Source organism: Giraffa tippelskirchi, chromosome 4 (assembly GCF_054371585.1).
Source record: "Giraffa tippelskirchi isolate mGirTip1 chromosome 4, T2T-mGirTip1v1.2.pri, whole genome shotgun sequence".
Taxonomy (NCBI): Eukaryota; Metazoa; Chordata; class Mammalia; order Artiodactyla; family Giraffidae; genus Giraffa; species Giraffa tippelskirchi.
In genome coordinates this window covers 52,758,229-52,880,124 of record NC_137278.1, presented here as the reverse complement: position 1 = coordinate 52,880,124, position 121,896 = coordinate 52,758,229, and the positions used below count along the sequence as shown (strand labels likewise).

The window sequence follows — 121,896 nt, the reverse complement described above, 5'->3', positions numbered from 1 at the left end:
GCCAGCCTTCTGGTCTCTGAGCCTCTGTTGATCTGGAAATTCCCTGGTGTCCCTTCCGGCAAGCTCGTGCTTGAGCTCAGTCGTGTCCGACTCTTCTGCGACCCCATGGACTGTAGCCCATCAGGGTCTTCTGTCCATGGCATTTTTCAAGCAAGAATACTAGATCAGGGGATCTAGTATTTCCTACTCCAGGGGATTCTCCCAACCTAGGGATCAAACTCACATTTCTTGTGTCTCATGCATTGGCAGGCGAATTCTTTACCACTTGTGCCACCTGGGAAGCCCACCTGCTATAATCCGCCAAAACAAAACTCAGGATCATCAACCAACACAGGATATCCAAAAACCAGGAGAGACTCATTCAAATCTGTCCAGACTGCCAGAGCAGTTGGATGGACACAAGGGACCCCTGCTGCCAAGGCTCTGGATCCTCCTAGAGTTCAAGCGGGAGAGGAATCTGCTCTGGTCCCGTTGCCAGTCGCCGTAAGGCAAAGGGAATCTGCTCTGGTCCCTTTGCCAGTCGCCGTAACTATTAAAAAACAGTCACAACCTAGAAGCCGAGAGTTACATTTTATTCAGTGGGAATTTTTAGGACTTCAGGCCCAGGAGATAGTATCTCAAGAAACCCTGCAAGAACTACTCCAAGCTCAGCGGAGGTAAACAGATGGATCTTTTCCCCAACACTTCAGATGGTACCCAGATGGAGATGCAGGGGAGTGTGCAGGGACCCCCAAGTGTGAGGCTCAACTGTGGCTGTTCATGTCAAGAGAATAAGGGACCCCCACACCCAGGTTTGTGCTTCCTTCCTCTGTTTTAATGCAACATCTTTCCGTTCCCCCTGCCACCTCCTCCTCTCCTGCTCCAGTCCTGGCTTGTCAGCCTGATGAAGGGACTTCAGCACTAACTGTCCCCTCCCTTCTGCCTCTGAGTACCATTCTACATGTTAATGCTCCTCTCAATAGGAGTGAGGCAAACATTCTTGCCACTCAGTTCTCACTGGGCACCTCTGGTCACTGCAGTGCCAGTTCAGCCTGACAGGAGCTGGTCAAAGGATGACTGCATGGAGTGCAAGCTTGTCAGCCGCTGTCAGTGACGGATGGGAAGGATAATTCAGGCTACAGTGACATTACAGGAAGGAGGCCTGAAAAGAATTGTTCCCTGCTGTTTGGAAATCATAAGATCCAGTTTATCCTTGGTAGCAAAGTGGACCCTGCTTTTCTGTTAGGAAGTACATATTTCTACCATCATTGCAGTCTTTGTTGGGACAGAAAAATGAACCAGCTGAGCTCCTTTCCCAACTCCATGAATGCTGATGTCTGTTTCAGGAGCTATATGCTAGAAGTGATGTAAGGATAACATAGGAACCAATGCACCAGAGGGCTTCCTAGATGGTGCTATTGGTAAAGAATCTGCCTGCCAATGCAAGAGATGCATGTTCCATCCCTGGGTCTAAAACATTTGCTGGAGTAACAAATGGCAACCCAATCCAGTATTCTTGCCTGGGAAATCCTATGGACAGAGGGGTCTGGTGGGCTACAGTCCATGCAGTCACAAACAGTTGGACATGACTGAGCACACACACATAGCGCCCCAGAAAGAGGCAGTGAATTGTAGGTGACTCAAATCAGGGCCAGAGAAGGCAATGGCACCCTACTCCAGTACTCTTGCCTGGACAATCCCATGGACAGAGGAGCCTGGTAGGCTGCGGTTCATGGGGTCGCTAAGAGTTGGACACGACTGAGCGTCTTCACTTTCACTTTTCACTTTCATGCATTGGAGAAGGAAATGGCAACCCACTCCAGTGTTCTTGCCTGGAGAATCCCAGGGGCGGGGAAGCCTGGTGGGCTGCCGTCTATGGGGTCGCACAGAGTTGGACACAACTGAAGCGACTTAGCAGCAGCAGCAGCAGCATAGCAGGGCAAAGAGCCCTGGGCTGCTTAGCAAAAGATGAAGCCTCTCTACAGTTAGACATTACTTGAGTAGCTTTAGCTACTGTCTTGGTCAATTCAGGCTGCTATAACCAAATACCAGAGCCTGTGTGATTTATAAACAACACAGCGATTGAACCTGCATCTCCTGTGTCTCCTGCATTGTTGGTGGATTCTTTACCTGCTGAGACACTGGGGAAGCCCTTTACCCATGACCTAATCACCTCCCAAAGAACCCACCTCCTAATGCTGTCACCTTGGGAATTAAGATTTTAACATGGAAATCAGGGTTTCCCTGATGGCTCAGGGGGTAAAGAATCTGTCTGCCAATGCGGGAGACCTATGGTCAATCCCTGGGTCAGGAAGATCCCCTGGAGAAAGAAATGGCAACTCACTCCAGTATTCTTGCCTGAGAAATGCCATGGACAGGGAAGCCTGGCAGACTACAGTCCATGGGGTCACAAAGAGTCAGACATGATTGAGTGACTAAGCACGATGTAAATTTTTGGGAAACAAATCATATTCTTTGTTTCTGAGGTTCAAAGTTCTTTGCATCCTACTTCCAAGACCCTCAGCCCTTCACTTCTTGGAGAGGGGGTGGGGCTCTCTCTTAATTTCCATTTCTGCCAAGCCACATCAAACTCTAAGCTCCTCTCACTTGCTGTTCCAACCAGGTTGGTGCAGGCAGCTGTTCTTCCCTAGAATGTAAGGCACTGGGGTCCTGCATTCTTAAATCCCCCAAATATGTCTGGAACTTCTGTCTACTCCTTTTTGCCTCCCTACCCCCACTCCAGCTCAGTACTGGACTGAGAGACACACAAGACAGTTTATATTTGTTTTTTCACTCTCTGACTTTATTTCTCCCTCAGCCAATCTAGTCTAGATTGGTGGGGACCCTGGTACCTCACATACTCTTTTTTATTTGAAGACGCTAAATTTCATGTTCTGTATTCTTTAGGGCTTGGGCTTGAAATTAAAAACCCCCAAAGGTTTGCAAATAAAAAGCCATGATTTTTAAGTCTTGGCTATAATTTTCCAATTTTTTTTTAAAAGCTCTGGAGCATTATGAGACTCTGTTTCTTTCTATTCTGGGTAATTCTTTCCAGAGGGTAATACTTGTCATGGACTCAGGGGATGTAGATGAAAAACCTGGTAAGAAAGTGTGAAAGTGGGAGGGTGCAGGAAGAGCTGAACCAATCTAATCATACAATGGGATATATATCACATTTCCTTTTGCTTATGGCTTGTGGCATGTGTTGTCTTAGTTCCCCGATCAGGGATTGTACCTGTGCCTTGTGCAATGGAAGTACAGAGTTAACCACTGGACTGCCAGGAATTCACATAATTTATTTCAGTCCATTTTCCTCTGCTGGATACAAATTTTCCATGGCCAAAACAAACAGAGGATTCATAATCAGTCATTATTAGCAGCTTCATGTGAACTAGTTTCTCCTCTCTACAGAGGCTAAGTTCTGAAAGCTCTTGATATGGGAGAGTGGAGAGGCAAGATAAGGGCAGCAGAGAGGCCAGGCTTCCCTGTTGACTCAGTTAGTAAAGAATCCACCTGCAGTGCAATGCAGGAGACCTGGATTTGACCTCTTGATCGGAAAGATCCCCTGGAGAAGGAAATAGCCAACTACTCCAGTATTCTTGCCTGGGAAATCCCATGGACAGGGAATCCTGGTGGGCTACAGTCCATGCAGTTGCAAGAGTCAGACATGACTTAGCAAATAAACCACCACCACCAGTGGAAAGGTCAGGTGAGTTGGGAGGAAGGAGTAGCCAAGGGGCATTCTATGGGCAGTGGAAGGAAGGCTGTGACCAAGGGTTAAGGCTTGGGGAACGGAAAAGGGAGGGAGTACCCAAGATGACCTTCATGCACTTCCCAGTTATGCCAGGACTGGGGAAACTTGGGGTCACCACATCCAGGCAGAGGAAGAGAGAGGTCTATGTTCAAAGCCAGGTCAAGAATTGACTCAATGATTTGTAGAAGTACATAGGAGACAGACTTCTCAAATTTTCAGGTGACTGAAAGCGATGGAAGTAATTGCCAATAAGACAGAGATCAAAGCAGCAAAATAAAAATGAACATGAAAGGGGATGCCTAGGTCCCTTGGGGAGAAAGGCTGTTTAGGAACATAGGAGAGAAGAAGAGTCCTTGTATCATCTGAACCCATTATGGGGCAGTGTTCTAGGCTGGAAGATGGACACTCCTGAGGGGTGGGTGGGAGTTATCATCCTAAAATTAGAGCTTTTAAATTAGAAACTGTGGCAATTATCCAGCTGGAAGCTCCGAGTGGCCTGGAGTCCTGTAGTGGCAGTGGGTATAAGGATAAGGAGAAGATGCGTTCAATAAATATTTATGCACATATGACATTGAGAAAAGAGATGGAGTCAAGGATGACATCCAGATTTTCTGGTGTGAGAACCTGGGTGAATGGTAGGTGATTTATAAAAACAGGAAATACCAGAGAAGTTGATTACAAAGAGGAAACACAAAGATATTCGCATAAAGAACAAGTGAAAAGATTGGCCCCCCAACAGAGAACAAAAACCTCTTCCACTGTAATAGGAAGGAGATAGGCAGATGTATAAAATTTACAGGTACAATAAAACATGTAGCTGAGGGAGTGTGCATCTGAAGGCTTCTATCTTTTTCTCCAACAGTAGAACTGTAAATCATCTGTTGTAAGCAAAGTCAGGGGATAAAGAACGGAAATAAACATTCAGGGAAGAATAGATAAGATACGAAATGTCTTTTGCAAATAATGTGGCTGACAAGGGATTAGTCTCCAAAATTTACAAACAGCGTATGAGGCTCAACAGCATCAAACAAACAACTCAATCAAAAAAATGGGCAGAAGACCTAAATAGACATTTCTCCAAAGAAGATATGTGCGTACGTGCATGCTCAGTCGTGCCTGACTCTTTTGAGACCCCATGACTGTAGGCCACCAAGCTCCTCTGTCCATGGGATGTCCCAGGCAAGAATACTGGAGTGGGTTGCCATTTCCTTCTCTAGGGGATCTTCCCAAAGAAGACATGTGCATGCGTGCTAAGTCGCTTCAGTCGTGTCTCACTCTGTGGGACCCTTTGGATTGTAGCCTGCCAGACCCCTCTGTCCATGGAATTCTCCAGGCAAGAATACTGGAGTAGGTTGCCACGCCCTCCTCCAGGGGATCTTCCTGTCCCAGGGATCAAACCTGGGTCTCCTGCATTGCAGACAGTCTCTTTACCAACTGAGCTACCAGGGAAGCCCAAAGAAGACATACAGATGGCCAAAAGGCACATGAAAAGATGTCCAATATCTCTAATTATTAGAGAAATGCAAATCAAAACTACAAGGAGATATCATCTCACACCAGCCAGAATGGCTATCATCAAAAAATCCCAAAGCAATAAACGCTGCAGAAGGTGGGAACCCTCTACACTGTTGATGGGAATAAAAGTTGCTACAACCAATACCACTATGGAGAACAGTATGGAGGTTCCTTAAAAAACTAAAAACAGAGCCACCATATGACCCTGCAATCCCATTCGTGGGCATATATACAGGGAAAAACATGGTTCGAAAGGATACATTCACCACAATGTTCACTGGAGCACTGTTTACAATAGCTAAGACACGGACGCAACAGAGGAATGAATGTAAATGTCTGTGAATGCCCATCAACGGAGGAATGAATAAAGAAGATGTGGTACATTTATACAATGGAATATTACTCAGCTATTAAAAAGAATGAAATAATGCCATTTGCAGCAATATGGATGGACCTAGAGATTGTCATACTGAGTGAAGTCAGAAAGAGAAGGAAAAATATTGTTTGACATCCCTTATATGTGGAATCTAAAAAGAATGACACCAATGAACTTACAAAACGGAAAGAGACTCACAGACTTAGAGAACAAACTTATGGTTGCCTGTACACATTGCTGTATTTAAAATGAATAACCAACAAGGACCTATTGTAAAGCACATGGAACTCTACTCAATGTTATGTGGCAGTAGATGGGAGGGAAGTTTGGGGGAGAATGCAGACACGTATATGTATGACTGAGTCCCTTCGCTGTTCATCTGAAACTATTACAACATTGTTAATTGGCTATACCCCAATACAAAATAAAAAGTTCTAAAAAAAAAAGTATGAAATATCTTTTGTAAATAATAAGCACTGCCCCCTGGCTGGGCAGTATTGAAGAGCCAGCGAAGGCCAATAGTTATCAATTGACAATGGGATCAATCTTAAAATAGATACTTACAATAGTTATGTGTATTCATACCTTTTGTTAAATTATCAATAAGTAAAAGATCACTTAAAGTCTTTTGTGGGGGAAAAAAAAAGCACACCTGGACTAAGTGGGAACTAGAGATAATAAAATCCCATAAAATGCTATTTCATGTTTTGACTGATGCCAAGGATTTCTACTGTAAAAATATAAAAGTAAAATAATAAAATTAGAGCTTTTTTATGTACAGTGAGGCAAAATAGAATTTTTCTTTTATTGCACACGAATGAGAAAAACAGCTGGACCCTGTCTTTACGTTCTTTTCACTTTCCTGCATTGTCTCCCTGCTCTGTTCTGGATGACAAAACTGTATTTCCCAAATCTTTGCTTTGATCCCAAGCATCAGAAACCGTGATACTGTTTGATAGGCAGGGGAAAGAGGGATTCAGCTTTTTGCCTTGAAAGTGCCTTGTGTTTTGAGTTTGGACTCTCATTTTAAGATATCTCCACTAAAAACCATTCTATCACATGATGGCAGTAGAGACATAATCTAAATTTATAAGCTACGATTCATGCATACATCCCAATAGGGGGAAAGGTCTAATTTATGTTTGTCCATATATTTTTCTTTGGTTGGTGTTTGTGTTCTAAGTTTCTGGAGACATCAAACATAGAAAGGCCCTGTAATTCCAGACTGGATTAATGCAGACAGTATTTCATTCAGGAAGTAAGACCGTAAATAAGAGGAAGTACTTTTAGATGGTCTTTAAATTTTTTGAGATACCACTCAAATGCCCGCAAAGACCAAAATCAACTTACTACTTGCATTCTTAATTTTCTCTGCACCTCATTTCTTTCCTAGATAGAGACCATTTTTCAGGTTGGACAGGAGAGAAAGAGCACCTATGAAAGATGTTTTTCCGTTCCTGTTAACTTCACCCTACCTCTGAATTCTGTTTTATTTGAAGGAAATTTTCCTTCGTTCCTCAACAGTGCTAAACCAAGCAACAGGGAAAATGTGGACCCCATTAGGAAAGGTCAAAAACCTTTGACTGGGAAGATGTATATATTTTACCATTCTCTCTGGGTGTGTCTTTCTCAAGCCACAAAAGGGTTTTCTAGCAGCACCCATGTTTTTTTCAATAATGCCAAATTTTCTTCTGAGAGAGAATACAAACATTTGTCAGGAGTCATTCATTCCTTCAACGCACTAAAGATGGCTGTTAGGCACCACACACTAAGGAAATATGACCAGCTCATGTTAAGTGACCACTAACAACGTGTCATAGTGCTCTGAGTTCTTTACACATATTATTTCATTTGATCCTCTCCACCTTGCCATGAGGCAGTTACCAGCAATATTGCCATTCATGTTACAGATGAGGAAACTGCCACCCCAGGAGGCAAAGTAACACAGACAGCTAGTTAGGGGCCGACCCATGATTAACAACCAGGCAGTCTGCTCTTAAATATTGAGCTGCAGGAGACCAAGGTTCTCTCTTCAAGTAGTTTAGAATCTAGTAAAAATGAAAGCTTACAACTCTGAAGTTGACTTGCTGAATCAACGGGAGGTGACACTTTGGTGGCCTATTGAAAGTGACAGATGAAAAAGTGTTAGCAAGAACACAGGTCAGTTCATTAAGCATTCATGGCTTACACAGGGAAATATCCAGAGATAGGATATTCTTTCACCTGGATAGTGAGATGGATATTTCCTTTCTTTACTTCTCTCTGAATACTGCAAAGTTTTATCTAGGATCTTTAATAGAAATGTAAAGATATTTAGGATCAGAAATTTCAATTGGACATTTGATTTGGGAGAGGAGGACAGTGGATATTGGCCTATAATTTTGGAAATATTTTGGTCTGAATGCTTTTGTGAGTCTGTCGTTTTTTCACTCTTACTATTTTCTCTGTTTAAGTGCCTTCTTCCTAAGAGTCCCCTTTGAATCTGGAAAGCTCAGAAAAGACAAGGAAGTAGGCTACTAAGTTGTGATACTGAGTTAAAGGAAGAGATGGGAACTTTCAGACCTCCTTCTAGTTTGTCTTGGCTCAGGAAAGGAGGCAGGGATTTGGGGTAGAAGCTCTGCCGAGCAATAGAAAGTATGCATTTATGTGAAACATCTCTTTTGCTGTAATTCTCAAGAAACAAGGTGAGGCAGATGGAATGGATGAACCCAATGCTGGTCTTTTCATATGAAAACATATGAAAATCGATTCGCTTCCTTAATAGCAAAGGTGTCACTAGTTATATTCTTGGTACATCCAAAATCCTGTTAAGTTTATATTTTCCAATTAAATTTCATGCTAAGAATAACTGGGAATTGTTTAGCTCTTTGTGTCCTAGATAAAACTATTATTTTGGGATAATTTTAGTCCTCTCAGTTTTTGCTTTTCTACATTTTGAAATTTGCATGAGTTAGAAATAAACTCTCTAAAAACACCTGCTTTCTTTGTACTTTTAGAAAGCAGAGATGATTAAGTTCTTTGCTAGTCCACTTTTAACTGTCTAAAGTTTGAGAAAACAATCTTCAGAAGATAGATCATCAAATTGAGGCCATTCTTAGGGATTGTGACATTAACTGTTGCTAAGGATACTCAAAATGACAAAAATTCAAGGAATAAAAATAATGCTTGGCTTTCATTTTACTGTGGAATCATTTAACTATTAAAAGTGAGAAAATTTATTATACTGCAAGAGTTTATGTTTTCCCATTTCTAAACAGATAAATAAATACAGAAATGGGGCCATATTTCTCCCAAGATGAATGGCTTAAGACAACAGAGAAACTATTCACTAACAGCCATAATGAGTAGGGGCTAAAAATACAGCCACTTTATGATGTCTGCAGTAGCTCTTCAGCTTTCTGCATTTTATAGGATAGAAGAGAAAGTGTCTTCACTTGCTCTGACATGTCCTCTATTCATTGTGCTTACTCCATCTCTCAACACCATTTTCTGGTGTTCAGTGTATTTCCTTTTATTTTTACAATGACCAAGAAGCAGGTTGGCTTAGAAGACTAATCTGAGTGTGAGGAAGGGGGAGAAAGCAGGACCTGGTGTTATACTTTGACCAAAATGTCTATCTGTGTGAATCTAAAACCCTAGAAGTGAAATTTTCAGTCATTTGTCCTCATTTTTAAAAAATCTCAATGTTGCCAAGCATTCTTATTAAGAATAACAGTTTTATTCTTATTAAGCATTCTTAATAAGAATGCTTGGCAACACTGAGATTTAACAAAAATAAGAATAAATGGTCAAAAATTTCATTATTAAAAAAATGCATTTGAATCAGTTCTAATGAGATGGATGAAACTAGAGCCTATTATACAGAGTGAAATAAGTCAGAAAGAAAAACACCAAAACAGTATATTAAGACATATATATGGAATTTAGAAAGATGGTGACAACAACCTTACATGCAAGACAGCAAAAGAAGCACAGATATAAAGAACAGACTTCTGGACTCTGGGGGAGAAGGCGAGGGTGGGGTGATTTGAGAGAATAGCATTGAAACATGTCTATTATATTACCATATGTGAAATAGATGACCAGTCCAAGTTTGATGCATGAAATAGGGCACTCAAAGCTGGTGCACTGGGATAACCCAGAGGGATGGGCTGGGGAGGGAGGTGGGAGGGGGGTTCCGGATGGGGACACACATGTACACCTGTGGCTGATTCACGCCCATGTATGGCAAAAACCACAGCCAGTTCAGTTCGGTTCAGTCACTCAGTCTTGTCTGACTCTTTGCGACCCCATGAACCACAGCACCCCAGGCCTCCTTGTCCATTACCAACTCCCTAAGTCCACCCAAACCCATGTCCATTGAGTCAGTGATGCCATCCAACCATCTCATCCTCTGTCGTCCCCTTCTCCTCCTGCTCCCAATCTTTCCCAGCATCAGGGTCTTTTCAAATGAGTCAGCTCTTTGCATCAGGTGGCCAAAGTATTGGAGTTTCAGCTTCAACATGAGTCCTTCCAATGAACACCCAGGACTGATCTCCTTTAGGATGGACTGGTTGGATCTCCTTGAAGTCCAAGGGACTCTCAAGAGTCATCTCCAACACCACAGTTCAAAAGCATCAATTCTGCGGCGCTTAGCTTTCTTTATAGGCCAACTCTCACATCCATACATGACCACTGGAAAAACCATAGCCTTGACTAGACGGATCTTTGCGGGCAAAGTAATGTCTCTGCTTGTTAATATGCTGTCTAGGTTGGTCATAACTTTCCTTCCAAGGAGTAAGTGTCTTTTAATTTCATGGCTGCAGTCACCATCTGCAGTGATTTTGGAGCCCAGAAAAACAAAGTCTGCCACTGTTTCCAGTGTTTCCCCACCTATTTGCCATGAAGTGATGGGACCGGATGCCATGATCTTAGTTTTCTGAATGTTGAGCTTTAAGCCAACTTTTTGACTCTCCTCTCTCACTTTCACCAAGAGGCTCTTTAGTTCTTCTTCACTTTCTGCCATATGGGTGGTGTCATCTGCATATCTGAGGTTATTGATATTTCTCCCAGCAATCTTGATTCCAGCTTGTGCTTCCTCCAGCCTAGCGTTTCTCATGATGTACTCTGCATATAAGTTAAATAAGCAGGGTGACAACATACAGCCTTGACATACTCCTTTTCCTATTTGGAACCAGTCTGTTGTTCCATGTCCAGTTCTAAGTGTTGCTTCCTGACCTGCATACAGGTTTCTCAGGAGGTAGGTCAGATGGTCTGGTATTCCCATCTCTTTCAGAATTTTCCAGTTTATTGTGATCCACACAGTCAAAGGCTTAGGCATAGTCAATGAAGCAGAAATAGATGTTTTTCTGGAACTCTCTTGCTTTTTCGATGATCCAGCGGATGTTGGCAATTTGATCTCTGGTTCCTCTGCCTTTTCTAAAACCAGCTTGAACATCTGGAAGTTCACGGTTCACGTATTGCTGAAGCCTGGCTTGGAGAATTTTGAGCATTACTTTACTAGCCTGTGAGATGAGTACAATCGTGCGGTAGTTCGAGCATTCTTTGGCATTGCCTTTCTTTGGGATTGGAATGAAAACTGCCCTTTTCCAGTCCTGTGGCCACTGCTGAGTTTTCCATATTTGCTGACATATTGAGTGCAGCACTTTCACAGCATCATCTTTTAGGATTTGAAATAGCTCAACTGGAATTCCATCACCTCCACTAGCTTTGTTTGTAGTAATGCTTCGTAAGGCCCACTTGACTTCACATTCCAGGATGTCTGGCTCTAGGTGAGTGATCACACCATTGTGATTGTCTGGATCATGAAGAACTTTTTTGTACAATTCTTCTGTGTATTCTTGCCACCTCTTCTTAATATCTTCTGCTTCTGTTAGGTCCCTACCATTTCTGTTTTATTGAGCCCATCTTTGCATGAAATGTTCCCTTGTTATCTCTCATTTTCTTGAAGAGATCTCTAGTCTTTCCCATTCTATTGTTTTCCTCTATTTCTTTGCACTAATCTCTGAGGAAGGCTTTCTTATCTCTTTTTGCTATTCTTTGGAACTCTGCATTCAAATGGGTATATCTTTCCTTTTCTCCTTTGCTTTTTGCTTCCTGTCTTTTCACAGCTATTTGTACGGCCTCCTCAGACAGCCATTTTGCTTTTTTGCATTTCTTTTTCTTGTAAAGTAATTAGCCTCCAATTAAAATAAATGAATTAATTAAAAAAAAAGAATAAATAAGGTAGTATTACAAAATAGAAAAAGTACTGGGTCCACTAGCAGGGTTACTCTCAGGTTGCATTTAAATAGTCAAAGCTCGTTTCTATGGAAGGTGCCATTGTATGTCCTACAGAAAGAAACCCATTCATTTTCAGTTACCCCTTCCTCTGATTCAGAGGCTTTCCCAGATGTCTCAATGGCAAAGAATCCACCTGCCAATGCAGGAGACACAGGTTTGATCCCTGGGTTGGGAAGATCCCCTGGAGAAGGAAATGGCAACCGACTCCAGTCTTCCTGCCTGGAGAATCCCATATACAGGGGAACCTGGCAGGCTACAGTCCATGAGGTCACAAAAGAGTTGGATACCACTTAGTGACTAAACAACAACAACCCTGATTCAGAGAGCCACACAGGGCCTGAGAGGACTAATAAGGTCATTAGCTGACATGAGTTCAAATGATAAATTCTGAAGAAATGGGGAGTTAAAAAGACTCACAGTTCAGAAAGTAGAGGGTGTTCTAATCAGTTTACTTTTCTGTTTATTGAGCTCATCAAAATTCAGGGGAAACTAAATTATTATCATCTCCTTTTACTGTGTCAATTCTTTTGACTGACCTTACATGATTCTCCATAAAGAAGCAGACCAACCTGGTCAGTTCTGGGCTTTGGTGTGTTCATTCACAAAAGACCTCTGGAGCATTAGATGTTCTCATTGTAATGGGGCAGCCGAGCCTATGACACAGTGACTCTTTCCATTTTCTGGGAAATAGTCTCCCCCTCTCATCTATAGGAATGGGCTTCCAGTTCCACATTGGTTCGACATGACTCTTTTCCCTTGGGAAGGACTAAACTCTATCAGGAGTTGAAATTTGTCTCCAATTGGGAATATTTTTTTCCTGAGTTTGGAAGGGAGAGGGAGATGGAGAGAGACACAGAGAGAAAGAGAACAGATAAAACATGCAGTGTCAGGGGCTTTGGGGTGGCCATGTTCCCCTACAGTCAATGGAGAGAAAGCTGAGAAAGTTGGTGTGGAGTAAAGAAGTCAGAAAAAGCAGCAGCAACAGATTTTCACTTTTTTTTCCTCCTTCGGTTTTGTGTGAATATCTACATCCCTGTAATATACCGCCCAATTTATTTCACCTAGGTCAAATTGTTTTCTGTAACTTGCAATCAAAGGATTGCAACTAGCAATCCTAACTAGCTAGCCTAACTAACATAGCTTAAAGAAGACACTGATGATTTACTTGGCTTGTGGATTTATTTCCAATAATTTAAAATATAAATCTGAAGAATGGCTTTGCCCAATTTGATGTGACATTAGAATAGGAAAGACAGGTACAGACTAAATGGGGCATAAAGTATGCTTCGGAATTAATACAGAACAGACATCAGCCTCTTACCATCTTTAAGATAGTGGGCGTATCATTTAGCCTCTCTGAGCCTTGGTTTCCTTAACTTTAAAATGGAAATTATGGGTATTATAGAAGATTATTATTAAATTTAATAAGCTATGATATGTAAGGCTGCTAGTTAGCAAAATGAAGACACTCCCTCCTAGTTAGGGAAAGTTTCTGTTCGGGAAAAGCTATTAATTTGCCATTCTTTTCTTTTTTTCTGTCCTGCTCAGTGTTGGCTCAGGAACTAGAGAGGACTAAATCTAGGCATGGAAGAGTTACAGTGTCTCCAAAGAGAGTCTGGACAGGTAGGAGGTACAGATGGGCTGAGGATTCTGTAAGGAGAGCCTTCTCCAATAAATAAAGCAGAGAAGAGCAAATACAAGCTTCACTTACCTGACTGTTCTGATGATGACCTGGCCAGGCTGATAGATTCACAGTGACTAATGAGAAAGCTGCAGGAACCATACTACAGGGAGGTTCCATTCTCTATAGTCTGAGGTTCTGGTGCATTTTTATATGATGCTGAATTTATAGTCAGCACCTATGTTTCATGGAGCCTCTTAAACAAGGGTTTCTCAGCCTCAGTGTTATTGCCTTTTGGGGCCCACAGTTCTTTGTTGTGTGGGCTGTTCCATACATTGTAGGGATGTTTAGCAGCATTTCTATCCCTCATCTACCAGTTGGGACAACCAAAAATATCACAAATGTCTGAAGACATTACCAAGTGGCCCTAGGGTGGCACAAGATCACCCATGCTTGAGAACCATTACTCTAAAAAAAACAAACAAAAAAAAAACACATTTTTTTTAACAGATTAGTAACTCTGTTTTAATCAGGGACTCCAATCTTAGATAAAACAGTCAGTAGAAATGGGACATTCCATCTTCAACCTCTTATTCTTACAAATGACCCTGATGGCATCACATACAACTTGTGAGAGAGCTGGATTTGGAACGGGAAGACAAAAGTTCAGATTCTTTCCTGGTCTCCTACGAAGTGGGGAACTTGAGACTTGAGTTGGGGAAACCCAATACCCAGCTCTCTGGATTCTGACTGATAACAGACATGAAAATCACTAGCCATACCATGATCAAAGCTGTGGGTTAATATCTGCTGCTGCTGCTGCTGCTGCTAAGTCACTTCAGTCGTGTCCGACTCTGTGCGACCCCATAGACGGCAGCCCACCAGGCTCCCCGGTCCCTGGGATTCTCCAGGCAAGAACACTGGAGTGGGTTGCCATTTCCTTCTCCAATGCACGAAAGTGAAAAGTGAAAGTAAAGTCGCTCAGTCGTGTCCGACTCTTCCCGACCCCATGGACTGTGGCCTACCAGGCTCCTCTGTCCATGGGATTTTCCAGGCAAGAGTACGGGAGTGGGGTGCCATTGCCTTCTCTGATCTAGGCTATGCAAAATCATACCTAAATGCCTGGTCACGTGCATGGGGTAATGTGGCTTAGTTGGGGGTTTTCTTCCCCTGCCCTTTACTCTATATGATTTTGGACTCAGTGTTTGAGGAGATCTGCCTAGGAGACTTTGAAACACACTTTCCCAGCCTGCAGTAAGCAATTATATATCTAATTTGTTTTTCTGAGAGCATTGAAAGCAGTGGGCATCCTCCACCCACTGGATAGACGCTCCACTTACACAGTTGAAACTCTGGACCAAGGAGCCTGTCAGTAGAGCTGAGCTTAACTCACCCACAGATGCCAGCCAAGAACCAGGGATTCGTTTCCACTCTGCGTCTGTGCAGAGGACCTCGCCCTGGCCCCGCCCCCTGGAGCCGCTGCCCAATCAGTGACCACTGTCACTAATTCTGGCTTTGGGATGAGAGTGAGTGATGCTTAGGAAGAAATAGAAGGCAACAAGGGGCAAGTGTTCCCACTTAAGAGATGCAGCATTCTCCTTTGTCAGCAGGGTATATGTGAAGAAAATTTTTTAAAAAGAGCATGTTTGGGACTTGGTTATCAGTAGTTATTAGTGCTATTTAAAGGGAAGGTTTAAAGGTTTGTCTAGCTAAAAATCACCAGACTTCAAATTGACACGGGTCCTTTCCTCAGTTCACCACTCCCCATACACATCGTGGCCGGAAGTGGAGATTATGTTGATTTGGCATCTGAGACCCAGCAGGAACAGAGAGGATTAGAAAACTAAATGTCCAAGTCTCAGAGTATGCTTGATCCAGGAGTTATGAAGAGGAGCAGGGAGCTTTTAGATTAAGCCCACTCCTTTAGGTAGCATTTAAAATATTAACAAAGAAAAACAAACGGTTGGAAAAATCCTTATATGATCTTGAACAGTGAACACCACCTGTTTTGTGTTGTTTTGTGTTTGAAATGATGTAGGATGACTCCTGCTGATCCTTGGTGTGTGCACAGCGTGGCCCCCAGTGGACACAGGCAGACCTGTTTCTGGATTTCTTCTGCCTACTTTTCATAGTTGCTTCTGACTATCATTAGGGGCAGTAGCTCACTAGGGTCGGAATTTGTCAAAAGATTATTAGAATTTCCTGCTGAAAATCCCAGTATAGGTTAAGATACCAAATGACTAGACTTATTAGAAAAGTCTCTAAAATAGGAGTGAACAGATTGCATGAGGGCTTATGGCATATTTCTGTACGTCATGAATAGTATTAATTAATGGACTTTGTAATATCTATTTTGAAAATTTATGACCTCTATCTTTTCTTTCTCTCTTTAAGAACAAACAGATAATATTTTCTTCTGAATAGCTGAAGTTTTAAATAACTGACCTTTATTAAATGTGTGATAGAATGCATACTGATAGCACTTAAGTTCAAACAATATTATTTGGAAATAAAAATTTTTAGGAAGGGAATTCATTTTGCTATTAGATTTTTTTTTGTCAGGAACCATAGAATAACTCAACAGTCAACAAAGAATTGAGGGAGAATACATTAAGACATATTTTGGAAAACAGTTGTTCAAAATATGTGCATACATCTTTGTCAACTTAACTAAATAAATGGCTTAGCCTAGTCTAGAAATCATGTACCCAAGACATGCTTCTATGAACAGTGTTTTAAAATTAGCATTGTGAATGCTCTTTTTAATACTATAAAGCTTCCTTTATCTAAAGCTGAAATTCACTGAAGACATCTATGGTGGTGTCTACCATGAGTGAGGCAGGCAATTTTGGCATTTTATTGGGAAGCTGCTGCTGCTAAGTCGCTTCAGTCATGTCCAACTCTGTGTGACCTCACAGACGGCAGCCTGCCAGGGTCCTCCATCCCTGGAATTCTCCAGGCAAGAATACTGGAGTGGGTTGCCATTTCCTTCTCCAACACATGCATGCTAAGTCGCTTCAGTCGTGTCCAACTCTATGCGACCCTATGGACAGAAGCCCACCAGGCTCCTCTGTCCACAGGATTCTCTAGGCAAGAATATTGGAGTGGGTTGCCATTTCCTTTTCCATTATTGGGAAGGGAGAGAGTCATATATGGAGAAGTGTTTTCAGAAGTTCATTTGAGGATCAGATGTCCCCAAGGGCTGATGGAGCCCAGAGTCTATGCCTTTTTCTTATAAGTTGCATTTCTAGTGTCCCTAGAAGAGAACTCTTCCTGAAAATTCATCTGGTCTACTTAGACCTCTCTTTTCCATTCTTTCCTATGGAGTAAGTAGATTTTTCTACGTGTAATTTGGGATAGTCTGGGAAGACAGCTTCTAACTTTGCTCCCCTTAGATGAAATAAGAGCAAAAAGTGAGTCAAATTCTGCTCATATTTTTATCAATTGTGTTAACAAAGATGAGATTTTTAAGGTGATGCATTTAAAATGCTAGCATTGTGCTGGACACATAGTAAATATTCAATAAACTATGTAATGTTTTATAACTTTCAAATTACTATTACTGACACAAAATTCTTGTTTATTTATGATTCACAAAAACTATCTGACAATTGAAAATGTCTCCTCTCTCTCCCCAGTGCTGTAGAATATGAGGGTTGGATGATTTCAAGGGGATGCTGTGATCTTCTGAGGTCTCCCCTCCTCTGTCCCCTTGTCCGTATACCAGATGGGTTCACCCAAAGGAGATGAGAGACGTGTCAAGGTGATCCAATTTGGAGATGATGCTCATTTCATCTATACTTTTCTCAATACACTCTGATTGAGTCTTAATTGACACCAAGATTGTTGTGAGTAGGACTGAAAGACCTCTTAGTCCCCAAATAGCTTTTCACCATTCTGTCTCAGTGTCTGAGGTTCCCAATATGGATCCCTCTTTTGTCTAATGGCAACGAAAGTTTAGCAGAAGCAAATCTGAAGTCTAACTAGTTTGTGCTTCCCTTTCAGAGGTGAGAAAACAGACGCAGCTCTTTGTACTGTCATCAGAGATGGGTGCCTAGGCAGGAAGGGCCACAGACAACTTTTTATTTTTATTTTAAAAATTATTGATTTATTTGGCTGTGCCTGGTCTTCAGTCTTCATTGTGGCATGCAGGATCTTTAGTTGTGGCATATGGAACCTAGTTCCCTGATCAGGGATTGAACCTGGGTCCCCTGCATTGGAAGCATGGAGTATTAGCTACTGGACCACCAGGGAAGTGCCTGGACCGCCTGTAAGGTTTTCAGTATTTTTCATACGTTACATGGGTGCTTTCTATAGGAATAAACACTTAACCTGCAAACAATTTCTTGACGCCTTGTGTTAAAACCCATGGAATTTCATAGAAATACTGGCCTCAGACTTTGGTGGTTCATATGTCATTTTCCACTTTAGCTGCAGAAGCAGCAAGTGGAGTAAAAAGAACCTGTTTAGAGCGGCCAGGTTTTGTTTTGGTTGTCAGCTAAAACAGAAACCCCATCATTCTGGACTTGGCAGCTTGTTAGTAGAAAAACCACCAGGAAGCTCTGAGTTGGTAATTTAGAGCACAGACTTATTCCCTGATACAGCTGCAGAGCAGCAGGTGGTTGGGACTTAAGCAAACACTAGCTTAAAACAATAGAATAAGGAAACGGAAAACTTTCTTTGCACGTATCAGTATGGCTAAGGATATGTGAGTTCATTTCTCATTCTGCTGGATTTTCTTTTTAGCTGGCTTAGCCACATATAAGAGAGCCTTTCACTCAGTTTTGTTCAACTTAGTGAACATTTACTGAGCGCCTTCTGTGTGCCAGACACAGTGCTAGGTTTTGGGAATCTTCATTCCCTAGTTTAGATTTTGATGTGGAGGCAGATATGCATACATTAATAGAGTCATAATAAAGGAACAAAGATATTTCTTCAGAGCATTGGATTAGAAGTGGTTCTGATCATGCAATGGGAGAATCCTACTGGGAGAAAGTGGACAGAAGGTAAAGGGTAAAGAGAGCAGGAATGGACTGGAGAAGAGATTCAAGGCAGAGGAAATTGTCAGAGGAAAATCTGTACAATATCAGAGTGATCGAGTGTGGGAAGAAATAAAAAAGGGATGCCCATTCTCTCTCTGTCTAATAGATATGCTCATATTAAAAAATGAAAAGTGTCCTTTGTTGTTGTTATTGTCTAGTAGCTAAGTCATGTCTGATCTTTTTCGACCCAGTGCACTGTGGCCTGCCAGGCTCCTCTGTCCATGGGATTTTCCAGGCAAGAATACTGAAGTGGGTTGCCATTTCCTTCTCCAGGAGATCTTCCTGACCCAGGGATTGAACCTGCATCTCCTGCATTGGCAGGCGGGTTTTTTACCACTGAGCTACCTGGAAAACCTAAAGGGTCCTTTAGATTATCTCAACCAAATCATGCTATGGGAGGTCACAGACCATAGACATCCCAAACTACAAAGATATGCACCAAACTCTTCTTATGACGTTTGGGGCAAACAGAAAGAAGAATTGTCTAAAGGAGACAGAGACTAATGGAAGCTATGGAAACAAATTTAGAGTAAAAAGAGTGTAAAAAGATAAATGGATTTAAAATAAATATAAGAAAATCAATTATTTTAATCTATACATCTAGTACCTCTAGATATATAATGGGAACATATTATCCATAAGAGCAATACAAAAGTAAAATATCTATGATTTTATCTTAATCATGAATTTGGTGCAAAGCCTAAAGAAAACTATAGAATGCTATAAAAGTTATTGCAACAGATTATTAAAATGATTTGACTGAACAAATAAAAATCAAAGTTCATGAATGAGAACCCTCAATTTGTATAGATATTGTAGATTCCCAAAATTTTGTAGGTGTAATGTGGGTTCTAATTAAATACCAACAGGAGTTTTTTTTGAAACATAATTCTGAGTTCTCAGAGGGTAAAGGATCTGCCTGGATTGCAAGAGACCTGGGTTTGATCCCTGGATCTGGAAGATCAAAAGGAGTGCTGACTGACTGGATAGTAAAGTACATGTTAAGCCTAAAATACACAAAACTTTACAATATTGAACCAAAAATACATATAAATCCATTGAATAGAAAAAATAACAAATTAGGACTCTGAAACAGGTATTTGCATAAAAGAACTTAGTATATGATTAGAGAGAGTTTTCTAATTAGTGGTTAAAAGAAGGATTTATTCATTTTCTGGTGCTGAGACATTTAACTATCTATATGAGAAAATGGTCCAATTCTTATAGCACACAGTCCACTAAAATACACTAACATTAAATTAAAGAGTAAATGTAAAGTAATAAATCACATAACATTTTAAGAAAATACAGGCAATTATCTAAGTGTGAGGGAAAAACCTTTATTTTTCAAATTCAAAGCAAAGACATAAATTATCACATAAACGATTTGACCACCATGCTTATATTTTATGACAAAAATGTCGAGAATAAAATAAGTTAAGTGAAAAAATAGAAAAATATTTGTCATATGTATAATTCAGAGGTTAGATCTTTAATAGGAGCAGCAGAGAGGAGATACCCCAGGTCCAAGGTAAGACCTACAAGACCTTCTAGAACTAACACCCAAAAAAGATGTCCTTTTCATTATAGGGGACTGGAATGCAAAAGTAGGAAGTCAAGAAACACCTGGAGTAACAGGCAAATTTGGCCTTGGAGTACAGAATGAAGCAGGGGAAAGGCTAATAGAGTTCTGCCAAGAGAATGCACTGGTCATAGCAAATACACTCTTCCAACAACACAAGAGAAGAATCTACACATGGACATCACCAGATGGCCAACACCGAAATCAGATTGATTATATTCTTTGCAGCCAAAGATGGAGAAGCTCCATACAGTCTGCAAAAACAAGACCAGGAAGTGACTGTGGCTCAGATCATGAACTCCTTATTGCCAAATTCAGACTTAAACTGAAGAAAGTGGGGGAAAACATTAGACCATTCAGGTATGACCTAAATCAAATCCCTTATGATTATACAGTGGAAGTGAGAAATAGATTTAAGGGACTAGATCTGATAGACAGAGTGCCTGATAAACTGTGGATGGAGGTTCATGACATTGTACAGGAGACAGGAATCAAGACCATTCCCAAGAAAAAGAAATGGAAAAAAGCAAAATGGCTGTCTGAGGAGGCCTTACAAATAGCTATGAAAAGAAGAGAAGTGAAAAGCAAAGGAGAAAAGGAAAGGTATACCCATTTGAATGCAGAGTTCCAAAGAATAGCAAGGAGAGATAAGAAAGCTTTCCTCAGAGATCAATGCAAAGAAATAGAGGAAAACAATAGAATGGGAAAGACTAGAGATCTCTTCAAGAAAATGAGAGATACCAAGGGAACATTTCATGCAACGATGGGCTCACTAAAGGACAGAAATGGTAGGGACCTACCAGAAGCAGAAGATATTAAGAAGAGGTGGCAAGAATACACAGAAGAACTGTACAAAAAAGATCTTCCCGACCCAGATAATCATGATGGTGTGATCACTCACACTCACCTAGAGCCGGACATCCTGGCATGTGAAGTCAAGTGGGCCTTAGGAAGCATCACTACGAACAAAGCTAGTGGAGGTGATGGAATTCCAGTTGGGCTATTTCAAATCCTGAAAGATGATGCTGTGAAAGGGCTGCACTCAATATGTCAGCAAATGTGGAAAACTCAGCAGTGGCTACAGGAATGGAAAATGTCATTTTTCATTCCAATTCCAAAGAAAGGCAATGCCAAAGAATGCTCAAACTACAGCACAATTGCACTCATCTCACGCACTCGTAAAGTAATGCTCAAAATTCTCCAAGCCAGGCTTCAGCAATATATGAACCATGAACTTCCAGATGTTCAAGCTGATTTTAGAAAAGGCAGAGGAACCAGAGATCAAACTGCCAACATCTGCTGGATCATTGAAAAAGCAAGAGAGTTCCAGAGAAACATCTACTTCTGCTTTATTGACTATGCCAAAGCCTTTGACTGTTGTGGATCACAACAAACTGTGGAAAATTCTGAAAGAGATGGGAATACCAGACCACCTGACCTGCCTCTTGAGAAACCTGTATGAGGTGAGGAAGCAACAGTTAGAACTGGACATGGAACAACAGACTGGTTCCAAATAGGAAAAGGAGTACGTCAAGGCTGTATATCGTCACCCTGCTTATTTAACTTAAATGCAGAATACATCATGAGAAACGCTAGGCTGGAGGAAGCACAAGCTGGAATCAAAATTGCTGGGAGAAATATTAATAACCTCACATATGCAGATGATACCACCCTTATGGCAGAAAGTGAAGAAGAACTAAAGACCTCTTGATGAAAGTGAAAGAGGATAGTGAAAAAGCTGACTTAAAGCTCGACATTCATAAAACTAAGATCATGGCATCTGGTCCCATCACTTCATGGCAAATAGATGGGGAAACAGTGAAAACAGTGGCAGACTTTGTTTTTCTGGGCTCCAAAATCACTGCAGATGGTGATTGCAGCCATGAAATTAAAAGACACTTACTCCTTGGAAGGAAGGTTATGACCAACCTAGACAGCATATTAAAAAGCAGACACATTAGTTTGTCAACAAAGATCCATCTAGTCAACGCTGTGGTTTTTCCAGTGGTCATGTATGGATGTGAGAGTTGGACTATAAAGAAAGCTGAATGTCAAAGAATTGATGCTTTTGAACTGTGGTGTTGGAGATGACTCTTGAGAGTCCCTTGGACTGCAAGGAGATCCAACTAGTCCATCCTAAAGGAGATCAGTCCTGGGTGTTCATTGGAAGGACTCATGTTGAAGCTGAAACTCCAATACTTTGGCCACCTGATGCAAAGAGCTGACTCATTGGAAAAGACCCTGATGCTGGGAAAGATTGAGGGCAGGAGAAGAAAGGGAAGACAGAGGTTGAAATGACTGTACGGCATCACCGACTCAATGGACATGGGTTTGGGTAGACTCTGCGAGTTGGTGATGGACAGGGAGGCCTGGTGTGCTGCGGTTCATGGCGTCACAAAGAGTCATACACGGCTGAGCGACTCAACTGAGCTGAGATCTTTAATATGTAAAAACGTGTTTGTAGATAAATGTACAAAATCAGGAAAATGAACAACAAATGTGGATAGATGATTGGCAAAAGATGGCAAAGAAAAAAAATGCTGTCTTTATGTTTCACTTAACAAATCTATAAAGACTTAAAATGCAATATTTTATATTGATAATGGTGAGGAAAAGAAAAATGCTCTTTCAGTGTTAATGGGAATTTAAATACTTACATATGAAGAGTGATTTAATAATAGTCATTGCAAGCTTTAAAAGTGCTGTGCTCATTCACCCATTTTTCTTGTAGGAGTTTATCTTAAGGAAATGATCAAAATTGTGTGCAAAGATTTGTCAATGAAAATTTTCGGTTTTAAAAATGATAAAGAATGATTAGAAATTACCCAAATTACTGAAAAGAGGGCTGTCTAATAAATTTATATGGTAGAATACAATGAAGAGAGCATAAGTAAGAAATCTGCTTGAGGAATCATTTCAGTTCAGTCCCTCAGTTGTGTCTGACTCTTGTGACCCCATGGACTGCAGCATGCCAGGCTACCCTGTCCATCACCAATTCCTGGAGCTTACTCAAACTCACGTCCATTGAGTCGGTGATGTCATCCAGCCATCTCATCCTCTGTCGTCCCCTTCTCCTCCCACCTTCAATCTTTCCCAGCATCAGGGTCTTTTCAAATGAGTCAGCTCTTCGCACGAGGTGGCCAAAGTATTGGAGCTTCAGCATCAGTCCTTCCAATGAATATTCAGGACTGATTTCCTTTAGGGCTGACAGATTCGATCTCCTTGCAGTCCAAGGGACTCTCAAGAGTCTTCTCCAACACCACAGTTCAAAAGCATCTATTCTTTGGCACTCAGCCTTCTTTATGGTCCAACTCTCACATCCAAACATGACTACTTGGAAAACGATAGCTTTGACTAGACAGACCTTTGTCAGCAAAGTAATGTCTCTGCTTTTTCATATACTGTCTAGGTTTATCATAGCTTTTCTTTCAAGGAGTAAGTGGCTTTTAATTTCATGGCTTCAGTCACCATCTGCAGTGATTTGCTTGAGGAATATGTATGTATGCTTGAGGATTAGTACTGAGCCATTTCTTTACTAGGGGGATGAGTGGAAAAGATTTACAACACACAACCAAGCAAGGAAGAGAATCTTTGAACTTCCTCATCACATCAGATACGACAAATTCCAGCTCATGGTTACAGTAGTGGGAGAACCTAAGATCATAGTCTTGGATATTGTTGGAGTCTATTTGGTGCAGAATGAAATTATGTAAAATGAAATTCTGTAATCCTCCCTAAATGCTAGGCATTATATGTTATTTAAGTTATTATTTTAAGAAGCTGTTTCAGGGTGGAGAAATAAACTCTAGATTATGGAATGTTTAATGACTATGGGCTCAGTCCTGAAGCCTGAAATCAGGAATACACTTACTGTAAAAATTGCAGGGTAGAGAAAGCTACAGCCCATGAAAGGGATTTAAGAGAAAACCAGTTCACCTGGAATGTGTTACCTAGACAACAGCAAGAGCTTACTGGGGCCATCTGGAAATGCTAGAAAAATAAGAAAAGTAAAAACTAAAACAAAAAAAAAATCCCCAAAACAAACAAACAAAACCTCCAAAACTGTAGCCTATAAAAATTGTGGTGTAAAAATGAAAATATCCCTCATTACTTTACATTGATGTAGAAGAAAAAAGAATAAATTAGATCCTTACTTGGGTATGATAGGATCTGAAAAAAGTTTACAGTTGTGTACATATTTACACATTTAAAAATAGAAGCACATAGATCTGCTTGTTCATTCAGTTCAGTTGCTCAGTTATGTCCGACTCTTTGCAACCCCATGGACTGCATCAAACCAGGCTTCCCTGTCCATCACCAACTCCTGGAGCTTGCTCAAACTCATGTCCATTGAGTCGATGATGCCATCCCACCATCTCATCCTCTGTTGTCCCCTTCTCCTCCAGCCTTCAATCCTTCCTAGCATCAGTGTCTTTTCAGATGAGTCAGCTCTTCACATCAGGTGGCTAAAGTACCATAACTTCAGCTACAGCATCAGTCCTTCATATGAATATTTAGGACTGATTTCCTTTAGGATTGACTGGTTTGATCTCTTTGTAGTCCAAGGGACTCTCAAGAGTCTTCTCCAACACCACAGTTCAAAAGCATCAATTCTATGATGCTCAGCTTTCTTTATGGTTCAACTCTCACATCCATACATGACTACTGGAAAAACCAAAGCTTTGACTAGACAGACCTTTGTCAGCAAATTAATGTCTCTACTTTTTAATATGATGTTTAGGTTGGTCGTAGCTTTTCTTCCAAAGAGCAAGCATCTTTTAATTTCATGAGTGCAGTCACCACCACAGTGATTTTGAAGTCCAAGAAAATAAAGTCTGTCATTGTTTCCATTGTTTCCCTGTCTATTTGCCATGAAGTGATGGGACCAGATGCCATGATTTTAGTTTTTTGAATGTTGAGGTTTAAGCCAGCTTTCCTACTCTCCTCTTTCACTTTCATCAAGAGGTATTTAGTTCCTCTTCTCTTTCTGCTATAAGGATGGTGTCATCTGTGTATCTGAGGTTATTGATATTTCTCCTGGAAATCTTGATTCCATCTTGTGATAGGATTAGAGATTATTTCAATTTTATTCTGTGTAGTTTTCAAATCTGCAACCAAGAACTTGAAATTGAAAAGTAAAACATACGTACTCCATTTCAACAGCCTAACCTCAATGCCTAGCATAGAGCGTGCTTTCAGATACAATGACATTAAAACATTTAGTAACTGGAGTGGAAAGTCTGGAAACAATGTCAGTGGTATGGAGGATGATGCCAAGACCATGGCCCTTGAATTCATGACAGACTGGAAGACCCAGAAGCTCATGGGTCAAGGAGTGGGGACAATTTGTGAAACATTTCAGAAATCACACCTCCCCCTTCCTGTTCTCTGCTTCCCGTACCCACTGTACTTTGGGTTTGGACTTTGGGTTTGCAGGGTAACTAAAGGGCTGGTGAAACACGGAATGGGCTGAACTCCATTGTTGCCCATCCATCCACGTCTTATTCTGTGTGTGCTCCCCAGCTGCTGTGACCTCCAGAAGTACCTTCTATAAAAATAGAAGAAAAGTGCTTTCTTCTTTAAGCAGCTGACATGTTGGAGACTCAGAGGGAATAGCAGTTAACACGGACTAAGAATCTCTTAGCTCCATAGGTCAGGAGACCTTCCTCAAAAGGAGTCGGCATGCTGAATGAGAATCCCACTGAGAAATGAGAGGTTAATGGCAAGTGAGTTAGAACTGAGGGTATGACCTGGATAGAACATAGGGGCATTAAGGTAAATACTGGGGTAAGACTGGACATATTCTACCCACTCCTTCTCTCTCTCTTCTTCTCTCCCTGTCCTTATTTTATTAAGCACCTAAGTATCACCATATCTGGGAGACCTGGTTCCAAATTTCAAATGTCTCAGAGGTTAACAGAGCTATCCTTCTGGGCTAGGTTGCACTTTAGCATCTCTGTAATTGACTCCTATCCTCTTCCAGGGTTTCCTGGCATTCCCTCCCCCACCTCTCCCCATTATTCCCTGAGGGATGAAATGAGTAATATGTATGCTCTCCCATGGTATTAACTGCTGCTGCTGCTAAGTCACCTCAGTCGTGTCCGACTCTGTGCGACCCCATAGATGGCAGCCCGCCAGGCTCTGCTATCCCTGGGATTCTCCAGGCAAGAATACTGAAGTGGATTGCCATTTCCTTCTCCAGTGCATGAAAGGGAAAAGTGAAAGTGAAGTCGCTCAGTCGTGTCCGACTCTTAGCGACCCCATGGACTGTAGCCTACCAGGCTCCTCCATCCATGGGATTTTCCAGGCAAGAGTACTGGAGTAGGGTGCCATTGCCTTCTCCGTGGTATTAACTAGATGGTAGGATTTTACCTGCTTCTCTCTTGAAGTTGGCTAATTCTGGGAAGACAGAACAGGATGAGTCCCTAAGTCAGTGGAGTGGATTAAGGACCAGGAGTAGGGGAAACTTCTTAAAAATTCAGATTACTGAACTCACATCCAGGTTTTCTTATTGAATGGATCTAGGGTGGGGCCCAGATTTAACAATGTCCCTGGTTGATTTGGAAGCAGATTGTTCTCCACACTTGGAGTCCTCAATATCTTGATGAACTCTCTGCTTCTCTCAGATTTAGCTCCCGTTGGTGACAGAGGTTGGCTGTGCACCCCCACCCTCGACCTTCCCCAGGGGCTTCTGGGAACAATGGTTAGGTGTCCGACCAGGCAGGAGGTCAAATCAGCCCTACTTCTTGAATTTTCCTTCTACTGAGCCCTTTCTCTTGAGCCCTCTCTGCTGCTGTACAACTGGGTCAGGAAGCTGTGTTTTTGAAGGGACTTTTTCAACCTCCTCTAGATTTCAGAGAAAGTCCTAGAGAAATCTGCTATTTCCTCCATAGACTTCCAGAATGATCACCTTCAAGTCAATACAGTAAGTCCCTTACATACAAACCTTCTAATCGTGAACTCTAAAAGATGTGAATGTGTGTTTGCATGTTCAGAGGTGTAAGTTAGTTCATGTGTCTGGTGTACATTGTCACACGTGTGCATCCTGTACAAGTGGTTGTGCTTTTGTGCACTTTATGGTACAGTACTGTATAGCAGGGGTCCCCAACTTCCAGGCTACAGGCTGGTACCTGTCTGTGGTTTCTTAGGAACTGGGCTGCACAGTAGGTGGGTAGTGGGCTAGCGAGCAGAGCTTCAGCTATATTTACAGCTGCTCCTCGTTTCTTGCATTACCACCTGAGCTGTGCCTTCTATCAGATCAGTGGAGGTATCAGAATCTCATAGGAGCACAGACTCTACTGTGCTTGAATCATTCCAAAAACACCTCCCTCCTCTGGGTCTGTGGAAAAATAAATCTATCACAGTGCAGTACTATATAGCTGATTGTACTAGTTGGGTCCTAAGTTGGCTTAAAGTTCAACATTCAGAAAACTAAGATCATGGCATCTGGTCCCATCACTTCATGGCAAATAGATGGGGAAACAGTGAAAACAGTGGCAGACTTTATTTTTTTGGGCTCCAAAATCACTGCAGATGGTGATTGAAGCCATGAAATTAAAAGATGCTTACTCCTTGGAAGGAAAGTTATGACCAACCTAGATAGAATATTAAGAAGCAGAGACATTACTTTGCCAACAAAGGTCCATCTAGTCAAGGCTATAGTTTTTCCAGTAGTCATGTATGGATGTGAGAGTTGGACTGTGAAGAAAGCTGAGCACCGCAGAATTGATGCTTTTGAACTGTGGTGTTGGAGAGGACTCTTGAGAGTCCCTTGGACTGCAAGGAGATCCAACCAGTCCATCCTAAAGGAAATCAGTCATGGGTGTTCATTGGAAGGACTGATGTTGAAGCTGAAAGTCCAATACTTTGGCCACCTGATGTGAAGAGTTGACTCATTGGAAAAGACCCTGATGCTGGGAAAGATTGAGGGCTGGAGGAGAAGGGGATGACAGACGATTAGATGGCTGGATGGCATCACCGACTCAATGCACATGAGTTTGGGTAAACTCTGGGAGTTGGTGATGGACAGGGAGGCCTGGTGTGCTGTGATTCATGGGGTCGCAAAGAGTCGGACATGACTGAGCAACTGAACTGAACTGAACAGGCTAACTTTGTTGGGCTTATAAACAAATTGGACTTGCAAACATGCTTTTGGAACAGAACATGTTTGTTTTTAGGGGACTTACTGTAGTGAGGGAAGCATGATAACAAGGTTGATTATTCAAGAGGGACAGCTGGTCTTATCATTGCAGAATAACCCTCTGACGTGTGCCTTTCAGGGAGGTGGTGGCAACCTATCCAAGATAACAATTTCCTTTTCCTACAAGGAAGGAGAGATAGCACTTGAAAATTTTCTTGATTACACCTCTGTCACTTGCCATGTTCACCCACCCTTCTGTCACTTTCTATTTCAGTGCTGGCTGTGGATCCTTACTCTGGTTGAATCAGTTCATCTAGGTCTCAGATCTCAGTATTGACTGAGTTCAAGAGCTACTTTGTTACAACTTTGACCCTGACCTTGACCTCCTACTTCTGATCCTAGATATTCTCTAATACAAGTTCTAAGAATAAGAATAAGAATAAAATGTGGCACACAGCGACCCCATATTCGGGTTTACGAAGAGAATAGATTAGAAGCCAGACACTTCTATCCTTGAGCACAAGCTTTAGAAACACAGTCAGTGTCTGTGAGGATGCTTGGTTAGCTTGGCAGATGCATTTAAGGTTCTGCCATGGTGGAAAGAGTTGGGTCTTGCTTCTCAAAATTTACCAACAAATTACAAAATATGACCTTTTATTAAATTTCTATCTGCATGTATTTTGTTGAAGTAAAACAGAAACTGGGAATGGAGAAAGCTGAAGCCCTTACACTCTGCATCTGAGAATTGAAAATTATTTAACCAAGGCTGACATAAGTTATGTGGGTTCAGTTCCTGGGTTTGGAAGATTCCCTGGAGAAGAGAATGGCTACCCACTCCAGTATTATTTCCTGGAGATCTCCAAGGACAGAGGAGCCTGGCAGGCTGCAGTCCGTGGGGTCACAAAGAGTCTGACATGGCTGAAGCGACTTAGCACATAGCACATAAACAAGGTCTGTGTGTTAGTCACTCAGTCATATTGGACTCTTTGCAACCCCATGGACTGCAGCTCACCAGGTTCCTCTGTCCATGGAAATCTTCAGGCAAGAATACTGGAGTGAGTAGCCATTCCTTTCTACAGGAAATCTTCCCAACCCAGGGATCAAACCCAGGTCTCCTGCATTGCAGGCAGATTCTTTATCATCTGAGCCATTAGGGAAGAAGCACTGGTAAGAGGCATTTATTTCACTTTGGATCCCCGGTGAGACTCATACAGTGTGACTGGGAGAGCAGCTGAGCTCTGGGAAGGGTAAACAGACTCATATTGCTTCTGTTCTTGATGGCACTTATAAAACCAGATCTGGGAAGGAAATGATGAAAGGCCAGTCCTGCCTGGGTTGTCAAGACCTCTCGATCTTTTTCCTGGTTTCAACTACTGTTTTTAAGTGTTACTTCTGAGCCACATCTACAGAAGTTCTCACAGAAATCATCCTACATTATTTGTGTCAGTTTTTTTTTCTTCTAATTTCTTCTTCCTCTGAACTCTTGGAATTTATTGTATACTCTATTCATTTCCCATTGACCATTTCTCATTCTTTCCTGTTTGTAATTGCTACAATTAGATTTTGAGTTGTTTTGAGAGTCTGTTCCATATTATTCTTCCCTGTAGTGTGTTCTTCCAAATTTTCCACTCTTTCTTTCCTACTTCTCCCCCTTGCATGTCTTCCTTCCCATTTCCTCTACCCTGCTGCTAAGTTGCTTCAATCCTGTCCGACTCTTTGCAACCCTATGGACTGTAGCTGGCCAGGCTCCTCTGTCCACAGGATTTCCCAGGCAAAAATACTGGGGTGGGTTGCCATTTTCTCCTCCAGGGGATTTTCCTAACTCAGGGATTGAATCCAATTCTCTTATGTCTTCTGCACTGGCAGGCAGGTTCTTTACCACTAGCACCACCCGGGAAGACCCCTTCCTCTACCCTATATGTTTATAATACAAATTTTCACATATTGAGGTATGAGGAAGTCATTCTGGGCTTCCCAGGTGGCTCAGTGGTAAAGAATCCACCTACCAATGCAGGAGACACAAGAGAAGTGGGTTCAATTCCTGGGTCAGGAAGATCCCCTGGAAGAGGGCATGGCACCCCACTCTAGTATTCTTGCCTGGAAAATTTCATGGCCTGGAGAGCCTGATGGGCCAGGAACGACTGATCAACTGAGCATGAAGTCATTCTGGCTTATACATGAGTTAACTTGAATTGGATGCTAACTAGAAAAGCTTGTTTGTGGCCTATCAAGCATGCATTGTACATCTGCTTTAATTATTAAGGAAAAGTGTGCATTGACCAGAAGTAAAAAAAAAAAGTCCATGTTAAAAATAAAGATTAAATGCCTTCCTTCCTGGGACACCAATGTTGGTATTCCTTTGATGATAAGACTCCCTTCCTAGGTGCCAAAGCTGTAATAACTGACTGTGTACATGCTAATCTGTTTTTTATTTTTTTTCTTTGAACCTTGAAAGAATGTATCCCTGACTCTTTAATGTTCTTTGTTCTGATAAGATATAAAACTGTGCTGAAAACCACACTGCTCTGGATCATTTCCTTAGTATCTGAGAGGCTGTCTTCTGGGCTATAACTCTTTCTTGTTGTTGTTTAGTTGCTCAGTCGTGTCCGACTCTTTTTGGTTCAAATAAAACTCTTTTCTATTCCTATTGTAGATTGTTTATTGATGATCTCCATTGACAATCCTGATCTCAAGAGTGGCGGGTCTGCTACTTGGAGTGTTCATTGGCTGGGAATCAATTATTAGGACAGTCACTGTGTTTTGAAAGTCGACACAGGCTGCAGTACTTACTTTGGTCCTTTTTGCTCCTATGTGCTAATTGTACCCTGGAGGCTATTTTCTCCTACTTCATACGCCAGGGTTCTCTGGGCCTCTTTCTGTTGTGGCCTGAGTATCTCTGGTGCTGGAGGGAGTGAAGTCAATTATATAATAGTGTGTATATATGTGTGTGTGTGTGTGTGTGTGTGTGTGGGCGTTACCAGAGAGTAGGTTCTTGTCTCATCACAGAAAGAATTCAGAGATGAGTCAGAGAGATCAAGAAAGAAAAGCAAAGATTTATTAAGTGATAGTATGCTCTCAAGGGGGCTTCCCCTGTGGCTCAGACAGTTGAGAATCTGCCTGCAACGTGGCAGACCCGGGTTTGATCCCTGGATCAGGAAGATCCCCTGGAGGAGGAAATGACAACCCACTCCGGTATTGTTGCCTGGAGAATTCCATGGAAAGAGGAGCCTCGTGGGCTACAGTCCATGGGTTTGCAAAGAGTTGGACACTACTGAGCATCTAACACACACACATGCTGTCAAGGGGAGAGGAGGCAGACCCAAGTGAGTCTCTTTGGCAAATAGATTATGCGGGGTGTGAAAACAAATGGGTGAGATGTTCACTGGGGAGGGAGCAGTTTGGGGGTCTTATCTCTTGATTTTCATTCCAATGCCACCTTCCTGAAGGGAGGAGAGATTTTTGTCCTTATTTGGTATTGATAGGAAGCTCCATGGTGTTGGCGCATAAAGGGAACTTAAGTGCAAGACTAATTTTTTTGTAACAAGAGTAAAATGAGCAAAAGGCTACTTTCTAATACCAAAGATTCCTGCCTTTTCCCACCTTTCTTTATCTATCTCCCGGGCCCTTGTCACCCCCAAATGTGTGGCTTCCTGTCAGTCTAGAAGTTCCTGCTTTTGTCTGCCCAAGGACCCCATGGATGTTGTTTAGAAGATGTGTGGTTTCCTGCCGTATGGTCCATGTATCCCTTTACTTATATCTAGCTACCTGCCTGCTCTAACATGGGTGTGAACACTTAAGATTGAAGTCACATCTGTGCCCTCCAGGTCAGCTGTTATCAAAGACCCCAGCTCCTGGTCTTTAGCTTATGCCTTAACAGCTAATGCAGGCCACACTCCACACGAAATCCTAACACGATGCATCTTCTGTACTGCTTTCACGTTGTGCATAGATTAATGAGTGAGCAAAAAAAAAAAAAAAAATGAAGTAACGAAGAGGCAAAAAAAAGGTGATCTTTAGAGAGACATCTTAAAAAGTGACTGGAGCATTTGACAGTAATGGAAGAAGACACATTCCCTGTGTCTGGGAAGGGCTGGCCTGAGGCAAAGTTGTCAAGTAGTTAGCCTGGCTGTCAGTGGCCTTCTTTCCTGCTCAGTCATCTAGTTTTTCAATCCTGCCTTCAGGCAGTTCAGATTCTTCATGTCGTCTTTATTCTATTAGTTTTCAGTTCAATGTTTACCCCTCAGACACATTCCTTGTCTTTTGTTAAGGTGAAATAAGTACAGGGTTTGAACTTTGTGTATTTGGAGTCAGGGACCTAAGGTCCACAGAAACTTCAGAGCAATGTAGGGCAGGGGGCCAGGGGAATTTCATTGGGATTGCCGGTCTCTGGGGAGTAGGAGGGAGGAAGAGAATAATTCTGTAGTTAAAAGAAACTTGGGATATGTTTTTTTTCTGTGTATCATTGGTGAGAGGCTTCCAGATGTAGGCCCAGTCAAGTGCAAGGTGTCTAACACACAGGAAAGCTTACGCAGAGGAGAAGGTCAGCCTTTCCTGTGAAGGGCAGTTGCAGTCACAGGTGTAGACATGAGGGCAGCTGCTCGTGTGTGATTTGGAGTGTGGCAAAGGTGATGCTGAAAACTCAGCCTCTGTGCACTGGTGTTGAATCAAATCTTGGAGATAGAGTTTTGGGTGAATACGCGAGCTGCTTTCTCTGCTACCTGCTAAGTCAGTCATCTAGGGTCTGCTTCCCTCTTCTCACTGCCACGTTGTTTCCAAAAGGAAGTGTAAGATGTAGGAAACACAGCCCCTGTAATTGTCTCTACTGAAAGTGAAAGTTGCTCAATTGTGTCTCACTCTTTGTGACCCCATGGGCTGTATAGTCCATGGAATTCTCCAGGCCAGGATACTGGAGTGAGTAGCTTTCCCTTCTCCAGTGGATCTTCCCAACCCAGGGATTGACCCAGGTCTCCCGCATTGCAGGTGGATTCTTTACCAGCTGAGCCACAAGGGAAGCCCAAGAATACTGGAGTGGTAGCCTATCACTTCTCCAGCAGATCTTCCCGACCCAGGAATCGAACCGGGGTCTCCTGCATTGCAGGAGAATTCTTTGCCAGTTGAGCTATGAGGGAAGCCCTTAATTGTCTGCACTAGGGAGTGATGAATCCATTTCACTTACATTCCTCTTGGCCAGAATTAAGTCCAGTGGCCCCAACTTTAGTACCAAGGAAATGGCACAATGTCCAGGGACAGAAAATGATGTGAATATGTGGCATGATTGGTGTGGATATATGCCATTGTCACTGATAAAGACCTTTATCCTAGATAGTACTTGGCACTATGAGATCAGATTGATCTGAGTTTGAAATCCAAGTGTCAGTCCGTTCCCTGAAAATAAACTCATGGGATTTCAAGGAGAATTAAAAGGTGTGACATTAATAAAGCTCCCATGTCAGTGTCTGGCTCTGAGTGTGCCCAGCTCTGTCACTTCCCATATCTGACTACAGCACTGTGAGCAATGGGAACATTATGACCCAACTTCTTCCCGACGTATACTGAATAGATCATTTTTTGGAGGATACATGGTAGGAAGCTGCCAAGTTTTTCAGGCTAATTCCTTCAAGTCACTCCTTTGGTTTACATTTACTACTATAAACAGGAATATCTCTGACCATCACAGTGTTGAGCTAGAGAAATTGAATATTCCTTCTTTCTAATTAATCTGGCTAGTCCCTACAGCAACTTTAACAAGATATGATATTCAGAGATGAAACATTCCAATTATTTTTCTGTAATGCTATAATCCTTTTACAAGTGCTTTCCTCTAATGTGTAATCTCCTAAATCAGATGCTAAAGAAGAAATGCCAGCTTTGATTTGCCAAGCTTATCCTTCTCACCGAAGTGGGGGAGAAACATCCCACCAAAGCCTTGATTCTCTCAACAGCTGTGAAGTATTCCCTTTAGAACCATGTCTTTCCGCTGTTGAGTGATGAGTACTCCTTCTGTGATTGTTTCCTGCAGGGCCCACCACTGACAGTGGCATTTGGATTCAGTGACTGTTTTCTTTCCAATGGGAGGGAGTAATTAGACAAGAAGTGAACAGAAGTGGGTGTGGGGAGAGGGAAGGGGCAACAATGAAGGAAAAAAATGGGAGGTGGAAGCAGTCCAAGGAGCAGTGGAGGAGGAAACAGAGAGGGGGGAAGATGCACGGTAAGTGACCACATTGGGTACATCAGCACCCCCCTCAAAAAACACAAAACCAGATAGTCGAGGAGGGGAAATCAGCTCTATATGGAAATGGAACCTCCAACTTAGAGTTTTATGGGATTTGAGAATGAGCTCCTGATCTACTATTTTCTAGCTGTGCACTTCTAACTGCCAAAATTACTGTTGTAAGATTTTTTTTAAAAAGTGAGAGAACTATGTGAAATCGAAGACATTATATGAATGTAAGTCATTTTTAGTTATTTCAGAGAGATGCAGTTAGATACATATAGCATTAGATTGAGAAATAACAGGAGAGGCAAAGCTTATACTTGTTTAGGAAACTTTCTGAATGTATAATATATGCGACCAGTTGAGTGAAGAGTCACACCTCATTGTGGGTATAAGCAGGTTGTTTTGCTGTTTTGAACAACTGCTATCAGCTGTGCACTGTCCAACCTTTCTTCATGGTAGCAAGGACTGTTATGGCGTTGGTCTGCTTTCTTAATTTCTCAGATAGTTTTTGTTAACAAAGCAATCTCAACTAAACTCTGTGAGACTCAGTCCTGATTATTTTAAAACTTCATTTTCATGCATAAATCAAAGCCATTCTTTCCCCAGTGCTTGAAGTTGAATCAGGAGATGAAGGAGAGAGTGATGTCAAAATCTCGGCTGCTGTACAGTGGTGGGTGTTGAATCGAATCTTGAAGACAGAGTTTTAGGTGAAGTAGAAAAGAATAGTTTTACTGCTTTGCCTGCAAAGGGGAACACAACAGCTCATGTCCCTGAAAAACAAAGTGTCCCAACCTGAGGGATTTGGCTAGGAGTTTTATAGCAATGGTTCAAGGGCAGGGTTGCTGATAAGGATCAGAGTGTGTTCAGGGCCTGCACTTATTTAATCTGGCCCCAAGTGATCTTCCAATGAGCTTCTGTGGCTTCTTTAATCTGGTCTCAGGTAGTCTCTGGATGAACTTTGAAGCTGACCTTCTCTCTGGAACATCTTCCATGAGGTGGGAGTTTTAGTTCTTCAGAAGAACTTAAAGATACTATGTGTATCCCTTGAGGTGAAGCCAGGACCCTGCCCCAAGACCGCACTATTGCTTCTTGGCTGCTCCTCCCTTGTCTCTGCATCCCCTCCTTTCCCTGATTAGCTCCTGTGTCCTGGATGCCTACAGGGTTCAGCTCAGTTTCAAGAGCAGGCTGAGGTTCTTATTTACACGGCAAGATTACTACCCTCTTCTGTGTTTATCCATACCATTAATCTAGTAATTTGCCTCTGGGCTAATGCGACTGGTTGCTGACAAGAGGTCCACAACCAAATTACTTTTTGGGCACAGCTGGTCCCTTCTGGGGCAGTTCACTGCCTCTGGTTGACCCTCAGCTTGAAGCTTCCCCTAAACATCCTCTGCTCAGACTGCCTGTATACCTTGTGGCTGAAATTAGCAAGTACTTTGAGGAGATTACTGAGCCCCCCAGTGGATGTATTCTAAATTTAGAAGTGGAGAATATTGCTACTATTTTTTAAGGAGAATGTCATTTACTGTTATACTATCTTAGCTGTATCCTTAGTTGTCAAAACTGGGAAAATTGAGGAGAACCTAATTTCTCTAGAGTTGGTGTATATTGCTATGTAAATATATAATATTAATTAATTAACACATTAAGCTCAAGCAGTATCTGTCATCTATATATTAGTTTGGCCAAAATGTTCATCCAGGTTTTTTAATAAGCTCTTACGGGGAAACCCAAATAAATGTTTTGGTCAACCCAATATATATATATGTATGTGTTTAATGTATATATATATGTTATATATGTATGTATCTATCATCTACCTCTTTGTCTTCCGTTTTTATCTAAATCCAAGCACAGAAAATCTTGAATTCCTTTAAGCACAATTCATGTCAATTTTTTTGATGAGTGGTAAGTGTTTCTTTTCATTTTATAGAGATCACTTTCATGATACTGCAGCTTCTCTTGTAAATTAAAAAGATTGTTTTCCAACTTTACTGAGATATAATTGACAGATAACATTGGCTAGGTTTAAGGTGTACATGTGATGATTTTGATTTGATATACACATACATTGTGAAATGATTACCACAATAAGGTGAGTTAATACAAGAACTGCCTTACATAGTTTCTTTCTTTTTTGGTGAGAATTTTTAATATTTACTCTCTTAGTGACTTTCAAACATATAATAGAGGATTTTTAGCTTTGGTCACCATGTTGTAATGTTACATTACCCAGAACTATTCTTCTTATAACTGGAAGTTTGTACCCTTTGAACACCTTCACACATTTCTCTCATTCCTACTCTCTACTGCTTACCAACCATCAGTCTATTCTCCACTTTTATAGTTTGTTTTTTAAAGGTCCCATATATACAAAGATTCTATTGTATTTGACTTTCTTTGTCTGATTTACTTCACTAGGCATAATCCCCTCAAGTTTCCATGTTGTTACAAGTGGTAGAATTTCTTTCTTTTTTAATGGCTAAATAATATTCCATTATGTATGTACCCCACATTTGCTTCATCTGTTCATCCATTTATAGACATTTAGGTTGTTTTCATGCCTTGGCTATTGTAAATAATGTTGCAATAAACATGGAAGTGCAGATATCTTTTTGAGATAGTGACTTTATTTCTTTTGGATATACATTCAGAAGTGGAGTTGCTGGATCATATTGTAGTTCTATTTTTAATTTTTTGAAGAATCTCCATACTGTTTTCCACACTGGCTGCACCAATTTACATTTCCACCAATAGTACACAAGGGTTCCCTTTTCTCCACATATTTCCCAGCACTTGTTATCACTTGTCTTTTTGGTAATAGTCATTCTAATAGGTATCTCACTGTGGATTTGATTTGCATTTCCATCATTATTAACAATAGTGAGCATCTTTTTGTGTACCTGCTGGTCATTTGTATAGTATCTTAGGAATATCTACTCAGGTCCCTTGCCCATTTCAAAATTATATTATTTGCTTTTTTGCTTTGTGAATTTCTTACATATTTTGGATACTAATCCCTTATTGAATTGTTTATAAATATTTTCTTCCATTCCATTAGTTGCCTTTATATTCACTTGATTATTTCTTTTGCTAAGCTTTTAGTTGGATGTAGTCCTACTTGCTTTTTTTTTTTTGCTTTTGTTGCTTGTGCTTTTGATGTCATATCCATGAAATCATTGCCAGTACAAATGTCAAGGAGATTTTTCCCTTTGCTTTTTTCCTAAGACTTCTATGGTTTCAGATCTTACATTTGTGTCTTCGATCCCTTTTGATTTAATCTTTATGAGTTGTGGAAGATTCTTGTAAATTTTTGGAATCATGGCTATCAAGTGATACTGAAAGCTTTCAAAAGTGGGCATGATGGAGAATTCTACATATGAGATGACTTGAGACTGAAGACAGAATCTGCTTTGCAAGTTGACATTCCCTATATTTGATGAAGAGCAACCTTAACCTTGATAAAATTGTAACTTGTGAGTAAACTTTTTAAGTGAATAATTGCAGTTTCTATTCTTTCAAATTTATTGCATTGTCAGTTTACCTACTGAGATCTGGGTTTTGTAAATAACTGTAAGTCCCACTTGTAATGTTTCTTTGATTCTCGGAAATGTTTTTGTTGGGTCCGTGTGACCTTAGAGCCATCTTTTCCTCTGGTGAAGTTTTATGCCAATAATGAATGCCAACCTCAGTACAAGCAGAAGCAGGGCACTGAATCACCTAGGTGAGATTCATCCACTGCTTCCCTTTGATTCTGCAGATGTGTACACACTGCTACATTATTTTCCAGTGATTAGCCCCAAGGTCATTAGAATGATATCACTGAGGAATGCTTGATTACAACAGAATCCTCGGAAATGAATGGATGCACATCAGCCATCCCTAGGGAATGGGCTTCAGGGTGGCAACTTCTGTTTTTGTATGGGTGTAACCAAATTTTTTTCTATTAATACAGTTCCATTATGAAGATCTTGCAGAGACATTCACTTAGTATATTAATCTCACACCAATTGTAAAATTAGAGAATCTCAGAGTTGGAAGAAATCTTGAAATCCAGGTAGTCCAGTGACTTGCTCTATGTATAATTCCCACTCTAATATCCTGAAAGTATCTCTCTGTATCTGTCTGAACAGCTCCAGGGATGGGGAACCTAAAACTCCAGGAGGCAGCATACTTAATGGATATTGAAAGCACATCCTTACGAGGAAACTTAATCTATCATTTGTCCTTTCCACCTTTCGGATCTTGATTATAACCATTTTCTCTCCCTTAGATTTCTTCTCCATTTCAGTCATCAACCCCACCCCCAACTGCTATTCATCACCTGCTTGTTTGATAGAAGTTTCAGACCTCCATCACCTTGGTTATTCTACTCATCACATCTACTTTTAGTGTCATCCCTAGATTTGAACCCAATATTCCAGGTATGGTTTAATCAAGCTCAGAGCAAATCAGAGGAGAATCATATCCCTTATTCATTAAACTCTCTAAGTTTTTTTAAATCCCCTCTTTTCCTCTTTCTCAGATGCTAAATCCCATCTCTCTTGTACCATGCAGTTAAAATTTTGGATCTAAGGACAAGATTCTGCATTTGTAGACACTGAATTTCATATTGTTAATTTCTTTTAGAAACATTTTCTTATTTGCTACATCAAATAACCAGCATGCTTACTTTATATCTTTTTTTAGAAATAATTATTGAGTTTCTAAAATTGCTTTGTTTTTCCTTTAGTTAATAACACAGTATTAGGTAAAGATTTCTCCTTGGGCTTTGCATTTATTTCTAAAATTTTGTTCTATGTGAGGATTGGTTTACATTTCTCCACCCACCTAAGAGAGGCTGGTTTTAGACTTAGAATAATTTTCAAATTAAAAAGAATGTCCATAATACTACATGTCCTTTTTTATGCTTCTGAAAATATACTATTTGTATTTTTAATTCAAGAATTAAAAATATATTTGTCTGACAGCATCTGTATTTCATGTGTTTTGAAAGTCTTTTAAAAAATTATTTCTTTCTTCTCTATTTAATTTTAAAGAATAATTGTGGTGATATTTTCTATTTCTTCCATGTCTTCTCTTTCACTGTCTTCTAGAATGCTTATGAATTGGCGATTATTTCTCCTTGACCAATTTTCATGGTTCTCTATGTGAGGTTTTTAACCCCTATTATTACCTGAGTGAAGGAGATAATTTCCTTTTCTCTCTGTTTCTTCTGTGCCTCTACTTCCAGAAACCTACTTTCTAGTGTTTCTTTCTGACTGTAAATTATTTCTAATTTACTATTTACTCCCTTTAATGTTATCTTCTCTCAGTTCTTTTCAGCAGACAGTCCTCTAAATCTTCCTACCAGAAATGGTGGTAAGTTTTTCAGGTATCTTGACATTAACTGTTTTCTAGGTTTTTTTAAGGAGGAGCTAATGGAATTATCTATTTCTGGCTCTTACCATGCTTTTGGAAAGTTGGCCTTCTAAAATGCAGGCACTGAAGCTCTTTCTATTCAAACTGTTTCTGATTTTATTGGAGCTGAAGCTTCAATACTTTGGTCACCTGATGCGAAGAACTGACTTATTAGAAAATACCCTGTTGCTGGGAAAGATTGAAGGCAGGAGGAGAAGGGGACAACAGAGGATGAGATGGTTAGATAGCATCACAGACTCAATGGACATGAGTTTGAGTAAACTCTGGGAGTTAGTGATGGACAGGGAGGCCTGGAGTCCTGCAGTCCATGGGGTCACAAAGAGTTGGACACAACTGAGTGACTGATCTGAACAGCTTAAAAAAAAATCAAGAAAAACTGCTTTGCTTTTGTAAGCCCTTACCAAGACCTCCATTGTTGTGTACTCTCTCTCGCTGTTTCAGCAATGTCACTTTTTAGTTCAGAGTGCCGGAGGCTCCCATTTAGGTGTGTAGCCAAATGTGCTGACAGCTGCCTTCCCTAAATTGGGCTACAGCAGCTGAAAATCTGCCCAGAGAAGAAGTGGGCAGATTTTTGGCTTCAGGGAAATCCTGGAGCATCTCACAACTTTGCTTCCCCACATGTCTGCAACAGAAGGTGTATGGAGTAGTGATCGTGCACAGATAACTAGGTGATTTTGAACCGTCTGGACCATTATCTGAGAGAGAGGCTTTCATGATGTTTCAAAAATATACATTGTTCTTAGTTTCTTATAATCAACATCTTTCTGAGGCAAGGGAATATTCCCAGAGGATGAAGAACCACAGTCTCTGGGCTTGGTTCCAGGTATAATTGCAGAGACACAGTAGACAAAGCTTCATCATCTTTGGGAACTTTAAATCTTGTCCAACCATACAGTCTCATCTGTTACTCTAGGGTCAGGCCTCCAGATCTGTTTCTAAAGGCCCGTAAAGTGAATGATTTGCAGTCAGAGTCATAGTCAAAGTTGCACAAAACTTTCAGAGATGATGGGATATTCTATCTCTCTCTGTTATTAAGAAGATAAAATGATGTTTTACTCTTTCTTATTAAGGAAGGTAGATACACAGTTCTGAATATAGCACATTTCTGTTAATGGCATTGGGGCTGGTCTCCTCTTAAAATGTAATGATATTTTCTTAGGTAAGAATTCAGCACAGGAGATGGTTTTCAGCAGCCTCTTCCCTTTGATCATTATAATTGAATAATTACTATATACACTTGAATGTTCCATTTATGCTAATGCATTGGTTATCGAGAATGACACAACATTATTTGGATTATGCTGGTTGCATTAAGAATGGAAAAAAGGCCACTATGAAGTAATTTAATTATTTTTGCAATTATTTCCTCCTCATTAATGTTCTTTGGAATCTTCATATTCAAAGCTAGTGTTTATTGAACAAAATTGCTTTTTCTTAGGCTAGATCATTGTTCACAAAGCCCACAAGACTGGAAAATATTTAGTATCAATCCTCTTTGTTAGTTTCATCTATTAGGAAAGGAAATCCAAGCTAAATAAACTAGAAGTTTATTTTTTTCTGACATGGAAGTGTGGAGGCATGCAGGCAGTCTAAGGTGTGGTTCCTCTGCTCTACAAGTTGTGAGCAATCCAGGCTCCCTCCAACTTCCTGATATACTTTTTGTGCTTTCTCTTCCTACTATCAAACAATGGCTCAAAATGGCTGCCCAACTTTAGTCATCAGGTTTGCATTCCAGTCTACAGAAAGGAGGGAATTCTGGGGCAAGGAGTGCATTCCAACTGGTCCTCGGAGGTGTGACATTATTTTTTAGGTCTAATCAGGCAGCACTTAGGCCTCTGGCTCCTTATAATTGCAAAGAAGCACTAGAAACAATTTTTTTTTCTTTTTTTCTTCCTCTGGGTAGATGTGAAACTGAGCTTTAAAAAAAATCCAATATTCTATAACTATGAAAGAGAAGAGAAAGTTTATTGGTAGTCAGCCAGCTGTCTTAGACACATTGTTCCCCATCCCTGGAATGAATCACAGAGACATGGGTTGGAACTTCACTGAAGAAAGTCTAAATGAGGCTTAGAGAAGGTCATTCAAATTCTGCCCCCACTTCTGGCCTGAGGGGAAGTTCGTCTTGGTTCCCTGGGGAAGGACATTTCTTCCTCTAAGCCTCATTTATTCTGGAGCCCATTCACGTTCTTTAAAATGTTAAAGCTTTGGATACAATGTAAATTTTCTTTGAGAATATTAATGGATTAATTAGCATAATGTAGTACAAAGGACATAAATGTTAGAATTAGACAGAACCACACTTAATTCTGGCTCTCTCAGTTATTGATGTTTTCGAACTGTGGTGCTGAAGAAGACTCTTGAGAGTCCCTTGGACAGCAAGGAGATTAAACTAGTCAGTCCTAAAGGCAATCAACCCTGAATATTCATTGGAAGGACTGATGCTGAAACTGAAGCTCCAGTACTTCGGCCACCTGATGTGAAGAGTTGACACATTGGAAAAGACTCTGATGCTGGGGAAGGTTGAGGGCAGAAGGAGAAGGGGACAACAGAGGTTGTGATGGTTGGATGGCATCACTGACTCAGTGGACATGAGTTTGAGGAAATTCCAGGAGATAGTGAAGGACAGGGAAGCCTGGTATGCTGCAGTTGATAGGGTGGCAAAGAGTTGGACATGACTTAGCAACTGAACAACAACAGCAACTCTCATTTATTAGAGGAGTGACTATGGGAATGAATATGAATATCCTGGCCTCAGTTTTCTCATCTGTGAAATGAGTACCATGGTACCTTACATGTTTTAGGTAAGTGTATAGTAAATTATGTAATGTTTGCAAAGGGCAAAGTGATTCAAAATGATCCCTTTGCATTTCCCAGCTATCAGCTTCAATCATATTTTTATATCACTACAGCACTGGGTTTCCAGTGTATGCATGCTTAGTTGCTTCAGTCATTTCTGACTCTTTGCAACTCTATGGACTGTAGCCCTCTAGGCTCCTCTGTCCATGGGATTTCCCAGGCAAGAATACTGGAGTGGGCTGCCATGCCCTCTTCCAGGGGATCTTCCTGACCCAGGGATCAAAGTCGCATTTCCTGTATCTTCTGCATTGCAAGCAGATTCTTCACTCACTGAGCCAGCAGATATAACCCATGATGGGTAAGTTTTGAGAGAGAATGGTGAGAATTATTCTGGAGGTAAGGGAGATCTGGGTGAGTTGCTGGGGTACAATGTCCCGGTCAGCATCAGGCATGATTAGAACTTCTAACTGTATCCAGGAGCATGTTTATTTTGGCATGTTGCTGTGATGATTTAAGTCAGTCATTTTAGCATGGGAACATTTTGTTATAATCTGAAAAACAAACCACTAAACTTTCACCTTTCATTTTTTGGAAGGAATTTTCATTCTGTATATTTTAATTTAATTTTCTTTCAATCTTTAAACTTTTTATTTTGTATTGGGGTATAGCCTATTAACAATGTTGTGGTAGTTTCTGGTAAACATTGAAGGGGCTCAACCATACAAATACATGGATACATTCTCCCCCAGACCTCCCTCCCATCCAGGCTGGCACATTCACTGAATAGAATTCTATGAGCTATGCAATAGGTCCTTGTTGGTTCTCTATTTTAAATATGGCAGTGTGTACTTGACCTTCCCAAACTCCCTAACTATTCCTTCCCCCATGGCAACCATAAGTTCATTTTCTAAGTCTGTGAGTCTCTTTCTGTTTTGTGAGTAAGTTCATTTGTACCATTTCTTTTTAGATTTCACATGTAAGGAATGCCAACATTCAGAAAACTAAGATCATGGCATCTGGTCCCATCACTTCATGGCAAATAGATGGGCAAATAATGGAAACAGCGACAGACTTTATTTTCTTGGACTTCAAAATCACTGCAGATGGTGACTGCAGCCATGAAATTAAAGGACATTTGCTCCTTGGAAGGAAAGCTATGACCAACCTAGATAGCATATTAAAAAGCAGAGACATTACTTTGCCAACAAAGGTCCATTTAGTCAAAGCTATGATTTTTCCAGTAGTCATGTATAAATGTGAGAGTTAGACTATAAAGAAAGCTGAGAGCCAATGGATTGATGCTTTTGAACTGTGGTGTTGGATAAGACTCTTGAGAGTCCTTGGACTGCAAGGAGATCCAACCAGTTAATCCTAAAGGAAATCAGTCCTGAATATTCATTTGAAGGACTGATGCTGAAGCTGAAACTCCAATACTTTGGCCACCTGTTACGAAGAACTGACTAATTTAAAAGACCCTGATGCTGGGAAAGATTGAAGGCGGGAGGAGAAGGGGACGACAGAAGATGAGGTAGTTAGATGGCATCACCGACTCAATGGACATGAGTTTGAGTAAGCTTTGGGAGTTGGTTATGGACAGGGAGGCCTGGCGTGCTGCGGTTCATGGGGTCGCAGAGTTGGACACGACTGAGTGACTGAACTGAGCTGAAGAAATGCCATATGATATTTCTCCTTCTCTGTCTGACTTACTTCACTCAGTATGACACTCTCTAGGTCCATCCATGTTGCTCAAATAGCATTATTTCATTTTTTTTTAATCTGGAGAAAAACATGATCTGAAAGGATACATGCATCCCAATGTTTACAGCAGCACTGTTTACAGTAGCCAAGACATGGAAGCAACCTAAATGTCCATTGACAGAGGGCTGGATAAAGAATTGCGGTACATATATACAAAAGAATATTACTCAGCCACTTTCACTTTTTAAAAATTGTCGGTCTTTGGGCTAAACCAGCATCTATTTGGAGTGGATCTCAGGATGCATTTGAACAATGGGGTGAGTGTCAAGGATGGAGTAAGAATCAAGGATGGTTATTAACCACGTAGGAGACATGTAATCTTTTAGAACTTCAGGAGATCATCTTGAAGTTGGGGAGAAATGCAAGGACCTGTAGATCCCTTCAGAGGAAATTAGGGCAATCAGTATGTGCATGCTCTGGGCATGTCATTGCTTATGAGCTGTGATCCTGTGCTTTTGAATTTGTACTATGGTGTGTCCTGCAATCTAGGGTGGAGTGGTTTTTACCTGCCTAAAGGAGTGATGTGAAGAATTGCTGCCTTCTCCCTGGTTTACAGCTACCGTCTCTGTGCTGTATGTGAGTGCAGCCAAGCAATAAGGCACTAACGGTGCCTTTCAGAGCTGTGCAAATCCTTCCCTTGATAAACTAGGAGCATGTGGACAAGACAAATGCCCTAAGACAGAAATGCTATTCAGGATCCTGAAAGAAAAGCAACCTCACATATGTCATAATAGTCACGAGGAGAAATTCTGCTTGGAAGAATATTTTTCTGGATCTCAGAATTTTGTGTCATATTATATTTCGCTATAGCCTGTCTGGCAATGCCCATAGTTTTAAGAAAAAAAGAGACAAAAAAAAAAAGTGGTGTGGCTGTGTATCTTATCTTTGTTACAATCCAGTGGTGGATGGTGATGTGCTTTGTGTCAGCTTTATAGTCCCTAACTAGGGATTTAAGGAGTAGAGTAAGGTGACCATCATAAGAAGAAATATAGTATATTTTAAAAATTACTGATACATGACACTATACTTATGGGGCAACAACCAAGAAAGCAGTGATGTGAGGATTTTGGGAAAGAGATAAGTTAAACTGTCAGCTCCTACCTACATGTGTTACAAATTGTTCTTGGATAAGATACAATTCTGGTGTTGTGTATCATAATTGTGAGGTATAAATAAAACATTGTAGTAAAAAAAGTCATGCGACTTTTATGTGGAGAAATAAAAATGACCTACTGTCTCCTATAAAATGGGGTACAGCCATCACATGAGGCTAATGTTAGGCCAAGAAATAAGACACACATAAAATATGGTCACGGTTTTCTAAGTTTTAAATTCTTATATGGAAGTTGACCATGAATTAAACCATGGGTTACATCCTGAACCCTTGAACTAACTCTATTAATTTGTTGAATTTATAAATGAATTCAAAATATATGCTTCCCCCCCAAAGGAATAAAACCTAGTTTTCTTTCTTTCTTTTGTTTTTTTGTCTGTTTTAACCGACCAGCATGCGTGCCTAGTTGAGTCTGACTCTGCAGCCCCACAGACTGTGGCCCACCAGGCTCTTCTCTCCATGGGGTTCTCCAGGCAGGAATACTGAAGTGGGTTGCCATTGCCTTTTCCAGGGGATCTTCCTGACTCAGGGCTCAAACTCGCGTCTCCTGCATTGGCCGGAGGATTCTTTACCGCTCAGCCACCTGGGAAGCCCCTTAACCAACCTGGGTAATCATTTAAATGGGGGCATAGACTGAAATATATTTAAAACCCAAAGATATAAAACATCTAAAATATATCCTGAATCAAATCAAAATTCCATTTTGTCATCTCTTGAGAGGGTCAAACCATCAAAGTATTATTACAAACAGATACTATTTTTAACTAATAGAACAGAAGCAAATTGCCCCTTCCTCCTCGTTTCAGTTTTTTTTTTAAGTGTACATGCTTTTTCTTTTGAATTCATTTGCTTCTAGTGCATCTTATAGCCTTTAGATTTTCATTTGTCACATGGTCCATCTTAATCCATGACAGGTTTCTTATTTCTCTAATATTTGAGTTCATCTTGGGCTTTCTTGTCAGTTTTTAATTGAAAACTTCATTGAATAAATATGCTAGACTCTCCAGTCTAGATTCATCAGTTCATGGAGGGAGGGCAGGGCTCACATGTGCCCTGGGATGCTGTGTTTATTAATTGATATGGTGAGGATTTAGATAGATGCTTTCACAGAATGAGGATGGAGGAAGGCAGTTATGGAGGAGATAGAAATCTGGAAGCCTCTCTTAATATTGGCATTTGTTGAAGAAGTTAGGAAGTTTAGATTTTGCTTTTTTTTTTTTTTAAACATGACCATTGTTCAGTTTGTTTTAGATGGAAGAGCCATCAGTCACTGCTGCTGCTAAGTCGCTTCAGTCATGTCCGACTCTGTGCGACCCCATAGACGGCAGCCCACCAGGCTCCCCCGTCCCTGGGATTCTCCAGGCAAGAACACTGGAGTGGGTTGCCATTTCCTTCTCCAATGCATGAAAGTGAAAAGTGAAAGTGAAGTCTCTCAGTCATGTCTGACTCTTAGCGACCCCTTGGACTGTAGCCTACCAGGCTCCTCCATCCACGGGATTTTCTAGGCAAGAGTACTGGAGTGGGGTGCCATTGCCTTCTCCACATCAGTCACTAAGGAGCCACAATCACTAATCTCACAAGCAATGAGAGTCACTGGGAAATTGTTGGGACTGGGAGGATGACAACAAGAGACAGCCCTGCATGTCTTCAAAACCACTTTCCAAACATTCAGACCTTGTCAGAGCCTGTCCTGGGTTTACTCTGTGTGAACGTTTCTCAGCATCCCCCTTCTCTCCAGGCTCCCATTTCCACATATATTTACAGGTTACTCATGGCTTACATTGGTGTGCCTCAGGGTTTGATATTTGATGCTACATAATTTTTGTTTTATCCTCCCCTTAAATGCATTGAGCTGAATCATAAAATACTGCTTGTAGGACACAGGCACACACAAAAAAGGAAGGGTCAAATGTGATACTCGAGGCAGGAATTAGGCTTGTCCTGTGTTGGAGCTAGGTGTGTCCCCACAGGCAAGATCAGACTTCCCCCTAAGGGGGTAGGGGAAGCAACTTACCTACACCTTGGATACAGGCTGTGGTCATTTTTAAAACTCCTGGATGAAAGATGTCTAATAAATCTTCCAATTTCATTATGTTTTTGTTGTTTGCACTTTTGCTCTGTGTTTGCTGCATATCTCCCCTACACATTGTGGATATGAGCAAAGACAAAGCCAAGCTCACCCATCACCCTTTGCCCCTGCCCCTCACCACCTGCCTCCCCCATGATGTCCACTGAAATCAGAATGCTGGGCTGATATGATCACGGGCATATCCTAGAGTTAAACTCTGATTGTCTTTGTTAGAGAAATTGTATTTTGTTAATTCATGTTTTTTAGAAGGAGACATCCACTTGCCTCCCAGTATAATAGGGGTGGCATTGGACATTTCTGCTTCTTCCCATAAACTCTTTACTCTGTCTTTTGTGCAAGAAGAAGAATGACTTATTTGATTGGTGAGATTGGTGGGAGGCTGACTCCTCTAAGACCACATCACCTAGGCAAGGAGGCTAATGCATTGAAAAGACAGCGTTTGCCCATCACTTGTGCTTTTGGCCCTCATTTGCTGATTAGGCTTGTGAACAGGATTTACCTTTCACTTCAGGCTTTCATTTATGAGGTTGATGCTTTATTCTCCCATTTTATCATTGGTTCCTGTGTTTATGCCCTGATCCTACTGTAAGGGAGAGAAGAGGAGTAACAGGTTTTCAGGGTACCCACTGCCTAGGTGCTGCCTAATGGCTGTGCAGGCTCTGTGCTGTTGAGACCCTTCCAGGATTGACCTGCATGCATGCATGCTCTGGTGTTCAGTCATGTTCAACTCTTTGTGACCCCATGGGCTGTAACCAGCCAGGCTCCCCTGTCCATTGGATTATCCAGGCAAGAATACTGGAATGTATTGCCATTTCCTTCTCCAGGGGATCTTCCTTACTCAGGGACTGAGCCTGAGTCTCCTGCATTGACAGGCAGATTCTTTACCACTGAGCCACCAGGGAAGCCCAGGAATAACCTGCAGTGGCTTCTAAATCATGCTGGCCATTAGGTTGGGGTTAGCAGGTATAAACATTTATATGCAGAATGGGTAACAACATGGTCCTACTGTATGGCACAGAGAACCTATATTCAATGTCTTCTGATAAAGCATAATAGAAAAGAATATAAAAATGTATATATGTGTATAACTGAATCACTTTGCTGTATAGCAAAAATTAACACAACATTGTAAATCAACTATATACTTCAATAAAAAAATTAAAACTGAAAAAGATCATCTGGGGTGCCTGTTAAAATACTATTCCTCATACCAACTACAGAGCTAATGAATCAGCATTTCATCCAGGAGGGTACAGAATTCTGTGTTTTAAACACATTCTACAGGTGACTGTGATGATCAGCCAAGTTTTGAAAGTTTTATCAATATCCTCTGCCACCATTTAGTTTTCCTTGCTGTATTCTTTCAGATTTCTATTTAGGAACTAATCAATGATTGACTGACTAATCAATGATTGACTGATGCTAAAGCTGAAGCTCCAATAATTTGACCACTTGATGCAAAGAGCTGACTCATTGGAAAAGACCCTGATGCTGGGGAAGATTGAAGGCCAAAGGAGAAGGGGGTGGCAGAGGATGATGGTTAGATAGTATCACTGACTCAAGGGACATGAACTTGAGCATAAACTCCAGGAGATAGTGACAGACAGGGAAACCTGGAGTGATACACTCCATGTAGTTACAAAGAGTTGGACATGACTTAACAACTGAATAACAACAACAAAGATTGACTTTGGTGGGGGCAATTAGTTTACTATTTGACTGCTCTAAAAAAGGTTATTTGCATGTGTTAACAGATAACTTCTGGAGACATGCTAGGATTAAAAGAAGGATGCCATTCCAGGTTCTGTGACAGCCTGTGGGGCTGTGTGTGAGTGGTTGTGGTTGTGAGGAGCCCTTTAAAACACTGTTCATATCATACCCTTCAGGCCACAGCCTCCAGTAGAGCTCATGTCAGCCCTTGGAGTATATTTCAGGGTGACAGTCTTTTCTGCCCATGCTGCTGGACTTGTAATGAGAGAGTAGATGAAATGTAAATTCAGATACATGTGGGAATGAGCAGTTGCTTCTTTTGAATAGACTGGCATAGAGTCGAAGATACAGGTGACAGGCCAGGGACTGGTGACATTCATAAATTATCAGATTCTAAAATTCACATTCTAATAGGATTATTTTAAAGAAGCTTAGCTTTCTTTGGTTGCATAATGTCTTATTCTTTCATCTTAAGCATTCCTGTTTGATAAAAACAAGTCCTCATGTAAATTCATTTATTATAATTCAATCCTTCCTAAACTCCCTTGATATAGAGCTACAGAATGTTACTTTCCTTTTTCCTCTTGAGAAAGGTGCTAAAAATGCAATACTGCCTTATGGTACATGGATTCATCCAAAATGCTTGCAACAAATTTTCCTGCCTTTTAAGAAGCTTTTCCCTTCTATGACTTGTTTTTTGCCTGCCTGACAGATTACTGTCCACTTTCGAGCATACAAATACTCATTATGGTACACATAATGAGCATTGGATTCAACTAACGTTATCCAGTTGATCATTTTACCATCTTTCTTTCTGGAACAATCTGCCCTTCACCACTTTGATGCTTTTTAGTCATCTCGTTCCTCCCAATAGGATGAATGCACCTTCAGAATGACCATCCTGGTTATGTCCCATGGTCCTACCAACCCAGAATTATGGCACTGACAGGGGTGCTAAAGGATGACTAAAGTGAGAACTGGGTTTCCCTGGTGGCTCAGTGGTATAGAACCTACGTGCCAATGCAGGAGATATGGGTTCAATCCCTGGGTCTGGAAGATCTCCTGGAGAAAGAAATGGCCACCCACTCTGGTATTCTTGCCTGGAAAATTTCATGGACAGAGGAGCTTGGAGGGCTACAGTCCATTGGGTCGCAAAGGGTCAGATCCAACTGAGCTACTGAGCATGAGCACTAGCAAATATCTGCTAGGCACTGATAGAGAGAGTTAAAGAGAGAAGTGCTTGCTGTAGATGAAAAAGCCAATGGACCTTATCTGCATGCTAAGTGGCTTGTTATTCCTATTGCTCAAGCAATACACTTCAGTGCCCTACTTTGTAGATGGTTTATGCCTAGCAAATGGAGCTGTTCAGCTTTGGAGCCAGTGAGGCTGTATATTCTAGTGGCAAATCTTCTGGAGGTGGGTGTATTGAGTTAGTAGTTGCTATGGGACAGTGAGTGAGGAATTCAGCTGCAAGAAGCCAGCAGAAGAGGAGGCCCTCTGTTTGTCCAAGCAACCTCTGCAATGTGATTTAGGATCGACTGAGAAATGCTTTGGTGTTCCCAACTCCTAACTTTAGAAATTCATGTCTTTGAGATGATATATTATAATTTCAGGATTCCTGTGTTAAAATGTGAAGTGTTTATCCTCCCTAGGATGTCAAGTTACTATGAATAGCCCAAACAAATGAATGATGGCCAGTCATCAGATACTAATGGCATCCTGAAGACTGGGGCAAAGGATGGAAAAGTTTCAGAATGAGTCAGAAGAGGATGGCTGGATGCTTACTCTCTCCTAGGAAATGCCCCAGGGTACTTTGGCACATTTATCAGTAAGCTACAGTGGGCAGTATGAGGATGGTTGCCTTTGTTATTGTTCAATCACTGTCAGGCCCAACTCTTTGAGACCCCATGGACTGCAGCATGTCAGGCTCCCCTGTCCTTCATTATCTCCTGGAGTTTGCTGAGATTCGTATCCATTGAGTTGGTGATGCTATCCACCCTGGTGAGCAGATCATTTGAATGGAGTCCTTGTAGATATAATCTGAGCTGGATAGCTGACATGGGGACATCTACAAGCAGTTCTCTTAGTTCTTGAGAACTCTGCTCTCCTCTAATGCACCCTAGTAAGGGCATCCCTGGGGGAAGACCCCAACCCTTGCTGGTTTGCATTAACATTTTCTCTAACACAGCTTTATGCAGGAATTTCTAATACTTTTCTGGATGTCAAAGTAAATTGCCATCTGACTACCTTTAATAATTTGATTTAAATTTAAAGATACTTATCTATACTTTTTTTTTTTTAACTTTGAGTGTAGCTATGTCTTGTGCTGATCTTTAAATAGTAATCCTTTTTAAGTAAAGTAGTAGGTTAGACAAAGAGATTGACTTTCAAGACTGCCAGGTTACTGGTGTCTGAAGAAAAATTTTTATTTGCCCAATCACTTAAACATGACCAGGAGATATTGCTTAAGTACTTAATAAACTCTTCCATTCTCTGGTCTCTTGTTTGTAGAAAAGGATGTGAGCTTGCTCTGAGGCATGTGGGATGATGCATGGGTGAATTTTCTGCTTATTCTTCATCACAGATCCTATGTCTGAAGTCTTTGGATTAGGGTATGCCTAGCCATTTTGCTTGCTGCTGCTGCTGCTGCTGCTGCTGCTGCTAAGTCGCGTCAGTCGTGTCCGACTCTTCTTAATATTTTGTAATTTCATCCTTATAATCTCTGTGAAAGGCAATCAAGGATTTTATCTTTCTTTTAAAGTCTCACTGTAAACAGAAATAATGGATCTATTCCAGAAAAGGAAATATAACACTGATTTTTAAAAAATCAATCCTATAGTAGACCCTAGAAAAAGGTATAAAAGATGGGGAAGAGCAACAAAGAGGTTGCAAACAGACAGTGTCAGTTTTGATATATATCTGAGAATGGCAAAAGCTCTGAAAATGGAAAATGTTTATATTCACAGTGCAATGTAAGAAATTCTTAAGTGACTCCTCCCCAGGAGAAGTCAATTCTATTGAAATTCACTCCTCCACAGTCTGCACCTTAATTTTATAAAATGTAGCCATGTAGATGTTTGCAAATAAAATCATAAAAAATTCCCCAAAGCAGAAATTTGGTTAGAATCTTTATTTAAAATGAATTGGGATTTCCCTGGCAATCCAGTGGTTAAGACTTTGCTTTCTAATGCAGGTGGTGTGGGTTCAATCCCTGGCTGGGGAGCTAAGATCCCAAATACCTTTCGGCCAATAAACCAGAACATAAAGCTGAAGCAATGTTGTAATAAATTTAATAAAGATTTTATGAATGATCTACATCAAAAAAGTCTTAAAAAAGTTAAAATGCATTGACTTTTGAAATAAAAGACAGCCCTGTCAATTCACCTTAAACAAAACAAAACCTTTGAACATCATGCAATTTAAAGACAAATTGAGATGGGATTTATGAATTGCTTAATGCAAAAACAGAATAAGAAATATATATATATAAATGGATAGTTTTTAAATACTCCATTTATTGAATTAATTGAACACAGGTATGACTGAAAATCGGTGAGCTAAGATTTCAACTCCAGAAGCTAAAACAGGATAACAAAGTGGATCAAAAGAATGCAGAGGAAAAATATTGATATAGACATATGCTGGAAGAAATCAGTACAGATGAATGTAGAAATGAACACAATAGAAAACAAAAAGTAAAAGATACATCTTGTTGTGGTTGTTTAGTCACTAAGTTGTGTCCATGTCTTTTACGACCCCACAGAGTATAGCCCACTCGGCTCCTCTGTCCATGGGATTTCCCAGGCAAGAATACTGGAATGGGTTGCCATTTTCTTTATCCAGGAGATCTTTCCAACCCAGGGATCGAACCTGCATCTCCTGAATTGGAAGGAGGATTCTTTAATGCTAAGCTACCAGGGAAGCCCAAAAGATATTTAATAAAACTAAAATATTTTTCTTAGAAATAATGAACAGAATTTTCAAAACTTTGTCAATATGATCAAGCCAGAGAGCAATAAATGAATGATAAATATGTTTAAGATGAAAAAAGGGATATATCTGATAAAAAGGGCTTCCCTGGTGGCTCAGTGGTATAGAACCCTCCAGCCAATGCAGGAGACGTGGGTTTGATCCCTGGGTCGTGAAGATCCCCTGGAGAAGGAAATGGCAACCCACTCCAGTATTCTTGCCTGGGAAATCCCACAGACAGTAACCCTGGCTGGCTACAGTCTATAGGTTCACAAATGAGTTGGACACAACTTAGTGATTAAACAACAAAAACAAATCTGATGAAAAACAAGACATTAAGAATATAGGAGGACAGGGTTCACTTTTAAGAATATAGCACAAGAAGCTGAGCACAATAAGCAGAGCTACTGAAAACTACTTGAGCCTGGCCAGCTACAGTCCATGGGTCGCAAATGGTCGGATACGACTGAGCAACTAAGCACGCACTGAAAACTATTAAACAAAAACATCAAAAGTCTTTGTCAATAATCTTTCAGATATTCAACAAAGGAAGAAATTGCATATTCAAGAAAATCTACTAAAATCTTGTAACAGTGGTGAGAATCTATGGCTTTTGAACCATGGACCTCTCCCTCATTATCTTTACCCCAGCTCAGCTTGACTAAAGGTCTATTCTGAGTGGGGGTACTCAAGAAGATGGGGCATCCTCTCCCCTCAGCTCTAATAAAAGCTTACCTGTCTCACTGAAAAGGGCAGGCAATGACCATTTCTCATCCCCTCCAACTCCAGGATAAACAGGTTCAATTCCTGGTGAGTGTAGTGATGAGGCCAGAGGCTCCCTTCCTCCATCTAGTTCCCAATCATAGGATAGAGGTCCTATCTTGGGAGCAAGGAAATGACACTAGATGGTAATTCAAACCCACCAGGACAAATGATAAGAATGAGAAATGGTAAGTAAAAAGGTAAATACATCAAACTCTATCACTATAAAATTGCTCTTCTTTCTTTTCTCAACTTCTCTAATAGACACAGAAATCAAAATTATGACAACATATTGATAGATTTGTAACATCTATAGGTGTTAGCAAGCAGTCGTGTCCAACTCTTTGTGACCCCATGGACCATAGCCCAGCAGGTTCCTTGGTCTCTGGGATTCTCCAGGCAAGAATACTGGAGTGGGTTGTCATTTCTTTCTTCAGGGGATCTTCCCAACCCAGGGATTGAACCCTGGTCCCCCACATTGCAGGCAGATTCTTTACCATCTGAGCTATCAGGTAAGCATATATATGTGTGTGTGTGTGTGTGTGTGTGTGTGTGTATACACACACACACTTATATATATTTTGCTGTTCAGTAGCTAAGCTGTGTCTGACTCTTTGTGACCCCATGGACTGCAGCACGCCAGGCTTTCCTGTCTTTCACCATCTCCCAGAGCTTGCTCAAACTCATGTCCATTGAGTCAGTGATGCCATCCAACCATCTTGTTCTCTGTCACCCCCTTCTCCTCCTGCCTTCAGTCTTTCCCAGCATCAGGGTCTTTTCTAATGAGTCAGCTCTTTGCGTCAGGTGGCCAAAGTATTGGAGTTTCAACTTCAACATCAGTCTCGCCAATGAATATTCGGATTGATTTCTTTTACGATTGACTGGTTTGATCTTGCTGTCCAAGAGACTCTCCAGAGTCTTCTCCAACACCACAGTTCAAAAGCATCAATTCTTCCATGCTCAGCTTTCTTTATAGTCCAGCTCTCACATCCATACATGACTACTGGAAAAACCATAGCTTTGACTAGATGGACTTTGTTGGCAAAGTAACGTCTCTGCTTTTTAGTATGCTGTCTAGGTTGGTCATAACTTTTTTTCCAAGAAGCAAGTGTCTTTTAGTTTCATAACTGCACTCACCATCTGCAGTGATTTTGGAGCCCAAGAAAATAAAGTCTCTCAGTTTCCACTGTTACTCCATCTATTTGCCAAGAAGTCATGGGACTGGATGTCATGATCTTAGTTTTTTGAATGTTGAGTTTTAAGCCAGCTTTTTCATTTTCCTTTTTCACTTTCATCAAGAGGCTCTTTAATTCCTCTTCACTTTTTACCATAAAGGTGATGTCTTCTGCATCTTTGTGGTTATTGGTATTTCTCCCGGCAATCTTGATTCCAGCTTGTGCTTCATCCAGCCTGGCGTTTCACATGATGTACTCTGCATAGAAGTTAAATAGGCAAGGTGACAATATACAGCCTTGACCTACTCCTTTCCCAATTTTGAACCAGTCCATCGTTCCATGTCCAGTTCTAACTGTTGCTTCTTGACCTGCATACAGGTTTCTCAGGAGGCAGGTCAGGTGGTCTGGTATTCCCATCTCTTTAAGAATTTTCCACAGTTTGTTATGATCCACACAGTCAAAGACTTTAGCATAATCAGTGAAGCAGAAGTAGATGTTTTTCTGGAATTCTCTTGATTATTCTATGATCCAACAGATGTTGGCAATTTGATCTCTGGGTCCTCTGCCTTTTCTAAATTCAGCTTTAACATCTGGAAGTTCTCAGTCCACCTACTATTGAAACCTGGCTTGAAGAACTTTGAGCATTATTTTGCTAGTGTGTGAAATGAGTGCAATTGTGTGGTAGTTTGAACATTCTTTGGCATTGCCCTTCGTTGGGATTGGAATGAAAACTGACCTTTTCCAGTCCTGTGGCCACTGCTTAGTTTTCCATATTTGCTGTCATGTCCGACTCTTTGAGACCTCAGGGATTATACAGTCTATGGGATTCTCCAGGCTAGATTACTGGAGTGGGTAGCTGTTCCCTTCTCAGGGAATCTTCTTAACCAAGGGATTGAACCCAGGTTTCTTGCATTACAGCCAGATTCTTTATAGTCTGAGCCACCAGGGAAGCCCATATATATATATATATATATATATATATATATATATATAACAGCAGAAAAAGAATTAAGAGGGAATAGAAGCATTAGGAGAAATTTTCTATATCTCACTTGAATTAAGTTAGTATAAATCTGAAGTAGAGTTAGTAAGTTAAAACATATGTAAAATGCCCTGAAGCAAGCACTAAGAAAATTACTTGAAAAAAATCATTCAAGAAATTAAAATGTTCCACTAGAAGATATTCACTTAATGAGAAAGAACACATAAAAGGATAAATAGAAGAACAAAAAAGACCTGAGATGTCTAGAACACAAAAGTAAAATATCAGATATAAATCAAATTATATCAATAACAATATTAAATGTGAATGAATTAAGCAATATGATCATAATGAAGACATTGTCAGCTTGGATAAGTAAATATGATCTATCTGTATCCCATCAATAGAAGAAATATTTTAGATTCAAAGATTGAAAGAAAACAAATGGGAAAAGATATATTATCCAAGCAGTGACCATAAGAAAGCTGGAGTGGCTCTACTAATATAAGACAAAATAGACTTTAAAAGGGCTTCCCTGGTGGCTCAGATGGTAAAGAATCTGCCTGCAATGGTCTCACTCCTCCAAACCAGGAGACCCAGGTTTGATCCCTGGGTTGGGAAAATACCCTGGAGAAGGGAATGTTTGCCCATTCCAATATTATTTCCTGGAGATGCCCATGGACAGAGGAGCCTGGCGGGCTACAGTCCGCAGGCTCTAGCAAAGAGGTGGACATGACTAAGGGACTAAGCACACAGGCACAGACTTTAAAAATGTTAAAAAGGGGCATTTTGTAGTGATAAAAGTTTCAGTCCATCTATAATGACCATAAACATATATGCACCTGAGAACAGACCATCAAAATATGTGAAGTAAAAACTGATTTTATTGAGTGAAAAAACAGAGAATACTAGAAACTTCAATACCCTACTTCAATAATGAATTTTAAAAAAGAAAGCAGAAGATGGGCTTCCCTGGTTGTCCAGTGGTTAAGAATCCGCCTGCCAGTGCAGGGGTATGGGTTTGATTCCTGGTCAGGGAAGATCCCTCATGCCTCAGGGCAACTAAGTCCGTGTGCCAAATCCATGTGCTGCAGGCCCTGAAGCCTACTTGCCTAGAGCCTGTACTCCAAGATGAGAGGAGCTACTACAATGGGAAGCTGGCACACTGCAATGAAGCATAGCCCCTGCTCATCACAGCTAAAGAAAGCCCACAAGCAGCAACAAAGACCCAGAGCAGCCATAAATGAATAAATATTTCAAGAAAAAGTAAGCAGAAGATTGGGAGATCCATGGGGCTGCAAAGAGTCAGATGTGACTTAGTGACTAAATAACAACGACAAAGCAGATCAACAATGAAATAAAAAGTTTCACGATACTACATGCACTGTAGATTTAACAGACATCTCTAGAGCACTCTACCCAATAATATTGGAATTTACTTTCTTCTCAGTACACATGACGCATTCTCCAGGATGCCGATGCTACAAAGTATGTCCTCTGATTGCAATGGATGAAACTGGACATCAGTAACAAAAATTTTGAGAAATCCACAAATATGTGGAAAAACAAAATATTACTAAAATGCCAAAGGGTTGAAGAAGGAATGGCAAAGTGAATTAGAAAACACTGTGAGATGAATGAAAATGAAGACACAACATATTTAACCTTATAATATGCAGCTAAATCTGTGCTTGTAGTGGTACATACTTGTGTCAGAAAAGAAGAAACATCTCAAATTAGTTACCTAAGCTTCAATTTCCAGAAATTAGAAAAAGAAGTGGTAATAAAATTTAAGTAAGCAGGAGAAAGAAAATAATAAAATCACAGTAGAAATACATGAAATATAGAATAAAAAACAGTAGAGACTATTAATTAAACCCAAAGCTGACTTTTAAAAAGAAAAAGAAAATACATGAGTCTTTAGATAGACTGACCAAGAGAAAGATGATAGCAGTCAAACAACCAAAGTAAAAAATAAAAGAGAACATTACTACTAAACTTACAGTTATAAAGAATGACAAGGGAGTAATATGAGCCAAAATACGGTATGCCAAAAATTAGGTAACTTAGATGAACTGGACAAATTCACAGAAAGAAAGACATACCTAAACAAGCCAGGAAGAAATAGAAAGTCTGAAGTTATTAAAAGTAGATTGAAATATCAACAAAAAGAAACTCCCCACAAGAAAAACCTGTGACTTTGTGATTTCACTGGTGAATGTCAGCAAACGTTTAAAGAATTAATGCTGTCTTCATAAACTCTTCCAAAAGAATAGCAGAGGAAGCAACACTTCCTAACTTCTTTTATGAGGCTAGTATTACTTAATATTAAAACCAGACAAAAATGCTAGAAACTATAGACCAATATATCTTATATATCTAGATATAAAAGCCCTCAACAAAACACTAGCAAGTTAGATTATGCACCATGACCAAGTGATCTAGAATATGATCTATGTTGGAGAAGCATTAAAGCTGTCAAGTTTTATATACAGCAAAACAATTGATCAAAACTACAGTGGAAAAGAATATTAGAAAAAGAATGTCTATATGTGTATAACTGAGTCACTTTGCTGTACAGCAGAGATTGGCACAACATTGTAAATCAACTACGATACTTCAATTAGGGCTTCCCTTGTGACACAGACAGTAAAGAATCTGCCTGCAGTGCAGGAGACCCAGGTTCAATCCCTGGGTCAGGAAGATCCCTTGGAGAAGGAAATGGCAATCCACTCCAGTATTCTCACCTAAAGAATTCCATGGATAGAGGAGCCTGGTGGACTACAGTTCATGGGGTTTCAAAGAGTCGAATATGACTGAATGAGTACACTTTCACACTTCAATTTAAAATTTTTTTTAAATGAATAAGAAACTAAGAAATTTTGATACCAGCAACAACAATTTTGAGAATTTATCAGTGGGAGACCTGCCAGAAAAAAAATACTAAAGGAAGTCCTTCAGCCTGAAATGAAAAAAATACTAAATGGCAGCTTGATTCAATACAAGAAAATAGAAGAGCCTATGGTATCATTTGCCTTTGGATTCAGATTCCAAGTCAATCATTATTGACCATGCCAGTGGTGGATTTGACTTAACCTCACTCACCTTCTGTCTCTTCATGGACAAAATGGGGTTAATCACACAGGCATGAAATATAACAAGTGGGAAACTTCTAGCAAAATACTTGGCACATAGTAGGTGTCCAGTAGCTAGCAGCAGTGTCTAGTGGCATTTGTTTTTTCACTCTTCATTTTATCAGTTGGGGAGTGTATTTTTCTGAGAGATCTTGCATTTTATTTTCTTTCTGAAGGGCAGGAAACCTCTCCAGCCCTTGCTCAGGTGATTGCTGACTGAACTTGGGGGAAAATTCTGAGGACTATGCAAGTGCTACTAAGGTCCTTTGTCCTCTGCCTGAGACAGGCACCCAGAAGCTGCAGGCGTTGTTTCACTTGAGAACACCAGGGGGCAGCTGAAGCTGGACCCTGGCTGTTCCCTACCCAGTCACAGCCCAGCTGGCCTAAGGCCACTGCGGAGAGGCTGGATCAGCAGTTGCTGGAGCAACCAGGTCAGTAACTTATCTGTTTCTCCTCCTGTCCTTCATCCTCTGACCTTTTCCTGTCCTCCTCCACTGCCCTTGCTCCGTGGATCAGCGCTGATCATCCTGAATCAGAAAGCCCACTTATCTACAATAGAGATATTCTGGGTCCCTGGGAATTTTGCCTTCATGATTCTGAAGAGGGAAAATGTGCCTTTTTGGAAATATTGCTCTTTTAAACTTATTTCTTCTATATCTGTAACCTGCTGTCATGGTAAATCTACATTTGAGAAGTTCACACATGCGCAGTGAATTATCTGCTCTCACTCTGTTGTTGTTTAGTCTTTAAGTTCTGTCTGACTTTTTGGCGACACCTCTAGAGTTGAGGTTATCTAGGAATTTGGGGGCGGTCTGGCAAGAGAGTAAGAAAGGGCTTCTCCCGGGCCAGAGGTTATAAATGGGACCAACAGAAAATGGGAGGGACTCTTGCTACTAACCCTGTGAAATGAAAATATCTCCTGCCATATTAATAAATAAGAAATGTCACAGCCATCAGCCCTTTCTAGACTCCAAATGTGAATGAGAACTCCCCAAACTGTGATCCAGCAGATGCTGCCACTCCTCCATGGTGATTGCTGAGGAGCTGGGGGAATGCAAGAAGCAAGGTGAACAAGGAAACAGGATTGGCCCCAGATAGCTAAGGTGCATATGAAAGGAATGAATTCACTGAGGCTTGCATCTTCCAATACATAGAATGCTAAATTCCTTAACTTGATACCTGATCTTTGATGTTCAGACTGCCAGCTCCCTAGCTGCAAACTTGTACATGGCCTGACTTCCCCTCCTGCCTCCTTGGGGCAGCTTTCTCAGAGCTACTGAGATGCTATCTCCCAGGCTCAAGAGTCCTGAACATTTCCACCAAATAAAACTCTCTATTTTCTTTTAAATAAATAAAGTCATCTGCTCCAGGACCTATTAGAAAACATATTACATTTGCATGTAGACTGTCTGGAGATAAAACGATGGGTTTGGTATTTCCTTTCTGTACTACTGCCCTTCAAATTAACCTAAGTAAAGTAAGGGCATGGAACCCTTTGAAAAATGTTGTTATATAACACATAGTTTATTATGTCATTATTTGTTTTCATATTGTTTTCTCCCAATAGGCTGTAAACTTTCCAAGGTCAGGAACAGCCCTTCATCCACATCTTCAGATGAGCTATCTACTTAAAAGCAAAATCTCTATTTATAGTACCTATTCTCTACTTCTACTAGGAGGTTCTAATGAAAGCAGTGGTTTGCTTTGCTGAAAGCTCAGTTGAAACTCTTCATTTTCGTGAATATTGTAGGTGATATGAAGGTTTTCCAGCTTTATTGAATCTAATCTAGTGAAACTGACTGTGAAAGCATTCAGAGCCATTATTCTGAAACTCAGTTCTTTGCGCTCGTCTCAGGAGGGGTTTGGGGCAGATATAAACAGGCCTGGCAAAGAGAAGGCTTGAGTGCCTTCCACCTCTGCCATCCAGTGCCCAAAGCAACTATCAATATTTTATCACAACATGGCTCTCCCACTGAGCTCAGACAAAGCCTTAGCATTCTCCTGGAGGGGGTGCTCCAGGCATGTGCTACCAGTGGATGGGAAGTGGCAGCTGAGATGAAGTCTGTTTGCCAGCTTAGGGGGACTGAGCCACAGATGTCCTCTAAAACTCTCTTTTTGACTAACTTCTTAATATCCACTCACATTTCTGAGATGAACTCCTTTTGCCTGAGCAAGCCACTCCAAATCTGAGCATGGTCAGCAGATTCTTTTGCTTCATATGCTTTTACCTTAAAATGCTACCTTTAATTTAATTGAATAATTGAACTATTTTACTTTGCATTGGTTGAGTTCAATAATCCTGGTCTCAAAGTAGACACACAGTTTATTTTCTTTCTTCCAGGCAGGATCTGCACTCAAAAAAAAAAAAAAAAAGCCGAACTTGTCCATCTCTAGTATATACAGCCTCTTTGCCTTAAAAACCTCTTATTTCTTCCCAATTCTGTCTACTGAAAAAAAAAAATTGCACCACTTAACAGATGAGAGTTATGTTTTATTTGATGGACAAAACTGAGAACGCCCAGAACGCAGCTTCTCAAATAGCTCTGAGGGAGTGGTCTGAAGAGGTAAAGGGAGAGGCAGGAGATATAGGAGTTTTTGCAACAAAGACCAGGTAGTTGGAACATTAAAAGATTTATATTGATTCAAGAAAATCAGACATCTCAAGTGAAGGAATTTAGTGCTTTTCTAACTATGGGAAGATGCAAGAGGCTGGGCTCACTGAAGTCAGTCCTTTGACATGCACCCCAGCTATCTGGGGCCAGCATCCTGTGCTTTCTCATTGTGAGTCTCCTCAGGATGCTCCATTGTGGGGTGGCTGCAGGGGCTGATGGCTCGATGGTGGCATCCTGTTTCTATCTTGAGTTTCCTCAAGGCTCACGTCAGGGTGGCTGTAATGTGATGGCTTGATGGCTGCAACATCCTTTGTTTATTAATGTGGCAGGCAACATTTTTTTCATTGAGCAGCTCTCTATACTGTACATATCCTAAGGCCTAGGTGTTTCAGGTCCCTCCCTCCTTTCTTGATTCTTCTTATTACCTCTGTTCTCATGATTCCCAGACCTTCCTCCAAAGGGAGTCTGTCCGACACACTTGGCTTCATTGACTTCTCTGAGGGAAAGCACTATAGCTTTTAAATCTTAGTATCTCTGTAATGCTGGGAATGATATTTGGCACACAGTGAGTTTCCAATAAAGTCTGTGAAGTGAATGGATTTGTATGTATGGAGGTTTATAGTTTATCAAGTTTTTTTTTTCCCCCCACACTCATTATTTCTCTTTTAGATTCTCAAAATGACTCTGTAAGGAAGCTATTATTCTAGAGCAGGACTCAGTAGCTCAGAGAAATTAGGTAACTGTTCTGAAGATGCACAGCAAGTAAGAAACAAAACTGGACTCAATCTTATTCTTCTAACTGTAAGCCATTGTTGCCCCCCCCACCCCACTCCCACACCCCACTTCATTGTATTTCTTGGTTATGAGCAAGTACATATCATTCACTGCTATATTATCATATCATCTTTACACCTAGATTATAAAACTCCTCAAGGGTAAGGTAAATATCTTGCTCTTATTCTTTTTGTGCCTTTTCTTTCATTATTGTAATAGACTGGCAATTTTAAAAGTATGTATTCTGTACTATCTGATCACCGGACACCATAGATCACTGTAAGATTAATTTTTTTAGCCTTGCTTCACCAAAAATCTGATTTGTCTAATGAGATCATTAAAAAGAAGCATGAAATGTATTCAAAAGAATCTTGAATTTTATGTTGTGATGGCAGTATCTGAGCACATGTGAAAAACCATTAAAGAAGCTGGTATGCTTATTAAATCTTACAAAATTTTTTCCTTTAGTCACTGTAAGTGGAGAGACTTCAGTATAACACTTGCCTGCCAAGAATCACAAATGATCTACGGGGACACAGTCTAATAATAAATTCTGGCGCATAAAGATGTGTCCTGGTTCTATGAAGGTCTCTTGCCCTCTGTTCTGATTGATAATTTTCCCAGCAAAGAAATAATGGTTAAGCAAACCTGGTATGTCCCTTGAACGCATCCCCATTATATATCCTGAATGCAAGTTAGTGTGCCTGATACATAGTGAGTCCAAACAAACCAAAATGCTGGAGATTGGAGCGGAGAAAGATTTAATGCAGGGCTGAGCAAGGAGAACCGATAGCCTATATTCAGAATACCTGGAACTCCCTGAAGGATTTCAGCAGAGCATTTTTAAAAGCCAAGGGAGGGAGAGGGGCTGCAGGGTATGTGATCAGCTCACAAGCTGGCAAGCTGTTGGAATTCTGGGTGAGAGCATAGTAGTTGCTCAAAGAGGGACAATTTAGAGGCTTACATGTGAATAAATTTGGGATGCAACGATGTAAATTTCAAATACCGAAAGACAGCTTTCATGGCTAGCCAACAGTCAAATTTTGATCCTTTGTCTATTCTCTCTTGGCTCCTCAAATCCACCCTCTACTTTGTGGAAAATAGGGGACGCTCCTATAGTGTTGGTGGGAATGTAAACTGGTATAGACATAATGGAGAACAGTATGGAGGTTCCTGGAAAAACTGAAAACAGAGCTACCATACGATCCTTCAATCCCACTCCTGGCCATATATCTTGAGAAAACCATAATTCAAAACAATACATGCATCCCAATGTTCATAGCAGCACTGTTTACAATAGCCAAGACACGGGAACAATCCAAGCGCCCATCATCAGATGATTGGCTTAAAATGTTTTATATGTGAATATATACACACACATGCACAATGAAATATTACTCAGCAATTAAAAAAAATTGTCTTTTGCAGCAACATGGACCTAGAGATTATCATATTAAGTGAAGTAAGTCAGAGAAATACAAATATTATATGATATACATGCAAAATCTATAAAATAAGACAAATGAATCTATTTACCAAACAGCAACAGATTCACAGAAATAGAAAACAAACTTATAGCTGGCTACCAGAGGGGAAAAGGAGGAGGAGGGATAAATTAGGAGTATGGGATGAATAGATACAAACTACTGTACATGAAACAGTTAAGCAGCAAGATTTACTATATAGCACAGGGAATAATACTCAATATCTTACAATAACCTATAAGATATTGAATATTATAATGGATTATATGGAAAATAATCTGAAAAAATTCACCCTCTGTCTTTCGCAATCTGCTTTGCTCCCTAGGAACTGACATAAATGGCTGATGTTAGTGGGCTTTGCTTTCTCTTTGGTTTCTGGCTTGACCAGTGGAAAGTGCTGGCAGGAGCTCTGCGCAGGGAGCTAGTAGTCATGGCATTTATTCCCCTGGGTCCTTCTCTGCCGTGGCATGGCACAACTTTGCAGGGGCCGTGTTCCTTGAGCTATAGGACTCAAGGTAACCCCTTGAGTCTGGTAACCCCTTCCTCCGTCTCCTGAGAGTAATTCACCTCCCTTGTTGGTTTCCTTTATTCTTCCCTTTATACTGTCCTCAGTCACCTTTTCTGAATGTGTCATCTATTTCCTAAGGGTGTCTTTAACTGTCTGTCATGTATTTTTATTAGTGGCCAAGCTGTGGCACTTTTCCAAAATTGCACATAGGAATTCAAAAGCAATCTAAACAATGCAGAAGAGAGTGAGGCCTCCCTCCCATTACTCTTTAAAGCCAAGTTTCTATTTATACACAATTTTTTTTTTAGAGAGGATGTTTGCAACTAGATTAACAAAGTTTTGTGTCTACAGTTAGCTAACTCTGCCCTGTGAAAATAGCTTATTTCCTATGTAATGCAGTTTATTATAATCAGTTTTCACTGATTTCCCACAAAGCTGAGTCTGTCCTAGAAAAATCAGGTTGAACTTGGAGATGTGTAATTCAAGGTCAGTTCCCCTGTGAAACTCAGCTCCAGCTGCCAGACCTGCCAGGGCCCCTTGGGAAGGGTTGTTGATTGAGGGGTGGGAGTGCTGTCCGTTAAAGAGGAATTTGTCTTCATTGTCACCTCTGAGCTTTCAAAAGTTTCAAAAGAAACTTTTGTGTTAATTTGCCTCTTATGTCCATAGACAGAATATAATGTTTCCACTCGGGATGTAAATTTTGCTTTTCCTGACCTCCCCCACCTCAATCTTTCTCTTTCTACTCCAACTAAGTTTTTTTGTTCTCTTCAAGGTGGAACTGAAATTTCCCTTCTTCTGCAAAGCCATCCATCCTATGTCTGAGGACAAGGAGTGTGTCTTATGGTCCCTTTAATGTCTCTCATCAGTTAGGGTGGATTAGGCCCTCAGCTATTACTTCTGGGCTGGGGATGGGATATCAAAGTGACTTAGTGGCTTCAAACAATTTTAAGCTTTGAACTCACATATGCATTTGTTCAATTAAATGCAGAATTTCAAACAAAAGAATTTGGGAGCTGTGTCACAGAGCTTTCAGGATCTTAGTTTCTTGACCAGGGATCGACCCTGCACCTGCAACAGTGGCAGTGTGAAGTCCTAACCAGTGGACTGCCAGGGAGTTCCCTCAAATAAAATCTTCTTATTTAAAAACTAGAAATATATCTATTTGTATTTCTTCATGACATTTCTTAGAGGACTCTTGTTCATCCTTTAGAACTCATCTCAAGAATATGCCTGGCCTTTGTGGGTATCTTATGCTCTGAGCTGGGTTTGAATATCCTGCCTCAGCATATCTGGACCATCTTGGTCACTAGACTTCACAGTGTTGAGTTGCCCTTGATTAGCTCCCATTTTTTCTCCGTTTATATTATGAACTCCTTGGGGGCAGGAACCATGGTTTTTAACCTTGTATACTTGAGGCTGAACACAGAGCTGGCACACAGGCTTATGAAAAGCAAGAATGGAAAAAAAAGGAATATAAAGACCATCATATGTGCTTCTTTATTGAGGATTGAGTTTCAGTGCACATAATAATGGGCTTCCCAGGTGGCTCACTGATAGAGAATCCACCTGCCAATGCAGGAGATGCACGAGATATGGGTTCGATCCCTGGGTTGGGAAGATCTCCTGGAGGAGGAAATGGCAACCTACTCCAATATTCTTTGCCTGGGAAATCCCATGGACAGAGGAGCCTGATGGGCTACAGTCCATGCGGTTGAAAGAGTCGGATAAGACTTAGCGGTTGAGCATGGACGTGAGCACATAATAATAGCTGGAGGAGTTTGCAAAAAAAAAAAATCATGTGCCTACATCTTGTCCTGTGTCCATTATTCCCTGGGGATTCTGATTCATCAAGACTGGGGTAAGAGCACAAGAATGTGAATGTTTGAAAGCACACACTAGTGATTATGACAGAGGCAAAGGATAAGAACCATTGATCTGATTTTTCCTAGGAGTGGAAGGGAGGCTGGTAAAATTTACTTCTGGATTCACAGACAACTGGAGTAAACTTGAGACTGCAAAGGCTTTGCTTCACTCTATTTTGAGTGAACCAACCAACTCTGTGGGGCCCTAGAGGGAACTTTACCCTTCTCAACGTGAAAGCAATCATTTTAGGAAGACTTGATGGGTGAGCTGATTGAATGGTTTTGTGTACAGACACATTGAAAGAAACTATGATAACAATGAAAGAACTTTTTTGGTGAAAATTAAAAATTATTAAAAGACTACTCAGGATATCAGATGCTGTCAGGTTAAGATCTCTCATTTTTCTGGAGAAAGATTAAATTTCTCCCCTTAACTCATTGCTTTTTGTGAACTTTTGCCTTTGTGAAAAATTTGCTCCTGCAAGAACTCTCTCTCTCTACATTATTAATTTTCTCATTTTCTGTTGGATCATTTCCAGTATCAAAGATGCTAAATCTCTTACATCTCTTTTGAAAAAAAAAAACATGTCTTCACCTTACTGCCCACTCCCAACTAATGTTTCATTTTCCTGCTTTTATTGGTAGCCAAACTCTATGATAGAAACTTGAGAAGCAGTATCTCTGGACTGACAAGGATAGCTTTAGTGTTAGGAATGTAAACAAAAAGGCTGCGTTTTTGAAAAAAGCTCAAAGAGAGGATGCACATACAATTTACATAGAATAGAAGAGCAGCAGTATAAAATGACGTATTAAATGCACTCAAAGGTCTTGAAGCGAGGTGGGAGACAGACCTTGCCATCAGTTGAAGAGTGAAGAGTGAAAGGGAGGTGAGGAAGGAAGACAGTAAGCCGGTGCTTTTCCTAACAACTTGCCTGGGAGGAAAAGGAAAGAGATTCAAACATGCTTAGAGGAAATAAGGGATCAATTTGAGAACTCAGAGCGTTATCTAACCTGGATGAGGATTGGGTCATTAGAGTATTTGGAGGAAAAGGGTGAGGTTACTTAATTAAAACTGGCTTTACTTAACTGTGTGAACTTCATTTTTGTCTTTAACTCATCATATGTGGTCTGACTCTTTGTGACTCTGTAGACTTAAGCTCACTAGGCTCCTCTGTCCATGGCATTCTCCAGGCAAGAACACTGGAATGGGTTGCCATGCTTTCCTCCAGGGGATCTTCCCAAATCAGGGATTGAACCTGAGTCTCCTGTGTCTTCTGCATTGCAAGTGGATTCTTTACTGCTGAGCCACCAGGGAAGCCTTCAACTCATCATAGTACTTCCCTATTTTACTATTTAAGAGTTAGAATTGGGATCAAATCCACCACAGAGAGATTCTCTTCTGTTACCAGAAGAGCATATAGCAAGTCTAAGCATCTAACTTTGTCAAGTTCAAATGGACCCCATGAGAGATTCTGAGAGAGTAGGCTGGCCATCTGTCATGGTTGATGAAGAGACACTGAAGCTATGTAACCCCTAACATTCAATTCTGTCCAATGGCTTCTCCTTCTAAGCTGACTATAGTCAGAAATCCAAGCACTAGAGTCAGTTTCAAGAATATGATCTTAGCATATTGACTTCTCTTAGATTTTGAAGAGTCAAATCATAATCCAGTTTAGAAATCTATTCCGCTGTCACCATAAAACCTTAGATTGAACTTACCTTTGGGACACTAACTGATTCCTAATCTATTTTCTTTATGAGGAGAACTAATTGTCATCTAATTTAACCAGAGTAGCTTGCTGTCACTTAGCAAAGGGAGGGAAACAGGGCAAGAGGTCTGAGGATATGGAAAGGTCTTTAGAATGCTGCCCAGGGAGAAACTACTTAAGAGAGGTATAAGAGTGAGGATGCCTGGGCATGAATATACCCTGAAAAAACCAAAATTCTAAAAGACACATATACTCCAATGTTCATTGAAACACTATTTATAATAGCCAGGATATGGAAGCAACCTAAATGTCCATAGACAGATGAATAAATAAAGAAAATATGGTACATAAATACAATGGAATATTACTCAGCCATAAAAAGGAACAAATTTGAATCAGTGGGAATGAGGTGGATGAACTTAGAGCTTCTTATACAGAGTGAAGTAAGTCAGAAAGAGAAAAACAGGTATCTTATATTAATGCATATATATGAAATCGGAAAAAATGGTACTGATGAAACTATTTGCAGGGAAGGAATGGAGTTGCAGATGTAGAGAATGGACTTGTGGACACAGTGAGGGATGGAGAGGGTGGGCTGAATGGAGAAAGTAGAATTGACATATATACACTGTCACGTGTAAAATAGTTGGTGGGAAGTTGCCATATAACATAGGGAACTCAGTCTGACTCTCTGTGATGACCTAGAGGGGTGATATTGGGGGAGGGGAGGAAAGCTTATGAGAGAGGGGATATATGTATAATTATGGCTAATTCATGTTGTCATATCCGATTCTTTGTGACCCCATGGGATTTTCCAGGCAAGAATACTGGAGTGGATTGCCATTTCCATGACTCAGAAGGTAAAGCATCTGCCTACAAATGCAGGAGACCTGAGTTCAATCCCTGGGTCGGGAAGATCTCCTGGAGAAGGAAATGGCAACCCACTCCAGTATTCTTGCCAGGAAAATCCCATGGACCGTGGAACCTGGTAGGCTACAGTCCATGGGGTCGGAAAGAGTCGGACAGGACTGAGCGACTTCACTTTCACTTTCATGTTGTCATATGGCAGGAACTAACACAACATTATAAAGTAGTTTTCTTTCAGTTAAAAAATAAATTAAAAAAAAGAATGAGGGTGGAGGGTAGAAGGATTATAGCTTTATTGGCTAAAGCATCATTGAAAGAATACAAAGAGCACATTTTGGGTATGAATTTCTTTCATCATTTTGCCCAGTTTTGGCTGGAGGGACAGAGTCCCACAGCTTAACGCCTAGCGAAGTGCCCGGCGCAGAGTAGGTACCCAATAAATATTTGTTGAATAATAAATATCTATTGACAGTATGCCTATTATTTAAAAATATGTTCTTTAGAATGAATTTGGATCATTTGTAGAAATGTGGAAAGACCCGAGACTGTCATATACAGCGAAGTAAGTCAGAAAGAGAAAAACAAACATCGTATATTAACGCATACATGTAGAATCTAGAAAAAAATTGTAGAGATGATCTTATTTACAAATCAAAAATAGAGGCACAGATGTAGAGAAAAAACATATGGCGACCAAAGGGGGAAAAGGGGGAGGGTGGGATGATTTAGGAGATTGGGATTACCTGAAACAGATAACTAATGAAAACTTAGTATACAGCTCAGGGAACTCTGCTCAGTGCTCTGTGGTGACCTAAATAGAAGGAAATCCAAAAAAGAGGGAATATATGTATACGTATAGCTGATTCACTTTGCTGTACAACGGAAACCAACACAGCATTGTAAAGCAACAATACTCCAATAAAAATTAATTTAAAAAAGCACCCAAAGAGGAAAATATCTTTAGATGAGATCACTGATGACAAATATCATAATTCCTCTCTATGTATCATTTATTACTGCTGTGTAATAGGATGTGTAATGTTATAATATTGGACATCAGCAAAACTGGGAGAGAACAGGAAATACTGTTGTCATGCATAGTGGAAAAAATGAATATCTTCCTTTTTAGCATAAAAAATTTTGGATGTTATTTAATTCTGATTTCACTGCAAACTTGCTCCTGTTATCTCACTGACTTTAGGGTTCTGTTCTGAGAAATGGGTGTGCTGGTCATACTAATCTCACTGTGCATCTGTGGCGGTGGTTTAGTCCTTAAATTGTGTCCAACTCCTTGTGACCGCATGGACCATAGCCTCCCAGGCTTCTCTGTCCATGGGATTTCCCAGGTAAGCATACTGGTGGTTTAGTCACTTGGTTTAGTCATGTCCGACTCTTGTGACCCCATGGACTTGTGACCAGCCAGGTTCCTCTGTCCATGGGATTTTCCAGGCAAGAATACTGGAGTGGGTTGCCATTTCCTTCTCCAGGGGATCTTCCTCGTCGACCCAGGGATCAAACCCAGGTCTTCTGCATTACAGACAGATTCTTTACCAACATATTTAAGTACTCATACACACACCAGGTGGCACTAGTGGTAAAGAATCCACTTGCCAATGCCGGAGATGCAAGAGACCCTGGTTGCGTCCCTGGTTCAGGAAGATACCTTGGAGAAGGAAATGACAATCCACTCCAGTATTCTTGCCTGGAAAATTCCATGGACAGAGGAGCCTTGCAGGCTATGGTCCTTGGGGTCGCAGAGTCAGACAGGAATGAGCCTGTACAGTGGTGGGAGGACAAGGGAGGGAGAGACACACACACTATAGGTATCTTTGTTTAGGTCTGTCTCCTTCTCTATCTCTTTAATGAAATACAAAATAGTACTTGAGAACAGTATACATGGCAGACGTCAATCTAAATATTTTTCATAAATTAATTCGTTTAATCTTCACAACAAAGCTAACTTCCCCCTTGAAGAAGTAGGCACAGAGAGGTTAAATACCTTGTTCTACTAATAAATTGAAAACTGTGATTTGAAGTCTGGCAAGAGTTCTCAAGTCTGTCTTCATAACCACTAAATCACTTTTCCAAGGTGATGCATATACAATTGTGTGCTATTGTGCCTGGCACAATGTTCCCCTTGCATGATTACTTTAGTCTCAAGTTAATATCTCTGTTATGGTTCAGAGAATCTTCACCAAACTGAGGGAAACAAGATCTCCAAAGCTGAGAGCCTGGGATAAGAATCTCCTTGTCCTAGAGGATGCATACGATAGTAAGCTTTGGTGATAAACTTGAGCTTCTCCAGTATTTGTCTGAGTTTTATTAAATGTGATTCTATGACACCTCCCCCTCTGGGGAGAAACCAATTTCCTTGAGTTCTCTGTACAGCATCTTGCATGGTACACACACTTGACAGTTTACTTTCAAAGTGATTATCACACTTGTGTTAATCTATCAGCCAGCCAATGACCCCCAAAGATTCAGGAGGCTGAACAATGCAGTGCTAGATCAATATTATATTTCACTTTGTCAGCAACGGAAGTCTGGGATCGCTGAGTAGGATGAGAGTGAAATGAGGTATTGGATTATTGAGCGGGTTCCCTCTGGAGTCATCCCAGTATTCATCAGATATTAACTAGGAGCTGGATTTTTGTTGCTCATAGACCCAGAAAGAGATAAAAAGCCTTTTATTTGATAGCAGATAAAGTATAACTTATGGGGCATGATGTAATTAATGAGAAGTTTTTCTGGTGATAAAGGAAAAAACTCCTTCAATATTGTGGTGGTAATTGATTATATGTTTATACTTTCCTCTAACTTTCCAAACTTTTTTGTATGCATTATATTTCCATAAATATTCCCTTCCACCTGTGTGTCTCCTCTCTCCTTATTCTTCTCAGCATTGTTGGAGAAAAAATGAGGTTTCTTGGATCATTTTTCTCCCCCCTTTTTTTGGCACTAGATTATGCAGGCCAGTTATTTAACAAATATTTGTGTATTGTTTTCTCAGGGTTGGGTTTTATGGTTGACAGAGTTGAATGTGGCATGTTACCTATTTTCACAGGGTTTGCAATCAGAAAAGAGAGAAATAAAAGAAATAACTGAATGTCTTAGAGACAATTTTAATCTGTAATATGGTCAGTGCTGCAAAGGTAGTGAGAAAAGAGTGTCAGAAGTGAAATGATTCAGATTTAAAAATCATGAACAAGATGTACAGAGGAGGCACTGGTTGTCAAGGAATTGATGATCTGAGCCCTGTGTGTGTGTGTGTGTGTGTAGGAGTGTGTGTGATGTAGGGATGGATCTTAGTTCTTTTACTCAATCAAAATGTCTGAGAACTAATCATGGGCAGATGGGGGGAAGAGGGAAACTTGATGTCAGGATAGGACACATCAACCTTAAGTGACAACCGTCAAATCTGAATTATCTACTACAACAAATGACTTTCCTTGCTTATATTCTTTGTTCACTTCAGGTCAGCAGTGGTTTCTGTCTAAAATTTTCTTCCTTTTGGACTCATATCATTTTGAATACTAGGAGTTGTTATGTCGTGGAAAAAGAGAGTGAATTTCTGGAACTGGCCATTCAATGCTCACAGGTAATTGACTAGAACTAATCACGCAGCCTTGAAGAACCAGAGATGGGCTGGAAGTCTAATACCATCACGTGCCCCTGAAGGTAGAGAGCTGGAAATATTTCGTGAACAGTGTCCATGACAAACTCGAGCTATCACTGAACCTCGAACAGGGAAGCCAGCTGTCAGCAAAAGAGATTTCAGGCTCTTTCCCCATCCCTAGGGAACAGCAATGAGCAGTAGTAAAATGAACAGAGGAATAAAAATCAGAACAGCTGGATTCTAACCCTAAACCTGATCAAGAACATGTGTCTAAGTCAATTTCCTTACCAAAGTCAATTTTATAGGATTATTCTGAGGATTAAAAGATATTAAAGTTTTGTGGATTATAAGACTGAAGAAATAGGCGAGGAACCCCATTTCCTGATGTTTCCTGTTTTTCTCCTCTTCCCTGCTGTAATGTCTTTTCCTTCTGGACCTAAGCAGCTGTGTTTTCTTCATGGTGAATGAATGGAAACAGTTGGAGTATTGTCTCAGGAAGTGGGCCAGCCTAAGTCTTCAGGGAGAAAGAAGTAGGAAATTGAGTGAGGGGCCAGCTGGGGACTTTGCACCCTACCAGATGTATTTGAACATGTGAGAGAGGTATTTAAAAAAAATTATTGACGTATAGTTGATTTACAGTATTGTATTAATCTCTACTATACAGCAAATTTATTCAGTTAAACATTATATATATTCTTTATCATATTCTTGTCCATTATGGTTTATCACAGGATATAGGATATAGCTTTTTGTGCTATACAATCAGACTTTGTTGTTTATTCATTTTTTTTATACTAGTTTGCATCTGCTACTCCCAAACACCCAATCCATCCCTCCCTCACATCCTCGTCTTTGGCAACTCCAAGTCTATTTCTGTTTTGTAGATAAGTTCATCTGTGTCATATTTTAGATTCTACATATAAGCGATATCATATGGTATTTGTCTTTTCCTGAGTTACTTTACTCAGTATGATTATCTCTAGGTCCATCCATGTTGTTGCAGATGACATTGTCTCATTCTTTTTTATGGCTGAGTAATATTCCATTGTATATATATAAAACATTCTTTATCCATCATCTGTTGATGGACGTTTAGGTTGTTTTCACATCTTGGCTATATTAAACAGTGTCTGCTAAGAATATTGGGTTGCAAGTATCTTTTTGAATTATAGTTTTGTCTGGTTACATGCCAAGGAGTGGGATTGCTGGATCATACGGAAACTCTACTTTTAGTTTTTTAAGGAACCTCTGTGCCATTGTCCACAGTGCCACATCAGTTTACCTTCTCACCAACAGTGTAGAAGGTTTTCCTTTTCTCCACACCTTCTCCAGCACCAGGGGGTGCCTTTTGGATGTTTGCAGTGATTGGAATGCACTAGTGGCATTTGACAAGTGTTAGTCAGGGATACTAATTGTCCAGTGATGCCCAAGACATTCCTGCATGATAAATATTTGTATGACTCCAAATACCAGTGGTTGAGAAATACTTGTGAGAAGAGGCTGTCAACCCAGGGTATGGAAACTCTGCAACTGAAGATGGCTGAAAGCTCCAGAGAGGCTTGCAGAGAGATTGCCAGATTCTTGAGAATGGGGTTTTAGCCTTCTTTTCTATGTAGGTGGCTTTGCACATGGCTATTACTCAACTAAATACATGGTGAGAGAATGCCCCAGTTACTGTGTTCCTGGCTCAGCTCTTGTATGACAGTGTTCCTGAAGATAGCTAGAAGCTTCAAAGAAAGGTTTAGGTAAATTCATGGATGGGATTCTAACAAGTTAAAAAAGGACAGATATCTGGTGCATGTCCCCAAACTCTTCAATTTAATAATCAGTGCAGCAAGTGACACTTCCTGTTGCATGCTCCTTGCTGTCTTGACCCCATTAGAAACAAGAATCCTTCCCTGAGATACAGGGCTAGGTATCTGGGTACCCTAAGTCTGGGTTAGTCTTTAGTTCATATTCTTCCCCTGCTTGTCTACTGTTAGCTATCTTTCCAAACTACTTTTCTTTAATATCAGAAATTATACATTATTCTTCAGAAATTATACATTATACACTTCAGAAATTGCACATTATTCTAGATTGTCTATTTTGTTTGTTTGTTTTGGAGAGATCTTGAATGAAAAATGAGATTTGTGTTTAGAATAACTTATTCTATAAGTGGAATGGAAGGTGACAATGAGAGATAACAATCTAAAGATTCTAGATGCAATGAGTTCTTGTTTTGAGTATGCAAATTTGCTCCAACACAATTGAAATATTAGAGCACATTTTGAGCACAATGTAACTGAGTGTTTGCTTATGCATAGTTTTGTCCACCATAAACACTGGGTGAATGCAGAAGCTGTGCTCTGTTGAATGGAGACGTATAAGGCACAGAAAGTACACATATACCTACCAGCTCCCTGAGTGCAACTCCTGTGCTCTGAGTCACATTTATCCCCATCCAGCCCTTTGTATTCTATCTGAGATAACCCACCCTGTGCCACTTCACAATAACTTATAACTGCAACCCTTCCAACATCCGTGTTCTCTGGCAAACTTGAGGTCTTTCTCAAGGTAAAGGGCCTTGTTTATTGCTGTATTTATGCTTTCCTTAACCATTTAAGATGTGTAAAGCTGGGATATCATTTTTATTTATTTCCTAACTTCTGTTTTTGTGTCACTGATAAAGGTTTTTGCTGTGTTGCCAACTCCATTTTCCCCAAGAGTCCTGTAACTTTTACTGCACAAAGTTGCACATTGATTTTTAGGCACACATGTATCACATTAGTGGAGGAGAAAATGGCAGCCCACTCCAGTATTCCAATGGAGAATTCCAATGGACAGAAAAGCCCGGTGGGCTACAGTCCATGGGGTTGCAAAGACTTGGACATGACTGAGCACATATACACACACATGCCACATCAGACCAGAACAGACTGTCACCGTTTGCAATCCAAGTTTTGGGATACGTAGTTGAGATCATATTCAGGAAGAAGATGGGCACAGCTTTACCCCATCTATTATCCCAAGAATCCGCATGGCATAATAACTAGGAAAGACCTTTATCATGAGGGAGCAAAAAGGGGGAGCTTTGGGGGAAATAATTATGCATCTCTACATGGAGTGACTAAGAAATTACTCCGTGTCACATGCCCACTCTCCTCTTCATGAGCCTTTTCCCTTGATTCCACATGGCAGGGAAAAGAGAGATGACTCTCAGTTTTACAGGCCTGCCACAAATCCCTCTATGGAACATTCCTATTCTGAGTTATCACTTGTCATAGTTTATGTACTCAAGACATGTATTTCATAAGTAATAAAGTTCTAGGACAATAAATGGTGCTTAGAAATGTACTCAAACAGCACAAAGACAGTGAATAATAAACATCCTCTTTAGTTTTGAAATAACATCTAAAACTCATTTTGCCTTAAATAATAAGACAATGAAAATTTTGGAATAAGTTTCATTTTATACATCAAAATGTATCTTTGGGTTTTATACATCAAAAGGTTTCTTTGGGGAATGACAGAAGAGTCAGAGAGTAAAATGACAGGCTTATTCAGAGACTAAGGGAGTCTTTCATTCACTTCTATCTTTCTGCTACTCTTGGTTCCTCTTCTTCTATCTTGAGCACCTCTCCTTTGGGCAGTCTGGGCCTTGTCTTCACAGACTAGTCAAAATCCCTGTGGTTAAAACAGAAATGGTACCAATTTTTTAAGGGAGTTTGCAATTTGTAGTTGACTTAAAAAGTTCAAAGTCTTTCATGTACACACTGCTATGTTTAAAATGGATAAGAAACACAGACCTACGGTATAGCACACGGAACTCTGCTCAATGTTATGTGCCAGCCTGGATGGGAGGGGGCATTGAGGGAATGGAAACATGTATATATATGGCCAAGTCCTTTGCTGTCCACCTGAAACTATCACAATATTGTTTGTTAATTCGCCATACCCCAGTACGAAATAAAAGTTGAAAAAAAAGCAAACAAACCAAAGAGACTTCAAGATTCAAAGGACTGAATTTCTAATGGTAAAATCTCAGTGTTTTTCAAATTTTATTTAAGGCTTAAAGTTTTATTTCAATTATAGCTATTGGAGAAACATTCATATGTTTAAAAAACCTAAAACACATGCAAAATGGGTGAATGGTGTTTATAGGATTAAAGGGAAAGTGAAAACCATCAAGTCCGAGCTTTTTGAGCTCTGCTGAGGGCTTTTCTTGGTGAAGTTGGGTGCAGATGAGTAGAAAGGCAAATAGCCAGGTTTCAGCTTAGATCTGAATGTATTTTATGTGAGACTTCTTTCAAGAAGCAGTTAAGCTGCTTAAAAATATTTGCAAACCAGAGGCTTAGCCTCCTTTTTGCGGGACTCCTGGCTCAGTGTTTTCTCTGTCAATTGTCCTTTGGGAAAGAATTTTTTTTTGAGTTAGAGGGCTGAGCTGCTTAGCTTCCTGGTGACACAGAGCCGGGCTTAGGCTTGATGAGTTGGAGAAGGAGCTAAGTTTATTGATTGCTCATGAGAGGCAACACACTGGGCTGCAACTATTTTCCATTTGATTGTTTCAATAACATGAGAAAGCAGCTGTCATCATCTCCATTTTGTAGCTGAGAAAATGAAGGTGAGGTTGAGAGTGAAACCCCCTCAGTACTAATGTCTATTTGGGGAGAGGAGGTCCCTGTATGAAAGTTCACTTGGCTTTTCCAGCTTCAGAGCACAGCTTATCCCATTGTAGCATTAATGCCTCTTATTTTCACCCCAGCCCCACCCCTAAAATATGATGCCATCTCTATGCATATGTGTTGCTATTTTCTTTCCCCTTTGCAATACTGACTCTCATTATAACTGAGTCTGGCTTGGTTCACACTTCCAACCAGAGTCCGTGAAGCTTTCCCTGTTTCTCTACTCCTGGAAAACAGGTCCCAGGAGAGATGGAAGAAATTGATATTAACTGTCAAGAGGAGCTGGATTTGACTTCATGGTCTCTGCAGTTATGACCACTCACTTCCTGTCTCTCTTGCTTTCTACATATGTCTGCTGTACCTGTAACACCAACTTGGACCTCTGCCGCTAAAGCTTCAACTTCAGGGGTATAAACAAAAATCTCTTTTCATTTATAGATAGAGCATTTTGCTCTGTTTACTATTTTAGAATAATTTTTAATAGAATAGCCAAGAAGAAAATGTACAAAATAAATCTACAATTTCATGTTCATACAGTGATAGACAGTTGTACCCTGAACCCTTTCATGGAAGGAAGGTGGTGGCATTTCACACGAACTGTTCCCACCTACTTGTTCATCTTAGATGAGGAACACTCCTATGAGTTGTTTGTGAAAGCCTGAGACTTAACAATAATTATTGTTTGGCTCTGACATGTTTGAAATGAAGCTAGATGATGTAATAGGGAGAACAAATGGGACTCCATGTTGGAATTTTCTTTTACTTTAACCTTTGTATTCTATTGCCTTCACTTAAAGTTAAGAATGTTGCCTATAGCCTGAAATGTACAGGATAGCCCATTCTCAAGACTCTGATCTTTAAGAGAATAACACTTTTCCTTTCATACAGTGCTAAAAAGTTGCAGAAGAGAGAATAATATTTGTCTTGTTGGAGGTTACAGGAGCATCATGACCTCACCTGTATGGACAGTTGCAAGAACAAAGGATTCCGACACCAAGAAGTTTGCAACAACCGATTATGTCCCTCCCTCACCTTGTCTTTAAAATGCTTTACTGAAACCCTTTGGAGGGGTCTAGCTTTTTTGGGGGAGTGGGGGGCACAAGCCACCTGTTCTCCTTGCCTAGCCCTGAAGTAAATCTTTGTTTCAAACTTGGACATTTTGATTTGTTTGGCCTCACTGTGTTGGGCACGTGAACTTGCATTTAGTAATAATGAGAGTAGTTAAAGAGTAAATTACTATAAGATAATGGAACTAAAATGTAGGGATTAGTTTTCCTCTTTCTATCCATAGCACCCAAGATTCCTTTTATCACTGAGCCCTGCCTCCTTAATGGGGAGCGGAGGAAGCTTTTTTTATGAGATTCTTCACTAATTAGAATTTCTGGTAATCAGATCCATAAAACATGTCCACCTTCTCTATCCGGTAAAGACAACTTCCCTTTTATCTTACCACATTTTTATAACTTCATTTTGCATTAGTTGTTTGGAGATGGTATCTTTCATTTCCCCCCATTTGGTAGGGAAATTGTTTTCCTGTGGCTTATCTAAATTGGATGTGGAGCTACCAGGCCCTGGAGAGTACACATATAGATGTAAGTGATATATTACACACTGAGATGTTGACGGTGACAGAATACATTTAGGGACTGTCAACAGTGCTCACTTGCAAGCTGTATTTACTGCCAACTGATAAGGATCTACAAGATGCAAATGAAGTCTGCCTGGAAAGAAATATCAAACGATCTGGAAGTTTACCACCTTTGTTAAAGTTGCTAATGATGTCTTTTGGATCTTGAGTGGTGCTGTTTATAGTAGGCAGCTGACCTGTGAGGGGACTGAAAAGATGTAGTCATATTGAGGGAAACATAACCCATGAAACTTTTGAGCAGCATCACTGTCATCACATTTCCTGCTCCTAGAGTGTAGCAAGAGCATTGAGAGGCCCATTATGTACCCTGATTCCCAGGCCAGGCTGCACTAGAGTCCATAGTTCCTTATTAAGAGAAGGGCCCTGGAGCAGTAACACCAGGGATCATTGTATAGCAAAGGACCTCAGAGTCATCAGCTCCCTGGTGTAAAGGAGTTTCTTGCCTTTGTTGTTCAGTTGCTAAGTCATATCTGACTCTTTGTGACCCCGTGGACTGCAGCACACAAGGCTTCCCTGTCCTTCACTATCTCCCAGAGTTTGCTCGAATTCATGTCCATTGAATCGGTGATGCCATCTAACCATCTCATCCTCTGTCACCCGCTTCTCCTTCTACCCTCAACCTTTCCTAGCATCAGGGTCTAACTTTTGTGAGTGCCTGTTTTGTGCCATGCATACAGGAAGAGAAGAGATCTAAAGGTCTCATAACATGTCCAAGGATGAGTGCATATATACTTTAGGAACTTGGACAACTGCCAGATGAGTGAAAAGAAACCCTGGAAAATAGTGAAATGGGATTAGATCTTTTGGGGGCTCTGGGTGAAAATATCCACTGTACTGTCATGTCTCCCACCCCATAGATGACAATCATGGAGTGCAGCTCAGTGAGAGGCTCCCCTAGTCGCCCTCTGCCTCATCTCACTGGGCTCTATGTGCTGTGGGCTCCCGGGTGAGAAGAGCGGCTTCTGGAAAGAGCTGAGATGCATGGGGACTGTCCCATTGGCCAGGATCAAGGAAAGAAGATGAAACTCACTCTGGAGTTTAGCCAGTCTTAAAGGGAGAGGGATAAAAGAGAGATGGAGAGGGCAAAGGAGCACGTGAGCACAATTAGTAAAATTCATATCAGCAAGTCTGTGGGGTCCCCAGGGACTACAGGGGCAGGCATTTCTAGGTTCTCAGACAAAGCCCTCTGGCTGGCTGGCACATCTGGTGTGGCAGCCTTGTCACACTGCATCAGCTTTAGGGGACTGGAGAGTTTTCCTGGCTGACAGGAACACAGTGGAGATGGTGGAGCCCTGAGGTAGCCCCTGGCCATCATGTGAGATGTACCTGAAGCATCCCTGTGTTTCATCTGACTGGACTCCAGACACCTTCACTGCTTTTTTTTCTGCTTAGAACACTGATATTACAAGATGCTAAGAGTCTATAAAATCCTAGATGAAGCTCCCCAGAGAAAGACATTCCAAATTCCCCTTTCCAGCTCCAATAAAGGTTCTAACAAACCCTATGGGTGTGGGCTTTTTGATGGGATTGTTGACTCTACCAGCAGCAGACTGAAACATGAGTTGCATAGGTGCCTAGAATTGTTAGGACCCTGCAGTCTGCTGGTTTTCTGTCACAACTTGAGCCTCTTTGGGGGCATCTGAGAACAACTGGGCCCCGTCTCAATCCTCCAAATGTCTCCCTCTACTCTGCCTCTCCCACCCCAGTTGTTATTCAACTGCCAAAGGCAGAAGAGGGCATCCCCCTTGTTAAGCCCAGGAGGTAGGGGAACCATCCTCAGTATTCACAGAGTCCCTTCTGATCTAAAGATTTTTACTCCCAGAGCCTTTGCTTGCAAAGAGACAGTGAGGACACTGCTGACCTTCTGCTTTTGTGGGTCCAGGCAACCCACTCCAATATTCTTGCTTGGAGCATCCTCATGGACAGAGGGGCCTGGTGGGCTACAGTCCATGGGGTCATAAAGAGTTGGACATGACTGAGTGATTAAGCCCAGCAATCTGGAAGTGAAGGGGTTCTCCTCTCTCCTGAGTAGCTGGGCTGCCTGTCCTCATTCCTCTCCACCCATGACTCTGACCCTTCTTGATATGCAGAGGGCAGCTTTTGGAATTTGGGAAGCCATTTTCTCCCTCAACACACTTAGGCTTTTAGAACTGCTGATTCAAAACCCCAGTTTGAAACTCAGTGCTGCCCAAAAACACCTTTATTTTAGGCAAGATCCTCCCTCCCTTGATTCATTGTGATAGGGAATGAAAAGGCAATGACATCCACAAGGAATGGAAGACATTTCAGGTTAATGTCTTTATATATTATTACTGAAATGGAGTTTATGAAATACCCACAGGATAATTAGTTACTTCTCAGAATTCTCTCAGATTCCTGACCATCGTCTGAATGCTGGGGCATTTGGCCCTCCTCCAGAAGCTGGATCCAGTGTTTCTCAGGCTGGGGTAACGTGCAACATGTTTTGACTTGTTTCTAACAACAGAACACAGCAGAGATCATGGAACATCACTTCTGTGACTTAGGTTACTAACGTTTGTGGCTTCATGTTGCTTGCTTTGATGAAGTAAAGCTGCCATACTGGGGAAGTCCACATGGCAAGAAAGTGAGTGGTGGCCTCCAGCCAGCTGCCAGCTGGGAACTGAGGTCCTTACTTACTACCAAGGCCAAGCTAGTATTGTTCACTGCACAACAGGCCAATTAAATTAAAGTAAATTAAATTGAGGGCAAGGAATAGAGTACTGACTAGTGTACCAAAGAGCCATCTTACTTGAGTTAGGATTCAGCCTTGTTGTTTTTAAATTGGTATATAATTGCTTTACAATGTTGTGCTAGTTTCTTTTGTACTATGAAGTGAATCAGCTATATGTTTTCATATAACCCCTTCTGATTGGATCTTCCTCCACCCCCATCCCAGCCACTGAGGTCATCGCAGAGCACTGAGCTGAGCTTCCTGTGCTTTATAGCAGGTTCCCACTAGCTGTCTGTTTTATACATGGTAATGCATGTATGTCAATCCTTATCTAATTTGTCCCACTGTCCCCTTTCCTGCCATGTTCACATATGCATTCTCAATGTTTGCATAAAGAAGTACTGTAGTGTGTGTATGTATGTGTATATATATATATATATATAGTGTATATATGCATATATATATAGTAGTGTGTATATATAGTATATGTAGTATGTGTATATATATATGTATATCTATCTATCTATATATGCATGCATGCATGCTAAGTCACTTCAGTTGTGTCTAACTCTTTGTGACCCTATGGACAGTAGCCCTCAAAGCTCCTCTGTTCAGGGATTCTCCAGGCAAGAGTACTGGAGTCAGTTGCCATGTCTTCCTCCAGGGGATCTTCCTGACCTAGGGATCAAACCCACAGTTCTTAAATCTCATGCATTGACAGGTGGATTCTTTACTATTAAGAAAGGTAAAGACTGTTTTAAATTGGGATATAATTGCTTTACAATGTTGTACATTGTTTTAAATATTGGAAAGGCTCTTCCACCTGGAATATTACTCAGCCACTAAAAGGAACAAAACAGTATCATTCGTAGAGACATGCATAGACCTAGAGTCTGTCATACAGAGTGAAGTAAGTCAGAATGAGAAAAACAATGGCCACCTCAGGCGAAGAGTTGACTCATTGGAAAAGACCCTAATGCTGGGAAGGATTGGGGGCAGGAAGAGAAGGGGACAACAGAGGATGAGATAACTGGATGGTATCACCGACTCGATGGGCATGGGTTTGGGTAAACTCCGGGAATTGGTGATGGACAGGGAGGCCTGGCGTGCTGCAATTCATGGGGTCGCAAAGAGTCGGACACGACTGAGAGACTGAACTGAACTGAACTGCTATTAATGCATGTATATAGAATCTAGAAAACTGGTACAGGCTTTTTTTTATATCAAAAAGGGGAGAAAGTGGGCTGGTTGTTGCAGATTTTTTGGCTCCAGAATTTGTTTTTATAGATGTCTACAAAGATCTGGTGTAAATGTTCCTGTTGACCTTTCATAAGACAATAATTTTCTGTTCTAAAACTTCTTATTGCTTTATGAATGGAAAAGTATTACACCTTAAAAGGCCAAACCTGAGAGGCAGAGTCTTGAGAATGGTTATATTGTATCTTTCAGGCTATAGGCAACATTGTTTTATAAAGGAGCAGAGCCAGCATGACTGAACACAGGCAACAGAGCAGGAAGTTTACAGCTGAAGGAATAGATCTGAATTAGAGTCAGGTTTGTTCTTCTCTATTGCTTCTTCAGTCCAGTGTTGTTGTTTAGTTGCAAAGCCATGTCCAACTCTGTGACACCATAGACTGCAGCACGCCAGTCCAATAGCCCATGAAAAATTGAGTCTTGCCAACAGCTATATGATCTTGAAAGTGGATCCTTCCTTTGTTGAGCCTTTTAGGTTATTGTTACAGTTAGGCTTTCCTGTACTCCTCTGTGAAGTACACAAACTTTCCTTGACTTCTATCATTTTCTTCGAATAAGAAGGGATTCAACAGGGATGCTGGCACCTCTGTCCCTATTACAGTGTGTTCTAATCTGGCATCAGGAGCTGGGGAACTGATCTGGATACTTCTTACCCTGCGATTGTTTCAGGTTTATGTGGACCAAGAGCTGTGTACACAAGTATACTGCAAAACCTCCATGACACAGTGAAAAGTGACAATGCTAACATACTACTGGAAGGGAGATGTTTAATGTGTTACCTAGGAAATGATACGGGTGCCCACATTTCTATCAAAAGGACCCATCTGCTTTCAGTTTAGAAATCTTTGGGGAAGTTCCTGTTACCTAAGATTGACGGAGTGCGTACAATGCATAGAAGGAAGTAGGACACATAACATTTATATGAACAAAGACAGCCATCTTTAGAGTCTAAAATGTCAGGAATGTCACAGGAACTTAATTCATATTTGTCAGATTAATGAATAATAATTAAAGGAGATATGTGAAATACCCTATTCTTAACAACATATTAATAAAATATCTGAAAAGCAAAAATTTTAAACAGTTGCATAAGAAGAAATAGAGAATTACCAAAAGCCACATGTCACCTTAGACTAACATAAGATAGCAATTGTGTGGGGCTAGGATCAGAAGAATCTGTATTTTAAGAAGTGAGGAATCTTAGCCTGGTAACTATCTATCTTGGGTTGCCCATGACTGTCCTGGTATGTATATATATACCTGTTGTTCTGGCATAATCATTTAAAGTGTCCTCTTTTATACTTGAAGTGTCCTGGTTTCAGTGATAAATTATATAGTCACTCTACTTTTAGTGAATATATATGAACTATTATGGAGTCTCTAGGGAACCATTTATAATGAATATCAAAACTCTCACTTCTGAGAATGACTGTTCAGTTCAGTTCAGCCCCTCAGTCGTGTCCAACTCTTTGCCACCCCATGAACCGCAGCACACCAGGCTTCCTTGTCCATCACCAACTCCCGGAGCCCATCCAAACACATGTCCATTGAGTCAGTGATGCCATGCAACCATCTCATCCTCTGTCGTCCCCTTCTCCTCCTGCCCTCAATCTTTCCCAGCATCAAGGTCTTTTCAAATGAGTCAGCTCTTCTCATCAGGTGGCCAAAGTATTGTAGTTTCAGCTTCAGCATCAGTTCTACCAATGAATATTCAGGACTAATTTCTTTTAGGATGGACTAGTTGGATCTCCTCTCAGTCCAAGGGACTCTTAAGAGTCTTATCCAACACCACAGTTCAAAAGCATCAATTCTTCAGCACTCAGCTCTCTTTATAGTCCAAGTCTCACATCCATACATGACCACTGGAAAAACCATAGCCTTGACTAGACGGACCTTTGTTGACAAAGTAATGCCGCTGCTTTTCAATATGCTGTCTAGGTTGGTCATAACTTTCCTTTGAAGGAGTAAACATCTTTTAATTTCGTGGCTGCAATCACCATCTGCAGTGATTTTGGAGCCCAGAAAAATAAAGTCAGCCACTGTTTCTACTGTTTCCCCATCTATTTTCCATGAAGTGATGGGACCAGATGCCATGATCTTAGTTTTCTGAATGTTGAGCTGTAAGCCAACTTTTTCACTCTCCTCTTTCACTTTCATCAAGAGGCTCTTTAGTTCTTCGCTTTCTGCCATAAGGGTGGTGTCATCTGCATATCTGAGGTTACTGATATTTCTCCCAGCAATCTTGATTCCAGCTTGTGCTTCTTCCAGCCCAGCGTTTCTCATGATGTACTCTGCATATTAGTTAAAATAAGCAGGGTGACAATATACAGCCTTGATGTACTCCTTTTCCTATTTGGAACCAGTCTGTTGTTCCATGTCCAGTTCTAACTGTTGTTTCCTGACCTGCATACAGGTTTCTCAAGAGGCAGGTCAGGTGGTCTGATATTCCCATCTCTTTCAGAATTTTCCACAGTTTATTGTGATCCACACAGTCAAAGGCTTTGGCATAGTCAATAAAGCAGAAATAGATGTTCTTCTGGAACTCTCTTGCTTTTTCGGTGATCTGGCAGATGTTGGCAATTTGATCTCTGGTTCCTCTGCCTTTTCTAAAATCAGCTTGAACATCTGGAAGTTCACGGTTCACGTATTGCTGAAGCCTGGCTTGGAGAATTTTGAGCATTACTTTACTAGCATGTGAGATGAGTGCAATTGTGTGGTAGTTTGGGCATTCTTTGGCATTGCCTTTCTTTGGGATTGGAATGAAAACTGACCTTTTCCAGTCCTGTGGCCACTGCTGAGTTTTCCAAATTTGCTGACATATTGAGTGCAGCACTTTCACAGCATCATCTTTCAGGATTTGAAATAGCTCAACTGGAATTCTATCACCTCCACTAGCTTTGTTCGTTGTGATGATTCCTAAGGCCCATTTGACTTCACATTCCAGGATGTCTGGCTCTAGGTGAGTGATCACACCATTGTGATTATCTGGGTTGTGAAGATCTTTTTCGTACAGTTTTTCTGTGGATTCTTGACACCTCTTGTTAATATCTTCTGCCTCTTTTAGGTCCCTACCATTTCTGTCCTTTATTGAGTCCATCTTTGCATGAAATATTCCCTTGGTATCTCTAATTTTCTTGAAGAGATCTCTAGTCTTTTCCGTTCTATTGTTTTCCTCTATTTCTTTGCATTGATTACTGAGGAAGCCTTTCTTATCTCTCTTTGCTATTCTTTGGAACTCTGCATTCAAATGGGTATATCTTTCCTTTTCTCCTTTGCTTTTTGCTTCTCTTCTTTTCATAGCTATTTGTAAGGCCTCCTCAGACAGCCATTTTGCCCCTTTGCATTTCTTTCTTTTTCTTGGGGATGGTCTTGATCCCTGTCTCCTGTACAATATCACAAAGCTCCGTCCATAGTTCATCAGGCAGTCTGTCTATCAGATCTAGTCCCTTAAATCTATTTCTCACTTCTACTATATAGTCATAAGGGATTTGATTTAGGTCATACCTGAATGGTCTAGTGGTTTTCTCCACTTTCTTCAATTTCAGCCTGAATTTGGCAATAAGGAGTTCATGAATTAAGCAGAAATAAAACAAAAGTCATGTAAATAATTTTAAATGTCCTAGTAGCCATGTTAAAGAAAAGAAAGAAGTGACATTAATTTTGATAATATTGTATTTAACCCATGTATCAAAAATATTATCATTTCAACACTCAGAAAACATATAAATTATTAATGAGACATTTTACATTTATTTTTTACACTAAGACGTTGAAGTTCAGTGTGATTTTACACTTGCAGCTTATTTCAATTTAGACCAGCCACCTTTCAAGTACTCAGTAGCCACATAGGATTAATAACTATTGCATTGGACAGCTCAGTTATGGAATATGAGGTTTGTTGAATATAATTCTATTATGTTAACTGCATAGTGAAATACATGTAGCTGCTATTCCATTCTGGAGTCATCTGCTGTCATAAAATTAAGTTAAATAATTGCTCACCATTAAGACTCTGTTTCTTCATCTTTGACTCAGGTTCATTCTACTTTGACTTAGTTTTCAATCAGACTCTTTCTTCTCAAAGGTAGTATGACCACTAGGAGTTCTAGGGGCCTTCCTCGGGGGCTTCCCTGGTGGTTCAGTGGTAAAGAACCCACCTGCAATGTAGGAGACAGCAGGAAACGAAGGTTCGAGCCCAAGTCAGGAAGATCCCCTATAGGAGGGCATGGCAACCTACTCCAGTATTCTTTCCAGGAAAATACCATGGGCAGAGGAACCTGGCGGGCTACAGTTCATGGGGTTGCAAAGGGTTGGACACAACTGAAGTGCACACACACAGGAGCTCTAGACTTATTTTTCACCAAAATGAAAGTGATTTACTCTTTCTTAATAGTTATAACAAGTCTCCAGGTTTTGAGGATAATCTGACCAACGTGGGTCACATACTCATTGTTGATGTTGTCACTGACCCACAGGGTGAAAATTTCTGCCTGGTCACACACCTATCCCTGGACCCATGAGGGTGGAAAACATTAAGCTCCATCCAAACTTGATGAACTGTGACTGGAGAAGGACTTTCCCAGTAGAAACACCTATCCCTGGACCCATGAGGGTGGAAAACATTAAGTTCCATCCAAACTTGAGGAACTGTGACTGGAGAAGGACTTTGCCAGTAGAAACCCAGTTACTAGAAGGGAAATGAATGCCAGAATGGCACATCATCAGAAGTACAGGAGTCATTTAGAGACCTTAGGGAAGACAGGTACAGCTTAGATAATCCAGGGGCATGAGCAGGCTTAAGTGGTTCTGCAAGAGCAGCCCCTCCCCTCAACTGCCAGAAGCTTGTTAGAGGCCAGCTGTGAAATCTCTTCTCCATACTTCTCTGATGGTAGACTTTGTTTATAGTATGTGACATGTATCTAAAGATCCAGTGTCAGTCTCCAGAGGGAGAATTATGATGGATCATGTGTTCATTTGGCCACCAAACCAGGGATTCAGATTCTCTGGGGCTAAAAGGGCAAGCATTCATTGTATTCAGGTATCTTGGGGATTTCTCTTATACTCATTGTAGACATGAATGTCCCAATAAGGGTCAGACCTCTTTTTTAGATTTCCTTCCCATTTAGGTCACCACAGAATACTGAGTAGAGTTCCCTGTGCCATACAGTAGGTTCTCAGTAGTGTATATATGTCAATCTCAATCTCCCAATTCATCCTACTCTCCGCTTCCCCCCTTGGTGTCCATAAGTTTGTTCTCTCCATCTGTGTTTCTATTTCACTTTTGCAAATAAATTCTTCTGTACAACTTTCCTAGATTCTACATATAAACGATATTATATGATATGTGTTTTTCTGATTTACTTCAGTCTGAATGACAGTCTGTATCAACAATCTACATCTTTAGAAATTCACCCTAGAAGCATCTCTAGAGCCTAAAGGGCAAATGGACCCCACCAGCAACAGCAATTTGATGGGCCTTGAGGGGTATAAGAGTCAGACACGACTAAGCGACTAAGCACAGCACATAGCACAAAGGGTATAACAAGCGGACTTTGACCATGTTTTGGGGGGGGGCGTGCTGCAGGGCAAAACCCTGCAGTTCAGAGAGGTGGGGGATGCCGGAGTGCCATGGTACTACAGAGGGATGAGAAGAACCATAGGAAGGAAAGGATGAGCCTGGGCTAAAAGAAGAAATCAACAGAGGGGTCATCTGATCCCTATGTGCTGTATCTAACAAAGCTTTGACAGCTCCATTGCTTTGGTGCTACTCAAGGCCTCAGGCAGTGAACACTGCTCTGTGAGTGATGGTCCTGAAGAGCCAGGACCCCTAAGCCACAGCCAGCAAGAAATAACTCTGACATCTGCTGGGATCAGTGACTGGACAAAACTTTTCCTTTGTGGAGGTCAGTAGAGTTCAGAGCTTTGCATGCATCCTTGTGGAGCACACATCATGAATGGTGTTGAAGTTTTGTGACATGCATGCTTGTAATTGCCACACACATCCATACAAAACTCCCTGATAAGTGAGTGTAGTGGGCAGAACATGTGACTGGGAAGCAGAAGGCCCTGGACTGAATCCTGGCCCTGCTTACTATTAACTATGTGACTCTGAGCAAGTTTTTAAAACATTCTGTACCTCAGTTGCTTCATCTGAAAAATGGGCACATTTATAATGTCTGTCTTAAATCACCATTCTTGGATTAGTTTATTTATTCATTTGTAACACTTGATATTCATAAAAGCTCTGCTTTGTGATTAACACTGACTTAGGCACTGTTTTAAGACAGAAATAGTTCCTGTCCTAATAGAGAGCATCAAATAAGATATTTGATTTTAAATTACCCCTTAAGCCTTAAAGGATAATAAGCATGTAAATGATGATGATCATCATCATTTTATAGTAATATGCAACTTACTTTGTCAGGAAGCTGTTTCTCTCCCAGCCCCTCCTCATAAGCATGTTGAAGATACAGCATCAGCAATTTCCCTCCTAGAGCAGAAATTTCATTTTCTCTGTCAGTCAGTTTGGGCAAGCTGTGTTTATATTCATAATTGCCCTGGCAAGTCTCCAAGAGCCCCCAGGGCCAGCTATGTCAAGGTCATTAAGATGCTGCACCACCCCACCCCCCAACCCTGATACTGTGCAATTATCAGCCCCCAGAGGGCAAACGCATCATTGATGTGTAATTAATGAAGAGGGAGTCAGGGGCCTAGCACTGACATACACAAATCAAGGCCTTGTCAGCCATGGGGGTGCAATGGGACTTTTGTTCTTTTAGTAATATTTATTGTTACAAAATGCTGCACATTTGAGTTGGGAAAGGGAATTCCTTTGTTGCATTGGTGATGTGCCTATTTGCAGCAAGCCACAGGGACAGATATCCCTTAGCCCGCTGATTAATTCAAGGCTTCAGTAGGCTGAAGCAAATGAAGTAGCTGAAGGGAACATTCTTTTGTTTGAAATGTATATGCAGATTCTCTCTGATTGTGAGCTGCCCTTGGTTTCTGCAAGCCCAGGGGCTTTGAAGGACTTCTGTTTATCCCAACTTCTTGAGCATTGCTATGTGTAGGTGATAGAACAGCACGTGTCCCAGGAGTTCAGATGTCTTGCATTTAGTTGGTGGGGAATGGGAGTCCCTGCAGATCAGGCAGTTAGAGATGGAAGGAATCTTGGAGCCTGAATTGTCTGACATTCTGGGTAGGAATCCTTTCTCAGTGGTTGTAAGTCTTTCCCATATTTTCCTGCTTATTGTGAGACCAATGGAGTAATGGGTCACAGCATCTGATCTGAACTCCTCACCTTTTGGGAGAAGACAGAGAGGAAGGCAAAGATAAAATGAAGAAGAAAAATGACATCCTTCCTTTTCTCTGAGGGGTAAAGGAGAACCCAAAGCATGGTAATAATTGGCAAATCCAAAACAGACCTAGCACTGCATCCATAGACTAGGGTTGGCTTTAATATGTGGACCTTGTATGTTGGGTTGTTTATTTTGGGGGCATTGACAATCCCCTTCCATGTCTCAGTCCTTGTCATCCCTTAGAACTGATCCATATTTAAAATATTACCCACAGCTTCACCCATCTCTGAGCAAAAATTTCTGTCTCTCCAGCCAGCTCTTTTGTTTCTTTTCTCTTATCACACATACGCTTCAACCTTATCTCTGCTCCCATCTCTGTCTTCCCGGTCATGGCTTTTTCTGTCTTTGCTGGGCCACAGTGTATCACTTCGCTCACTCTCTTGCTAGGGGCATGCCCAGTTATCTCACTCCTGGACCTTTTGCAGCAACTTTCCTACACGTTCCCTACTTTTGATCAATTTGACCATCTGCTTCTCTGTTCCAACTCCCAGATGGCTGGATGCTCTAGGTAGGGGGATAGCACATGACTGTACAGGTGTGGTTTCCAACTTTAGCAAGATTCTCAGTGCTGCTCTGCCATCTTCCTACGTGGTCCCAGTTGGTATCCTCATCTGTTCCTCACAACACTTCTTATGCAACTGCAGCCACTCCTCAAATTTATTCTGTGAAGATGGCCTTGTTTTCCTTTTATCACAGAGAAAGTTAAGTCCGTTAGATGTGAACTCTCCCCATCTTTCTCCTCCGAATGCTATAGATTTGCTTATGTAACTCATGTCACAAGGTGTCTTTAGGTTCTTTCCAAATCTGTCCTCAAGACAAGGATTCTTGTGTGTGGTTTATTTGAGAGGTGATCCCAGGAAGCATCAGTAGGAAATGGAACATGTACAGGGAAGGAAAGGAAGCTAGTGGAAGGGTGTTATAGAGCAAGTTTCCTCCGTAAGTAACTGGGACCTTATCCTACTGGGGATTCTTGGATGTAACACAGGTGTGAGTTGTCCCACCCACTAAGGGATGACGGATATTTACACACCATCTTCTGTCGAATTTCTTACCAAAGGTTGCTCCAGGGGTCATTATTCTCCAGAATTTCTGGTGCAGTCACATGCTCTTGGAAGTGTAAGTCCTTGTTCCAGCTGGAAAACCTGCAAAACTTTTGAGTGAGACCTACCTGGCTTTTACATATTCTGCTTCTGTTTCCAGTATATTGTTGTTCAGTCACTAAGTTGTGTCTGACTCTTTTGGGACCCCATGGACTGTAGCCCAACAGTGTCCTCTTTCCGTGGTATTTCCCAATCTAGAATATTGGAGTAGGTTGGCAATTACTTCTCCAGGACATCTGCTCCACTCAGGGATTGAACCTGCGTCTCCAGCATTGGCAGAGAGATTCTTTACCACTGAGACACCAGAGAGGCCCTTCTGGTATATTATTTACCTAGAAACACTAGACATTTTCTTGAGATGGTGGCTATTTACTGTTTAAGTCAAGATTTTTAGAATAATAAAAATACTCCTCCATCAAGCACCTGACTCCTGCATCTGAAAGTCATGGTTTTCAAGAGGTATTGTGTGTGTGTGTGTTCACGTATTTTTGTATGTGCTATAGGTTTACAGAAGACTACCTACAGCTTGGTCTTCTTGTATATTATCTTCTCTGAGGTAATAAGCCAGATAATTTTGCTCTATTTTTATAATGTTGGAAGAAGGCAAATGATGATAGTGGTGATAATAAAATAATCCCTGAGAAATAAAAAAATAAATTGGGAAATATTTAAAAATATTATCTCCTTACATCTTATCTGACAGTGTCTCCCATGTTTGGGTGCTGATGAGACAGATCATAACGCTGATACTGGCAAAGATGCGTGCTGGACCCCAAGATTCTGAAGCTGATGACCACCAGAGTCCTGACTGATGCCCAGAACTGAGGACACTCATGTCTGGCTAAATTCTTGGCTGCTGAGACTGTTGACACTAACACTATTCCAGTTGTAAATTCTCCATATCTCATAAGACTTTAGCAGAACAGTGTTTTACTTCTGTTTCTGTCCTATATTTTCAGCTTTCTGCACTAAGAATTTGGCATACACTCTTGGGATGTATACCTACCTCTCAACCTTACCACTTTGGCTTACCTTCACATCTCTAAAATGTATCTCATATCCCAGCGTTCAGTGAAGGTTCTGGCTTGTAGTATGTATTCACCAAGTGTTACTGACTAGACTAAGTCTCATCATTAGTTTTCCTCCAGCTTTCTAATTTATTCTATAGTCTGCTCAAGAATAATCTTTCTAAAAGGCTAAATAAATCACATGAAAACCTTCCATTGATTAAAGAACCAACTTCTGAGCAGCATACTCAGATTGTAACAGGGAAGAACAAATCTGACTACATATTGGATCTGTTTCTTTTACTTTAACTTTTGTATTCTACTGATTGTGCTACAAGTTAATCACTAAAGTTATTATTGGCAAATAGATGAGGAAGCAATGGAAGAAACAGTGACAGACTTTATTTTCTTGGGCTCCAAAATCACTGCAGATGGTGACCGCAGCCACGAAATTAAGACACTTGCTTCTTGGGAGAAAAGCTATGACTAACCTAGACGGTGTATGAAGAAGCAGAGACATTACTTTGCTGACAAATGTCCATATAGTCAAAGTTATGGTTTTTCCAGTAGTCATGTACAGATGTGAGAGATGGACCATAAGGAAGGCTGATTGCTGAAGAACTGATGCTTTTGAACTGTGGTGTTGGAGAAGACTCTTGAGAGTCCCTTGGACTGCAAGGAGAGCAAACCAGTCAGTCTTAATAGAAATCAATACCAAAAATTCATTGGAAGGACTCGTACTGAAGGTGAAGCTCCAATACTTTGGCCACCTGATGCGAAGAGCTGACTCACTGGAAGAGACCCTGATGCTTGGAAAGATTAAAGGCAGGAGAAGGGGACGACAGAGAATGAGACGGTTGGATGGCATCACCAACTCAAGGGAGGTGAGTTTGAGCAAGCTCCAGGAGATGGCGAAGGACAGGAAAGCCTGGTGTGTTGCAGTTTATGCGGTAGCAAAGAGTCTGACATGACTGAGCACCGGAACAACAACAAATCACTAAAGAGATGTTACTCTGGCATAAATAATACATAATGACCCTTCTTTGGGAACCCTGCCTCCTATGCCTGAGGCCTAAGCTAAAATACCTTTGTTTAGTTCACAGGGAACATCCTGACCAGGCCCACTGATGAATGGCTGCAGAAAAGGAGATATTAAGACATCTTCCCTGGAGTCTGGCCAGAACCAGGAAGTATTTGCAACAACTTATCACCTTTTGGGGGGGGGGCTTCCCAGGTAGCTTAGCAGTAAAGAATCTTCCTGCCAACGCAGGAGACACAGGAAGCATGGGTTCAGTCTTCGGGTCAGAAAGATCCCTGGAGGAGGAAATGACAACCCACTCCAGTCTTCTTGACTGGAAAATCCCACGGACAGAGGAGCCTGGCAGGCTATAGCCCATGGGGTCACAAAGAGTCAGACACAACTGAGCACACACATCGCCTTTTTTACTTTAACTACTTTTAACTACTCACCTCCCTCTCTTTGTTCTATATAAGAAATTAGCATCCAAACCCAAGCAAGAGGGTTTTTGGGACCCGAGTCCACCATCTTGGTCTGCGATTTTCCAAATAAAGTTGCTATTCTTTGCCCCAACAACTCACCTCCCAATGTATTGGTGTGTCTTGCAGTGAGCAGTATGAGCTTGGACTTGGTAACAAGACCTCCCATGGTTGACTTTTGCCTTTCTTTTCAGCTTCATCTCTTGTTGTACCTCCTTTTTGCCTGAATGGATTGACACTCTCAGGCATTTAAACATGTTTGTGCACTGTGACTTCATTGTGCCCTCCTTTCTTTTGCTACTTCTGTTCTGCATGACCTTTCTCCTGCCATGAACTGGGGGACTCCAAATGTTTTAAAAACTCAGCTCAGTCACCTTTTCTCTGAAGCTCGTATGTGGTTCCAGCAGAGGCGCTCATTGGCCTTTCTTGGGTTTCATATGTAAAAGGTTGATGAGCAGGTATCTGCCACAATGGTTGCTATGGGGTTTTAATGGTGTTAGTTGGCTAGTTAGTGTTAGTTACTTAGTCGTGTCCGATTCTTTGCGACCACGTAGACCGAAGCCCGGCAGGCTCCTCTGTCCATGGAATTCTCCGGGCATAAATACTGGAACGGGCAGCCATTTCCTTTTCCAGGGGATCTTCCCAACTCAGGGATCGAACCCAGGCCTCCTGCACTGCAGGTGGATTCTTTACCACTGAGCCACCAGGAAAGCCCTTTGATGGCATAAAATGATAAAAAGCATGGATCTCTGCCTGGTGCAGAATTTATACTTAATTTATGTTAACTGTATTAATTCTTTAAACACCTTTACTAGGAAAATCATTATAATCTATGGTGTCATTTATGTGCACATTTCTCAATGCCCATGAGATGTGAGCTGTGTCCTTTTCATCTTATGTGTCCAATATTTAGTATTCTGTTAAATAAGTGGATGAAGCCACCTATCTCTGGTACACTTACCTGGAGTTTTATAGTCCAAAAAATACCCCTTCATTATTTTACTTTATCCTTAAATTTTTTCCACTCACAGCCAATGTTTTTAGGCAGCGAAAATATTTTGTATGATAGCATAACGACAGATTTATGACATTAAACATTTGTTGAAACCCGTAACTGCAACGCAAACTAAATCTTAATGTAAGCTTATTATTAGCTATTAATAGTAACAGGATATCACTATTGATTAATCAATTGTCACAAATGTTCCACATGAGTGAAAGATGTTAATCATAGGAGAAACTTAGAGGATAGAAGAAGGAGTAGTGCCAATTCTCTGTACTTTCTGTTCAATGTTTCTGGGCTCCATAGGAATAGAATGCTAGATTTCTAATTTATATTCACTCAAAACTTTGACATAGTTCCATTTATTCTGGCATCTAGTATTACTGCTAAAAGACTAGAAAGCTTATTATTTAGTGATTTTTCAAAAAAAGTTTTGAATGAGGCTTAAAATTCTAATCCAATTGTAAGAATATAAAGAAATATTATATTGTAAAAAAAACAGGAGATTAACATGTGATACAGTATTATTAAGTAAAGTACAGACTTTGTTCAAATTTCACAAAATTTTATGCTAGTGTCCATAATTAGTTATCATACCTTTTTCAAGATTCCACATTGTATTTAGTTGCATTGAACAACTTCAACTGCATGCAACAAATTCTGATGAATTCTCTTCTCATGCGTATTCTATTACAAATATTTTCTAATTTTTCTTGTTATGGCTTCTTAGATACACTTGTCATTTAAAAGTGGACATTTAATTTCCAAATATGTGGAGTTTTTAAAGTATTCTTGATATTAATTTTTCATTTAAATGTTTTCTTCTCTGCAATCACCCTCTGTGTTTTTTCAGTCTTTTAACTTTTTTGAGGCCTTCAAAGGCTAAGTCAAAGATCTCTCTTGGTAAATGTCACACAGTACTTGAAAATAATTGGGTTATTTTCAAGTATATTTTGATATTGATTTCTAACCTAATTCCACAGTGATAAGAGAATAGATTCAATATGATTTCAATACTTTTAGACCACGAAATTTTTTCATATTGTTTTACATCCCTGGATATGTTCCAGTATCTTCTGGTTTATAGTGTATGGGAACTTGAATAGGATTTGTATCCTGCTGCTGTTTGAAAATTATATAAATCTTAATTATTCTGAATTGGTTCATGATACTTTTTTCAAGTGTACTCTATCCTTCTACTTTTTATATATTCATTCTATTAATTTTTGAGAGTTTGATATTAAAACTCCAACTATTTTTTTGGGCTCCAAAATCACCGGTGATTGCAGCCAAATTTAAAGACGTTTACCCCTTGGAAGGAAAGTTATGATCAACCTAGATAGCATATTAAAAAGCAGAGACATTACTTTGTCAACAAAGGTCCATCTAGTCAAGACTCTGGTTTTTCCAGTACTCATGTATGGATGTGAGAGTTGGACTATAAAGAAAGCTGAGCACCGAAGAATTGATGCTTTTGAACTGTGGTGTTGGAGAAGACTCTTGAGAGTCCCTTGGACTGCAAGGAGGTCCAACCAGCCCATCCTAAAGGAGATCAGTCCTGGGTGTTCATTGGAAGGACTGATGTTGAAACTGAAACTCCAATACTTTGGCCACCTCATGCAAAGAGCTGACTCATTTGAAAAGACCCTGATGCTGGGGAAAATTGAGGGCAGGAGGAGAAGGGGACGACAGAGGATGAGATATTTGGATGGCATTACCGACTCAATGGACATGAGTTTGGGTGAACTCTGGGAGTTGGTCATGGACAGGGAGGCCTGGCGTGCTGTGGTTCATGGGTCCGCAAAGAGTCGGACACAACTGAGTGACTGAACTGAACTGACCTGAAAAATCTTAATTTATCTACTTAAAAAAATAATTGTAATCTATAGTGGAATTCTAAGTAACTTTGTTTTGTATTTCCCAAGTCTCCTGTAAATGTGTTATCATACTTTTATGATTTAAAAAAAATAAATAAATAATAAACTTCATTATTTAAAAAGTAGCTTCCTGAACCCATGAGGAATAGCGGGTGATATTACCTGAAAATCAGAGAGGTGGTACAGCTGGCCCAAAGACACACAGTTAAAACAGTCAGAGATGAGATTTACATTTTATTTTAGTACACTTTGCATAGTTAGCACAGGATGAATTTTTAACCTCCACTCCACTTTTTGTGAGGGATAAGGCAACCTCATTACTGACATTATCCTTCCGGCACTTTTCCAAAGTAAGTCTTAGGTAAAGTGGAGTTTATTAGGGACTGGACGAGAATACCCTTCACAAGACTAATTTAGAGTCTTTACGGCTCAGTACAGGCTGTCAATCCTAAGTTATTTGACATTTAATTCCTGCTGATGTAAATTTTATATGACAAATAGTTTCATTTAATTGCATCACCTCTGGCTTATATACACCATAAAAGGTTTCCATTTTAACAGCCAGCATCAAAAGAGCCCTGGCTGAGAGGAATAAGTTGAGAAAACTTGCAAGGGCATGACTGGCTCCCTGGGGAAAAAGATATCTGGATGGAGGTAGCTTTGGGCCCAATAATTACCTGCATCGGTGCTTGTGCTGAGTACCTGAACTGGCAAGAGCACTACTTCCTCTTAGGACCTTGACTGATACACTTTTCTTTCAGCGGTGAGCCCCTCCTCTGGCTCATCCTTTCCACTGATGAATTTTATGCAAAAAGAACTTGCCTTTTAAAATGCTCTGTCAGGCACTAATAACAACTTCACAATAATTTCACCCAGAGTCTCTAATTTTGTATCTTTGTTTCTTTATGTAAAACTACTCTGTCTAGGGACGGTGGCATAAGTGAATCTTATTAAATATTTAGAAAGTATTGACTTGTATTTATGTATCAACTATTTATTGAGCATCTACTATATGCCAGATTGTATGGTAGATACTATGGAAAATAAGTGATCTCTGTCACCAAGAAGCTTTCAGTCTACTGGGAAGATCTGATATATCTATACAATGGGACAAAAATAAAAAGCATATGGGTGCAGCATTGTACGGTTTATTAAGGACTTTCATGTGTTCATTACAGCAATACTCTCTGGAGGAGAAGAGTGTATTGTATTTCTCCCGTTTGATTAGTGACAACTCTGAGGTTCATAGTGTGACAGTTGCCTTCTACTTCCAAGATCTGGTGCTCTGTCTTTACCATGATCTGTGTCTATGCTTCTATATACTATACACTACAGAGTCCTCCAATAAAATATGTTTCAAGATGTAACACAGAACATATGTTACTCTTGTGTATGCCATTGTCAGTAATATTTTGCATCTGCTGATGTATATTTTGTATATTTGTAACGTTAAGGAAACCAAACAACATTAACAGTTGGGTAATGTTGCTTCAGTCTATGTAGTAAAATATTTGTTAATGTCCCATCAACCAAATGTGTATGGATTTTATTAGGATACACTATATATTAGACATTTCTAATGTTGAGTCTAATATTCCTTCATAGTACCAACATTTGCCTTTGTGTATTTAAAAGTTCTTTTAACTTATATGCAGAGTACATTATGCAAAATGCCAGGCTGGATGAATCACAAGCTGGAATCAAGATTTCTGGGAGAAATATTAACAACCTCATATATGCAGATGATACCACTCTATTGGCTGAAAGTGAAGAGGAACTAAAGAGCCTCTTGATGAGGGTGAAAAATGAGAGTGAAAAACCTGGCTTAAAACTCAACATTCAAAAAATGAATCATGGCATCAGGTATATTAGGAGAAGAATGTATTGCAATTTCTCCTATTTGTATTTTTCCACTTCATGGCAAATAGAAGGGGGAAAAGTGAAAACAGTGACAGATTTTATTTTCTTGGGCTCCAGAATCACTGTGGACAGTGATTGCAGCCATGAAATTAAAGACGCCTGCTCCTTGGAAGAAAGGCTATGACAAATCTAGACAGTATATTAAAAAGCAGAGACATCACTTTGCTGACAAAAGTCCGTATAATCAAAGCTACTGTTTTTCCAGTAGTCATGTAAGGATGTGAGAGTTGGAACATAAGGAAGGCTGAGTACCGAAGAACTGATCCTTTTGAATTGTAGTGTGGAGAAGACTCTTGAGAGTCTCTTGGACTGCAAGGAAATCAAGCCAGTCAATCCTAAAGGAAATTAACTTTAAATATTCATTGGAAGGACTGATGCTGAAGAGGAAGCTTCAATACTTTGGCCACCTGATGCGAAGAGCTGGCTCATTGGAAAAGACCCTGATGATCGAAGGCAAAAGCAGAAGAGGGTGACAGAGGATGAGATGGTTAGATAGTATCACTGGCTCAATGGACATGAATCTGAGCAAGCTCTGGGAGATGTGGAGGACAGAGGAACCTGGTGTGCTGCAGTCCATGGGGTCGCAGAGTTGGACACGACTTACTGACTAAACAACAAAACAATTTTAAAGTTCTACCCTTAACCTGGGAAATTTTTGAAGATGACTTTCACCATTTGTGCTAAGTATCTCTAACTCCACCTCATCCATTTTTCACACCTCTCTGTCCTTTCCTACCCTGCTCTCTGCCTGGAGAGGCTCACCTGCAAGAATTATATCAGTGGGCTCTTGTACCCACAGGAAGAGGTATCACTGGATTTGGCCTGTGGGGATTCCTGGAAATCAGAGGACAGGAAGCCAGTGAGGCTAGAGTGTTTATTCCCAGGCTCTCTCTCTTTGAGGTCATCTTGGGTTGATTCCAATGCTCCTCATAATGTGAATTTCTCTTCTCCCTGCACCTTCTCCTTGTCTCTTCACATCTAAGAGGAGTAACAACTGTTTATAAAAAAGACACACCTATTTACAAAGGGAACACATTATCGCAATTCCTTTATTCAGTCCTCTTTAAATTATCCTAATCTGAGCATGCCATTTCCTATTGAAACCCTATTTTCTATTTAGATCTTTAAAGAGTCCATGTGCCTTGAAAGGTTCATGCCCATTGCACCAGTCTGTGCCCTGGCTTATCCTTTCTGTGAATTGAACTTTTGTAAAGGGAAAATACGTCTTCCCTGGTGGCTCAGACAGTAAAGAGTCTGCCTGCAGTGTGGGAGACCCAGGTTTGATCTCTGGGTTGAGACGATCCCCTAGAGAAGACAATGACAACTGATTCCAGTATTCTTGCCTGGAGAATAGCATGGATGGAGAAGCCTGGCAGGCTACAGTCCACGGAGGTGCAAAGAGTCAGACATGACTGAGCAAATTCACTTCTTCTTCTTAAAATGAAGATAAGCACAAGACCTCAGAAGGAAAACTCAGTCAAAATGAGGAGTAAATAAAAAATATAAAAGTAAAGAAATTTACAAAAGAAGAAAGCAGAAGAAAAGGCAGGGAAGGAAGCAAGGAAAGCTTCCAGATGCACAAGTGACAAGAACTCAGAAATATAAATAAAAACCATCATTGTTTGGTAATGCGTGCTAAGTCACTTCAGGCGTGTGCAACTCTGTGACTCCATGGATTGTAGCCCACCTGATTTCTCTGTTCATGGGATTCTCCAGGCAAGAGTACTGAAGTGGGTTGCCATGCCCTCCTCCAGGGGATTTTTCTGATTTAGGGATTGAACCGAAGTCTCCTATGTCTCCTGCATTGGCAGGTGTATTCCTTACCTCTAGTGCCACCTGGGAAGCTCTGTCATTGTTTAATGATGAAAAAAAACGATGAGTAGAAAAAGTTAATGTGATGGGAATGATGGGTGGGAATGGAGGAGGGCAGAACTAGAGAAAAAAGGCACTCTACTAACAGGAAGTCTGGTGTTTTCATCTTTGAGTTACTTATAGTGACACTGGGGTATTTTGAGATACAAAGTTTCCTCTAGGAAGATCTATTTCTGAAACTCATACATATGTATATTAGGAAAATAGCATAGTATAATGGGAATGGACCTGGGAATAAATTTGTGATCCACTACTTGTTTTATCATCTTTTAACTTCTCTGAGGTTCAATAGCCACACAAAAAAGTGTAGATAATATAATCATAGATGTTTAATAAATGATGGGTATCCCTATTTGTCCTTGGGATTTAATTATATTTTGTTGTTGTTTAGTCACTCAGTTGTGTCTGACCCTCTGTGACCCCATGGACAGTAGTCCAGCAGGCTCCTCTGTCCATGGGATTTCCCAGGCAAGAATACTGGAGTGGGTTGCCATTTCCCTCTTCAGAGGATCTTCCCAACCCAGTGGTAGAACCCAAGTCCCCTGCTTTGGCAGGTGGATTCTTTACTGAGCTGAGCTACCAGGGAAGCCCATTTAGCTATGGAGAAATACATTTCTCCTAAAATGAAAAAAAAGTATTTTGTGGGGGAGCCTTATTTTTGTGCCATACATAAGAGGAAATATAGATTATTGTTTACCCTTAAAGTTAAATTCTTCCCCAAATATCCATCAATCAAAGTCAGATTATCCACAGTTGGGAGAATCTCAGCTGATATTAGCTTTTCATGATAGACTTTTTGGAATAAGGATTCTGGGATTGATGACACCACTGTATCATTAAATGAATCTCCCAACAAAAAGTTTATTAAGTAACTGAGGAAAATGAAGTGAAATTCGCTCATTTGTGTCTGACTCTTTGCAACCCCATAGACTATACAGTCCATGGAATTCTCCAGGCCAGAATACTGGAGTGGGTAGCCATTCCCTTCTCCAGGGGATCTTCCCAACCCAGGGATTGAACCCAGGTCTTCCACATTGCAGGCCGTTCTTTACCAGCTGAGCCACCAGGGAAGCCCAGGTAACTGAGGGCCTGCTGCATTTTTGCAAGGCCTTATGTTACATCCTTTAAATGTAAAAAATAAATAAGCCATTTTTCTTGCCTTCAAGGACACTCTAGCTTAGTTAGGGAGAAGGATAAGAGCTGACTATCAAAGTCATCAGTTCAGTTCAGTTCAGTCACTCAGTCATGTCCAACTCTTTGCAACCCCATGGACTGCAGCAAGCCAGACCTCCCTGTCCATCACCAACTCCCAGAGTTTACCCAAACTCATGTCCATTGAGTCGGTGATGCCATAGGTCATATCTTATTATCCTTGTTGCCCCAGTGCTAATATATCACCCTGTCCATTGTGAGTATGTAGGATAAAAATTTGTTGAATCTAATATAAATTAGTAGCCAGCAATGCCAAGCACAAAGAGTACGTTAGAAACTCAAAAAGAGAGCTCTTTGTAGCCTTAAATTTTCACACAGGTGGAGGAAATTGCTCTGGGCCTTGATAAGTGTGCAGATTTGGGTAAGTTTAGTGGGGCATGGACAACACTTTGGGAGACTTCTAATTATTTACTTAGTTTAGATTTATAGAAATCAAATTACCAAGTAAAGTGGTATGAATTTTAACAGGAAATGATTTACAGACACAAATTTACATAGTCTTGATTTTAATAGGACTGAATTTACATATACCCTCCAGAAGAGTGTGTTAATTTTTTTTTTTTATCACAACCAGCAGTATATGAAAGTGCTATTTCACTGTATCAGCATTAGCATAGTGTGTTATCACCGAAAAATATTTATGTGCTTTGTGATAGATGGTACCATATCTCAGTTAATAATACTTCAGGTAAAATTTTTGATTAATTGAGCAAGTACAGGGTGGAATAATGATGCTGTGACTGCACTGAGAGGGTGAGAAGAATTGAGGCTGGTAAAGAGGCACAGAAAGAAGGTGAGAGGGAGAGGATTGTCTGTGGGAAGTGAGCAAAGTAAAGCTTTGAGGAATCATGTCGGGCAGGGTGTGTACAGCCAAAATAGTCATGGTGAATGGAAATATATTTGTCATCCATAGAGGAGGTTGCCAGCTGGGGATCTTGGGTGTGGGATGATTACCAGTGAGAAAAAGGTGTGACATAAGCTTGAGGTTGCAGGTAGGAGTCAGTGCAGGCAAGGAGGACAGGAACTAGGAGGCTGGGGGTCAGATACATTAGCAGTACTTTTTGTTGTTGTTGTTTTTATTTTTTGTTTTTTAATTTTTACAGTCTTGGGTTGGCTTCCACACAAGATTGTGGGACAACAATGTGAATCAGCAACAACTATACATGCATCCCTTCCCTCCCAAGCGCCTGCCCCAATCCCACCCCTCCAGGCCTTCAGGGAGCATCAGACTGGGCTCCCCGTGCTACACAGCAATCTTTCACCAGCCATCCATCCCACACATGATAGTGTATACACGTTGATGTTACCCTATCCTTTCGCCCCACTCTCAGAAAAAGAAATACATTAACCCATATATATGGAATTTAGAAAAACGGCACTGACGAATCCATCTGTAGGGAAGAAATGGAGATGCAGACGTAGAGAACGGACCTATGGAGAAATGCCTCTTAACTGTGCTTTATTTTTTTCTACCATATGAAAAATAGATAGCCAGTGGGAGTTTGATATGTGAAACAAGGCACCCAAAGCCGGTGCTCTGTGACAACCTGGAGGGATGAAGCGGGGAGGGAGGTGGGAGGGGGGTTCAAGAGGGAGGGGACACATATATGCCTATGGCTGACTTATATTGACGTATGGCAAAAACCATCACAATATTGTAAAGTATTATCCTCCAATTAAAATAAATAAATTTTTTTAAAAAGAAAGGAAAAAACACAGTCCTTTTTTATGTATCTGAGGATGATGTCCAGCTCCTTGAAGCAACTGGGCATCACTTGCAACCAATAAATAGCAGGAGAGCTCAAAGAAATATCCCAGAATATTGAGGAAGAAGGGAAACATTGGGAGAAAATTGAATACTGGGGAGAGGATGTGTTTCTTTCAGAAAGAGGCTGTGCTTTGAGTGCTACCTCAGGAAGAGGTAGTACTGGATCAGCTTGTATAGGAAGCAGGGAGCCAGAATTGCCTATTGGTTAAAAGTAGGGCTGACTCCTCCATTCAGTTCAGTTCAGTTCAGTCACTCAGTTGTGTCCAGTTCTTTGGGACCCCATGGACTGCAGCACGCCAGGCTTCCCTGTCCATCACCAACTCCCAGAACTTGCTCCAACTCATATCCATTGAGTTGTTGATGCCATTCAACCATCTCACTCTCTTTCTTCCCCTTCTCTTTCTGCCCTCAATCTTTCCCAGCATCAGTCATTTAATGTGGACAAGGCATTTGAAAACTTCAGAGCCTCAAGTTCCTTGTCTACAAAGTTATGTCTTTTAAAAATGAGTTTAAATGAGATGTTACATTTCACTGGAGCATAATGGTGTCTGGCACATAGTAAGTGCTCCTAAGTGTTAGAGAGGGAACTATCAACCCACTCCAGTATTCTTGCCTGGGAAATCCCATGGATAGAGGAGCTTAATGGGCTACAGTATACAGGGGTTGCAAAGAGTCAGACACAACTGAGCGACTGATCACACATAAGCATTAGCTGCTTTTGCTGATGATAGTGTTATATTGTTGTGGCTGGAAGTGGTATTTTTTCTGGTTGCTACTTTTGTACATTGTTGAAGGAAAAAGTGTTTGTGTGATGTTACATCAGTGATCCGAGGGATGGAGCTGAGGGGAGGCTGGAGGCCAGTGTTTTCAGCAGGAGTGTATGGGACTGGTTTCTAATTTCTTCCAACAGTTGTAGAATCGAAACTGATAGGTGGAGTCTCAGGGGTGGGGCTGAGCTGAGGAGCTCTGGTTCTTTATGTTTCAGCTAGACACAAAGTGATGGATAAGAATTTATTTATTAGAACAGGATGCTTGTGAGGCTTAGGAGCAGATGGACAAGAGGGTGCCATGCTCTGAGAATTAGTGGGCTGCAGTTTTAGAATCACAGGAAAAGTGGTTAGGGGAAAAAGACCATCTTCTTTCGCATTCTTGAGTAGACATCAGGCTTCCATTATCAGTTCCTCCTCCATGTCGGGGGTGGAGGGTTTTCTTATCCTTCCACAGTCAATCCAGGACTTTTGTAGCACAATGAAAATGAGCAAAAAAGGTGGTAACATATGCTAAAATATGATAAATCTCAGATTTCAATATAATGTCACCCTTTCCTGTAATTTTGTCTTCAGTGCTCGCAGAGGAGCATGTCATAGGAGTCAATAATTTACTGACCTTACTGGGCAGGATGTAGGTCTCATTTTACCACTGTCTTATTATTTGGTGGCCTTTCCTGGTGGCTCAGATAGTGAAGAATTTGCCTGCAATGCCGGAGATCCAGGTTTGATCCATGGTTTGGGAAGATGCCCTGGAGAAGGGAATGGCAGCCCATTCCAGTATTCTTGCCTGGAGAATTCCAAGAACAGAGGAGCCTGGTAGGATACAGTCTGTGGAGTCACAAAGAGTTGGACATGACTGAGTAAATCTGTCTGTCTGTCTAGTATTTGGTGGCATGTCTCATTTTTCTGCTTATGGTTTTTTCCTAAGCAAGCCTGCTTGGTTTTGTGCTAAAGCAAACCTGCTTTCTTGAATGCTCATTAACTTACAAGCGTCTCTCATACCTTTTACTTATGGATCCTTTGTGGAATTAACTACTTAATCACCTATTTTGTCACTTTATTCTGTCTCTATCAGAATGCTCTAGATGATGCTGGAAGAATCCTTCAGTGTGCTTCATGAGCATGTCATCCAATTAGCATTCTCCTAATCTCCTCAGTCTCTGGCAATCAGAGTCCTTTTATAAGTGACTCAGAAAAGAAGCAAGGAAGGAATTGGGATAAATATTCAACATTTGTTATAGAGTTTCTGTCTTATATGAACTCCTTCCTCTATGGGAGGAGAGGAAAAGTCTAGACTGACTTTCTGAACTTAGCCCCAATATGCCTCTTCCTGGTAGGCAAGACTGCTGACTGACTGCTGCCTTTCATAAAACCCAGGGGTCCCTCAGTGCACATTTGCAGTCTTGACTTAATCTTGGTTTCCTGCTCCTTTATGTGGGGGTTTATGCAGCTGTCATCTGTTTTGATGGGCTTCACTCCATAAGGTGAGCTTATGAGCTTTGCAAAAATAGCCTCTGTTTTTAGGACCCTTTAGCTCCTCAGTTTGTCATCCTTGTTTTTCTGTTTAGACTGTGATCTTTATTTTCTTTCTGGTGTGGCCCGATCAAAGCAGGTGAATGTTTGTTGACAAGTTTTAGCCCACAGTTTATAGCTTCTGCTATGTCTAGTATTATTCTACACTTCTTAAAGCCACAGTGGTGTGGCTTTAAGACACAGTGGTATTTCTCACAATAATTTTAAAAAATAATTTTATTTATTTATTTTATTTTCAGCTGTGCTGAGCCTTCACTGCTGTGAGGGCTTTTCTCTAGCTGTGGTGAGCAGAGACTACTCTCTAGTTGTGGTGCACAGTCTTCTTATTGCAGTAGCTTCTTTTTTTGCACAGCACAGGCTCTAGGGTGCTCGACCTTTAATAGTTGCAGCACACAGACTCAGTAGTTACAGTTCCTGGGCTCTAGAGCACAGGCTCAATAGTTGTGGTGCACGAGCTTAGTTGCTCCAAGTCATGTGGGATCTTCCTGGGTCAGGAATTGAATCCATGTCTCTTACACTGGCAGGCAGACTCTTTACCACTGAGCTACCAGGGAAGCCCTTTCACAATGATGTGAACACTGGCTGAAGGTCTCTACCCTCTCTGTGCCCAGAGACACAGGGACCCAAACAACCTGAGGCCAGACTGAAGGCATCTGTTTCAGTTGGGGGAGGGGAAGATAACTTCGAAAATTTGAATTTTGGACAAAAGGCTCTTCCACCTTAGATGAAACTAAGTTTCAGAATGCATCAAACCATTATTTGGCTGTACTCACCTTAGTCTCAAATTACTTTTTACTGTTCATTCTTCTGTAGGTTTTTTAGTGGGACACGGAGCTTCTGACAGAAGGACAGGAGCCAGGAAAGGTCTTGGACCTGCCTAGGAAGGGAGAGAGTGTTGAATCATCACAAGTGTGGCTCTGGAGACCTGTAGAAAGTATCTGCAACACTGTTTTTATTTCTGTCAATGGTGGTGGTGAAAAAGCAGTGGCTTGTGAAATGGAAAAGCATCCGTGCTAAGTTGCCTCTGTCATATCTGACTCTTTGCGACCCTATGGATCATAGCCTGCCGGGCTCATCTGTCCATGAGATTCTCCTGCAGGAATACTGGAGTAGGTTGCTGTGCCCTCCTCCAGGGCATCTTCCCAGCCCAGGGACTGAAACTGAGTCTCTTACATCTCCTTCATTGGCAGGTGGATTCTTTACCAATAGTGCCACCTGGGAGGCTCAGAAAAATCACAGATCCTTGCTGACAATCTTGATCTTATAGTAGTACTCTGGTCATTCACTGGCATCGGCAAATCAAGGTAAGAGGTCCTACCATACTTCGTCTGCTTGGGAAGAAGCCTGGTGAGGAAGGGGCAAGGCTGAGATTTCCAGAGAGTGTTTGTTTCATTACCAGCCCATCTGAGGGGACAGAGTTCTAGTATAGAAGAGAAAATATAATATGTGGGCTTCTCAGGTGGCTCAGTGGCAAAGAATCCACCTACAGTGCAGAAGATGAAGGTTTGATTCTGAGTCAGGAAGATCCCCTGGAGAAGGAAATGGCAACCAACTCCAGCATTCTTGCCTGAAAAATCCCATGGCCAAGAGGAGCCTGGCAGGCCATGGTTCATAGCATCGCAGAGTCGGACACCACTGAGAGACTGAGCACACGTAGGATGGTAACAATGATTCTTCCTTCACCAAACAAAGATGTTTCTCTCCCTGTGTTTCCATTACTGCATGAGCTGCCTGGTGTGTTGGTTCAGAAATTGTTTTTTGCTTTGTGGGTTCAGTGGGGCTGTGGATGGGGTAAAAATTTATCTTCCAGTGTAGAGGCAAAGCCCATTGCATATCCAAAGAAGAGAATAAAAAAAAGAGACACAATTGGTTTTTTAAATATCGTTTCAACTAGACTAAGCTATTCACAGTCCCCAGAACATATGCTATACACCTCTGATTCCTAACCTTTTTTCCCAAGTTTTTTCTTTTCTGTAAAATCTCACATATCCAGTTTACATTTTGCCTTCTTTACCTTTTCTTCCTATCCATATACAAATTGATGTTCTTTCGGCTCTAATTACCTATTTCTGAGTATGATGTTCCAATTTGTTGATTTTATTCTTGAAGTATAATACTCAGATTTAAAGACGATGTATCAGATGTGATGGAATAAATGTTGATTAAAAAAAAGCAACAATTATTTCCTAGTTTCTCTTGGTGCCATTGAATATGGTAGCCACAATCCACCATGATTTTTTTTATCTAAAAATTATTTTATCTTTATTTAGCTAACAATCACGAAATTTAGGTTATAATCACAACTGTGTGCTAATGCTTATAATGAAAAAAATTCATTGGAATGAACAAAACATAGTGAAATTCACTCAGTCGTGTCTGACTCTTGGCGACCCCATGGACTACACAGTCCATGGACTTATCCAGGCCAGAATGCTCTAGTGGGTAGCCTTTCCCTTCTCCAGGGTATCTTCCCAACCCAGGGAACAAAACATAATGAAAAGACAAAATTCCTATAATGAACAGAAATCTTAAAGTGATTCAGGTGCTGACTTTTTAAGGTAGGGTACATACTTTTTCCCATACAGTTTTACAATTACAGGATACAAAGTTCTTGGTTTCATTTGTCTTTGAAGGGGGATAGGAAGAGACTCATTTTGCAGAAATGTTTTATGACTTCAGTTTTCCCAACTACTATTCCATTTTTAACTTAACGTTTATCAGAGTGTATTTGCTTTATAATGTTGTGTTAGGTTCTACTGTGTGGTAAAGTGAATCTGCTATATGTGTACAAATATATCCCCCCTTTTTTGGATTTCCTTCCCATTTAGGTCACCACAGAGCACTGAACTCCCTGAGCTATACAGTAGATTCTCATTAGTTACCTATTTTACCCATAGTATCCATAGTGTGAGTGAAGTTGCTCAGTCGTGTCTGACTCTTTGAGACCCCATGGACTATAGCCTACCAGGCTCCTCAGTCCATGGAATTTTCCAGGCAAGAATACTGGAGTGGGTTGCCATTTCCTTCTCCAGGGGATCTTCCCAACCCAAGGATCGAACCCGGGTCTCCCGCACTGCAGGCAGATGCTTTACCGTCTGAGCCACCAGCTGCTTCTATCCATAGTGTATTTATGTCAATCCCAATCTCCTAATTCATTCCTTTCCCCCTCCCCTCAACCCCACTATGACTCTTTGTCTACTAACACCTGTGGACCTTTTCTCCTTAGTTGATACTGTGCCATATTCTTACCCTGGTTGCTTTGTGCAGTTGGTTGTTAAGATCCAAGTGTAGAAATTTACATTTATCTTTGTAAAAATGGCATCTTATAAAATTCAGTTCATCACTCTAGCCTATTAAGATATATTTGAAACTGAATGTAGGAAAATAGTTTTCTTTTCAGCCTAACATCATCCACTTGGTTGATGCACATTGCTGGGATCTTATAAAAATGTTGAAAAAGACATAAATTGAAACACACTCAAGTTCAGGGGTTGCTGTGCAGAAGCTGATAGGAGTCCTAGGGCCACCGAGCTTCAGCCTGCTCCCAGTGTCAGCTTCCGGCACCTCCTCTCCTCCCTGAATCCTCTGCTCTCCATCCCGATCATATAAAGGGTGGAAATACCTCCTTCCTAAGCTGTAATCTTTCCTTTGTGGATGGCCATGTAACTCAAGCCCACATTAATGTCTCCGATTCCTGAACCAATTCTTTTGGCTCTGGGTATATATTTCTCATTGCTAAAATAATTATTACATTAACACTGGATAATGCTGCTTGAACCTTCAGTATGTGCCTAAAACTATACTGAGTATACTAAAAACATTATCTGATTAGCTATGTGCTAGTTTTCCCATTTTATAAATGAAGAATCTAAGGCTGAGAGAGTTTATGTCACCCATTCACGCTCACCTGAATGGGTTTCAGTTTGAAAATAGGTCATTTTGAGTCTTCATAAGTCTCCCACTTTGGATTGCAAAGTCTTTGAGAGTGGAGACTAGTTTTAAATTTCTCTGTCTTCCTACCTAACAAAGATACCTCACAGAGTACTGCCATGAGCACACAGCGGTGCTAATATTTATGTGCTGAATTAAAGAGTAAATTAATGAATGAAATAGGTGTTTTACAATGTTCTTTTTCTTTCTGATAGCATCTAAACACCTGGAGACTTTTTTCAAGGTAAGAAAGATGATATTATCTATGTGTCTGGAATATTGCCTGTATTAATTTTCTAGGGCTGCCATTAAGTACCACAGACTGGGCAGCTTATAACAACAGCAATTTACCTTCTCATGATTCTGGAGGCTAGAAGTCCAGAATCTGAGTGTCAGTAGGATTGGTTTTCTCTTAGGCATCTCCTCTGATGGCTGTATTCTCCCTGTGTCTTCATGTGGTCTTCCTTTTGTGTGTGTCTGTGTCCTAATCTCCTCTTTTTATAAGGACAGTGGTCATATTGGATTAAGTTCCACCTAATGACCTCCTTTAACCTAATCACTTCTTTAAAGACCGTATTTTTGGATAAAGAAAATACACACACACACACACACACACAAACACACACACACAATGGAATATTACTCAGCCATTAAAAAGAATGAAACAATGCCATTTGCAGCAACATGCATGGACCTGGTGTCTATCATGCCAAGTGAAATAAATCAGACAGAGAAAGACAAATATCATATACTATTGCTTGCATGTGGAATCTTAAAATAAATGATACAAATGAACTTATTTACAAAACAGAAACAGACTCACAGACAGAGAAAAAAAACTTGTGGTTACCAGGGGGGAAGGGTGAGGGAGGGATAGATTGGGCATTTGAGACTGACATGTACACATTGTTATATGTAAAATAGAAAACCAACAATGACCTATTATATAGCACAGGGAACTCTGCTTAATATTCTGTAATAACTTCAATAGGAAAAGAATTTGAAAAAAAAAAGATACATGCATATGTATAGCTAAATCACTTTGCTGTATACCTGAAACTAACACAACATTGTTAATCAACTATGTTCCAAAATGAAACAAAAATTTTTTAAAGTAGAGGGTTTAGTAGAAGAAAAGAATTAAAAAAAAAACAAAACCCTTATTTGCAAATAGAGTCACATTCTGAGGTTCTGGAGACTAGGACTTCAACATATAAATTTGGGGCGATGCAACTGAGCCCATGACATGAAACCAGAATCCAGTGAACATCATGAAGGTTTCAGAAAGTGTATCCTTCTCTGTGCTAATGGATTTGTTACAGACTAGGGGAAAAATCAATCCCCTTTGGACATATTTTTCTCAGCAGTTTGATCTTTTCCTTTTAATCAAGTCAAAACTATTTTTGATAGTTTTGGGTCTTTGCTTCTTTTCTAAAAGTAAAATCAACGAAGTTAATAGGGTGATATAGGGTGAGTCTATTAAATAAGAAGAATCTAATTAAGAGACTAATATTTTCCTGCATTTTTCCTTCCTCATTTGGCTCTCTCTGCATATTTTATATAAAAACATTTAAGGTTAACATTTAATAAAGCTGATGTCTGAGATATTGAAAAGTGATCTTGGGATATGGGTTACCTAGGTTTTTATTGTTACTGTATTATCACTGCCAGGTTGAACTTGATTTCTTCTTAATCTATCATTTGCCTTGCCGCTCACATATACACGACCTGTCAAGGTTTTGTCATACCAAGGCTGCTGAGGAAAATGATGGCTGCTATCCTACTCTTAAACTCCAATCCTTAGCTTAACTTTGATGCCAATTAAAGCACAGAATCCCTGAGAGAGTTATACTAAGTTATTTTTGCTTTAACCTGACTGAAGGGCTTTCCAGGGGGCACAGTGGTAAAGAATCTGCTTGCAATGCAGAGGTGCTGCAGATGCAGGTTTGATCTCTGGGTCGAAGATCCCCTGGAGGAGGAATTGGCAACCCACTCCAATATGCTTGCCTAGACAGTCCCATGAACAGAGGAGCCTGGTGGGCTCTAGTCCGTGTGGCTGCAAAGAGTCAGACACAACTGAGCAAGTAAACGTGCAGCCTGATTGGAAACGCTTGGGGGAAGGAAATAGAACAGCATGAGTCACCAAAAATAGGCCAGAGGACCCAGAAAAGGAAGCTCGGGGTGCAAAAGACAAACTCACCAACCTTACAGCGTTGACTAGAGTCAACTCTTCCTTAGGGAAGCTTAAGAAAGGCCTATATGTGTGTGTGTGCTTAGTCACTCAGTCATGTCTGACTCTTTGCAACCCCATGGACTGCAGCCTGCCAGGCTCCACTTGCCATGGTATTTCCAAGTCAAGAATATTGGAGTGGGTTGCCCCTTCCTCCTCCAGGGGGTCTTCCTGATCCAGGGATCAAACCCAAGTCTCCTGCATTGGCAGGCAGATTCTTTACCATTGAGTAACCTGGGAAGCTCTCATTGCCTATTGCTTTGTAACAAATTCCTACAAACTTCGGGACTTAAAACAATGCCCACTTATTTTTTATTTCACAATTAGGTAGCTCAGCAGTCCAGGAGCTCTCAACTGGGTTCTCTGCTTGTGGTCTCATGAAGTGCTGAAGTCGAAGTGTTGGCTGGGCTGGAGTCTTGTCTGGAGGCTCTGGGAAGGATCCACTTCCAAGTTCCATCAGATTGTTGGCAGAATCAATTCCTTGCATGTGTAGTCCTGTAGTTCCTGCTTGTTTGCTGGTTGTCAGCTGAGATTTGTTCTCAGTTATTGGAGACTGTTCACATCACTCTTATGACTCCATCCATTGTCAAACCAGTAGTGGTCACAAAGTCCTTCTCAAGTTTCAGTTCAGTTCAGTCACTCAGTCATGTCCAACTCTTTGAGACCCCAATGGACTGCAGCATGCCAGGCTTCCCTGTCCATCACCAACTCCCAGAGCCTGCTCAAACTCATGTCTGTATTGGTGATGCCATCCAATCATCTCATCCTCTGTCATCCCCTTCTCCCACCTTCAATCTTTCCCAGCATCAGGGTCTTTTCAAATGAGTCAGTTTTTCACATAAGGTGGCCAAAGTATTGAAGTTTCAGCTTCAGCATCAGTCCTTCCAATGAGTATTCAGGACTGATTTCCTTTAGGATGGACTGGTTGGATCTCCTTGCAGTCCAAGGACTCTCAAGAGTCTTCTCCAACACCACAGTTCAAAAGCATCAATTCTTCGGTGCTCAGCTTTCTTTATAGTCCAACTCTCACATCCATACATGACTACTGAAAGAACCATAGCTTTAACTAGACGGACCTTTGTTGGCAAAGTAATGTCTCTGCTTTTTGACATGCTGTCTAAGTTTGTCATAGCTTTTCTTCCAAGCAGCAAGTGTCTTTTAATTTCATGGCTGCAATCACCATCTGCAGTGATTTTGGAGCCCAAGAAAATAAAGTCTGTTGCTATTTCCATTGTTTCTCCATCTATTTGCCATGAAGTGATGGGATCAGATGCCATGATCTTAGTTTTTTGGATGTTCTCACGTTTGGAATCTCTGAATTTCCCTCTGACTTCCTTTTCCCTCCATTGCTGTAAAACTCTATGCTTTCAAGGGCTAGTGCAATTAAGTCAGCCCCATTCAGAAATTTTCCATATTTTAAGGTCTTTTAGGAACTTTAATTACAGCTGTAAATTCTTTTCATGGCAATGCCAAGATTAGTTTGATTGAATGACCTCAGGACAGAAATTTTCTTGGCAGCGCGATCTTTAGAATTTTTCCTATCACACTTCTCTTAGACACTCCTTGACTGAGCAAACAGCCTCCCAACCTCTGCTCTGTGCCTACATTCCCCAAAGGAATAGAGTGTTAATCTTAGGCGGTTCATAAGCTCTAGAATGCAGTCAATTGCCCTTCTTATGATTTCTTCACACCTCACTTTGTGAATAATCAGTTCAGAGTCCGCTGAATTTTCTCTTTTAAGATATCTACAGAGCATTTTGCATTTTTCAGTGCTTTGGGACCATCCTATTGACCAGGATCGGTACAGTGTATGGAAGTAGCTGGAGTGACTTCTTGGTGTGTGAGGAAGTCTCCCTCGCATCTCTTTGATTTGCATCTGAGACTGCACATCCCCGGGCTTCCCAGGTGGCGCAGTAGGTAAAGAATCTGCCTGCAGTGCAGGAGGTGCTGGCAGATGCGGGTTTGATCCTTGGGTCAGGAAGATGCCCTGGAGGAAGATATGGGAACCCATTTCAGTATTCTTGCCTGGAGAATCCCATGGACAGAGGAGCCGGGTGGGCCTCAGTCCTTGGGGTCGCAAAGAGTCAGACATGACTGAAGAAACTGAGCACACACTCATGCAGTGCCGGTCCTCTCCCCAGAGAATTTCTGACAAATGGCAATTCAGACTTTTTTCTTGAATTTCCCGCTTCCCACTAATCCACAAAGAAAGCCTTCCCACTCCTGTTAGCTGCAGCCAAGACAATATTCTTAAATTGAACCCAAATCTGCTTCCCACTGGTCTCAGTTCTGGCCTTATATAGGATAGACCATTCTGACAGCTCTTTTTGCGGCCTTATTCTATTTTCTGTTTTTCTATTTTCCTGTTGCTGGGAAGCAGCATATGTCCCAGTCAGCTGAGATTCAGAGTCTGACCTCTCTCAAACAAAAATAAATACTGCCCTTCTTAGACTTTTTCCTCCTTCCAACCTACCCTTGACATTCTTATACTGCATATTTCAGATGGTGGGCTGCACAGGCTGTGTGTTCTAGAAAGTGGTAGCTGATGCAGATTGCAAACACCTGCAAGCCTGCTTTGTATACCAGGGAGAGTGCATTCTGCTGAGCTAGATGGGTTTTCTGCTCACCTACTAGAATTGGAGGATGCTGTGGTTTAGGGGAGGCTGTGAGGAGTACACCTGGGGGTATATCTAGGGTGGCTTTATGATGACCTAATATCAGAAGCATTGTGAGATGGTAGAAAACCAGAGAGCTTTATCATAAAGAAGCGTTTGTTATTCAGTCACCGAGTTGTGTCTGAATCTTTGTGACCCCATGGACTGCAGCACTCCAGGCTTCCCTGTCCTTCACTGTCTCCCAGAGTTTGCTCAGATTCACGTCCTTTGAATCCGTGATGCCATCCAACCATCTCATCTTCTGCTGCCCTCTTCTTTTGCCTTCAATCCTTCCCAACATCAGGGTCTTTTCCAATGAGTCAGATCTTCGCATCAGGTAGCCAAAATATTGGAACTTCAGCTTTGGCATCAGTCCTTCCAATGAATATTCAGTGTTGATTTCCTTTAGGATTGATTGGTTTGATTTCCTTGGTGCCCAAGGGCCTCTCAAGAGTCTTCTCCAGCACCACAATTCAAAGGTGTGTGTGCATGCTGTCGCTTCAGTCATGCCCTACTCTTTGCAACTGCATAAACTGTAGCCCACCAGGCTCCTTTATCCGTGGGATTTTCCAGGCAAGAATACTAGAGTAGGTTTCCATGCCCTCTTCTAGAGGATCTTCCCAACCCAGGGATCGAATCCATGTCTCTTACATCTCCTGAACTGGTGGCAGCTTCTTTACCACTAGTGCCACCTGGGAAGCTTCAGCTTCAGCATCAGTGCTCCCAAAGAATATTCGGAGTTAATTTCCTTTAGAATCAGTTGGTTTGATCTCCTTGCAGTCCAAGGGGTTCTCAAGAATCTTCTCTAGCACCATAATGCAAAGGCATACCCTTCCTTCCATTTTGTATAGGATGAGATGAATGGTTAGCAGTGAACCGGGGGATCAGGTGACCTGGGAAATTTTAGCGCTCGCTTGCATCAAAAACAGGCCTTGAAGTGCATGTATACAAATCATTTTATGTACTCTAAACTCATTGTACTTGGCATTCAGGAGTGAAGGGCAAGGTAAATATGTCATTCAAGGATGTGCTACATCAAGCAGTTGTCAGCTGATGGCAGCCTGAGATTTGGAGATGTGAGCAGAACTGCCTTAGCACCCCATTTGAGCATCTTGGCGGAAAGTCAATGCCCACTCCATGGTTTCTGTGCATTTCCAGGGGTTTCCTTCTTATGGGCACTCCTGAATCAGAGTGCCTGTCTCCCCAGTCCTCACTCTCCTTCAGTCTCATTTTTTTGTTCCATTCCTTCTGCTCTGTGATTATCCAGCTCTAGAACTCAGCACTTCCTCTTGCTTTTACCCCAGATCAGTCACACAAAGCATTAAAATATGCCACAGTTTACAGAAGCATTGGGGAGGAGAGAAGATGATTAATAACATCAAAAAATTAAATTGATAATTAGAAATCCCTATTCTTAAAAGCCTTTTGATTACACTCTAGTCATTGGGATTTTCTGATTGGTCACTTTCATGTGGAGACAACTTCCTGTCATATTTCCTTGCCTTTCTCTCTTCCCTTCCCATCCCCCAATGTTCAAGTTCCCCCGTTTCTGTCCATTTCTCATATAAAACTATTCAGCTACCAGTTTGACCCACTGTCATCTTCTAAATCATGGTCTCACCTAATATACTCAAAGGGACTTTCCTAAGCACAGTTCTGATGATCTATGGAATAAATCTAAACATAGATAATTCCCTTATGAGGAACGCTTTAATAAATCTATCATCATCCACTACACATTGCTTATTACCTAAAGGAAATTTATTGTAAAACTGTGTGGCTTCTAGTTCTGTGATTGTTGATATATTCATCTCCCTCTAGACTTGGAGCTTCCCAGGTGGCACTAGTGATAAAGAACCTGCCTGTCAATGCAGGAGACATGGGAGATTCGGGTCCGATATCTGGGTTGGGAAGATTCCCTGGAGGAGGACATGGCAACCCACTCTAGTATTCTTGTCTGGAGAATCCCACCAACAGAGAAGCCTGGTGGACTACAGTCCATAAGGGCTCACAGAGTGAGACACCACTGAAGCAACTTAGCACGCATGCACTGGATTGCAGCTCTTTTACAGTTGAGAGCTTTTGTGTCATTTCTGTGTCATTATCTGTGCATGTGTGGCCCCTGATGGCTCCCTGGCACAAAACAGATGCTCAGGATACATTCAAATTGTTTTGGCTAATGTTCTCTTTCTGGATCTTTATGGTGGCTGTGTGTTTGCATGTGTGTGTGTATGTTCACTTCATGATGATTAGTTGAGCTGCATGCTTACCACTTGTTTACTCTTCTCTGTGTTTGTGTACGTGTTATATTTCAACAAATATGCTTTGTAAATAGTGGCTTGCACAAGATGCCCCAGCAATTAAGTGACAGGCCTGGATCTGGGACCCCCAGTGAGGAGCATCCCCCTCAAACCATGCTGCTTCTCCAAAGACTAGGTTGGGTTGGCTACCTTCTCCAGGGACTTGGTGGGGCTCTGTGTCAAAGAAATGAAGTTAATGTTGCTTATGCCTTTCCTGTCTATGCACCCATGTCATTGCTTGAGCCTCCCCTTCAGAGCCCCAGAATCAGGTATATTCTTTGCTACCAGAAAATGTGTTCACATTCAATTCTCCTTCAGTGAGTGACATTCATTTGATTTCTTCTCTCTAGAGCATTTATTTTTGGTGGGGGTGTTGCCCCACCTCCAAATTATGGCAGGGTGGACTTGGAGTCTCTGGTTAGGGGTTGGAGGACAGGATGTCATTTCTGGAGGCCGCTGTCTGCCCCATATAAGAAAGAGGTGCTCAAACTTGTTTGCACTTGAATCACCTGGGCAGCTTTAGAAAATACTGAGCCCTGGGCCCTGTCTCTCCCTCCCCATTAGATATCCCATTGCAGTTGTTCTGGGAGTGCAGATTTTAAATCTCCCTAGGTGATCCTAATGTATGGCTGATGTTGGCAGCCACTGATTCTAAATTAATCTCCTAGCAGGAGCTGTTAAATGATGAAGGTCTCAGCTAGAAATGGGCAGCAAGATGCTGAGATGTAGCATCTGATTTTTAACTTTACCTGGAACAATCATCTGTGGAGCCTGCCAGAAAGTCAGAGTCTTACTGTATCATGTAATAAATTAGTTCCACCTCTGGTTGAATCCCCACCTGTGGTCCAAATTAGGCTGAGTAGCTCATAGTGGAGAAGGCTTTTTTAAATGTATAAAATGATCCTCTCAAGCAACTTTTAGCCATGTTTTGTTAAGTCACACATGTGAGCTGGGCAGGAAACTTGGTCTCACTGAGCTGGGTGGGAAGAAAAGGATGTGGGGATGCCTGAGACAAAGATGCTGAAGGAAGACCACTCAGCTGCACAGAAATATTATGGTGAAGTTTCAAAGTATTGTGTTTGAGACCAGTCCTGACTAGACCAGGGCCCGCCTGCCTCTCAGGGGTGCTGGTGGGGCTATAGGAGTTGGAGTTGCTCCAAAAGGGGTAAGAAGTGCTGGTTGAGGCTTCTGGATATGCGAGCTTAGACCAAACCCTGGATATTATCAGTTCTCCTACCTGGACTGAGTTAGCTCTTTATTTCTTCTTTTTTCTTTTAAACCTGGTTTCCTATTTGTTATATGGTCCACCTGTCATCTGGAGACTTGACTGCCTCTTGGGCAGTGATGTCTTTCCTGGGTGTCAGAAGAGTAATTCCTCTGCTCATCACATACATGGCAGGTGTCAAACTTCATCAGCGCCGATGTGCCCTTAGGGTCATTGCAAACCTGTCAAGGAAAGATTGAAGCTTGTCTGTGGATTTCTCTAAGTAGGATGTTAGGCTTATCTACTGACCTTCCTGCCCCTAAATTCTTCACTCAGCCATGAGTGAAGCTACTTTCCCACCCCCCCAACTTGGCTCCTGGTAATCCATGTAGACTTTCTCTCTTTTCTCTGTTCCATCCCACCCTCAAATCCTCATTCATACCATGAAAAAACTAGGCTTCTCCTTCCAATAAGCCTATAAATACTGTTTCCAAGATGCCATTAACTGTTTTCCCAGTGGAAATTGTTGCTTTTCTCCTATACATTTCCGGCACTGAATGTCAGTAGGTTTATCATCCTACTTATTACAAAATGCTCTGAGGCCAGTGTTTACTAAGCATGCACAATGTTACTCATGAAACTATTAGTAGAATTAATATTACAGTGTTACTAACATTGGTTGCATTATGCTAAGCTATTTACTACCTATTTATTTCATTCATTCCCTTCAACAACATCATCAGGTGGGTAGTTATTAGCCCTCAGACTAAAAAAACTGAGTCTTAGAGGTTAAGCAGGTGCTGATATGGGGCATCAACTCAGACATCGTTCACTTGTCTATCTCACCAGCCTGAGAGGTCATAGAATATAGAAATACATTTTAATAAGCTGCACAAAACACCTTTTAGCATTCACTAGAGTACCTAGGATTGCTGCTTTTCTGCCCAGCACTATAACTTTGCTTCTGAATATGCATAATGTTTATTGGATTGTTTTCTTTGACTTATAAACGAAAAACTTTCAGGCTTAAAGAAATGTAGTAATCAATATTTCCAGTGAAAATTTTTGCGTGTTTGAATTTGAAATATACAGTTTTGCTCATTGGAAACAAGGCTGCCTTTAAGGTGTAATGGGGCTAAGCAAAAAGTTTTTTGGGGTTTCCTGTCTAGAGAAACACTTTGAATCACTTCAAATCAGCATATCAGCTCCATTCTGGCAACCTGGTCTTGTGCAATTCCACTAAAGAAAAATTATCCTGGACAGCGGGAATCTTCTGGTCCAAATGGGAACTTAAGCCCATATAGGACCCAGTTGGGCTCAGAGTTTCCCAGTATACGTCCTGATCTGGCCTTCACACTGTCAGCTGCTGGAAAGAGACCAAAAATGTGGGGTGTCCTGAAGCGGGGACCAAGTAGAACCTCGCTCACCTGAGTCTAAAGTGTGGTGCTGACGGGGAACATACAATAGGCAAAGAAGGGTTAAGATGATTGCAATAGAAGGCTTGATAGTCATATACCAGACTCTGTTTTTGGTGGGTGTTTAAAAAACTTCAAGGCAGTTGGTACTGTACATATTATTCCTGATCTCTAAGCCCATAATCTGTTTCTTCCTTTCTCATTTACAAGCTCTGATTGGACTAGCAACTAAATTCTCTGACCTCATTTCCTTATGCATGTAATGGACAGCAATGGCCTCTTGCCAAGGTCATGTGCCAAAGTGTTGTTATAATTGTAATAACCTGTATTTATTGAATTCTTATTGTGTGCCAGGTATTATTCTCAATGCACTGCATGAATTATCTCATTTACACCTTACAACAGCCCTTTGAGGTGGGTACTTGATTCTTTTTAGAGATGAAAAGTTGAAGAATGGGGAGACACTCCAATATGGACTTGTGAGACCAATGCCAGTCTAATCACATAATCATCATGAACATGACCTGGCTTTGGTCTTCTCAACCCTGCTTTCATGGTAGAATCATTTGAGGAGCTTTTAAAAGGTACTGCCAGTGACTATGCACTCCCCACCTTGAAATTCCAATTTAATTGGCCTGAAGTGAAGCATAGACATTGATCCTTTTTATAGCTCCCCAGGAGGTTCACAGGGCAGCCAGGACTGAGTAGTAATAGACAACAAGCATGCGGTGAACTTGTGTGGAATCTCAATCAGGGTGACTCAAACTTAACAATACCAAATGAGTAAATGTGCCCGAGTGCATTTCAAAATTAAAGTCCTCCACACATGTCAGAAATTCTATTTGGTATTTGTTAAGCTAGTCCTTATCCAGGGTCTTCTTTGTTAATACCACTGACTAGAGAAACAATTATGTCCAGTCTCTCTCAATAAGAGAAGTGGTCTGCCATAATGGAAATGGAAGTCGTCTGCCATAGTAGGGGGGGTGGTATTTCATCACTGACTGGTGATGATAAAAACCAGGCTGACTTCTGGTTGATTTTATTGTTATTCTAAAATTCTCTATACTCCCACCCTGTCCTATTTTAATGCTGCCACTGGGTATGTCGCTGTTTGTTGCTGCATTTAAGTATATCATCCAAATTATAAATTAAATGTATATGTAAATAAAATTATTTATCATCAGTAAATATAAATACTATGAATTATATAATAGGTAAAATTATATTTATATGTGAATTATTCATATATTTATACTAAAGACATACATATACGAATAAAGTTATATAAATAAAAATATTTCTCATAACAATCTCTTGGGAAAAGCATCGTTATCCCATTATCCTCATTTTAGAAATGAGGAGCTTGAGGCAGAGATTTTGTCACTTGTCCAATGCTAGGAAGCTAGTAAGAAGTAGAAAATATTTGTTATAAATTTCCTGTGATTTACCTCTATTATTTATTTTCTTTCTTTCAATAATTCTGTGAAGAAGATATTTTAAAGATAAACAGTCATGCGTATGTACTATGTAGTAAGTTGCTTCAGTTGTGTCCGACTCTCTGAGACCCCATGGACCATAGCCTCCCAGGTTCCTCTGTCCACGGGGATTCTCCAGACAAGGATACTGGAGTACATCACCATGTCCTCCTCCAGGGGATCTTCCTGACCCAGGGATTGAATGCGAGTCTCCTGTGCCTTCTGCATTGGCAGGCAGATTCTTTAACACCAGGACCAAAAAGGAGTCCAAGGCACAGGATGTCAAAGTAATGCATATCAGACTCTGTTTTTTAGCTTATGTCCTGTGGTCTCTGACATAAGGAATTGAATAATAGGAAGTACAATCCAGATCTTTTTTTCTACTGCTCCCTCTTCTTTACTCTGTGTATTTTCCCTTTGATTCTTCCTGTCTTGCCTCCAACTTCCGGATCCCTATCAACTGAAGGACGACACTAGACTATGATGCTCCAAAATGTGGCGCTTCCGTTTTTAAGGGATATATTGAGCTGAAGACAATTGAGAGCAAGCAGATACAAGAAAGGGGCTTCCCAAGTGGTGCTATGGTAAAGAACCTGCCTGCCAACGCAATGCAGGATACATAAGAGACATGGTTGGATCCCTAGGCTAGGAAGATGCCCTGGA

At 40.9% G+C, this 121,896-nt stretch overlaps 1 long non-coding RNA gene across 1 annotated transcript; it reads left to right on the top strand.

The window, feature by feature from the left end:
* The first annotated feature begins 7,497 nt into the window (after positions 1-7,497).
* LOC145547407 (uncharacterized) lies at positions 7,498-78,669 on the top strand. Its single transcript, XR_014083814.1, has 4 exons — positions 7,498-7,784; positions 13,455-13,529; positions 77,752-77,922; positions 78,403-78,669. It is a non-coding gene; the product is annotated as an uncharacterized LOC145547407 (long non-coding RNA).
* Positions 78,670-121,896: the final 43,227 nt, after the last annotated feature.